This window comes from Carettochelys insculpta, chromosome 8 (genome assembly GCF_033958435.1).
Source record: "Carettochelys insculpta isolate YL-2023 chromosome 8, ASM3395843v1, whole genome shotgun sequence".
In the NCBI taxonomy this organism is placed as follows: domain Eukaryota; kingdom Metazoa; phylum Chordata; order Testudines; family Carettochelyidae; genus Carettochelys; species Carettochelys insculpta.
In genome coordinates, this window is record NC_134144.1 from 49,517,305 (window position 1) to 49,631,195 (window position 113,891).

General features: G+C 52.0%; 1 protein-coding gene and 99 non-coding genes across 106 annotated transcripts; all 100 read left to right on the plus strand.

Moving 5' to 3' along the window:
- Positions 1-19,278: 19,278 nt before the first annotated feature.
- Positions 19,279-19,350, plus strand: TRNAE-UUC (transfer RNA glutamic acid (anticodon UUC)). The gene has a single exon. It is a non-coding gene; the product is annotated as a tRNA-Glu (tRNA).
- A 655-nt stretch (positions 19,351-20,005) lies between these two features.
- Positions 20,006-20,077, plus strand: TRNAE-CUC (transfer RNA glutamic acid (anticodon CUC)). Its single transcript has one exon. It is a non-coding gene; the product is annotated as a tRNA-Glu (tRNA).
- A 463-nt stretch (positions 20,078-20,540) lies between these two features.
- Positions 20,541-20,613, plus strand: TRNAM-CAU (transfer RNA methionine (anticodon CAU)). Its single transcript has one exon. It is a non-coding gene; the product is annotated as a tRNA-Met (tRNA).
- A 127-nt stretch (positions 20,614-20,740) lies between these two features.
- TRNAE-UUC (transfer RNA glutamic acid (anticodon UUC)) lies at positions 20,741-20,812 on the plus strand. The gene has a single exon. It is a non-coding gene; the product is annotated as a tRNA-Glu (tRNA).
- Positions 20,813-21,467: 655 nt separating this feature from the next.
- TRNAE-CUC (transfer RNA glutamic acid (anticodon CUC)) lies at positions 21,468-21,539 on the plus strand. Its single transcript has one exon. It is a non-coding gene; the product is annotated as a tRNA-Glu (tRNA).
- A 463-nt stretch (positions 21,540-22,002) lies between these two features.
- Positions 22,003-22,075, plus strand: TRNAM-CAU (transfer RNA methionine (anticodon CAU)). Its single transcript has one exon. It is a non-coding gene; the product is annotated as a tRNA-Met (tRNA).
- A 127-nt stretch (positions 22,076-22,202) lies between these two features.
- On the plus strand, positions 22,203-22,274 carry TRNAE-UUC (transfer RNA glutamic acid (anticodon UUC)). The gene has a single exon. It is a non-coding gene; the product is annotated as a tRNA-Glu (tRNA).
- Positions 22,275-22,929: 655 nt separating this feature from the next.
- On the plus strand, positions 22,930-23,001 carry TRNAE-CUC (transfer RNA glutamic acid (anticodon CUC)). The gene has a single exon. It is a non-coding gene; the product is annotated as a tRNA-Glu (tRNA).
- Positions 23,002-23,464: 463 nt separating this feature from the next.
- On the plus strand, positions 23,465-23,537 carry TRNAM-CAU (transfer RNA methionine (anticodon CAU)). The gene has a single exon. It is a non-coding gene; the product is annotated as a tRNA-Met (tRNA).
- A 127-nt stretch (positions 23,538-23,664) lies between these two features.
- On the plus strand, positions 23,665-23,736 carry TRNAE-UUC (transfer RNA glutamic acid (anticodon UUC)). Its single transcript has one exon. It is a non-coding gene; the product is annotated as a tRNA-Glu (tRNA).
- A 655-nt stretch (positions 23,737-24,391) lies between these two features.
- On the plus strand, positions 24,392-24,463 carry TRNAE-CUC (transfer RNA glutamic acid (anticodon CUC)). Its single transcript has one exon. It is a non-coding gene; the product is annotated as a tRNA-Glu (tRNA).
- Positions 24,464-24,926: 463 nt separating this feature from the next.
- On the plus strand, positions 24,927-24,999 carry TRNAM-CAU (transfer RNA methionine (anticodon CAU)). Its single transcript has one exon. It is a non-coding gene; the product is annotated as a tRNA-Met (tRNA).
- A 127-nt stretch (positions 25,000-25,126) lies between these two features.
- TRNAE-UUC (transfer RNA glutamic acid (anticodon UUC)) lies at positions 25,127-25,198 on the plus strand. The gene has a single exon. It is a non-coding gene; the product is annotated as a tRNA-Glu (tRNA).
- Positions 25,199-25,853: 655 nt separating this feature from the next.
- On the plus strand, positions 25,854-25,925 carry TRNAE-CUC (transfer RNA glutamic acid (anticodon CUC)). The gene has a single exon. It is a non-coding gene; the product is annotated as a tRNA-Glu (tRNA).
- A 463-nt stretch (positions 25,926-26,388) lies between these two features.
- On the plus strand, positions 26,389-26,461 carry TRNAM-CAU (transfer RNA methionine (anticodon CAU)). Its single transcript has one exon. It is a non-coding gene; the product is annotated as a tRNA-Met (tRNA).
- A 127-nt stretch (positions 26,462-26,588) lies between these two features.
- TRNAE-UUC (transfer RNA glutamic acid (anticodon UUC)) lies at positions 26,589-26,660 on the plus strand. Its single transcript has one exon. It is a non-coding gene; the product is annotated as a tRNA-Glu (tRNA).
- Positions 26,661-27,315: 655 nt separating this feature from the next.
- On the plus strand, positions 27,316-27,387 carry TRNAE-CUC (transfer RNA glutamic acid (anticodon CUC)). Its single transcript has one exon. It is a non-coding gene; the product is annotated as a tRNA-Glu (tRNA).
- A 463-nt stretch (positions 27,388-27,850) lies between these two features.
- TRNAM-CAU (transfer RNA methionine (anticodon CAU)) lies at positions 27,851-27,923 on the plus strand. Its single transcript has one exon. It is a non-coding gene; the product is annotated as a tRNA-Met (tRNA).
- A 127-nt stretch (positions 27,924-28,050) lies between these two features.
- TRNAE-UUC (transfer RNA glutamic acid (anticodon UUC)) lies at positions 28,051-28,122 on the plus strand. The gene has a single exon. It is a non-coding gene; the product is annotated as a tRNA-Glu (tRNA).
- A 655-nt stretch (positions 28,123-28,777) lies between these two features.
- On the plus strand, positions 28,778-28,849 carry TRNAE-CUC (transfer RNA glutamic acid (anticodon CUC)). Its single transcript has one exon. It is a non-coding gene; the product is annotated as a tRNA-Glu (tRNA).
- Positions 28,850-29,312: 463 nt separating this feature from the next.
- Positions 29,313-29,385, plus strand: TRNAM-CAU (transfer RNA methionine (anticodon CAU)). The gene has a single exon. It is a non-coding gene; the product is annotated as a tRNA-Met (tRNA).
- Positions 29,386-29,512: 127 nt separating this feature from the next.
- On the plus strand, positions 29,513-29,584 carry TRNAE-UUC (transfer RNA glutamic acid (anticodon UUC)). The gene has a single exon. It is a non-coding gene; the product is annotated as a tRNA-Glu (tRNA).
- Positions 29,585-30,239: 655 nt separating this feature from the next.
- TRNAE-CUC (transfer RNA glutamic acid (anticodon CUC)) lies at positions 30,240-30,311 on the plus strand. Its single transcript has one exon. It is a non-coding gene; the product is annotated as a tRNA-Glu (tRNA).
- Positions 30,312-30,774: 463 nt separating this feature from the next.
- Positions 30,775-30,847, plus strand: TRNAM-CAU (transfer RNA methionine (anticodon CAU)). Its single transcript has one exon. It is a non-coding gene; the product is annotated as a tRNA-Met (tRNA).
- Positions 30,848-30,974: 127 nt separating this feature from the next.
- TRNAE-UUC (transfer RNA glutamic acid (anticodon UUC)) lies at positions 30,975-31,046 on the plus strand. The gene has a single exon. It is a non-coding gene; the product is annotated as a tRNA-Glu (tRNA).
- A 655-nt stretch (positions 31,047-31,701) lies between these two features.
- TRNAE-CUC (transfer RNA glutamic acid (anticodon CUC)) lies at positions 31,702-31,773 on the plus strand. Its single transcript has one exon. It is a non-coding gene; the product is annotated as a tRNA-Glu (tRNA).
- A 463-nt stretch (positions 31,774-32,236) lies between these two features.
- Positions 32,237-32,309, plus strand: TRNAM-CAU (transfer RNA methionine (anticodon CAU)). Its single transcript has one exon. It is a non-coding gene; the product is annotated as a tRNA-Met (tRNA).
- Positions 32,310-32,436: 127 nt separating this feature from the next.
- TRNAE-UUC (transfer RNA glutamic acid (anticodon UUC)) lies at positions 32,437-32,508 on the plus strand. Its single transcript has one exon. It is a non-coding gene; the product is annotated as a tRNA-Glu (tRNA).
- Positions 32,509-33,163: 655 nt separating this feature from the next.
- Positions 33,164-33,235, plus strand: TRNAE-CUC (transfer RNA glutamic acid (anticodon CUC)). Its single transcript has one exon. It is a non-coding gene; the product is annotated as a tRNA-Glu (tRNA).
- Positions 33,236-33,698: 463 nt separating this feature from the next.
- TRNAM-CAU (transfer RNA methionine (anticodon CAU)) lies at positions 33,699-33,771 on the plus strand. The gene has a single exon. It is a non-coding gene; the product is annotated as a tRNA-Met (tRNA).
- Positions 33,772-33,898: 127 nt separating this feature from the next.
- On the plus strand, positions 33,899-33,970 carry TRNAE-UUC (transfer RNA glutamic acid (anticodon UUC)). The gene has a single exon. It is a non-coding gene; the product is annotated as a tRNA-Glu (tRNA).
- Positions 33,971-34,625: 655 nt separating this feature from the next.
- TRNAE-CUC (transfer RNA glutamic acid (anticodon CUC)) lies at positions 34,626-34,697 on the plus strand. Its single transcript has one exon. It is a non-coding gene; the product is annotated as a tRNA-Glu (tRNA).
- A 463-nt stretch (positions 34,698-35,160) lies between these two features.
- On the plus strand, positions 35,161-35,233 carry TRNAM-CAU (transfer RNA methionine (anticodon CAU)). The gene has a single exon. It is a non-coding gene; the product is annotated as a tRNA-Met (tRNA).
- Positions 35,234-35,360: 127 nt separating this feature from the next.
- TRNAE-UUC (transfer RNA glutamic acid (anticodon UUC)) lies at positions 35,361-35,432 on the plus strand. Its single transcript has one exon. It is a non-coding gene; the product is annotated as a tRNA-Glu (tRNA).
- A 655-nt stretch (positions 35,433-36,087) lies between these two features.
- TRNAE-CUC (transfer RNA glutamic acid (anticodon CUC)) lies at positions 36,088-36,159 on the plus strand. Its single transcript has one exon. It is a non-coding gene; the product is annotated as a tRNA-Glu (tRNA).
- A 463-nt stretch (positions 36,160-36,622) lies between these two features.
- TRNAM-CAU (transfer RNA methionine (anticodon CAU)) lies at positions 36,623-36,695 on the plus strand. The gene has a single exon. It is a non-coding gene; the product is annotated as a tRNA-Met (tRNA).
- A 127-nt stretch (positions 36,696-36,822) lies between these two features.
- TRNAE-UUC (transfer RNA glutamic acid (anticodon UUC)) lies at positions 36,823-36,894 on the plus strand. The gene has a single exon. It is a non-coding gene; the product is annotated as a tRNA-Glu (tRNA).
- A 655-nt stretch (positions 36,895-37,549) lies between these two features.
- On the plus strand, positions 37,550-37,621 carry TRNAE-CUC (transfer RNA glutamic acid (anticodon CUC)). The gene has a single exon. It is a non-coding gene; the product is annotated as a tRNA-Glu (tRNA).
- A 463-nt stretch (positions 37,622-38,084) lies between these two features.
- Positions 38,085-38,157, plus strand: TRNAM-CAU (transfer RNA methionine (anticodon CAU)). The gene has a single exon. It is a non-coding gene; the product is annotated as a tRNA-Met (tRNA).
- Positions 38,158-38,284: 127 nt separating this feature from the next.
- On the plus strand, positions 38,285-38,356 carry TRNAE-UUC (transfer RNA glutamic acid (anticodon UUC)). Its single transcript has one exon. It is a non-coding gene; the product is annotated as a tRNA-Glu (tRNA).
- A 1,191-nt stretch (positions 38,357-39,547) lies between these two features.
- On the plus strand, positions 39,548-39,620 carry TRNAM-CAU (transfer RNA methionine (anticodon CAU)). The gene has a single exon. It is a non-coding gene; the product is annotated as a tRNA-Met (tRNA).
- Positions 39,621-39,747: 127 nt separating this feature from the next.
- On the plus strand, positions 39,748-39,819 carry TRNAE-UUC (transfer RNA glutamic acid (anticodon UUC)). Its single transcript has one exon. It is a non-coding gene; the product is annotated as a tRNA-Glu (tRNA).
- A 655-nt stretch (positions 39,820-40,474) lies between these two features.
- Positions 40,475-40,546, plus strand: TRNAE-CUC (transfer RNA glutamic acid (anticodon CUC)). Its single transcript has one exon. It is a non-coding gene; the product is annotated as a tRNA-Glu (tRNA).
- Positions 40,547-41,009: 463 nt separating this feature from the next.
- TRNAM-CAU (transfer RNA methionine (anticodon CAU)) lies at positions 41,010-41,082 on the plus strand. Its single transcript has one exon. It is a non-coding gene; the product is annotated as a tRNA-Met (tRNA).
- A 127-nt stretch (positions 41,083-41,209) lies between these two features.
- TRNAE-UUC (transfer RNA glutamic acid (anticodon UUC)) lies at positions 41,210-41,281 on the plus strand. Its single transcript has one exon. It is a non-coding gene; the product is annotated as a tRNA-Glu (tRNA).
- A 655-nt stretch (positions 41,282-41,936) lies between these two features.
- TRNAE-CUC (transfer RNA glutamic acid (anticodon CUC)) lies at positions 41,937-42,008 on the plus strand. The gene has a single exon. It is a non-coding gene; the product is annotated as a tRNA-Glu (tRNA).
- Positions 42,009-42,471: 463 nt separating this feature from the next.
- Positions 42,472-42,544, plus strand: TRNAM-CAU (transfer RNA methionine (anticodon CAU)). The gene has a single exon. It is a non-coding gene; the product is annotated as a tRNA-Met (tRNA).
- Positions 42,545-42,671: 127 nt separating this feature from the next.
- On the plus strand, positions 42,672-42,743 carry TRNAE-UUC (transfer RNA glutamic acid (anticodon UUC)). The gene has a single exon. It is a non-coding gene; the product is annotated as a tRNA-Glu (tRNA).
- A 655-nt stretch (positions 42,744-43,398) lies between these two features.
- Positions 43,399-43,470, plus strand: TRNAE-CUC (transfer RNA glutamic acid (anticodon CUC)). The gene has a single exon. It is a non-coding gene; the product is annotated as a tRNA-Glu (tRNA).
- Positions 43,471-43,933: 463 nt separating this feature from the next.
- TRNAM-CAU (transfer RNA methionine (anticodon CAU)) lies at positions 43,934-44,006 on the plus strand. Its single transcript has one exon. It is a non-coding gene; the product is annotated as a tRNA-Met (tRNA).
- Positions 44,007-44,133: 127 nt separating this feature from the next.
- TRNAE-UUC (transfer RNA glutamic acid (anticodon UUC)) lies at positions 44,134-44,205 on the plus strand. Its single transcript has one exon. It is a non-coding gene; the product is annotated as a tRNA-Glu (tRNA).
- A 1,191-nt stretch (positions 44,206-45,396) lies between these two features.
- TRNAM-CAU (transfer RNA methionine (anticodon CAU)) lies at positions 45,397-45,469 on the plus strand. Its single transcript has one exon. It is a non-coding gene; the product is annotated as a tRNA-Met (tRNA).
- A 127-nt stretch (positions 45,470-45,596) lies between these two features.
- On the plus strand, positions 45,597-45,668 carry TRNAE-UUC (transfer RNA glutamic acid (anticodon UUC)). Its single transcript has one exon. It is a non-coding gene; the product is annotated as a tRNA-Glu (tRNA).
- A 1,191-nt stretch (positions 45,669-46,859) lies between these two features.
- Positions 46,860-46,932, plus strand: TRNAM-CAU (transfer RNA methionine (anticodon CAU)). The gene has a single exon. It is a non-coding gene; the product is annotated as a tRNA-Met (tRNA).
- Positions 46,933-47,059: 127 nt separating this feature from the next.
- On the plus strand, positions 47,060-47,131 carry TRNAE-UUC (transfer RNA glutamic acid (anticodon UUC)). Its single transcript has one exon. It is a non-coding gene; the product is annotated as a tRNA-Glu (tRNA).
- Positions 47,132-47,786: 655 nt separating this feature from the next.
- Positions 47,787-47,858, plus strand: TRNAE-CUC (transfer RNA glutamic acid (anticodon CUC)). The gene has a single exon. It is a non-coding gene; the product is annotated as a tRNA-Glu (tRNA).
- A 463-nt stretch (positions 47,859-48,321) lies between these two features.
- Positions 48,322-48,394, plus strand: TRNAM-CAU (transfer RNA methionine (anticodon CAU)). The gene has a single exon. It is a non-coding gene; the product is annotated as a tRNA-Met (tRNA).
- Positions 48,395-48,521: 127 nt separating this feature from the next.
- Positions 48,522-48,593, plus strand: TRNAE-UUC (transfer RNA glutamic acid (anticodon UUC)). Its single transcript has one exon. It is a non-coding gene; the product is annotated as a tRNA-Glu (tRNA).
- A 656-nt stretch (positions 48,594-49,249) lies between these two features.
- Positions 49,250-49,321, plus strand: TRNAE-CUC (transfer RNA glutamic acid (anticodon CUC)). The gene has a single exon. It is a non-coding gene; the product is annotated as a tRNA-Glu (tRNA).
- A 463-nt stretch (positions 49,322-49,784) lies between these two features.
- Positions 49,785-49,857, plus strand: TRNAM-CAU (transfer RNA methionine (anticodon CAU)). Its single transcript has one exon. It is a non-coding gene; the product is annotated as a tRNA-Met (tRNA).
- Positions 49,858-49,984: 127 nt separating this feature from the next.
- On the plus strand, positions 49,985-50,056 carry TRNAE-UUC (transfer RNA glutamic acid (anticodon UUC)). Its single transcript has one exon. It is a non-coding gene; the product is annotated as a tRNA-Glu (tRNA).
- A 655-nt stretch (positions 50,057-50,711) lies between these two features.
- TRNAE-CUC (transfer RNA glutamic acid (anticodon CUC)) lies at positions 50,712-50,783 on the plus strand. The gene has a single exon. It is a non-coding gene; the product is annotated as a tRNA-Glu (tRNA).
- A 463-nt stretch (positions 50,784-51,246) lies between these two features.
- Positions 51,247-51,319, plus strand: TRNAM-CAU (transfer RNA methionine (anticodon CAU)). The gene has a single exon. It is a non-coding gene; the product is annotated as a tRNA-Met (tRNA).
- A 127-nt stretch (positions 51,320-51,446) lies between these two features.
- On the plus strand, positions 51,447-51,518 carry TRNAE-UUC (transfer RNA glutamic acid (anticodon UUC)). The gene has a single exon. It is a non-coding gene; the product is annotated as a tRNA-Glu (tRNA).
- Positions 51,519-52,173: 655 nt separating this feature from the next.
- TRNAE-CUC (transfer RNA glutamic acid (anticodon CUC)) lies at positions 52,174-52,245 on the plus strand. The gene has a single exon. It is a non-coding gene; the product is annotated as a tRNA-Glu (tRNA).
- A 463-nt stretch (positions 52,246-52,708) lies between these two features.
- TRNAM-CAU (transfer RNA methionine (anticodon CAU)) lies at positions 52,709-52,781 on the plus strand. Its single transcript has one exon. It is a non-coding gene; the product is annotated as a tRNA-Met (tRNA).
- A 127-nt stretch (positions 52,782-52,908) lies between these two features.
- TRNAE-UUC (transfer RNA glutamic acid (anticodon UUC)) lies at positions 52,909-52,980 on the plus strand. Its single transcript has one exon. It is a non-coding gene; the product is annotated as a tRNA-Glu (tRNA).
- Positions 52,981-53,635: 655 nt separating this feature from the next.
- On the plus strand, positions 53,636-53,707 carry TRNAE-CUC (transfer RNA glutamic acid (anticodon CUC)). Its single transcript has one exon. It is a non-coding gene; the product is annotated as a tRNA-Glu (tRNA).
- Positions 53,708-54,170: 463 nt separating this feature from the next.
- TRNAM-CAU (transfer RNA methionine (anticodon CAU)) lies at positions 54,171-54,243 on the plus strand. The gene has a single exon. It is a non-coding gene; the product is annotated as a tRNA-Met (tRNA).
- Positions 54,244-54,370: 127 nt separating this feature from the next.
- Positions 54,371-54,442, plus strand: TRNAE-UUC (transfer RNA glutamic acid (anticodon UUC)). Its single transcript has one exon. It is a non-coding gene; the product is annotated as a tRNA-Glu (tRNA).
- Positions 54,443-55,097: 655 nt separating this feature from the next.
- On the plus strand, positions 55,098-55,169 carry TRNAE-CUC (transfer RNA glutamic acid (anticodon CUC)). The gene has a single exon. It is a non-coding gene; the product is annotated as a tRNA-Glu (tRNA).
- A 463-nt stretch (positions 55,170-55,632) lies between these two features.
- TRNAM-CAU (transfer RNA methionine (anticodon CAU)) lies at positions 55,633-55,705 on the plus strand. The gene has a single exon. It is a non-coding gene; the product is annotated as a tRNA-Met (tRNA).
- Positions 55,706-55,832: 127 nt separating this feature from the next.
- On the plus strand, positions 55,833-55,904 carry TRNAE-UUC (transfer RNA glutamic acid (anticodon UUC)). Its single transcript has one exon. It is a non-coding gene; the product is annotated as a tRNA-Glu (tRNA).
- Positions 55,905-56,559: 655 nt separating this feature from the next.
- On the plus strand, positions 56,560-56,631 carry TRNAE-CUC (transfer RNA glutamic acid (anticodon CUC)). Its single transcript has one exon. It is a non-coding gene; the product is annotated as a tRNA-Glu (tRNA).
- Positions 56,632-57,094: 463 nt separating this feature from the next.
- Positions 57,095-57,167, plus strand: TRNAM-CAU (transfer RNA methionine (anticodon CAU)). Its single transcript has one exon. It is a non-coding gene; the product is annotated as a tRNA-Met (tRNA).
- Positions 57,168-57,294: 127 nt separating this feature from the next.
- TRNAE-UUC (transfer RNA glutamic acid (anticodon UUC)) lies at positions 57,295-57,366 on the plus strand. Its single transcript has one exon. It is a non-coding gene; the product is annotated as a tRNA-Glu (tRNA).
- A 657-nt stretch (positions 57,367-58,023) lies between these two features.
- Positions 58,024-58,095, plus strand: TRNAE-CUC (transfer RNA glutamic acid (anticodon CUC)). Its single transcript has one exon. It is a non-coding gene; the product is annotated as a tRNA-Glu (tRNA).
- A 463-nt stretch (positions 58,096-58,558) lies between these two features.
- On the plus strand, positions 58,559-58,631 carry TRNAM-CAU (transfer RNA methionine (anticodon CAU)). The gene has a single exon. It is a non-coding gene; the product is annotated as a tRNA-Met (tRNA).
- Positions 58,632-58,758: 127 nt separating this feature from the next.
- On the plus strand, positions 58,759-58,830 carry TRNAE-UUC (transfer RNA glutamic acid (anticodon UUC)). Its single transcript has one exon. It is a non-coding gene; the product is annotated as a tRNA-Glu (tRNA).
- Positions 58,831-59,487: 657 nt separating this feature from the next.
- Positions 59,488-59,559, plus strand: TRNAE-CUC (transfer RNA glutamic acid (anticodon CUC)). The gene has a single exon. It is a non-coding gene; the product is annotated as a tRNA-Glu (tRNA).
- Positions 59,560-60,022: 463 nt separating this feature from the next.
- Positions 60,023-60,095, plus strand: TRNAM-CAU (transfer RNA methionine (anticodon CAU)). The gene has a single exon. It is a non-coding gene; the product is annotated as a tRNA-Met (tRNA).
- Positions 60,096-60,222: 127 nt separating this feature from the next.
- TRNAE-UUC (transfer RNA glutamic acid (anticodon UUC)) lies at positions 60,223-60,294 on the plus strand. Its single transcript has one exon. It is a non-coding gene; the product is annotated as a tRNA-Glu (tRNA).
- Positions 60,295-60,949: 655 nt separating this feature from the next.
- TRNAE-CUC (transfer RNA glutamic acid (anticodon CUC)) lies at positions 60,950-61,021 on the plus strand. Its single transcript has one exon. It is a non-coding gene; the product is annotated as a tRNA-Glu (tRNA).
- A 463-nt stretch (positions 61,022-61,484) lies between these two features.
- Positions 61,485-61,557, plus strand: TRNAM-CAU (transfer RNA methionine (anticodon CAU)). Its single transcript has one exon. It is a non-coding gene; the product is annotated as a tRNA-Met (tRNA).
- A 127-nt stretch (positions 61,558-61,684) lies between these two features.
- TRNAE-UUC (transfer RNA glutamic acid (anticodon UUC)) lies at positions 61,685-61,756 on the plus strand. Its single transcript has one exon. It is a non-coding gene; the product is annotated as a tRNA-Glu (tRNA).
- A 657-nt stretch (positions 61,757-62,413) lies between these two features.
- TRNAE-CUC (transfer RNA glutamic acid (anticodon CUC)) lies at positions 62,414-62,485 on the plus strand. The gene has a single exon. It is a non-coding gene; the product is annotated as a tRNA-Glu (tRNA).
- Positions 62,486-62,948: 463 nt separating this feature from the next.
- On the plus strand, positions 62,949-63,021 carry TRNAM-CAU (transfer RNA methionine (anticodon CAU)). Its single transcript has one exon. It is a non-coding gene; the product is annotated as a tRNA-Met (tRNA).
- A 127-nt stretch (positions 63,022-63,148) lies between these two features.
- On the plus strand, positions 63,149-63,220 carry TRNAE-UUC (transfer RNA glutamic acid (anticodon UUC)). The gene has a single exon. It is a non-coding gene; the product is annotated as a tRNA-Glu (tRNA).
- A 655-nt stretch (positions 63,221-63,875) lies between these two features.
- Positions 63,876-63,947, plus strand: TRNAE-CUC (transfer RNA glutamic acid (anticodon CUC)). The gene has a single exon. It is a non-coding gene; the product is annotated as a tRNA-Glu (tRNA).
- A 463-nt stretch (positions 63,948-64,410) lies between these two features.
- Positions 64,411-64,483, plus strand: TRNAM-CAU (transfer RNA methionine (anticodon CAU)). The gene has a single exon. It is a non-coding gene; the product is annotated as a tRNA-Met (tRNA).
- Positions 64,484-64,610: 127 nt separating this feature from the next.
- TRNAE-UUC (transfer RNA glutamic acid (anticodon UUC)) lies at positions 64,611-64,682 on the plus strand. Its single transcript has one exon. It is a non-coding gene; the product is annotated as a tRNA-Glu (tRNA).
- Positions 64,683-65,339: 657 nt separating this feature from the next.
- TRNAE-CUC (transfer RNA glutamic acid (anticodon CUC)) lies at positions 65,340-65,411 on the plus strand. Its single transcript has one exon. It is a non-coding gene; the product is annotated as a tRNA-Glu (tRNA).
- A 463-nt stretch (positions 65,412-65,874) lies between these two features.
- TRNAM-CAU (transfer RNA methionine (anticodon CAU)) lies at positions 65,875-65,947 on the plus strand. The gene has a single exon. It is a non-coding gene; the product is annotated as a tRNA-Met (tRNA).
- A 127-nt stretch (positions 65,948-66,074) lies between these two features.
- Positions 66,075-66,146, plus strand: TRNAE-UUC (transfer RNA glutamic acid (anticodon UUC)). The gene has a single exon. It is a non-coding gene; the product is annotated as a tRNA-Glu (tRNA).
- A 655-nt stretch (positions 66,147-66,801) lies between these two features.
- Positions 66,802-66,873, plus strand: TRNAE-CUC (transfer RNA glutamic acid (anticodon CUC)). The gene has a single exon. It is a non-coding gene; the product is annotated as a tRNA-Glu (tRNA).
- Positions 66,874-67,336: 463 nt separating this feature from the next.
- Positions 67,337-67,409, plus strand: TRNAM-CAU (transfer RNA methionine (anticodon CAU)). Its single transcript has one exon. It is a non-coding gene; the product is annotated as a tRNA-Met (tRNA).
- Positions 67,410-67,536: 127 nt separating this feature from the next.
- TRNAE-UUC (transfer RNA glutamic acid (anticodon UUC)) lies at positions 67,537-67,608 on the plus strand. Its single transcript has one exon. It is a non-coding gene; the product is annotated as a tRNA-Glu (tRNA).
- Positions 67,609-68,265: 657 nt separating this feature from the next.
- TRNAE-CUC (transfer RNA glutamic acid (anticodon CUC)) lies at positions 68,266-68,337 on the plus strand. The gene has a single exon. It is a non-coding gene; the product is annotated as a tRNA-Glu (tRNA).
- Positions 68,338-68,800: 463 nt separating this feature from the next.
- Positions 68,801-68,873, plus strand: TRNAM-CAU (transfer RNA methionine (anticodon CAU)). The gene has a single exon. It is a non-coding gene; the product is annotated as a tRNA-Met (tRNA).
- A 997-nt stretch (positions 68,874-69,870) lies between these two features.
- MMADHC (metabolism of cobalamin associated D) lies at positions 69,871-84,848 on the plus strand. 7 transcript variants are annotated; one of them, XM_075001696.1, is made up of 9 exons: positions 69,884-69,960; positions 70,276-70,419; positions 70,842-70,887; positions 73,946-74,090; positions 74,374-74,591; positions 77,616-77,721; positions 79,373-79,503; positions 83,797-83,883; positions 84,518-84,848. In XM_075001696.1, the coding sequence occupies exons 3-9, from the start codon at positions 70,879-70,881 to the stop codon at positions 84,710-84,712; spliced, it is 891 nt and encodes a 296-aa protein (XP_074857797.1). In that variant the 5' UTR covers positions 69,884-69,960; positions 70,276-70,419; positions 70,842-70,878; the 3' UTR covers positions 84,713-84,848. The 7 variants fall into 7 exon arrangements, with proteins under 7 accessions (XP_074857799.1, XP_074857797.1, XP_074857795.1 ...); XM_075001694.1 differs by having other exon boundaries at positions 69,945-69,960; positions 70,276-70,335; positions 70,846-70,887; XM_075001700.1 differs by lacking the exon at positions 69,884-69,960 and adding an exon at positions 69,974-70,138.
- The last annotated feature ends 29,043 nt before the right edge of the window (positions 84,849-113,891 follow it).

Below are 113,891 nucleotides of genomic sequence, written 5' to 3' on the forward strand. Positions count from 1 at the left end.
ACTTCAGTCTTTCAAGCAAGAGTTGTCTTGTCTCTTACTTTAGTGAATATAATCAGTCTTCAGGTTTACCTTTTCACCACAGCATTTCCTCCCGGTGCTAATGAAGTCGGCTTTGTGGAGATTTTTTGGTTTTGTCCTCCTCTGTGCCCCTTTACTGACAGCGTCATGGGACAGAACAGCATAAAGGAAAGGGATTTGTTTTCTTAGTTGATATGAGGAGTTGTTACATAGACAAATGGGCAATCTGTACTTGCTAAAATACAATGACTGTTTAGATACCTTTGAGAGGCACCAAGAGCTTGATTAATTTGCAGTGCAGTACTAGAGCACCTACCATCCTGTCCATTTAAGAAGCATAGAGGAGTGGTAAAATCCCATCTGCACAATGCACAGAGGAATTACAGGAAGGAGCATGATTAGAGGTCTAGAACATATGAGCTTTGAGGGAAGGCTGAAAAATTGGGCTTCTTTAGTTCAGAAAAGAGAGACTGAGAGGAGATTTGACAGTGGTTTACAAGTACCTGTATGTGTTACAAGGAAGAGGGAGCAAAACTGTTCTCCTTGGTCTCTGAGGATAGGAGAAGAAGCAATGGGCTTAAACTGCAATAAAGGAGATATAGACTGGACATAAGGAAAAGCTTCCTAACTGTCAGCGTGCTTAAACATTGGAATAAATTGGCTAGGGAGGCTATGGAACCTCCATCACTGGAAACATTTAAGAGATGGTTAGACTTCTATCAAGGATGATCTAGACCGCGCCTGGTCCTGCCATTAGGGCAGGGGAATGGACTCAATGACCTCTTGAGGTCTCTTCCAGTTCTAGTATTCTATGTTTCTAAATTAAAATGAAGTGATTGAGTTTCTGCCACAAAAGTGCTAAAGGAAAATTGCCTGGATTATAGTGCTTTTTCAGAGTTGTGCTCAGTGATACTACAGTGACTCTCAGCAAGTACTGTAAGGCTGTGGCTACACTGCATCCCCCTTTCAGATGCAGAATGCAAATGGATGAGGTCAGAAATGGAGATAAGGCATGGATTCACATATCTTGCACCTCATTTGCATAGTCTCACATGATCTCTTCCGGACGCAAACACAGCCATGTAGATGGGGTTCCTTCAAAAACAAACCCTGTTTTTGAAGACCCCTCCTTCCTATTTTGTTTCAGGAGGAAGGGTTCTATTGAAAATGGGGTTTGTTTTAGAAGAGACCTCTTCATAGCTCTTTTTACTTCAGGAAAAGGCTCTTCCAGAAGACCAATCATTCAAGAATATGCAAATGAGGTGCAAGATATGTAAATCCACACCTCATCTGCATTTCCAATCTCGCTCACTTGCATTCCACTTCCAAAGTGGAATGCAGTGTAGCCACAGCTGAAATGCGACTAGTCCTTGTTAGGGAGACATTGGTATGCAGAATGTAGATAAGGAAATCTGATATTAAACACTGCAGGGGATTCCAATTTCTGACTGAACAATTGTATGTAACTAAGTGATGTGCTCTTCTCAAAAGTGAAGTTCTCATTTCATTTAAATACTTCTGAGCTCAGTCCTGTGGGTACCTCCAAAAATCAGACAAGTAGACAAGCATGATCCAGTGGATGTAGTGTACTTGCACTTTCAGAAGGACATTGTCATAGCTTAAGAGAGAGTGGTGATCAACTAACTGAGGCTATGCCTCAATTAGCGTGATCTGTCAACAGAAGATTTTGTCAGAAGACATCTTCCAACAAGACTTCTGTGAGAGACCACATCCAGACTGCAAAGAGGATCACTCTTTCGGCAGAGAGCAGCCCTCAGCCATTGCAGGAGGTCTAGGATGCCCTGTGGGTTGGACAGTGGGGTTGGCAGCAGCTGTAGGCTGCTGGGCCACCATGTTGCGCCAGACACTGGTAGAAGTGTCAAAGCAGGACATGACTTGGTCCCCAGATCTGCAACTGCCACTCCCAGTTGTCTTCCAGCTACTGAACCATGAGCTCCATCATCCTCCAGAGGGCGGCATTGTGGTCCTTCTGGAGGTCCTCTTGCACCCAGCAATGGCCCCTCTGGCTGTGGGCCTGCCCTGGTGGTGGGGGGGCGCGGTCCTGGCATGCTCTGGTGCTGGGATGGGGCTGGTCCAGACCTCTGACAGGGCAGGTCCACTTGTAAGGAAGACAAGAAGGAGACACAGTCATTCACGCAAAGCAGCCCCTAAGACCCTACCCCCCACCCTGAGCAATAACCAAACCCCCCAGGCTAAGGGACAGGAATGTCCCAGGAGCAGAGCCATGTGTGGCCTGCACAATGGAGCCTTGCCACATGGGGGTTCTGCAGTGCCTCCAGGACCAGGCTGACCACAGCAGCATCTTACACCCCACTCAACGGGCTGAGGGGAAAGCAGGTGGTGTCTGGCCAAAGAAGGGGTCCCCACATGGGTGGTGGATGAGCCAGGAGCAGCCCAGCATTCCCCAGGGTCTCCACACTCACCTGCAGCTCATAGCACTAATTGCAGGAGCAGGCACTTCCTCTTGCCTGCAGGCATGCTGGGAGCCTGCTTACAGCCATAACAGGCGCTGGCAGCAAAATCCCACCCCGCCCCCTCAAGCCTACAGCTCGTCTGGCCTCTCATGAGGCTGGCAGTCTGGAGCCTATGCCTGCTGAGTCTGGTCGGCCCACACTACCTTGCAAGTGGTTTCACATACCATAATCACAGTGTAAGGTCCTGCCCAAGCCAGCCAGGTGACACTTGCTGCATGTCCTATTTGTGCCCACCCACCATGCCCTGGGGTGGCTGTTGTCTGGGGTACTTACCAGAGGCACCCTCCCCCATCAGACGAAGCTTGGAAGTGGCCTGGCTGGTAGAGACTGACTCCATGACCACTCTCCAAGGCTGTGTTTGCCTCCAGTGCTGGTGGGGGTTGGGACTCTGAGGCAGTTGTGTGGAGGGGAGGAGGGGCAGCATCATGTTGATGGGGCACATGTCATCCCCCCTTCCAGGATATAGTCAAGCTCCTTGTAGTAGAGGCAGGTGGCAGGTCCTGCCCTGGAGCACTGGGCTACATCCCAGGCCAGGGCATAGCCCTTGTGAAGTTTTTACCTTTGCCAGAACCTGTTCTATGCTGCAGGTGGGGTGACCCCATTGCACAAAAGGAGGTGTCCCTTTGGGTGTAGGCAGGGGTATTGTGGTGGTCTCCTCACCCCACAAATCCAGGAGGGGACCTGCTGCTTGGGGCACTGGGGTGGCTCTTGGGACCCCTTGGTCTGCTTCCTTGTGGTCTCAGGGTAGCTAGCAGTCTGCCATTCACAAGGATCTCAGCTTTGATGTGGTTGTGAGGGCAAGGGAGGCTGCAGTGCATAGTCTGTCTGCTTCCACACACTCACCTTCCTGCCACAGGGTTTCCTGGGCTTCCTGCAGCTTTAAGAGGGGCCAGAAGCAGGAACCATGGAGCACCAATTGCTGTGAACAGGGTGTCCTCAGGGGCACCTGTATGGTGCCCTGGAGGCCTTTTCTTTTGACGGAAGGCCCCCTGAACTGTCCAGACCAGCTTTCTGTCAGAGGTGTTTTTTCTGGTGGGGAATGGGATAAGGCTATTGACAAAAGTGCTGTGTTCTGTCAATTTACTGCCAAGAGACTGCCTTGGGAATGCAGATGCCCGGAAGGTTTTGTTGACAAAATCCTCTAGTGTAGGCATAGTCTAAGTAATCATGGGATAAGAGAAAGTCCTCTCATCAATCAGTAACTGGTTAAAAGATAGGAAGCAAATGGTAGGCATAAGTGGTCAGCTCTCACAGTGAAGAGAGGTGGCAGTATTTTCCCCAGCTCCCCACCAGGATTTATACTGAGACTAGTGATTTTCAACATATTCATAAGTGATCTGGAGGGGGGATAAACAGCTAGGTGGCAAAATTGGCAAATGATACAAAATTACTTAAGCTAGATAAGGCTATACTTGATGGCAAACACCTACAAAAGGATCTCATGAAATTGAGTGACTGAGCAACAAAAATAGTGGCATTTAATTTCCATTTCATCTGCTAAGTGCAAAGTAATGTTTATTGGAAAATATCCCAATTATACATACAAAGTGATGGGTTTAAATTAGCAGTTATCATACAAGAACAAGCTCTTGGAGTCATTGTGGATCGTTCCCTGAAAACATCCATGCAATGTGCACTTCTGGTCACCTTAGCTCATAAAAAGGTACAGGGAAGGATGACGAAAATGAGTAGGAGTACAAGAATAGCTTCCATATAAGGACAGATTAACAAGTCCATGACTGTTCATTTTAGAAGAGATGACAAAGAGGGAGGGAGGATATGATACAGCTATAAAATCATAAATCGTAAATTCACTTCTGAACTTGATCCCTAAAGAGATATGAAATGAGGTGAACAGAATAAGGTGCTGGTGATATTTGTAATAAGAATAATGGGGTGAACCTACAAGGCTAACCAGCTGAAAGTTCAAGCCAATCTCTTATATTTCTTTAGCACTATCTGTTGCCAAACACTTCACACACTATGGCTACGTCTACACGTGAAGCCTACATCGAAGTAGCCTATTTCGATGAATAACGTCTACATGTCCTCCAGGGCCAGCAACGTCGATGTTCAACATCGACGTTGCGCAGCACCACATCGAAATAGGCGCAGCGAGGGAACGTCTACACGCCACAGTAGCACACATCGAAATAAGGGTGCCAGGCACAGCTGCAGACAGGGTCACAGGGCGGACTCAACAGCCAGCCGCTCCCTTAAAGGGCCCCTCCCAGACACACTTGCACTAAACAGCACAAGATACACAGAGCCGACAACGAGTTGCAGACCCTGTGCATGCAGCATGAATCCCCCGCTGCAGCAGCAGCAGCCAGAAGCCCTGGGCTAAGGGCTGCTGCACACGGTGACCATAGAGCCCCGCACGGGCTGGAGAGACAGCGTCTCTCAACCCCCCAGCTGATGGCTGCCATGGAGGACCCCACAATTTCGATGTTGCAGGACGCGGATCGTCTACACGGTCCCTACTTCGACGTTGAACGTCGAAGTAGGGCGCTATTCCGATCCCCTCATGGGGTTAGCGACTTCGACGTCTCGCCGCCTAACGTCGAAGTTAACTTCGAAATAGCGCCCGACGCGTGTAGCCGTGACGGGCACTATTTCGAAGTTAGTGCCGCTACTTCGAAGTAGCGTGCACATGTAGACACAGCTTATGGGACAAATTATGTATGGTACTTGGGGTGGGAGGTTACATGGCAAAAAAGTTGTTTAACTTATAGAATATAGCTCTAGTAAAATTCTACAGAAGGGACTACAGAGGAATATTTTGAAATATGATATGGCCCATACCTCTTAATCATTAGTTATATGTTTTATGGGCTTATACTCCTTAACCTGACAGTGTTATGCATAGCCCCCATCCATCATTATTTCTGCTTCTTGTTTGAACAGTGAACTTCTGCAATTTATGTTTGCCCCATTAGGGAAGCTGATCACATGGTTTTCCCCGTACTGCTCAAAGTTTAGCCTTAAATGCACAGGAATCACTTTTACCACTGAAATGAAGCTATGCACTCTTCCACTGGGGGTGGGGAGGAAGAGTAAATAAATAAAGGCATATCATTTAAAGTTGACCCTGGAACCCAAACATACGATTATCATCACATAGCTACAATCTCAAGATCCTGATGTGCAAATTGTTTAAATTATCCACAGGATAAAATGGCAACAATACGAATTGCTTTTATAAAAATGCAAGACTCGAAACCCACCTGAGTACCAGTACAGAATTAACATGACTATGGTTACTATAAGACCATTCCATCAATTCTAGTTACCAAAATCTCTAGATAGGACATCAGGCAAGAGGGTTGTGAAATTTCCTAGAATGTACCTCTTCAAAGTAAATCCAACAAAGTGAGCCGTCTACATGAATTAAGGCTCAGTATAAGTTGAAAATCATTAATGGAACATTATGCAGTTTATTCATATTAGGAGCAGTTGGAAATCATACATAAAGTAACAATGTATATGCAACAGCAATCTCTCACGAGATAATTTAACCACCATGAGGAAGTGGTCTTTGAAGTGGTCCCCGATGAGATTTTGCCTGTTTCTAAGAGAATCCAGATGTGTTCCAGAACAGCATTTGAAAACCTCTTTCCAAAATTATATCACTCTAATTATAGAGCATTATAGTGATACTCTGCAGTTGGAATTTTATAGGAAATTAAATCTGAGTTACATTTTTATGTTAAATACTCCACTCTAATATTTGAGCTTCCACTTCAACTGCTGCAGCCTTTACACTACATGTTGTATATATTCCTAAAATTTGATATTTTACTATATACTTTGGACCAGATTCTGCCTTCACTTGTCCCTCAGCAGATCATTAAATGCCATTAATCTTTACTTCATTGGAATTGCATGGAACTAACTAGCGGTAGATGTTGGGCCAGACAGTTATATCTTTACAAGAAATGGAAACTCTCCTAGCTTTCATAGGAATGGACGCTAGCCAAGGAAAATAACGTAATCTTTCTATCATAGCTATTATACAACAAATGAATTTAATTGTATTGTTGAAAATGTTGCTAAGTCATACAAGCCTGTAGCTGAAAACACAGGTTGGAGGATGTGCCCACATTAGAAGTGCTATAGTAGCACAGCTGCAGTGGTAGTGGAGACACTAAAGCAATGGAAGGAGGAGTTCTTCCACAACTGTAGTAAATCCACTTATCCAAAGGGCAGTAGCTACTCTGATGAAAAAAATTCTTCTGTCCACTTAGTGGTGTCTGTGCTGGGGCTGAGATCAACTTAATACCACAAAGGGCATGGAATTTTTCACAGCCTGAGTGATATACTTAAGCTGACCTCACTTTGTAGAGCAGATCTGAGGATGTGTCTACACTGAAGCCCTATTTTGAAATAAGCTATTCCAGAATAGCTATTTCTAAATAGGGCTGCTACACACAAATTTATTTTGAAATAGCAGATGCTTAGAGTAGACAAAGTTATTTTGCAGTAACAGCTCTTACCTCAAAATGATTTGGCTCTGTGGCCATAGCCTGGAGGACTAGGGTAGTGTAAATAGTCAGATATTTAGATGTCTACACTGCAGCTGAAACCATGTTAGCAGCAGCCAAGAAACATGTTGGATTAAAAATTCTACTAATTTATAGGTCATGCAACAGTATTGCATTCATCTGCATTCCAGTGGCTTCAAAATTTACTCTGATGTGTTTAACCTGTAGAATGCCTTAAAACAAATGTAAAGTAGTAACAGTTAACAGATTATGCTTCAAGTACACCAATAGTCATCTGGAGTGCTAACGAGCTACAGGGTAGAACTAGATTAAGGAATTTACATGGAATATTAGGGTTTCAATTGCCAAGTACGGTAAAAAAGCCACTACACTTATTTTTGGACTGGGGGACCTGAACTAATGCAAAATGAGGTCACCTATATGCATATTGCTTCTCTGTGTTGGAGGAATGTCAGACCTCTGCTGTCCTATCTGGGTACAATCATGTTGACTAAATCACTTGGGATATGTCTACACTATAAAAATAACTTCAAAGTTGCTTACTTCAAAGTAAGCAACTTTGAAGTTGAGCGTCTACACATAGTGCCCTACTTCAAAATTTAACGTCGAAGTAGGACACTATGCCATTCCCGGGAATGAAGTAAGGACATAGAAATTGGGCTCCCTACTTCAAAGTTAACTTCAAAATAAGGGAAAATGTGTGTAGACTCCAATAGCTATTTTGAAGTAGTGCCTAACTTCAAAGTTAGTTCCTAGTGTAGACGCACCCTCTTGGTGGCTTCAACTGGGGTTGGATCAGAACCTAATTCTATTGTCAGCTAAGTGAAGCTATCTAGCTCAAGATGCAGAAGATTGTTTTAAGGCACCCTGCTTCTATGTCTTCTGCCATATGTTCACTGTTCACTGTAAGCTTTCCTTCTTCCCCACATATTTTTAAAAGTTGAAAGAATTTTGGTATAAGACTGTAGAAGGACAAGGAGCCCTTTTTCTCTTATTTCCAACAGAATGCTATTTTAGCAAACAGTCACTCTGTGCTTTCGCCAGCTGAGGCAAAGACTGAAGTATTTCTCATGTAAAGGTAACTTTATACACACGGTATTGTAAAGAAGATACAAAGGAGTCTATAACATCAAAGAAGAACAATATTATTTGATTTGTGACATTCAGAAGAACTGACACATCTGACCTATGCTGATAGGTCATGTTAGGGGAGCCAAGTAAAGAAGCTGTGCAGGGGCCCTCCATAGTCCCTGAACATTGCACAGCTGGGCATTCTTGTAGGTGAGACAGGGATGTGATCAGAAAACTGCTCATATCCACTAGCCACAGACATCACATGGAGGTTGTAGCCTATATAGATTGTGTAGTTGCAGCTGTGTATTTGCTGAGCAAATTATCAGGGATTGTATCCATTCCCTACTTGCTTCTCCCACCCCAAAGGCTGTTACTCAGGCTTTGGATTGGGGGACACAAAAAGGAAAAAATCCAAACTACAAATTCTTAAAAGAAAAACTTAGAAGGAATATGTTGGCATGGAAGTAGAGAGAATCTTAAGTATTGGTTGCCTAAATTTTAGCTACCTACACATGCATTTAGCATTTAAGTGACAAGGCCCTGGCTTTCAGAGGGGCTGATGCTCTACATTTCTCAAGAAGGTCATTGTCATGCAGCTGAAAACATTGTCCAAACTGAAAACAAAGGGCAGAGAATTTTCAGGATACATGTGCACTGGGTGACTCAGCTGTTACCATGATACAGTGAGACTTCAGGTGCTCAAGACATCTGAGAATCACCTGTGTTATTTAAGTGTTTCAGGTACCCACGCTCAGTAATTCCTGTATCTGAGGACTGGTTACTGAAGGTACTTATGCCAGATAGCTTCTTCCTTTCAGTAAATATTCATACATAGAACTTGGTCTGTTTTCTACCCACAACTTAAAATATTGAGTATTGTATGCTAAGTCACTCAGAATACAAAACCTCAAAAAAATCCCATTCTGGCTGGCAAAAAAAAAAAAAGTACAATGAGGTTTTAAAATAGAGCTGCCCCCAATGAAAACACTCCAATGATTTGCCTTTTTTTTTTCTGGGGGGAGGGGACAGAGGTTGAGCAGCAATGGTAGACAGACAATCCCAGTACTCTGTAGTGTAAAGGGTTACAGTTCTAGTTTGCTCTATCACCATTTCCTCCTAAGATGAGGAAAATAAAATTCCATAGAAGTGGGAACTATTAAAATGTTTGATTCTGGCAGTGTAATCTAAGATTTCTGTTGAACACCTCATCATTGGGGTGGGGTGGGAAGGCCAATTGCCTTTTACAGCTAAGGAGAAATCTTAGTTTGAGTGTGTTTACGCTGGAAATGATGATTCAGCCATTTGCTTGTACGTATATAGTTGTATCCCAAAATAGAAACTACAGTATAGCCTTAGCCTGAGAAGAGCTGATTGATTTTTCCCTTTCCCTGTGTGGCTCTGCTCCAATGATATTAGAAGAGAAAAAAAAAAATGGAGAGAAACAACTTATACTTCTACTTAAATGGTACAGAGACAGTGGATAAGTTGAAATTTTACCTGTGAGATCCCATAATTACAAAGCAGACTTCTGAGATTTATAACCTAGGATGATATCACTTAAATATTAGTTCGCTTTGACTCAAAAGTAACAGAAACAATATGTTTGGTGATACTGTATAGCTTGAGTTGCAATGAGTTAAGGAGATCGTGACTAACAGAAAATAAGACACCCAGATGTTCATTGTCTAAATATGGTCCAACTGAATTTGGCCCAGGTTATAATTAGGTTTTAGTATTTTAAGAGATGTTAACACCAACGCCTCATACATATAATTAAAGCCTGGAAATCTTAATCTACCATAACGGAGTTAAAGAGAATCTTGCTGTCACTCTAAAATACAGCTTCCTGTTGTGAATATAATTACAGTTTTTATTGGCACTTCACACTGTTTACCTCCTGCAGAGATAACTGTTTATTACTAAATTTTCTTGGTCACCATATTGTGCCCAACCCCAACGTATCTCCCAGCCAATTTTTTATTCACATTAAATCTACTTTTTTCTGTGTGATAAAAGCCTAATGAATTAAACAGCAATGATAATTTTTAAATATTTTTTCTCTGATATCTTCAGGCTTCAGGTGTCCTTCCACTTTGTTCTAACATGCTGTTCCTCGGAACACAAAGATTCTCTTCATTCAATTATCTAAAACTAGACTGAAACCCATGCATTTGCCACTATGTAAACTAGAGGACTACAAATAGTTTAAATTAAGTTCCAGTTGGGATCTATTAAATCTGTAGAGCACATCTATATTTAACATCAGGGAAGTCACAGTCCTGCTTAGCGAGCCTGAGAAAAATATGAGTGGGCAGTAATGATACAGTACAATAGCAACATGCATTCAACCTTCAGTCATGTGACCTCTTAATATATGAAAGGACTTGTCCTTTGAGAAGAAATTCATGGAGACAAAACTTATTTTCATCCTTCTATAATAAGTGGTAGGAGAAAGATACCATGTACCAGAAATCGATTTCCTTTCAGAGACACAGAATCTCTCTGTTTCTGAAACTTATGTTCAATATTTCCAGATTCAGAGCTTCTTAAATAATGCTTCTTCACTATCCAATATTTCATTATTTTTCAAAGCCATTAGTGATGTTTATGCTATACCTAGACAAATATTTCATGGTGCATTTCACAGTACTAGTATAATACTAGATAATGGGTAAGAAAACCCCCAGTGCAGACAAGCCCAGTCAGAGTTAAGGAGATTGAATCTGGAACTAGCAGAATATAAATACATTAAGGCTGTGTCTACACTCGCATTCTTCTTTCAAAAGGTATGCAAATAAGGTAAATCAAAAATGCAAATGATACAAATTTGCAACTGATACCTCATTTATATATTCTTATTTCAAAATAGCTTCTTTCAAAAGAAGAAGACCAGCACAGGCACTGCTCTTTCAAAAGTAAACCTCATCTTCGAAAGAATCCTTCTTCCCATAAAAAAGGGGAGAAGGATTCTTTTGAAGATGGGGTTTACCTTCAGAAGAGCAGTGTCTACACTGGTCTTCTTTTGAAAGATACTATTTTGAAATATGCAAATGTTACAGATATGCAAATGTGTATCTCATTTGCATTTTTATTACCTCATTTGCATCTCTTTTGAAAGAGGAATGCAAGCGTAGTCACAGCCAAACAGTATATGCAGTTTATTGTAATAGCAGTCTGGAAGACTGAAGAGTCTCCTTTCCCTCTCAGCTGTACCAAATTTTTTATCACCTACAAACTAGCTTATGGAGCAATAGAACATTATACACTACCACTAGGATAGAACCGGAAGTTTTGCTACCTCTAATAGGAGTTTCTGCAAAAGCAAGATGATCATTGCCCTTCCAGTATAGATCATCTGGGCGGTGAAAGGGAGTCATTTTTTCCTGGATGGGAGAAGGGTGGACATTACAAGAATATCTATTGTGCATGAACCTTTCAAAATAAAGGCCAAATATTTATTAAAATAGATCAGCACAAATGGCAAATAACTCACACCCACAATTTTCATAAGACAACCTAATTTAACTGTAAACTGGAACTTAAATCTTTCCTAATGGAAGTGTGAGACGCATTTTGTAACCTAATCATCATCTAAACAGCAGGTATAATATCTGCTGATATTTGCTAGGCACGTTTCAGGCCATAATTACACAGTGATCTGCACGAGACCCACACGCTTAACTCCCAAGTTAGGAGCTTGTGTCCATGTTCACACTGACAGGAGTTATTCAGCAAGGATTAATGTGCTCAATATCCAGACGGAACATAAGCCTTGCACAAATAAATACCGTTACTTAGCACAGATGAGTCCACCCAGTGAGCCAAATTGCAATGATCGTCATACTTACCTGAGAAAGGCATTTGGCCATGTTGGCTCAACATACCCAGCAAAATCCCCTGTTCCTGTTAGTTTTAAGACTACAAAATAAAGCGTCACCAAATCTCTAATGGATGCTAACCTTCTTATGTGATATTGCTATTAGAGTGCAATATGATGGGGTTTCTGGGCACAGCTGGATAAATCAATCCAGGGTACCTTTTCTTAAAACCAGGCCACTTCCAGCCTCAAGCTGGGATTTCCTTCTCACTGAGGCAAATCCAATCAGCCACAAATGTACCTCTGCCAGCCAGAAGCCACACAAGCAAACCCACAGACTTCCCAGTTGCTCTACCAGCCCAGGACAACAACCCCCAAACTCAGATGGGAGATTATTAAACCTATTTCACCCAATCCACACCGATTCTTCCAGGCCCCAAAGGGTCCTGACACAGTCCCCAGTCAATATACACTTGGATCTTACTAAAATCACCACACACACCCCACCCCCAATACTTCAGGTCTAAACATCTAAAGGTTTATTTACAAATCAGGTTAGAGAACAATTGTAAAAGTGATACTTTACATACATTAATTGCAGCTATTGATGCAGGCCAGTGATGTTATATGCTGATGTTTGAAAGTCCACCCCAGAAGGGGAAGGATTCCAGGTTACACAGTCTTAATTACTAGGGAACTGTGGATCTGGCAGGCTGGAATATGGATTCTTGGACAGGAACCAGAACAAAAAAAAAAGCAAGATCAAATCCAAGATGGATGCTGCTAGATCCACCTCATTCTCTTGTTTAGATATAAAGCCCTTTCTCCTTTCCATCAGGCACTAGAGGGTCAATGTCATCTGACCCAAGTGAGCCGCTGTGGCAAAATGCCATTGGTCACTGGTTTTGTTAACACACCCCAGTCATTTACATGGCAGGTGGAATGGACGTCTGGGCATCTGATTCCACTTTTTTTACTCAGCCCTGGTCACCTGAGCAGTAGACAGTATTGCATTGACAAGTCCCATATTTGAGATGTAGGTTTGACTGTCCGAGCCTTTGTTTATAGTCCAGTCATCCTGGCTAGGGTGGAGAGCCACCTCCCATTGTGAATCTTAGCACTGAAACATTTTCTAATACAGCTATATAGCTAAAAATCTATAACTTTACCTACCAACATGACATAAGTATAAGACACAGATTCAGGGCATCTTCAGCTTTCATTAGACACCTCACATGGCCCTCCTGGCACACTGTTTGGGGCCAATAGATACAATGGACACACAAAATGGTTTACATAGCCAATATAAAAGTCCAGTCATGTGACTGAGGTGCCACAGGAGACCAGGACAAGAAAAAAGTGTTACACTGATGGTTAGAATCTAGCCCATCTCCTTCTGTAAAGAAGGCAGTGGCCTTGCTCCAATTTGCAGGAAGGAGGATAACCACATTTCCCCAGGGGCTAGTTACACTAGTGAGTTTTGCTGATAAAACTGATGGAACATCCACATACAAAATGCATTTTGTTGCCACTATGTTGACAAAAGTCAGCATTCCCGCCAACGAGCTTCTGCTGCTCCCAGATGAGGAAGAGCACCTTTTCTCAGGCTGTTACAAAAGAAAAACCCCACAAAACAAAAAAACCAAAAACAAAAAAAGCTGTGAGGATGCTCAGGGGGGAAGAGGGGGCTCTCTCTTGACAGACAGGGCATCTAGTACAAAGGTCAGTCCTTTCTGCTGTGATTCCAGGTGCCTGTTTTGTCAGGAGAGCGGCTGGCCAGCCCAGCTGCTCTGTCAACAGAGCAGAGCACTCTTCTGATTGGCTTTTGTATGTGGCTGCACTCTCACTAGAGGTTTTGTCTGGAAATCTCTTCCCATAGTGACTCAGTTGACAGATTGCTATAGTATAACCACATCCTGGGTGAATGCAGCCAAATCCAGCCTGCCCCCTTTACCAGAAGTACCATGGCAAGATAGGAAGTAGAGAAGGAGAACCCTGAAGCACAGTTGCTGCTGAGTCATAGGAGAGAGTGACCCTTTCTTCTAGGGAGCAGCAAGAATCCAACCCAGACGTGGAGAAGACCAATTCCTTGCCATCAGGGGAGATAGAAGGATCAAGATGATGATTGCTACCAGTAGCCAAATACCCAGAAGAGACTGATCTTTGGACTTCAGGTTTCTACACCCAGACTGAAAAATAGCCTGGCGACCAGACTTTAGTCTGGCTCTGCTGCCAGAATGCGAGTCAGTGTGTTGCAGCCAGACTTCCAGCTGACCCAGTAGCAGGGCAGTCCACCATTGTTAGGGCCGTGGGCTGGGATCCAGTGGAGTTAGGTGGGCCTGGTCCCTGCCTCCATTACCAACCCCTGACACAGTCACACCACCCCGTCAGTTGTAGCACCTGCCTCAGCCTGGAGGCTGTGCGCTAATACTCTTCTTCATCCTGCCCAGGGGACTGGAGCTTTCCCCTAGAAGGATTACTTGTCATTTGCCAGTAGTGAGATGGAGTTGTCTCCCTCCTTACTCAAGCAAGAGGCATCATTACTTAGTCCCTCCATAGAGAAATTTTATGCAGACATTTCCTAATGGGACATGCATGCCACTAAACAGGAATGAAAACTAGATGCTCATTCTTTTTCCATTATAGAATTGTTGAACAACAACGTAAAAAGTTATCTGGATAAGGGGGTTAATTCCAAGACAGTCAAATTTACATGAAGACAGAAGTACTCAGGACAGTTAAGTCCAAGGAAGACAGAGGAGTTAAAGAGCTTACAAAACTAGATGTGCTGACAACAAAATAGCAGATGAAGTTCAATGTTGGTTAGTTCAAAGTGACAGTGCTCTGGCTATGCTCCAAGGGTTTTGTACCTCTGGGGGATAGCGTTTGACTCATAGGCATGTCCCTCCACACAGCTTCTCTCTTTACTAGAGACAAGAGTCACACCCTGATGAGCCAGCATCAAAGGCTGAGGGATTTGGGCTTGTTTACTTTACAGAAGAGAAGACTTAAGGGTGATTTAATAGCAGCCTTCAACTTCCTGAAGGGGAGCTCTAAGGAGGAGGGTGAGAAACTGTTCTCAGTGGTGTCAGATAGCAGAACCAGGAGTAATGGTCTGAAGTTAAAGAGGAAGAAGTGTGGGTTGGATATTAGGAAAAACTACTTCACCAGGAGGGTGGTGAAACATTGGAACACATTGCCTAGAGAGATGGTGGATTCTCCATCCCTTGAGGTTTTTAAGTCCCAGCTTGACAAGGTCCTGGCTGGGATGACTTAGTGGGGGTTGATCCTGCTTGAAGTAGGGGGCTGGAGTAAATGACCTCCTGAGGTCCCTTCCAGTCCTATGATTCTGATTCTATGAGCCAGACTCCAAGGTCAAAGCAGTTAGGAGTAAAAACCCTTCCAGAGTCCTAGTTCTCCCCACCTTCCCAAGGGAAAGGCCCTATAGGCTACGTCTACACGTGCACGCTACATCCAAATAGCTTATTTCGATGTAACGACATCGAAATAGTCTATTTCGATGAATAGCGTCTACACGTCCTCCAGGGCTGGCAACGTCGACGTTCAACGTCGACGTTGGGCAGCACCACATCGAAATAGGCGCTGCGAGGGAACGTCTACACACCAAAGTAGCACACATCGAAATAAGGGTGCCAGGAACAGCTGCAGACAGGGTCACAGGGCAGACTCAACAGCAAGCCACTCCCTTAAAGGGCTCCTCCCAGACACACTTGCACTAAACAGCACAAGATGCACAGAGCCGACAACTAGTTGCAGACCCTGTGCATGCAGCATGGATCCCCAGCTGCCGCAGCAGCAGCCAGAAGCCCTGGGCTACGGGCTACTGCACACGGTGACCATAGAGCCCCGCAGGGGCTGGAGAGAGAGCATCTCTCAACCCCTCAGCTGATGGCCGCCATGGAGGACCCCGCTATTTCGATGTTGTGGGACGCGGATCGTCTACACGTTCCTTACTTCAACGTTGAACATCGAAGTAGGGTGCTATTCCCATCCCCTCATGGGGTTAGCGACTTCGACGTCTCGCCGTCTAACGTCGAAGTTAACTTCGAAATAGCGCCCAACATGTGTAGATGTGACGGGCGCTATTTCGAAGTTGGCGCCGCTACCTGGAAGTAGCGTGCACGTGTAGACGCAGCCATTGTGGTATTAGATGACTTTGGTAGAACCCCAGGTCCACCTTCTACTTCTGAGCTTCAGCCCAGGGATGAACAGGCAGAGCTTCCTCCCTGGAAGGCTTCCCCAAACATGCCTTCCCAGTACCGGACAAGTACATTCAGATCCTCTATAGCATTCTAGCTTGACCCAGCACACTTCTTCACTCTCAGAATTTGATCTCTCACACTGATTATGGTAAGATGTTTTAAATAAACCCCCAAAGGCCTTAACTGGCTGCAGGAGCACTCAGTAGCCTGCCGCTTCTGGCAAGTTCCTAATTAGCCCCAGGTGCCTGCTTGATCATGCTACATGAGGCTCAGCCCTGGTTACTTAGGGAAGATGAAACTGTTTACCCAGAGCCCAACATATCTTTCTTTCATTTAGAGGGTGTCAGCCAGCTGGTCTGGATCTGTCACAAAAGTAATTGTACATTGGAAAACACAATCACACCTGTAGATACAAAACAATTGGGTTTAAATTAGCAATTATCACTCAAGAAAAAGATCTTGGAGTCCTAGTTGTCTGAAATCATACATTCAATGTGCAGTGGCAGCCCAAAAAACTTAGATGTTAGGAACCACTAAGAAAACGATAGATAATAAGAAAGAAAGTGATACGGTGCCACTATATAAATCTATAATATTTTGAATATTAAGTGCTGTTTGCTATTCCTTTTCCAGATGGGACAATCAAAAGAACTAGGAAATTAACAGATAGGATCAGCTTCTATATGACCAGAGATTAATAAGTCTGGGACTGTTTAATGTGGAAAAGAGAAAACTAAGATGATCTACGATAGAAGTCATGGAGAGAGTAAAAAAGCAAACATTTACATTTACATTTCACATTTACAAGGTGTGAAAAAGAACCACAAAACAAAAACAGGGGTCTCCCAAGGAAACTAAGACACAGGTTTATAAAAAAAACAGAAGTACTTCTTCACACAACAGTTACCCTGTGGAACATTTTGCCTGGGTGTACTTGTGAAGGCCAAGAGTATGATTAGATTTTTAAAAAGAATTAAATAAATTCATGGAATGTATGTTCACCAATGGCTATTAGCCAAGATGATCAGGGATGCTACCCTATTCCTTGCATGTCCCTCACCTCTGACTACAAGAAGCTGGGAATGGGTGACGGGGAGAGTCAATAATTGCCCTGTTCTGTTCATCTCTCTGAAATACCTGGCCTCAGCAACTGCTGACAGAATATGCAGCTAGTTTGAACACTGAGCTGACTCAGTATGGTGATTCTTACCTTTTAATAAAGAAAGTTACAAAAATGCTAAGCTACACACTTTTCTCTACTACTGTTCACTTCCACAGCAGTTCTAGAAACATACAATAACAACCATAGCAAAAATATTAAAAGAGAATGACAGGATATAATTGTTTATAAATCTTAAAGCATCAAAGGTAAACTCTAAATTACATTATTCTTAATCTTCCCCATGACCTTCTCCACTATTCAGGCATATTAACTCTCACCAGAACTTGAGCTTTAACATGTGTTGGAAATAGTTGGGAGGGGAGCAGTATTTTAAAAGTTATCTCCTAACTTCCTCAAGAAGAGTGCCTTATACTTGAATTCTCATCTCCTCATCCATAGGTCCTGCATCTGAAATACCAAGGACAAACACAAAGTCTGTGGACTTGAATTAACCCATATGCTTTCTGTATGTGCATGATCACTAGTCTGCTCACAAAAAAACAGGGAGTTAATACTCCATCTTTGACTTCCAATTACAAGACTCATTTTGAATATCATGGTCCACACCCTGTGTTTTCCAGTGTAAGTCTAGTTCTATGTGGAGTGTGAAGTGTTGGATTCAAGAAATGTACCTCAAGGCAGTTGGACTCCAGAAACTCCCCACTGAATCTGTTGTATCTTAACATACATACAATGGAACCCAGTAAATCCCTGCAATAGAACACAAGATCAGCAGTTTTCAAACTTTATTGCACCACCATCTCAAACAACAAAACCTACTACATGACTACAGAGGGTAGGACTGAAGCCTCACTTCTGAGCACCACCATCTTGGGAATGGGGGGCCAAAGGCAAAGCTTACATTTCACCATTCTGTGCAGGCAGGGAGGAGAGTGAGGGTAAAGCTGAAACCTAACTCTCCAGCAAAAAAGCAAGATGCCTATCAACTGAGCTCCACCTCTCAGACCTACAACACTTGGATCAGATTCATACTTAAGCAGTGCAGCTCAGGCAACTTTAACATCAGTGCTGAACATCCCATTAAACATGAACATAACCCACTTGTAGTCCTGACTCACAGTTTGAAAAACCTTGTGCGAGATGAATAATAATACCTAAAGCTTTACCTTTCATCCTTTCTCTCAGGAATGTAGCAATATGACACCCACACTATTTCACCAAAGCCTGAGGAGGAGACTGGGGCCATATAAGTATAATGACAAATCTGGAACTTATGGGAAGGAATCGAGAATGACCACCAGTGCTACCATGCTCCCAAACCAATGACGAGCAACTTAGCTTACAGAATGGGTTGCATGACTGCTCTTCCTTCAGTTCAGTGCCATAAACAACACGGTTTGCTGAAATAAGATAGTTGTAATAACTGCACTTGTGAACATAGCATTTGCAAGGAATACTGAATGAACCTGAGCACTGCTTTGACGAGATAAATAGATAGCAAATAGCGTGTACAACAAGAACCACCTCACTTGAAGTACTCTTAAATTATATCGAAGCCAGCTGATAATTACAAGTGGGGACAACACAATGAGGATGAAAACTACAGGCCTCTGGCCACCCCAGATATAGAAATAAAAACACACATACCCTGCATAAAAAAAATACACATTTCCAAACCAAAAAGAAAAAACATGACTTGCCAATACTCTGTTCCTCAGATCCTACAAATAATCTACTTCTACCTCTGAAGCGCCTTCCTTTTCACTAAACTTTTTTCTGGAACCTGTTTTATCTGGTTGAAAGACAGGTAGAAGGCTGTTGTCTACAGGCAATACATTGCAACTCCCCAGCTAAACTCCCTCAGTAAACTCCCCTGTTAGCTACTCCTGTTCGCTAGCTCCCTTGTTCGCTAGAGTGTGACAGTTTTAAAGGGATGCGTATCAAAAAAGACCCCTCCCACCAGCTAATACTGCATGAAATGGGAGGTACCTTGACAAGTTTGGCAAGGACTTGCAGGTACCGCTCCCTGATGGTCCAATGGTGAGGATTTGGCGTTTTCACCGCCACGGTCTGGGTTCGATTCCCAGTCAGGGAAGCGGGTGGCCGGCTTGCCCGTCTCTCAGCCGTGGCTCTTGCCAACCTTTGCCGTGCCTCTTTGACTTTCCCCCGCCCCCAGGGAAAGCTCTTTCTGCCGGCGGCACAGGCTTTTTTCGCCTTCCTCTTCTCCATTGGTGAGGGTGGCACGTGCTCAGTGCCCTGGCCCAACTTCTGTCCCTCGCCCCCAAGGAAAGCTGTCTCTCGCTTGCCCTTCTGCACACGTACCAGCGGGCAGGAACGTACTTCCGCAATGACTGGGGGCGGTAGCCTCCTGCAGGGAGAATCACCTGCCCTCTTGCCAGACGTCCACAGCCTGACTGCACTGCCCGCTCGTACGCGCTCGTTGGCACGTGAACTCAGCTGGGCCCTGGGCTCGGGGCAGGCCGCAGCTTCGTGGGCCACGCCTCCTTAGCGCTTCAGCAGCCTGCCACTCGCGGAAAGGGAAGGTCCAGAGCGCCACTCTCAGAACAGGCATCCGTTTTTGCTCTTACGGGGGAGAACCGTCGCTGCTTCGAGCTCACCCTCGCCTCTCCTCGCCGCACTGGGACTCGAGTGCCCCCCCAGCGCAAGTGGGCCTCTCTGGGAAAGGACCGTGCGGCTCAGTTGACGAAGAGGGTGGGGGAGGGCTGAGCCCTGCCCCCCTGCGCCTGCTCTCCCTGGTGGTCCAATGGGCAGGATTTGGCGCTCTCACCGCCACGGTCTGGGTTCGATTCCCGGTCAGGGAAGCCTCCTGCTTTTGCTCAGTCGGCAGCCTGGCCTTGGCCCTCGTGCCAGGCTCAGAGCTGGCGGGCCTTTGGAGGCCGTCTTCTGCTTTCGCCTGCAACCTCCAGGCCCCCGCGTCTCTCTTCTGCCCTCTCCCTTTTGGGCCGTCCCACAGCTCCCTGCCTGCCACTTCTCCCAGCGGGGAGGGCGGCGGGCTCTTTCCCGCTTTTCCTTCTCAGCGCCGTGGCCTGACGTCTCTCGCCGCTCCAGGAAGGTTTCCTCTCGGCTGCTGCCCATGCCGGGGTGGGAAGCGGCGGGCTGGCTCTATTTCCAGGAAGATCGGGGCCGCCGGCCTCCTGCAACAGTCATCGGGCACCCCGGGTCTCCCTTCCGGAGACCCATCGCGCCACCTGGTGCTGAGAGCTGGCCTTCAGGGGAAGCCTGCGGCGTCCTGCTCTCCAGAGCGGCAGTGCCCCTGGCTCGGCAGCCTCCTTAGCGCAGTTGGCAGCGCGTCAGTCTCATAATCTGAAGGTCCTGAGATCGATGCTCAGAGGAGGCACCTGCTTTTTGTCGCCAGCCAGAGCCCTTGCTGCCGCCAACTCTCACGTCTGGCTGCCCTCGCCTTTGCCCGGGCCTCGCCACACGCCAGCCACAGGTGGAGCTCGGCCAGGGGCTCCGGCCACCTCTCCCTGATGGTCCAATGGTGAGGATTTGGCGTTTTCACCGCCACGGTCTGGGTTCGATTCCCAGTCAGGGAAGCGGGTGGCCGGCTTGCCCGTCTCTCAGCCGTGGCTCTTGCCAACCTTTGCCGTGCCTCTTTGACTTTCCCCCGCCCCCAGGGAAAGCTCTTTCTGCCGGCGGCACAGGCTTTTTTCGCCTTCCTCTTCTCCATTGGTGAGGGTGGCACGTGCTCAGTGCCCTGGCCCAACTTCTGTCCCTCGCCCCCAAGGAAAGCTGTCTCTCGCTTGCCCTTCTGCACACGTACCAGCGGGCAGGAACGTACTTCCGCAATGACTGGGGGCGGTAGCCTCCTGCAGGGAGAATCACCTGCCCTCTTGCCAGACGTCCACAGCCTGACTGCACTGCCCGCTCGTACGCGCTCGTTGGCACGTGAACTCAGCTGGGCCCTGGGCTCGGGGCAGGCCGCAGCTTCGTGGGCCACGCCTCCTTAGCGCTTCAGCAGCCTGCCACTCGCGGAAAGGGAAGGTCCAGAGCGCCACTCTCAGAACAGGCATCCGTTTTTGCTCTTACGGGGGAGAACCGTCGCTGCTTCGAGCTCACCCTCGCCTCTCCTCGCCGCACTGGGACTCGAGTGCCCCCCCAGCGCAAGTGGGCCTCTCTGGGAAAGGACCGTGCGGCTCAGTTGACGAAGAGGGTGGGGGAGGGCTGAGCCCTGCCCCCCTGCGCCTGCTCTCCCTGGTGGTCCAATGGGCAGGATTTGGCGCTCTCACCGCCACGGTCTGGGTTCGATTCCCGGTCAGGGAAGCCTCCTGCTTTTGCTCAGTCGGCAGCCTGGCCTTGGCCCTCGTGCCAGGCTCAGAGCTGGCGGGCCTTTGGAGGCCGTCTTCTGCTTTCGCCTGCAACCTCCAGGCCCCCGCGTCTCTCTTCTGCCCTCTCCCTTTTGGGCCGTCCCACAGCTCCCTGCCTGCCACTTCTCCCAGCGGGGAGGGCGGCGGGCTCTTTCCCGCTTTTCCTTCTCAGCGCCGTGGCCTGACGTCTCTCGCCGCTCCAGGAAGGTTTCCTCTCGGCTGCTGCCCATGCCGGGGTGGGAAGCGGCGGGCTGGCTCTATTTCCAGGAAGATCGGGGCCGCCGGCCTCCTGCAACAGTCATCGGGCACCCCGGGTCTCCCTTCCGGAGACCCATCGCGCCACCTGGTGCTGAGAGCTGGCCTTCAGGGGAAGCCTGCGGCGTCCTGCTCTCCAGAGCGGCAGTGCCCCTGGCTCGGCAGCCTCCTTAGCGCAGTTGGCAGCGCATCAGTCTCATAATCTGAAGGTCCTGAGATCGATGCTCAGAGGAGGCACCTGCTTTTTGTCGCCAGCCAGAGCCCTTGCTGCCGCCAACTCTCACGTCTGGCTGCCCTCGCCTTTGCCCGGGCCTCGCCACACGCCAGCCACAGGTGGAGCTCGGCCAGGGGCTCCGGCCACCTCTCCCTGATGGTCCAATGGTGAGGATTTGGCGTTTTCACCGCCACGGTCTGGGTTCGATTCCCAGTCAGGGAAGCGGGTGGCCGGCTTGCCCGTCTCTCAGCCGTGGCTCTTGCCAACCTTTGCCGTGCCTCTTTGACTTTCCCCCGCCCCCAGGGAAAGCTCTTTCTGCCGGCGGCACAGGCTTTTTTCGCCTTCCTCTTCTCCATTGGTGAGGGTGGCACGTGCTCAGTGCCCTGGCCCAACTTCTGTCCCTCGCCCCCAAGGAAAGCTGTCTCTCGCTTGCCCTTCTGCACACGTACCAGCGGGCAGGAACGTACTTCCGCAATGACTGGGGGCGGTAGCCTCCTGCAGGGAGAATCACCTGCCCTCTTGCCAGACGTCCACAGCCTGACTGCACTGCCCGCTCGTACGCGCTCGTTGGCACGTGAACTCAGCTGGGCCCTGGGCTCGGGGCAGGCCGCAGCTTCGTGGGCCACGCCTCCTTAGCGCTTCAGCAGCCTGCCACTCGCGGAAAGGGAAGGTCCAGAGCGCCACTCTCAGAACAGGCATCCGTTTTTGCTCTTACGGGGGAGAACCGTCGCTGCTTCGAGCTCACCCTCGCCTCTCCTCGCCGCACTGGGACTCGAGTGCCCCCCCAGCGCAAGTGGGCCTCTCTGGGAAAGGACCGTGCGGCTCAGTTGACGAAGAGGGTGGGGGAGGGCTGAGCCCTGCCCCCCTGCGCCTGCTCTCCCTGGTGGTCCAATGGGCAGGATTTGGCGCTCTCACCGCCACGGTCTGGGTTCGATTCCCGGTCAGGGAAGCCTCCTGCTTTTGCTCAGTCGGCAGCCTGGCCTTGGCCCTCGTGCCAGGCTCAGAGCTGGCGGGCCTTTGGAGGCCGTCTTCTGCTTTCGCCTGCAACCTCCAGGCCCCCGCGTCTCTCTTCTGCCCTCTCCCTTTTGGGCCGTCCCACAGCTCCCTGCCTGCCACTTCTCCCAGCGGGGAGGGCGGCGGGCTCTTTCCCGCTTTTCCTTCTCAGCGCCGTGGCCTGACGTCTCTCGCCGCTCCAGGAAGGTTTCCTCTCGGCTGCTGCCCATGCCGGGGTGGGAAGCGGCGGGCTGGCTCTATTTCCAGGAAGATCGGGGCCGCCGGCCTCCTGCAACAGTCATCGGGCACCCCGGGTCTCCCTTCCGGAGACCCATCGCGCCACCTGGTGCTGAGAGCTGGCCTTCAGGGGAAGCCTGCGGCGTCCTGCTCTCCAGAGCGGCAGTGCCCCTGGCTCGGCAGCCTCCTTAGCGCAGTTGGCAGCGCGTCAGTCTCATAATCTGAAGGTCCTGAGATCGATGCTCAGAGGAGGCACCTGCTTTTTGTCGCCAGCCAGAGCCCTTGCTGCCGCCAACTCTCACGTCTGGCTGCCCTCGCCTTTGCCCGGGCCTCGCCACACGCCAGCCACAGGTGGAGCTCGGCCAGGGGCTCCGGCCACCTCTCCCTGATGGTCCAATGGTGAGGATTTGGCGTTTTCACCGCCACGGTCTGGGTTCGATTCCCAGTCAGGGAAGCGGGTGGCCGGCTTGCCCGTCTCTCAGCCGTGGCTCTTGCCAACCTTTGCCGTGCCTCTTTGACTTTCCCCCGCCCCCAGGGAAAGCTCTTTCTGCCGGCGGCACAGGCTTTTTTCGCCTTCCTCTTCTCCATTGGTGAGGGTGGCACGTGCTCAGTGCCCTGGCCCAACTTCTGTCCCTCGCCCCCAAGGAAAGCTGTCTCTCGCTTGCCCTTCTGCACACGTACCAGCGGGCAGGAACGTACTTCCGCAATGACTGGGGGCGGTAGCCTCCTGCAGGGAGAATCACCTGCCCTCTTGCCAGACGTCCACAGCCTGACTGCACTGCCCGCTCGTACGCGCTCGTTGGCACGTGAACTCAGCTGGGCCCTGGGCTCGGGGCAGGCCGCAGCTTCGTGGGCCACGCCTCCTTAGCGCTTCAGCAGCCTGCCACTCGCGGAAAGGGAAGGTCCAGAGCGCCACTCTCAGAACAGGCATCCGTTTTTGCTCTTACGGGGGAGAACCGTCGCTGCTTCGAGCTCACCCTCGCCTCTCCTCGCCGCACTGGGACTCGAGTGCCCCCCCAGCGCAAGTGGGCCTCTCTGGGAAAGGACCGTGCGGCTCAGTTGACGAAGAGGGTGGGGGAGGGCTGAGCCCTGCCCCCCTGCGCCTGCTCTCCCTGGTGGTCCAATGGGCAGGATTTGGCGCTCTCACCGCCACGGTCTGGGTTCGATTCCCGGTCAGGGAAGCCTCCTGCTTTTGCTCAGTCGGCAGCCTGGCCTTGGCCCTCGTGCCAGGCTCAGAGCTGGCGGGCCTTTGGAGGCCGTCTTCTGCTTTCGCCTGCAACCTCCAGGCCCCCGCGTCTCTCTTCTGCCCTCTCCCTTTTGGGCCGTCCCACAGCTCCCTGCCTGCCACTTCTCCCAGCGGGGAGGGCGGCGGGCTCTTTCCCGCTTTTCCTTCTCAGCGCCGTGGCCTGACGTCTCTCGCCGCTCCAGGAAGGTTTCCTCTCGGCTGCTGCCCATGCCGGGGTGGGAAGCGGCGGGCTGGCTCTATTTCCAGGAAGATCGGGGCCGCCGGCCTCCTGCAACAGTCATCGGGCACCCCGGGTCTCCCTTCCGGAGACCCATCGCGCCACCTGGTGCTGAGAGCTGGCCTTCAGGGGAAGCCTGCGGCGTCCTGCTCTCCAGAGCGGCAGTGCCCCTGGCTCGGCAGCCTCCTTAGCGCAGTTGGCAGCGCATCAGTCTCATAATCTGAAGGTCCTGAGATCGATGCTCAGAGGAGGCACCTGCTTTTTGTCGCCAGCCAGAGCCCTTGCTGCCGCCAACTCTCACGTCTGGCTGCCCTCGCCTTTGCCCGGGCCTCGCCACACGCCAGCCACAGGTGGAGCTCGGCCAGGGGCTCCGGCCACCTCTCCCTGATGGTCCAATGGTGAGGATTTGGCGTTTTCACCGCCACGGTCTGGGTTCGATTCCCAGTCAGGGAAGCGGGTGGCCGGCTTGCCCGTCTCTCAGCCGTGGCTCTTGCCAACCTTTGCCGTGCCTCTTTGACTTTCCCCCGCCCCCAGGGAAAGCTCTTTCTGCCGGCGGCACAGGCTTTTTTCGCCTTCCTCTTCTCCATTGGTGAGGGTGGCACGTGCTCAGTGCCCTGGCCCAACTTCTGTCCCTCGCCCCCAAGGAAAGCTGTCTCTCGCTTGCCCTTCTGCACACGTACCAGCGGGCAGGAACGTACTTCCGCAATGACTGGGGGCGGTAGCCTCCTGCAGGGAGAATCACCTGCCCTCTTGCCAGACGTCCACAGCCTGACTGCACTGCCCGCTCGTACGCGCTCGTTGGCACGTGAACTCAGCTGGGCCCTGGGCTCGGGGCAGGCCGCAGCTTCGTGGGCCACGCCTCCTTAGCGCTTCAGCAGCCTGCCACTCGCGGAAAGGGAAGGTCCAGAGCGCCACTCTCAGAACAGGCATCCGTTTTTGCTCTTACGGGGGAGAACCGTCGCTGCTTCGAGCTCACCCTCGCCTCTCCTCGCCGCACTGGGACTCGAGTGCCCCCCCAGCGCAAGTGGGCCTCTCTGGGAAAGGACCGTGCGGCTCAGTTGACGAAGAGGGTGGGGGAGGGCTGAGCCCTGCCCCCCTGCGCCTGCTCTCCCTGGTGGTCCAATGGGCAGGATTTGGCGCTCTCACCGCCACGGTCTGGGTTCGATTCCCGGTCAGGGAAGCCTCCTGCTTTTGCTCAGTCGGCAGCCTGGCCTTGGCCCTCGTGCCAGGCTCAGAGCTGGCGGGCCTTTGGAGGCCGTCTTCTGCTTTCGCCTGCAACCTCCAGGCCCCCGCGTCTCTCTTCTGCCCTCTCCCTTTTGGGCCGTCCCACAGCTCCCTGCCTGCCACTTCTCCCAGCGGGGAGGGCGGCGGGCTCTTTCCCGCTTTTCCTTCTCAGCGCCGTGGCCTGACGTCTCTCGCCGCTCCAGGAAGGTTTCCTCTCGGCTGCTGCCCATGCCGGGGTGGGAAGCGGCGGGCTGGCTCTATTTCCAGGAAGATCGGGGCCGCCGGCCTCCTGCAACAGTCATCGGGCACCCCGGGTCTCCCTTCCGGAGACCCATCGCGCCACCTGGTGCTGAGAGCTGGCCTTCAGGGGAAGCCTGCGGCGTCCTGCTCTCCAGAGCGGCAGTGCCCCTGGCTCGGCAGCCTCCTTAGCGCAGTTGGCAGCGCATCAGTCTCATAATCTGAAGGTCCTGAGATCGATGCTCAGAGGAGGCACCTGCTTTTTGTCGCCAGCCAGAGCCCTTGCTGCCGCCAACTCTCACGTCTGGCTGCCCTCGCCTTTGCCCGGGCCTCGCCACACGCCAGCCACAGGTGGAGCTCGGCCAGGGGCTCCGGCCACCTCTCCCTGATGGTCCAATGGTGAGGATTTGGCGTTTTCACCGCCACGGTCTGGGTTCGATTCCCAGTCAGGGAAGCGGGTGGCCGGCTTGCCCGTCTCTCAGCCGTGGCTCTTGCCAACCTTTGCCGTGCCTCTTTGACTTTCCCCCGCCCCCAGGGAAAGCTCTTTCTGCCGGCGGCACAGGCTTTTTTCGCCTTCCTCTTCTCCATTGGTGAGGGTGGCACGTGCTCAGTGCCCTGGCCCAACTTCTGTCCCTCGCCCCCAAGGAAAGCTGTCTCTCGCTTGCCCTTCTGCACACGTACCAGCGGGCAGGAACGTACTTCCGCAATGACTGGGGGCGGTAGCCTCCTGCAGGGAGAATCACCTGCCCTCTTGCCAGACGTCCACAGCCTGACTGCACTGCCCGCTCGTACGCGCTCGTTGGCACGTGAACTCAGCTGGGCCCTGGGCTCGGGGCAGGCCGCAGCTTCGTGGGCCACGCCTCCTTAGCGCTTCAGCAGCCTGCCACTCGCGGAAAGGGAAGGTCCAGAGCGCCACTCTCAGAACAGGCATCCGTTTTTGCTCTTACGGGGGAGAACCGTCGCTGCTTCGAGCTCACCCTCGCCTCTCCTCGCCGCACTGGGACTCGAGTGCCCCCCCAGCGCAAGTGGGCCTCTCTGGGAAAGGACCGTGCGGCTCAGTTGACGAAGAGGGTGGGGGAGGGCTGAGCCCTGCCCCCCTGCGCCTGCTCTCCCTGGTGGTCCAATGGGCAGGATTTGGCGCTCTCACCGCCACGGTCTGGGTTCGATTCCCGGTCAGGGAAGCCTCCTGCTTTTGCTCAGTCGGCAGCCTGGCCTTGGCCCTCGTGCCAGGCTCAGAGCTGGCGGGCCTTTGGAGGCCGTCTTCTGCTTTCGCCTGCAACCTCCAGGCCCCCGCGTCTCTCTTCTGCCCTCTCCCTTTTGGGCCGTCCCACAGCTCCCTGCCTGCCACTTCTCCCAGCGGGGAGGGCGGCGGGCTCTTTCCCGCTTTTCCTTCTCAGCGCCGTGGCCTGACGTCTCTCGCCGCTCCAGGAAGGTTTCCTCTCGGCTGCTGCCCATGCCGGGGTGGGAAGCGGCGGGCTGGCTCTATTTCCAGGAAGATCGGGGCCGCCGGCCTCCTGCAACAGTCATCGGGCACCCCGGGTCTCCCTTCCGGAGACCCATCGCGCCACCTGGTGCTGAGAGCTGGCCTTCAGGGGAAGCCTGCGGCGTCCTGCTCTCCAGAGCGGCAGTGCCCCTGGCTCGGCAGCCTCCTTAGCGCAGTTGGCAGCGCATCAGTCTCATAATCTGAAGGTCCTGAGATCGATGCTCAGAGGAGGCACCTGCTTTTTGTCGCCAGCCAGAGCCCTTGCTGCCGCCAACTCTCACGTCTGGCTGCCCTCGCCTTTGCCCGGGCCTCGCCACACGCCAGCCACAGGTGGAGCTCGGCCAGGGGCTCCGGCCACCTCTCCCTGATGGTCCAATGGTGAGGATTTGGCGTTTTCACCGCCACGGTCTGGGTTCGATTCCCAGTCAGGGAAGCGGGTGGCCGGCTTGCCCGTCTCTCAGCCGTGGCTCTTGCCAACCTTTGCCGTGCCTCTTTGACTTTCCCCCGCCCCCAGGGAAAGCTCTTTCTGCCGGCGGCACAGGCTTTTTTCGCCTTCCTCTTCTCCATTGGTGAGGGTGGCACGTGCTCAGTGCCCTGGCCCAACTTCTGTCCCTCGCCCCCAAGGAAAGCTGTCTCTCGCTTGCCCTTCTGCACACGTACCAGCGGGCAGGAACGTACTTCCGCAATGACTGGGGGCGGTAGCCTCCTGCAGGGAGAATCACCTGCCCTCTTGCCAGACGTCCACAGCCTGACTGCACTGCCCGCTCGTACGCGCTCGTTGGCACGTGAACTCAGCTGGGCCCTGGGCTCGGGGCAGGCCGCAGCTTCGTGGGCCACGCCTCCTTAGCGCTTCAGCAGCCTGCCACTCGCGGAAAGGGAAGGTCCAGAGCGCCACTCTCAGAACAGGCATCCGTTTTTGCTCTTACGGGGGAGAACCGTCGCTGCTTCGAGCTCACCCTCGCCTCTCCTCGCCGCACTGGGACTCGAGTGCCCCCCCAGCGCAAGTGGGCCTCTCTGGGAAAGGACCGTGCGGCTCAGTTGACGAAGAGGGTGGGGGAGGGCTGAGCCCTGCCCCCCTGCGCCTGCTCTCCCTGGTGGTCCAATGGGCAGGATTTGGCGCTCTCACCGCCACGGTCTGGGTTCGATTCCCGGTCAGGGAAGCCTCCTGCTTTTGCTCAGTCGGCAGCCTGGCCTTGGCCCTCGTGCCAGGCTCAGAGCTGGCGGGCCTTTGGAGGCCGTCTTCTGCTTTCGCCTGCAACCTCCAGGCCCCCGCGTCTCTCTTCTGCCCTCTCCCTTTTGGGCCGTCCCACAGCTCCCTGCCTGCCACTTCTCCCAGCGGGGAGGGCGGCGGGCTCTTTCCCGCTTTTCCTTCTCAGCGCCGTGGCCTGACGTCTCTCGCCGCTCCAGGAAGGTTTCCTCTCGGCTGCTGCCCATGCCGGGGTGGGAAGCGGCGGGCTGGCTCTATTTCCAGGAAGATCGGGGCCGCCGGCCTCCTGCAACAGTCATCGGGCACCCCGGGTCTCCCTTCCGGAGACCCATCGCGCCACCTGGTGCTGAGAGCTGGCCTTCAGGGGAAGCCTGCGGCGTCCTGCTCTCCAGAGCGGCAGTGCCCCTGGCTTGGCAGCCTCCTTAGCGCAGTTGGCAGCGCGTCAGTCTCATAATCTGAAGGTCCTGAGATCGATGCTCAGAGGAGGCACCTGCTTTTTGTCGCCAGCCAGAGCCCTTGCTGCCGCCAACTCTCACGTCTGGCTGCCCTCGCCTTTGCCCGGGCCTCGCCACACGCCAGCCACAGGTGGAGCTCGGCCAGGGGCTCCGGCCACCTCTCCCTGATGGTCCAATGGTGAGGATTTGGCGTTTTCACCGCCACGGTCTGGGTTCGATTCCCAGTCAGGGAAGCGGGTGGCCGGCTTGCCCGTCTCTCAGCCGTGGCTCTTGCCAACCTTTGCCGTGCCTCTTTGACTTTCCCCCGCCCCCAGGGAAAGCTCTTTCTGCCGGCGGCACAGGCTTTTTTCGCCTTCCTCTTCTCCATTGGTGAGGGTGGCACGTGCTCAGTGCCCTGGCCCAACTTCTGTCCCTCGCCCCCAAGGAAAGCTGTCTCTCGCTTGCCCTTCTGCACACGTACCAGCGGGCAGGAACGTACTTCCGCAATGACTGGGGGCGGTAGCCTCCTGCAGGGAGAATCACCTGCCCTCTTGCCAGACGTCCACAGCCTGACTGCACTGCCCGCTCGTACGCGCTCGTTGGCACGTGAACTCAGCTGGGCCCTGGGCTCGGGGCAGGCCGCAGCTTCGTGGGCCACGCCTCCTTAGCGCTTCAGCAGCCTGCCACTCGCGGAAAGGGAAGGTCCAGAGCGCCACTCTCAGAACAGGCATCCGTTTTTGCTCTTACGGGGGAGAACCGTCGCTGCTTCGAGCTCACCCTCGCCTCTCCTCGCCGCACTGGGACTCGAGTGCCCCCCCAGCGCAAGTGGGCCTCTCTGGGAAAGGACCGTGCGGCTCAGTTGACGAAGAGGGTGGGGGAGGGCTGAGCCCTGCCCCCCTGCGCCTGCTCTCCCTGGTGGTCCAATGGGCAGGATTTGGCGCTCTCACCGCCACGGTCTGGGTTCGATTCCCGGTCAGGGAAGCCTCCTGCTTTTGCTCAGTCGGCAGCCTGGCCTTGGCCCTCGTGCCAGGCTCAGAGCTGGCGGGCCTTTGGAGGCCGTCTTCTGCTTTCGCCTGCAACCTCCAGGCCCCCGCGTCTCTCTTCTGCCCTCTCCCTTTTGGGCCGTCCCACAGCTCCCTGCCTGCCACTTCTCCCAGCGGGGAGGGCGGCGGGCTCTTTCCCGCTTTTCCTTCTCAGCGCCGTGGCCTGACGTCTCTCGCCGCTCCAGGAAGGTTTCCTCTCGGCTGCTGCCCATGCCGGGGTGGGAAGCGGCGGGCTGGCTCTATTTCCAGGAAGATCGGGGCCGCCGGCCTCCTGCAACAGTCATCGGGCACCCCGGGTCTCCCTTCCGGAGACCCATCGCGCCACCTGGTGCTGAGAGCTGGCCTTCAGGGGAAGCCTGCGGCGTCCTGCTCTCCAGAGCGGCAGTGCCCCTGGCTCGGCAGCCTCCTTAGCGCAGTTGGCAGCGCATCAGTCTCATAATCTGAAGGTCCTGAGATCGATGCTCAGAGGAGGCACCTGCTTTTTGTCGCCAGCCAGAGCCCTTGCTGCCGCCAACTCTCACGTCTGGCTGCCCTCGCCTTTGCCCGGGCCTCGCCACACGCCAGCCACAGGTGGAGCTCGGCCAGGGGCTCCGGCCACCTCTCCCTGATGGTCCAATGGTGAGGATTTGGCGTTTTCACCGCCACGGTCTGGGTTCGATTCCCAGTCAGGGAAGCGGGTGGCCGGCTTGCCCGTCTCTCAGCCGTGGCTCTTGCCAACCTTTGCCGTGCCTCTTTGACTTTCCCCCGCCCCCAGGGAAAGCTCTTTCTGCCGGCGGCACAGGCTTTTTTCGCCTTCCTCTTCTCCATTGGTGAGGGTGGCACGTGCTCAGTGCCCTGGCCCAACTTCTGTCCCTCGCCCCCAAGGAAAGCTGTCTCTCGCTTGCCCTTCTGCACACGTACCAGCGGGCAGGAACGTACTTCCGCAATGACTGGGGGCGGTAGCCTCCTGCAGGGAGAATCACCTGCCCTCTTGCCAGACGTCCACAGCCTGACTGCACTGCCCGCTCGTACGCGCTCGTTGGCACGTGAACTCAGCTGGGCCCTGGGCTCGGGGCAGGCCGCAGCTTCGTGGGCCACGCCTCCTTAGCGCTTCAGCAGCCTGCCACTCGCGGAAAGGGAAGGTCCAGAGCGCCACTCTCAGAACAGGCATCCGTTTTTGCTCTTACGGGGGAGAACCGTCGCTGCTTCGAGCTCACCCTCGCCTCTCCTCGCCGCACTGGGACTCGAGTGCCCCCCCAGCGCAAGTGGGCCTCTCTGGGAAAGGACCGTGCGGCTCAGTTGACGAAGAGGGTGGGGGAGGGCTGAGCCCTGCCCCCCTGCGCCTGCTCTCCCTGGTGGTCCAATGGGCAGGATTTGGCGCTCTCACCGCCACGGTCTGGGTTCGATTCCCGGTCAGGGAAGCCTCCTGCTTTTGCTCAGTCGGCAGCCTGGCCTTGGCCCTCGTGCCAGGCTCAGAGCTGGCGGGCCTTTGGAGGCCGTCTTCTGCTTTCGCCTGCAACCTCCAGGCCCCCGCGTCTCTCTTCTGCCCTCTCCCTTTTGGGCCGTCCCACAGCTCCCTGCCTGCCACTTCTCCCAGCGGGGAGGGCGGCGGGCTCTTTCCCGCTTTTCCTTCTCAGCGCCGTGGCCTGACGTCTCTCGCCGCTCCAGGAAGGTTTCCTCTCGGCTGCTGCCCATGCCGGGGTGGGAAGCGGCGGGCTGGCTCTATTTCCAGGAAGATCGGGGCCGCCGGCCTCCTGCAACAGTCATCGGGCACCCCGGGTCTCCCTTCCGGAGACCCATCGCGCCACCTGGTGCTGAGAGCTGGCCTTCAGGGGAAGCCTGCGGCGTCCTGCTCTCCAGAGCGGCAGTGCCCCTGGCTCGGCAGCCTCCTTAGCGCAGTTGGCAGCGCGTCAGTCTCATAATCTGAAGGTCCTGAGATCGATGCTCAGAGGAGGCACCTGCTTTTTGTCGCCAGCCAGAGCCCTTGCTGCCGCCAACTCTCACGTCTGGCTGCCCTCGCCTTTGCCCGGGCCTCGCCACACGCCAGCCACAGGTGGAGCTCGGCCAGGGGCTCCGGCCACCTCTCCCTGATGGTCCAATGGTGAGGATTTGGCGTTTTCACCGCCACGGTCTGGGTTCGATTCCCAGTCAGGGAAGCGGGTGGCCGGCTTGCCCGTCTCTCAGCCGTGGCTCTTGCCAACCTTTGCCGTGCCTCTTTGACTTTCCCCCGCCCCCAGGGAAAGCTCTTTCTGCCGGCGGCACAGGCTTTTTTCGCCTTCCTCTTCTCCATTGGTGAGGGTGGCACGTGCTCAGTGCCCTGGCCCAACTTCTGTCCCTCGCCCCCAAGGAAAGCTGTCTCTCGCTTGCCCTTCTGCACACGTACCAGCGGGCAGGAACGTACTTCCGCAATGACTGGGGGCGGTAGCCTCCTGCAGGGAGAATCACCTGCCCTCTTGCCAGACGTCCACAGCCTGACTGCACTGCCCGCTCGTACGCGCTCGTTGGCACGTGAACTCAGCTGGGCCCTGGGCTCGGGGCAGGCCGCAGCTTCGTGGGCCACGCCTCCTTAGCGCTTCAGCAGCCTGCCACTCGCGGAAAGGGAAGGTCCAGAGCGCCACTCTCAGAACAGGCATCCGTTTTTGCTCTTACGGGGGAGAACCGTCGCTGCTTCGAGCTCACCCTCGCCTCTCCTCGCCGCACTGGGACTCGAGTGCCCCCCCAGCGCAAGTGGGCCTCTCTGGGAAAGGACCGTGCGGCTCAGTTGACGAAGAGGGTGGGGGAGGGCTGAGCCCTGCCCCCCTGCGCCTGCTCTCCCTGGTGGTCCAATGGGCAGGATTTGGCGCTCTCACCGCCACGGTCTGGGTTCGATTCCCGGTCAGGGAAGCCTCCTGCTTTTGCTCAGTCGGCAGCCTGGCCTTGGCCCTCGTGCCAGGCTCAGAGCTGGCGGGCCTTTGGAGGCCGTCTTCTGCTTTCGCCTGCAACCTCCAGGCCCCCGCGTCTCTCTTCTGCCCTCTCCCTTTTGGGCCGTCCCACAGCTCCCTGCCTGCCACTTCTCCCAGCGGGGAGGGCGGCGGGCTCTTTCCCGCTTTTCCTTCTCAGCGCCGTGGCCTGACGTCTCTCGCCGCTCCAGGAAGGTTTCCTCTCGGCTGCTGCCCATGCCGGGGTGGGAAGCGGCGGGCTGGCTCTATTTCCAGGAAGATCGGGGCCGCCGGCCTCCTGCAACAGTCATCGGGCACCCCGGGTCTCCCTTCCGGAGACCCATCGCGCCACCTGGTGCTGAGAGCTGGCCTTCAGGGGAAGCCTGCGGCGTCCTGCTCTCCAGAGCGGCAGTGCCCCTGGCTCGGCAGCCTCCTTAGCGCAGTTGGCAGCGCATCAGTCTCATAATCTGAAGGTCCTGAGATCGATGCTCAGAGGAGGCACCTGCTTTTTGTCGCCAGCCAGAGCCCTTGCTGCCGCCAACTCTCACGTCTGGCTGCCCTCGCCTTTGCCCGGGCCTCGCCACACGCCAGCCACAGGTGGAGCTCGGCCAGGGGCTCCGGCCACCTCTCCCTGATGGTCCAATGGTGAGGATTTGGCGTTTTCACCGCCACGGTCTGGGTTCGATTCCCAGTCAGGGAAGCGGGTGGCCGGCTTGCCCGTCTCTCAGCCGTGGCTCTTGCCAACCTTTGCCGTGCCTCTTTGACTTTCCCCCGCCCCCAGGGAAAGCTCTTTCTGCCGGCGGCACAGGCTTTTTTCGCCTTCCTCTTCTCCATTGGTGAGGGTGGCACGTGCTCAGTGCCCTGGCCCAACTTCTGTCCCTCGCCCCCAAGGAAAGCTGTCTCTCGCTTGCCCTTCTGCACACGTACCAGCGGGCAGGAACGTACTTCCGCAATGACTGGGGGCGGTAGCCTCCTGCAGGGAGAATCACCTGCCCTCTTGCCAGACGTCCACAGCCTGACTGCACTGCCCGCTCGTACGCGCTCGTTGGCACGTGAACTCAGCTGGGCCCTGGGCTCGGGGCAGGCCGCAGCTTCGTGGGCCACGCCTCCTTAGCGCTTCAGCAGCCTGCCACTCGCGGAAAGGGAAGGTCCAGAGCGCCACTCTCAGAACAGGCATCCGTTTTTGCTCTTACGGGGGAGAACCGTCGCTGCTTCGAGCTCACCCTCGCCTCTCCTCGCCGCACTGGGACTCGAGTGCCCCCCCAGCGCAAGTGGGCCTCTCTGGGAAAGGACCGTGCGGCTCAGTTGACGAAGAGGGTGGGGGAGGGCTGAGCCCTGCCCCCCTGCGCCTGCTCTCCCTGGTGGTCCAATGGGCAGGATTTGGCGCTCTCACCGCCACGGTCTGGGTTCGATTCCCGGTCAGGGAAGCCTCCTGCTTTTGCTCAGTCGGCAGCCTGGCCTTGGCCCTCGTGCCAGGCTCAGAGCTGGCGGGCCTTTGGAGGCCGTCTTCTGCTTTCGCCTGCAACCTCCAGGCCCCCGCGTCTCTCTTCTGCCCTCTCCCTTTTGGGCCGTCCCACAGCTCCCTGCCTGCCACTTCTCCCAGCGGGGAGGGCGGCGGGCTCTTTCCCGCTTTTCCTTCTCAGCGCCGTGGCCTGACGTCTCTCGCCGCTCCAGGAAGGTTTCCTCTCGGCTGCTGCCCATGCCGGGGTGGGAAGCGGCGGGCTGGCTCTATTTCCAGGAAGATCGGGGCCGCCGGCCTCCTGCAACAGTCATCGGGCACCCCGGGTCTCCCTTCCGGAGACCCATCGCGCCACCTGGTGCTGAGAGCTGGCCTTCAGGGGAAGCCTGCGGCGTCCTGCTCTCCAGAGCGGCAGTGCCCCTGGCTCGGCAGCCTCCTTAGCGCAGTTGGCAGCGCATCAGTCTCATAATCTGAAGGTCCTGAGATCGATGCTCAGAGGAGGCACCTGCTTTTTGTCGCCAGCCAGAGCCCTTGCTGCCGCCAACTCTCACGTCTGGCTGCCCTCGCCTTTGCCCGGGCCTCGCCACACGCCAGCCACAGGTGGAGCTCGGCCAGGGGCTCCGGCCACCTCTCCCTGATGGTCCAATGGTGAGGATTTGGCGTTTTCACCGCCACGGTCTGGGTTCGATTCCCAGTCAGGGAAGCGGGTGGCCGGCTTGCCCGTCTCTCAGCCGTGGCTCTTGCCAACCTTTGCCGTGCCTCTTTGACTTTCCCCCGCCCCCAGGGAAAGCTCTTTCTGCCGGCGGCACAGGCTTTTTTCGCCTTCCTCTTCTCCATTGGTGAGGGTGGCACGTGCTCAGTGCCCTGGCCCAACTTCTGTCCCTCGCCCCCAAGGAAAGCTGTCTCTCGCTTGCCCTTCTGCACACGTACCAGCGGGCAGGAACGTACTTCCGCAATGACTGGGGGCGGTAGCCTCCTGCAGGGAGAATCACCTGCCCTCTTGCCAGACGTCCACAGCCTGACTGCACTGCCCGCTCGTACGCGCTCGTTGGCACGTGAACTCAGCTGGGCCCTGGGCTCGGGGCAGGCCGCAGCTTCGTGGGCCACGCCTCCTTAGCGCTTCAGCAGCCTGCCACTCGCGGAAAGGGAAGGTCCAGAGCGCCACTCTCAGAACAGGCATCCGTTTTTGCTCTTACGGGGGAGAACCGTCGCTGCTTCGAGCTCACCCTCGCCTCTCCTCGCCGCACTGGGACTCGAGTGCCCCCCCAGCGCAAGTGGGCCTCTCTGGGAAAGGACCGTGCGGCTCAGTTGACGAAGAGGGTGGGGGAGGGCTGAGCCCTGCCCCCCTGCGCCTGCTCTCCCTGGTGGTCCAATGGGCAGGATTTGGCGCTCTCACCGCCACGGTCTGGGTTCGATTCCCGGTCAGGGAAGCCTCCTGCTTTTGCTCAGTCGGCAGCCTGGCCTTGGCCCTCGTGCCAGGCTCAGAGCTGGCGGGCCTTTGGAGGCCGTCTTCTGCTTTCGCCTGCAACCTCCAGGCCCCCGCGTCTCTCTTCTGCCCTCTCCCTTTTGGGCCGTCCCACAGCTCCCTGCCTGCCACTTCTCCCAGCGGGGAGGGCGGCGGGCTCTTTCCCGCTTTTCCTTCTCAGCGCCGTGGCCTGACGTCTCTCGCCGCTCCAGGAAGGTTTCCTCTCGGCTGCTGCCCATGCCGGGGTGGGAAGCGGCGGGCTGGCTCTATTTCCAGGAAGATCGGGGCCGCCGGCCTCCTGCAACAGTCATCGGGCACCCCGGGTCTCCCTTCCGGAGACCCATCGCGCCACCTGGTGCTGAGAGCTGGCCTTCAGGGGAAGCCTGCGGCGTCCTGCTCTCCAGAGCGGCAGTGCCCCTGGCTCGGCAGCCTCCTTAGCGCAGTTGGCAGCGCATCAGTCTCATAATCTGAAGGTCCTGAGATCGATGCTCAGAGGAGGCACCTGCTTTTTGTCGCCAGCCAGAGCCCTTGCTGCCGCCAACTCTCACGTCTGGCTGCCCTCGCCTTTGCCCGGGCCTCGCCACACGCCAGCCACAGGTGGAGCTCGGCCAGGGGCTCCGGCCACCTCTCCCTGATGGTCCAATGGTGAGGATTTGGCGTTTTCACCGCCACGGTCTGGGTTCGATTCCCAGTCAGGGAAGCGGGTGGCCGGCTTGCCCGTCTCTCAGCCGTGGCTCTTGCCAACCTTTGCCGTGCCTCTTTGACTTTCCCCCGCCCCCAGGGAAAGCTCTTTCTGCCGGCGGCACAGGCTTTTTTCGCCTTCCTCTTCTCCATTGGTGAGGGTGGCACGTGCTCAGTGCCCTGGCCCAACTTCTGTCCCTCGCCCCCAAGGAAAGCTGTCTCTCGCTTGCCCTTCTGCACACGTACCAGCGGGCAGGAACGTACTTCCGCAATGACTGGGGGCGGTAGCCTCCTGCAGGGAGAATCACCTGCCCTCTTGCCAGACGTCCACAGCCTGACTGCACTGCCCGCTCGTACGCGCTCGTTGGCACGTGAACTCAGCTGGGCCCTGGGCTCGGGGCAGGCCGCAGCTTCGTGGGCCACGCCTCCTTAGCGCTTCAGCAGCCTGCCACTCGCGGAAAGGGAAGGTCCAGAGCGCCACTCTCAGAACAGGCATCCGTTTTTGCTCTTACGGGGGAGAACCGTCGCTGCTTCGAGCTCACCCTCGCCTCTCCTCGCCGCACTGGGACTCGAGTGCCCCCCCAGCGCAAGTGGGCCTCTCTGGGAAAGGACCGTGCGGCTCAGTTGACGAAGAGGGTGGGGGAGGGCTGAGCCCTGCCCCCCTGCGCCTGCTCTCCCTGGTGGTCCAATGGGCAGGATTTGGCGCTCTCACCGCCACGGTCTGGGTTCGATTCCCGGTCAGGGAAGCCTCCTGCTTTTGCTCAGTCGGCAGCCTGGCCTTGGCCCTCGTGCCAGGCTCAGAGCTGGCGGGCCTTTGGAGGCCGTCTTCTGCTTTCGCCTGCAACCTCCAGGCCCCCGCGTCTCTCTTCTGCCCTCTCCCTTTTGGGCCGTCCCACAGCTCCCTGCCTGCCACTTCTCCCAGCGGGGAGGGCGGCGGGCTCTTTCCCGCTTTTCCTTCTCAGCGCCGTGGCCTGACGTCTCTCGCCGCTCCAGGAAGGTTTCCTCTCGGCTGCTGCCCATGCCGGGGTGGGAAGCGGCGGGCTGGCTCTATTTCCAGGAAGATCGGGGCCGCCGGCCTCCTGCAACAGTCATCGGGCACCCCGGGTCTCCCTTCCGGAGACCCATCGCGCCACCTGGTGCTGAGAGCTGGCCTTCAGGGGAAGCCTGCGGCGTCCTGCTCTCCAGAGCGGCAGTGCCCCTGGCTCGGCAGCCTCCTTAGCGCAGTTGGCAGCGCATCAGTCTCATAATCTGAAGGTCCTGAGATCGATGCTCAGAGGAGGCACCTGCTTTTTGTCGCCAGCCAGAGCCCTTGCTGCCGCCAACTCTCACGTCTGGCTGCCCTCGCCTTTGCCCGGGCCTCGCCACACGCCAGCCACAGGTGGAGCTCGGCCAGGGGCTCCGGCCACCTCTCCCTGATGGTCCAATGGTGAGGATTTGGCGTTTTCACCGCCACGGTCTGGGTTCGATTCCCAGTCAGGGAAGCGGGTGGCCGGCTTGCCCGTCTCTCAGCCGTGGCTCTTGCCAACCTTTGCCGTGCCTCTTTGACTTTCCCCCGCCCCCAGGGAAAGCTCTTTCTGCCGGCGGCACAGGCTTTTTTCGCCTTCCTCTTCTCCATTGGTGAGGGTGGCACGTGCTCAGTGCCCTGGCCCAACTTCTGTCCCTCGCCCCCAAGGAAAGCTGTCTCTCGCTTGCCCTTCTGCACACGTACCAGCGGGCAGGAACGTACTTCCGCAATGACTGGGGGCGGTAGCCTCCTGCAGGGAGAATCACCTGCCCTCTTGCCAGACGTCCACAGCCTGACTGCACTGCCCGCTCGTACGCGCTCGTTGGCACGTGAACTCAGCTGGGCCCTGGGCTCGGGGCAGGCCGCAGCTTCGTGGGCCACGCCTCCTTAGCGCTTCAGCAGCCTGCCACTCGCGGAAAGGGAAGGTCCAGAGCGCCACTCTCAGAACAGGCATCCGTTTTTGCTCTTACGGGGGAGAACCGTCGCTGCTTCGAGCTCACCCTCGCCTCTCCTCGCCGCACTGGGACTCGAGTGCCCCCCCAGCGCAAGTGGGCCTCTCTGGGAAAGGACCGTGCGGCTCAGTTGACGAAGAGGGTGGGGGAGGGCTGAGCCCTGCCCCCTCTGCGCCTGCTCTCCCAGGTGGTCCAATGGGCAGGATTTGGCGCTCTCACCGCCACGGTCTGGGTTCGATTCCCGGTCAGGGAAGCCTCCTGCTTTTGCTCAGTCGGCAGCCTGGCCTTGGCCCTCGTGCCAGGCTCAGAGCTGGCGGGCCTTTGGAGGCCGTCTTCTGCTTTCGCCTGCAACCTCCAGGCCCCCGCGTCTCTCTTCTGCCCTCTCCCTTTTGGGCCGTCCCACAGCTCCCTGCCTGCCACTTCTCCCAGCGGGGAGGGCGGCGGGCTCTTTCCCGCTTTTCCTTCTCAGCGCCGTGGCCTGACGTCTCTCGCCGCTCCAGGAAGGTTTCCTCTCGGCTGCTGCCCATGCCGGGGTGGGAAGCGGCGGGCTGGCTCTATTTCCAGGAAGATCGGGGCCGCCGGCCTCCTGCAACAGTCATCGGGCACCCCGGGTCTCCCTTCCGGAGACCCATCGCGCCACCTGGTGCTGAGAGCTGGCCTTCAGGGGAAGCCTGCGGCGTCCTGCTCTCCAGAGCGGCAGTGCCCCTGGCTCGGCAGCCTCCTTAGCGCAGTTGGCAGCGCATCAGTCTCATAATCTGAAGGTCCTGAGATCGATGCTCAGAGGAGGCACCTGCTTTTTGTCGCCAGCCAGAGCCCTTGCTGCCGCCAACTCTCACGTCTGGCTGCCCTCGCCTTTGCCCGGGCCTCGCCACACGCCAGCCACAGGTGGAGCTCGGCCAGGGGCTCCGGCCACCTCTCCCTGATGGTCCAATGGTGAGGATTTGGCGTTTTCACCGCCACGGTCTGGGTTCGATTCCCAGTCAGGGAAGCGGGTGGCCGGCTTGCCCGTCTCTCAGCCGTGGCTCTTGCCAACCTTTGCCGTGCCTCTTTGACTTTCCCCCGCCCCCAGGGAAAGCTCTTTCTGCCGGCGGCACAGGCTTTTTTCGCCTTCCTCTTCTCCATTGGTGAGGGTGGCACGTGCTCAGTGCCCTGGCCCAACTTCTGTCCCTCGCCCCCAAGGAAAGCTGTCTCTCGCTTGCCCTTCTGCACACGTACCAGCGGGCAGGAACGTACTTCCGCAATGACTGGGGGCGGTAGTCTCCTGCAGGGAGAATCACCTGCCCTCTTGCCAGACGTCCACAGCCTGACTGCACTGCCCGCTCGTACGCGCTCGTTGGCACGTGAACTCAGCTGGGCCCTGGGCTCGGGGCAGGCCGCAGCTTCGTGGGCCACGCCTCCTTAGCGCTTCAGCAGCCTGCCACTCGCGGAAAGGGAAGGTCCAGAGCGCCACTCTCAGAACAGGCATCCGTTTTTGCTCTTACGGGGGAGAACCGTCGCTGCTTCGAGCTCACCCTCGCCTCTCCTCGCCGCACTGGGACTCGAGTGCCCCCCCAGCGCAAGTGGGCCTCTCTGGGAAAGGACCGTGCGGCTCAGTTGACGAAGAGGGTGGGGGAGGGCTGAGCCCTGCCCCCCTGCGCCTGCTCTCCCTGGTGGTCCAATGGGCAGGATTTGGCGCTCTCACCGCCACGGTCTGGGTTCGATTCCCGGTCAGGGAAGCCTCCTGCTTTTGCTCAGTCGGCAGCCTGGCCTTGGCCCTCGTGCCAGGCTCAGAGCTGGCGGGCCTTTGGAGGCCGTCTTCTGCTTTCGCCTGCAACCTCCAGGCCCCCGCGTCTCTCTTCTGCCCTCTCCCTTTTGGGCCGTCCCACAGCTCCCTGCCTGCCACTTCTCCCAGCGGGGAGGGCGGCGGGCTCTTTCCCGCTTTTCCTTCTCAGCGCCGTGGCCTGACGTCTCTCGCCGCTCCAGGAAGGTTTCCTCTCGGCTGCTGCCCATGCCGGGGTGGGAAGCGGCGGGCTGGCTCTATTTCCAGGAAGATCGGGGCCGCCGGCCTCCTGCAACAGTCATCGGGCACCCCGGGTCTCCCTTCCGGAGACCCATCGCGCCACCTGGTGCTGAGAGCTGGCCTTCAGGGGAAGCCTGCGGCGTCCTGCTCTCCAGAGCGGCAGTGCCCCTGGCTCGGCAGCCTCCTTAGCGCAGTTGGCAGCGCATCAGTCTCATAATCTGAAGGTCCTGAGATCGATGCTCAGAGGAGGCACCTGCTTTTTGTCGCCAGCCAGAGCCCTTGCTGCCGCCAACTCTCACGTCTGGCTGCCCTCGCCTTTGCCCGGGCCTCGCCACACGCCAGCCACAGGTGGAGCTCGGCCAGGGGCTCCGGCCACCTCTCCCTGATGGTCCAATGGTGAGGATTTGGCGTTTTCACCGCCACGGTCTGGGTTCGATTCCCAGTCAGGGAAGCGGGTGGCCGGCTTGCCCGTCTCTCAGCCGTGGCTCTTGCCAACCTTTGCCGTGCCTCTTTGACTTTCCCCCGCCCCCAGGGAAAGCTCTTTCTGCCGGCGGCACAGGCTTTTTTCGCCTTCCTCTTCTCCATTGGTGAGGGTGGCACGTGCTCAGTGCCCTGGCCCAACTTCTGTCCCTCGCCCCCAAGGAAAGCTGTCTCTCGCTTGCCCTTCTGCACACGTACCAGCGGGCAGGAACGTACTTCCGCAATGACTGGGGGCGGTAGCCTCCTGCAGGGAGAATCACCTGCCCTCTTGCCAGACGTCCACAGCCTGACTGCACTGCCCGCTCGTACGCGCTCGTTGGCACGTGAACTCAGCTGGGCCCTGGGCTCGGGGCAGGCCGCAGCTTCGTGGGCCACGCCTCCTTAGCGCTTCAGCAGCCTGCCACTCGCGGAAAGGGAAGGTCCAGAGCGCCACTCTCAGAACAGGCATCCGTTTTTGCTCTTACGGGGGAGAACCGTCGCTGCTTCGAGCTCACCCTCGCCTCTCCTCGCCGCACTGGGACTCGAGTGCCCCCCCAGCGCAAGTGGGCCTCTCTGGGAAAGGACCGTGCGGCTCAGTTGACGAAGAGGGTGGGGGAGGGCTGAGCCCTGCCCGCCTGCGCCTGCTCTCCCTGGTGGTCCAATGGGCAGGATTTGGCGCTCTCACCGCCACGGTCTGGGTTCGATTCCCGGTCAGGGAAGCCTCCTGCTTTTGCTCAGTCGGCAGCCTGGCCTTGGCCCTCGTGCCAGGCTCAGAGCTGGCGGGCCTTTGGAGGCCGTCTTCTGCTTTCGCCTGCAACCTCCAGGCCCCCGCGTCTCTCTTCTGCCCTCTCCCTTTTGGGCCGTCCCACAGCTCCCTGCCTGCCACTTCTCCCAGCGGGGAGGGCGGCGGGCTCTTTCCCGCTTTTCCTTCTCAGCGCCGTGGCCTGACGTCTCTCGCCGCTCCAGGAAGGTTTCCTCTCGGCTGCTGCCCATGCCGGGGTGGGAAGCGGCGGGCTGGCTCTATTTCCAGGAAGATCGGGGCCGCCGGCCTCCTGCAACAGTCATCGGGCACCCCGGGTCTCCCTTCCGGAGACCCATCGCGCCACCTGGTGCTGAGAGCTGGCCTTCAGGGGAAGCCTGCGGCGTCCTGCTCTCCAGAGCGGCAGTGCCCCTGGCTCGGCAGCCTCCTTAGCGCAGTTGGCAGCGCATCAGTCTCATAATCTGAAGGTCCTGAGATCGATGCTCAGAGGAGGCACCTGCTTTTTGTCGCCAGCCAGAGCCCTTGCTGCCGCCAACTCTCACGTCTGGCTGCCCTCGCCTTTGCCCGGGCCTCGCCACACGCCAGCCACAGGTGGAGCTCGGCCAGGGGCTCCGGCCACCTCTCCCTGATGGTCCAATGGTGAGGATTTGGCGTTTTCACCGCCACGGTCTGGGTTCGATTCCCAGTCAGGGAAGCGGGTGGCCGGCTTGCCCGTCTCTCAGCCGTGGCTCTTGCCAACCTTTGCCGTGCCTCTTTGACTTTCCCCCGCCCCCAGGGAAAGCTCTTTCTGCCGGCGGCACAGGCTTTTTTCGCCTTCCTCTTCTCCATTGGTGAGGGTGGCACGTGCTCAGTGCCCTGGCCCAACTTCTGTCCCTCGCCCCCAAGGAAAGCTGTCTCTCGCTTGCCCTTCTGCACACGTACCAGCGGGCAGGAACGTACTTCCGCAATGACTGGGGGCGGTAGCCTCCTGCAGGGAGAATCACCTGCCCTCTTGCCAGACGTCCACAGCCTGACTGCACTGCCCGCTCGTACGCGCTCGTTGGCACGTGAACTCAGCTGGGCCCTGGGCTCGGGGCAGGCCGCAGCTTCGTGGGCCACGCCTCCTTAGCGCTTCAGCAGCCTGCCACTCGCGGAAAGGGAAGGTCCAGAGCGCCACTCTCAGAACAGGCATCCGTTTTTGCTCTTACGGGGGAGAACCGTCGCTGCTTCGAGCTCACCCTCGCCTCTCCTCGCCGCACTGGGACTCGAGTGCCCCCCCAGCGCAAGTGGGCCTCTCTGGGAAAGGACCGTGCGGCTCAGTTGACGAAGAGGGTGGGGGAGGGCTGAGCCCTGCCCCCCTGCGCCTGCTCTCCCTGGTGGTCCAATGGGCAGGATTTGGCGCTCTCACCGCCACGGTCTGGGTTCGATTCCCGGTCAGGGAAGCCTCCTGCTTTTGCTCAGTCGGCAGCCTGGCCTTGGCCCTCGTGCCAGGCTCAGAGCTGGCGGGCCTTTGGAGGCCGTCTTCTGCTTTCGCCTGCAACCTCCAGGCCCCCGCGTCTCTCTTCTGCCCTCTCCCTTTTGGGCCGTCCCACAGCTCCCTGCCTGCCACTTCTCCCAGCGGGGAGGGCGGCGGGCTCTTTCCCGCTTTTCCTTCTCAGCGCCGTGGCCTGACGTCTCTCGCCGCTCCAGGAAGGTTTCCTCTCGGCTGCTGCCCATGCCGGGGTGGGAAGCGGCGGGCTGGCTCTATTTCCAGGAAGATCGGGGCCGCCGGCCTCCTGCAACAGTCATCGGGCACCCCGGGTCTCCCTTCCGGAGACCCATCGCGCCACCTGGTGCTGAGAGCTGGCCTTCAGGGGAAGCCTGCGGCGTCCTGCTCTCCAGAGCGGCAGTGCCCCTGGCTCGGCAGCCTCCTTAGCGCAGTTGGCAGCGCATCAGTCTCATAATCTGAAGGTCCTGAGATCGATGCTCAGAGGAGGCACCTGCTTTTTGTCGCCAGCCAGAGCCCTTGCTGCCGCCAACTCTCACGTCTGGCTGCCCTCGCCTTTGCCCGGGCCTCGCCACACGCCAGCCACAGGTGGAGCTCGGCCAGGGGCTCCGGCCACCTCTCCCTGATGGTCCAATGGTGAGGATTTGGCGTTTTCACCGCCACGGTCTGGGTTCGATTCCCAGTCAGGGAAGCGGGTGGCCGGCTTGCCCGTCTCTCAGCCGTGGCTCTTGCCAACCTTTGCCGTGCCTCTTTGACTTTCCCCCGCCCCCAGGGAAAGCTCTTTCTGCCGGCGGCACAGGCTTTTTTCGCCTTCCTCTTCTCCATTGGTGAGGGTGGCACGTGCTCAGTGCCCTGGCCCAACTTCTGTCCCTCGCCCCCAAGGAAAGCTGTCTCTCGCTTGCCCTTCTGCACACGTACCAGCGGGCAGGAACGTACTTCCGCAATGACTGGGGGCGGTAGCCTCCTGCAGGGAGAATCACCTGCCCTCTTGCCAGACGTCCACAGCCTGACTGCACTGCCCGCTCGTACGCGCTCGTTGGCACGTGAACTCAGCTGGGCCCTGGGCTCGGGGCAGGCCGCAGCTTCGTGGGCCACGCCTCCTTAGCGCTTCAGCAGCCTGCCACTCGCGGAAAGGGAAGGTCCAGAGCGCCACTCTCAGAACAGGCATCCGTTTTTGCTCTTACGGGGGAGAACCGTCGCTGCTTCGAGCTCACCCTCGCCTCTCCTCGCCGCACTGGGACTCGAGTGCCCCCCCAGCGCAAGTGGGCCTCTCTGGGAAAGGACCGTGCGGCTCAGTTGACGAAGAGGGTGGGGGAGGGCTGAGCCCTGCCCCCTCTGCGCCTGCTCTCCCAGGTGGTCCAATGGGCAGGATTTGGCGCTCTCACCGCCACGGTCTGGGTTCGATTCCCGGTCAGGGAAGCCTCCTGCTTTTGCTCAGTCGGCAGCCTGGCCTTGGCCCTCGTGCCAGGCTCAGAGCTGGCGGGCCTTTGGAGGCCGTCTTCTGCTTTCGCCTGCAACCTCCAGGCCCCCGCGTCTCTCTTCTGCCCTCTCCCTTTTGGGCCGTCCCACAGCTCCCTGCCTGCCACTTCTCCCAGCGGGGAGGGCGGCGGGCTCTTTCCCGCTTTTCCTTCTCAGCGCCGTGGCCTGACGTCTCTCGCCGCTCCAGGAAGGTTTCCTCTCGGCTGCTGCCCATGCCGGGGTGGGAAGCGGCGGGCTGGCTCTATTTCCAGGAAGATCGGGGCCGCCGGCCTCCTGCAACAGTCATCGGGCACCCCGGGTCTCCCTTCCGGAGACCCATCGCGCCACCTGGTGCTGAGAGCTGGCCTTCAGGGGAAGCCTGCGGCGTCCTGCTCTCCAGAGCGGCAGTGCCCCTGGCTCGGCAGCCTCCTTAGCGCAGTTGGCAGCGCATCAGTCTCATAATCTGAAGGTCCTGAGATCGATGCTCAGAGGAGGCACCTGCTTTTTGTCGCCAGCCAGAGCCCTTGCTGCCGCCAACTCTCACGTCTGGCTGCCCTCGCCTTTGCCCGGGCCTCGCCACACGCCAGCCACAGGTGGAGCTCGGCCAGGGGCTCCGGCCACCTCTCCCTGATGGTCCAATGGTGAGGATTTGGCGTTTTCACCGCCACGGTCTGGGTTCGATTCCCAGTCAGGGAAGCGGGTGGCCGGCTTGCCCGTCTCTCAGCCGTGGCTCTTGCCAACCTTTGCCGTGCCTCTTTGACTTTCCCCCGCCCCCAGGGAAAGCTCTTTCTGCCGGCGGCACAGGCTTTTTTCGCCTTCCTCTTCTCCATTGGTGAGGGTGGCACGTGCTCAGTGCCCTGGCCCAACTTCTGTCCCTCGCCCCCAAGGAAAGCTGTCTCTCGCTTGCCCTTCTGCACACGTACCAGCGGGCAGGAACGTACTTCCGCAATGACTGGGGGCGGTAGCCTCCTGCAGGGAGAATCACCTGCCCTCTTGCCAGACGTCCACAGCCTGACTGCACTGCCCGCTCGTACGCGCTCGTTGGCACGTGAACTCAGCTGGGCCCTGGGCTCGGGGCAGGCCGCAGCTTCGTGGGCCACGCCTCCTTAGCGCTTCAGCAGCCTGCCACTCGCGGAAAGGGAAGGTCCAGAGCGCCACTCTCAGAACAGGCATCCGTTTTTGCTCTTACGGGGGAGAACCGTCGCTGCTTCGAGCTCACCCTCGCCTCTCCTCGCCGCACTGGGACTCGAGTGCCCCCCCAGCGCAAGTGGGCCTCTCTGGGAAAGGACCGTGCGGCTCAGTTGACGAAGAGGGTGGGGGAGGGCTGAGCCCTGCCCCCTCTGCGCCTGCTCTCCCAGGTGGTCCAATGGGCAGGATTTGGCGCTCTCACCGCCACGGTCTGGGTTCGATTCCCGGTCAGGGAAGCCTCCTGCTTTTGCTCAGTCGGCAGCCTGGCCTTGGCCCTCGTGCCAGGCTCAGAGCTGGCGGGCCTTTGGAGGCCGTCTTCTGCTTTCGCCTGCAACCTCCAGGCCCCCGCGTCTCTCTTCTGCCCTCTCCCTTTTGGGCCGTCCCACAGCTCCCTGCCTGCCACTTCTCCCAGCGGGGAGGGCGGCGGGCTCTTTCCCGCTTTTCCTTCTCAGCGCCGTGGCCTGACGTCTCTCGCCGCTCCAGGAAGGTTTCCTCTCGGCTGCTGCCCATGCCGGGGTGGGAAGCGGCGGGCTGGCTCTATTTCCAGGAAGATCGGGGCCGCCGGCCTCCTGCAACAGTCATCGGGCACCCCGGGTCTCCCTTCCGGAGACCCATCGCGCCACCTGGTGCTGAGAGCTGGCCTTCAGGGGAAGCCTGCGGCGTCCTGCTCTCCAGAGCGGCAGTGCCCCTGGCTCGGCAGCCTCCTTAGCGCAGTTGGCAGCGCATCAGTCTCATAATCTGAAGGTCCTGAGATCGATGCTCAGAGGAGGCACCTGCTTTTTGTCGCCAGCCAGAGCCCTTGCTGCCGCCAACTCTCACGTCTGGCTGCCCTCGCCTTTGCCCGGGCCTCGCCACACGCCAGCCACAGGTGGAGCTCGGCCAGGGGCTCCGGCCACCTCTCCCTGATGGTCCAATGGTGAGGATTTGGCGTTTTCACCGCCACGGTCTGGGTTCGATTCCCAGTCAGGGAAGCGGGTGGCCGGCTTGCCCGTCTCTCAGCCGTGGCTCTTGCCAACCTTTGCCGTGCCTCTTTGACTTTCCCCCGCCCCCAGGGAAAGCTCTTTCTGCCGGCGGCACAGGCTTTTTTCGCCTTCCTCTTCTCCATTGGTGAGGGTGGCACGTGCTCAGTGCCCTGGCCCAACTTCTGTCCCTCGCCCCCAAGGAAAGCTGTCTCTCGCTTGCCCTTCTGCACACGTACCAGCGGGCAGGAACGTACTTCCGCAATGACTGGGGGCGGTAGCCTCCTGCAGGGAGAATCACCTGCCCTCTTGCCAGACGTCCACAGCCTGACTGCACTGCCCGCTCGTACGCGCTCGTTGGCACGTGAACTCAGCTGGGCCCTGGGCTCGGGGCAGGCCGCAGCTTCGTGGGCCACGCCTCCTTAGCGCTTCAGCAGCCTGCCACTCGCGGAAAGGGAAGGTCCAGAGCGCCACTCTCAGAACAGGCATCCGTTTTTGCTCTTACGGGGGAGAACCGTCGCTGCTTCGAGCTCACCCTCGCCTCTCCTCGCCGCACTGGGACTCGAGTGCCCCCCCAGCGCAAGTGGGCCTCTCTGGGAAAGGACCGTGCGGCTCAGTTGACGAAGAGGGTGGGGGAGGGCTGAGCCCTGCCCCCCTGCGCCTGCTCTCCCTGGTGGTCCAATGGGCAGGATTTGGCGCTCTCACCGCCACGGTCTGGGTTCGATTCCCGGTCAGGGAAGCCTCCTGCTTTTGCTCAGTCGGCAGCCTGGCCTTGGCCCTCGTGCCAGGCTCAGAGCTGGCGGGCCTTTGGAGGCCGTCTTCTGCTTTCGCCTGCAACCTCCAGGCCCCCGCGTCTCTCTTCTGCCCTCTCCCTTTTGGGCCGTCCCACAGCTCCCTGCCTGCCACTTCTCCCAGCGGGGAGGGCGGCGGGCTCTTTCCCGCTTTTCCTTCTCAGCGCCGTGGCCTGACGTCTCTCGCCGCTCCAGGAAGGTTTCCTCTCGGCTGCTGCCCATGCCGGGGTGGGAAGCGGCGGGCTGGCTCTATTTCCAGGAAGATCGGGGCCGCCGGCCTCCTGCAACAGTCATCGGGCACCCCGGGTCTCCCTTCCGGAGACCCATCGCGCCACCTGGTGCTGAGAGCTGGCCTTCAGGGGAAGCCTGCGGCGTCCTGCTCTCCAGAGCGGCAGTGCCCCTGGCTCGGCAGCCTCCTTAGCGCAGTTGGCAGCGCATCAGTCTCATAATCTGAAGGTCCTGAGATCGATGCTCAGAGGAGGCACCTGCTTTTTGTCGCCAGCCAGAGCCCTTGCTGCCGCCAACTCTCACGTCTGGCTGCCCTCGCCTTTGCCCGGGCCTCGCCACACGCCAGCCACAGGTGGAGCTCGGCCAGGGGCTCCGGCCACCTCTCCCTGATGGTCCAATGGTGAGGATTTGGCGTTTTCACCGCCACGGTCTGGGTTCGATTCCCAGTCAGGGAAGCGGGTGGCCGGCTTGCCCGTCTCTCAGCCGTGGCTCTTGCCAACCTTTGCCGTGCCTCTTTGACTTTCCCCCGCCCCCAGGGAAAGCTCTTTCTGCCGGCGGCACAGGCTTTTTTCGCCTTCCTCTTCTCCATTGGTGAGGGTGGCACGTGCTCAGTGCCCTGGCCCAACTTCTGTCCCTCGCCCCCAAGGAAAGCTGTCTCTCGCTTGCCCTTCTGCACACGTACCAGCGGGCAGGAACGTACTTCCGCAATGACTGGGGGCGGTAGCCTCCTGCAGGGAGAATCACCTGCCCTCTTGCCAGACGTCCACAGCCTGACTGCACTGCCCGCTCGTACGCGCTCGTTGGCACGTGAACTCAGCTGGGCCCTGGGCTCGGGGCAGGCCGCAGCTTCGTGGGCCACGCCTCCTTAGCGCTTCAGCAGCCTGCCACTCGCGGAAAGGGAAGGTCCAGAGCGCCACTCTCAGAACAGGCATCCGTTTTTGCTCTTACGGGGGAGAACCGTCGCTGCTTCGAGCTCACCCTCGCCTCTCCTCGCCGCACTGGGACTCGAGTGCCCCCCCAGCGCAAGTGGGCCTCTCTGGGAAAGGACCGTGCGGCTCAGTTGACGAAGAGGGTGGGGGAGGGCTGAGCCCTGCCCCCCCTGCGCCTGCTCTCCCTGGTGGTCCAATGGGCAGGATTTGGCGCTCTCACCGCCACGGTCTGGGTTCGATTCCCGGTCAGGGAAGCCTCCTGCTTTTGCTCAGTCGGCAGCCTGGCCTTGGCCCTCGTGCCAGGCTCAGAGCTGGCGGGCCTTTGGAGGCCGTCTTCTGCTTTCGCCTGCAACCTCCAGGCCCCCGCGTCTCTCTTCTGCCCTCTCCCTTTTGGGCCGTCCCACAGCTCCCTGCCTGCCACTTCTCCCAGCGGGGAGGGCGGCGGGCTCTTTCCCGCTTTTCCTTCTCAGCGCCGTGGCCTGACGTCTCTCGCCGCTCCAGGAAGGTTTCCTCTCGGCTGCTGCCCATGCCGGGGTGGGAAGCGGCGGGCTGGCTCTATTTCCAGGAAGATCGGGGCCGCCGGCCTCCTGCAACAGTCATCGGGCACCCCGGGTCTCCCTTCCGGAGACCCATCGCGCCACCTGGTGCTGAGAGCTGGCCTTCAGGGGAAGCCTGCGGCGTCCTGCTCTCCAGAGCGGCAGTGCCCCTGGCTCGGCAGCCTCCTTAGCGCAGTTGGCAGCGCATCAGTCTCATAATCTGAAGGTCCTGAGATCGATGCTCAGAGGAGGCACCTGCTTTTTGTCGCCAGCCAGAGCCCTTGCTGCCGCCAACTCTCACGTCTGGCTGCCCTCGCCTTTGCCCGGGCCTCGCCACACGCCAGCCACAGGTGGAGCTCGGCCAGGGGCTCCGGCCACCTCTCCCTGATGGTCCAATGGTGAGGATTTGGCGTTTTCACCGCCACGGTCTGGGTTCGATTCCCAGTCAGGGAAGCGGGTGGCCGGCTTGCCCGTCTCTCAGCCGTGGCTCTTGCCAACCTTTGCCGTGCCTCTTTGACTTTCCCCCGCCCCCAGGGAAAGCTCTTTCTGCCGGCGGCACAGGCTTTTTTCGCCTTCCTCTTCTCCATTGGTGAGGGTGGCACGTGCTCAGTGCCCTGGCCCAACTTCTGTCCCTCGCCCCCAAGGAAAGCTGTCTCTCGCTTGCCCTTCTGCACACGTACCAGCGGGCAGGAACGTACTTCCGCAATGACTGGGGGCGGTAGCCTCCTGCAGGGAGAATCACCTGCCCTCTTGCCAGACGTCCACAGCCTGACTGCACTGCCCGCTCGTACGCGCTCGTTGGCACGTGAACTCAGCTGGGCCCTGGGCTCGGGGCAGGCCGCAGCTTCGTGGGCCACGCCTCCTTAGCGCTTCAGCAGCCTGCCACTCGCGGAAAGGGAAGGTCCAGAGCGCCACTCTCAGAACAGGCATCCGTTTTTGCTCTTACGGGGGAGAACCGTCGCTGCTTCGAGCTCACCCTCGCCTCTCCTCGCCGCACTGGGACTCGAGTGCCCCCCCAGCGCAAGTGGGCCTCTCTGGGAAAGGACCGTGCGGCTCAGTTGACGAAGAGGGTGGGGGAGGGCTGAGCCCTGCCCCCCTGCGCCTGCTCTCCCTGGTGGTCCAATGGGCAGGATTTGGCGCTCTCACCGCCACGGTCTGGGTTCGATTCCCGGTCAGGGAAGCCTCCTGCTTTTGCTCAGTCGGCAGCCTGGCCTTGGCCCTCGTGCCAGGCTCAGAGCTGGCGGGCCTTTGGAGGCCGTCTTCTGCTTTCGCCTGCAACCTCCAGGCCCCCGCGTCTCTCTTCTGCCCTCTCCCTTTTGGGCCGTCCCACAGCTCCCTGCCTGCCACTTCTCCCAGCGGGGAGGGCGGCGGGCTCTTTCCCGCTTTTCCTTCTCAGCGCCGTGGCCTGACGTCTCTCGCCGCTCCAGGAAGGTTTCCTCTCGGCTGCTGCCCATGCCGGGGTGGGAAGCGGCGGGCTGGCTCTATTTCCAGGAAGATCGGGGCCGCCGGCCTCCTGCAACAGTCATCGGGCACCCCGGGTCTCCCTTCCGGAGACCCATCGCGCCACCTGGTGCTGAGAGCTGGCCTTCAGGGGAAGCCTGCGGCGTCCTGCTCTCCAGAGCGGCAGTGCCCCCGGCTCGGCAGCCTCCTTAGCGCAGTTGGCAGCGCATCAGTCTCATAATCTGAAGGTCCTGAGATCGATGCTCAGAGGAGGCACCTGCTTTTTGTCGCCAGCCAGAGCCCTTGCTGCCGCCAACTCTCACGTCTGGCTGCCCTCGCCTTTGCCCGGGCCTCGCCACACGCCAGCCACAGGTGGAGCTCGGCCAGGGGCTCTGGCCACCTCTCCCTGATGGTCCAATGGTGAGGATTTGGCGTTTTCACCGCCACGGTCTGGGTTCGATTCCCAGTCAGGGAAGCGGGTGGCCGGCTTGCCCGTCTCTCAGCCGTGGCTCTTGCCAACCTTTGCCGTGCCTCTTTGACTTTCCCCCGCCCCCAGGGAAAGCTCTTTCTGCCGGCGGCACAGGCTTTTTTCGCCTTCCTCTTCTCCATTGGTGAGGGTGGCACGTGCTCAGTGCCCTGGCCCAACTTCTGTCCCTCGCCCCCAAGGAAAGCTGTCTCTCGCTTGCCCTTCTGCACACGTACCAGCGGGCAGGAACGTACTTCCGCAATGACTGGGGGCGGTAGCCTCCTGCAGGGAGAATCACCTGCCCTCTTGCCAGACGTCCACAGCCTGACTGCACTGCCCGCTCGTACGCGCTCGTTGGCACGTGAACTCAGCTGGGCCCTGGGCTCGGGGCAGGCCGCAGCTTCGTGGGCCACGCCTCCTTAGCGCTTCAGCAGCCTGCCACTCGCGGAAAGGGAAGGTCCAGAGCGCCACTCTCAGAACAGGCATCCGTTTTTGCTCTTACGGGGGAGAACCGTCGCTGCTTCGAGCTCACCCTCGCCTCTCCTCGCCGCACTGGGACTCGAGTGCCCCCCCAGCGCAAGTGGGCCTCTCTGGGAAAGGACCGTGCGGCTCAGTTGACGAAGAGGGTGGGGGAGGGCTGAGCCCTGCCCCCCTGCGCCTGCTCTCCCTGGTGGTCCAATGGGCAGGATTTGGCGCTCTCACCGCCACGGTCTGGGTTCGATTCCCGGTCAGGGAAGCCTCCTGCTTTTGCTCAGTCGGCAGCCTGGCCTTGGCCCTCGTGCCAGGCTCAGAGCTGGCGGGCCTTTGGAGGCCGTCTTCTGCTTTCGCCTGCAACCTCCAGGCCCCCGCGTCTCTCTTCTGCCCTCTCCCTTTTGGGCCGTCCCACAGCTCCCTGCCTGCCACTTCTCCCAGCGGGGAGGGCGGCGGGCTCTTTCCCGCTTTTCCTTCTCAGCGCCGTGGCCTGACGTCTCTCGCCGCTCCAGGAAGGTTTCCTCTCGGCTGCTGCCCATGCCGGGGTGGGAAGCGGCGGGCTGGCTCTATTTCCAGGAAGATCGGGGCCGCCGGCCTCCTGCAACAGTCATCGGGCACCCCGGGTCTCCCTTCCGGAGACCCATCGCGCCACCTGGTGCTGAGAGCTGGCCTTCAGGGGAAGCCTGCGGCGTCCTGCTCTCCAGAGCGGCAGTGCCCCTGGCTCGGCAGCCTCCTTAGCGCAGTTGGCAGCGCGTCAGTCTCATAATCTGAAGGTCCTGAGATCGATGCTCAGAGGAGGCACCTGCTTTTTGTCGCCAGCCAGAGCCCTTGCTGCCGCCAACTCTCACGTCTGGCTGCCCTCGCCTTTGCCCGGGCCTCGCCACACGCCAGCCACAGGTGGAGCTCGGCCAGGGGCTCCGGCCACCTCTCCCTGATGGTCCAATGGTGAGGATTTGGCGTTTTCACCGCCACGGTCTGGGTTCGATTCCCAGTCAGGGAAGCGGGTGGCCGGCTTGCCCGTCTCTCAGCCGTGGCTCTTGCCAACCTTTGCCGTGCCTCTTTGACTTTCCCCCGCCCCCAGGGAAAGCTCTTTCTGCCGGCGGCACAGGCTTTTTTCGCCTTCCTCTTCTCCATTGGTGAGGGTGGCACGTGCTCAGTGCCCTGGCCCAACTTCTGTCCCTCGCCCCCAAGGAAAGCTGTCTCTCGCTTGCCCTTCTGCACACGTACCAGCGGGCAGGAACGTACTTCCGCAATGACTGGGGGCGGTAGCCTCCTGCAGGGAGAATCACCTGCCCTCTTGCCAGACGTCCACAGCCTGACTGCACTGCCCGCTCGTACGCGCTCGTTGGCACGTGAACTCAGCTGGGCCCTGGGCTCGGGGCAGGCCGCAGCTTCGTGGGCCACGCCTCCTTAGCGCTTCAGCAGCCTGCCACTCGCGGAAAGGGAAGGTCCAGAGCGCCACTCTCAGAACAGGCATCCGTTTTTGCTCTTACGGGGGAGAACCGTCGCTGCTTCGAGCTCACCCTCGCCTCTCCTCGCCGCACTGGGACTCGAGTGCCCCCCCAGCGCAAGTGGGCCTCTCTGGGAAAGGACCGTGCGGCTCAGTTGACGAAGAGGGTGGGGGAGGGCTGAGCCCTGCCCCCCTGCGCCTGCTCTCCCTGGTGGTCCAATGGGCAGGATTTGGCGCTCTCACCGCCACGGTCTGGGTTCGATTCCCGGTCAGGGAAGCCTCCTGCTTTTGCTCAGTCGGCAGCCTGGCCTTGGCCCTCGTGCCAGGCTCAGAGCTGGCGGGCCTTTGGAGGCCGTCTTCTGCTTTCGCCTGCAACCTCCAGGCCCCCGCGTCTCTCTTCTGCCCTCTCCCTTTTGGGCCGTCCCACAGCTCCCTGCCTGCCACTTCTCCCAGCGGGGAGGGCGGCGGGCTCTTTCCCGCTTTTCCTTCTCAGCGCCGTGGCCTGACGTCTCTCGCCGCTCCAGGAAGGTTTCCTCTCGGCTGCTGCCCATGCCGGGGTGGGAAGCGGCGGGCTGGCTCTATTTCCAGGAAGATCGGGGCCGCCGGCCTCCTGCAACAGTCATCGGGCACCCCGGGTCTCCCTTCCGGAGACCCATCGCGCCACCTGGTGCTGAGAGCTGGCCTTCAGGGGAAGCCTGCGGCGTCCTGCTCTCCAGAGCGGCAGTGCCCCTGGCTCGGCAGCCTCCTTAGCGCAGTTGGCAGCGCGTCAGTCTCATAATCTGAAGGTCCTGAGATCGATGCTCAGAGGAGGCACCTGCTTTTTGTCGCCAGCCAGAGCCCTTGCTGCCGCCAACTCTCACGTCTGGCTGCCCTCGCCTTTGCCCGGGCCTCGCCACACGCCAGCCACAGGTGGAGCTCGGCCAGGAACTCCGGCCACCTCTCCCTGATGGTCCAATGGTGAGGATTTGGCGTTTTCACCGCCACGGTCTGGGTTCGATTCCCAGTCAGGGAAGCGGGTGGCCGGCTTGCCCGTCTCTCAGCCGTGGCTCTTGCCAACCTTTGCCGTGCCTCTTTGACTTTCCCCCGCCCCCAGGGAAAGCTCTTTCTGCCGGCGGCACAGGCTTTTTTCGCCTTCCTCTTCTCCATTGGTGAGGGTGGCACGTGCTCAGTGCCCTGGCCCAACTTCTGTCCCTCGCCCCCAAGGAAAGCTGTCTCTCGCTTGCCCTTCTGCACACGTACCAGCGGGCAGGAACGTACTTCCGCAATGACTGGGGGCGGTAGCCTCCTGCAGGGAGAATCACCTGCCCTCTTGCCAGACGTCCACAGCCTGACTGCACTGCCCGCTCGTACGCGCTCGTTGGCACGTGAACTCAGCTGGGCCCTGGGCTCGGGGCAGGCCGCAGCTTCGTGGGCCACGCCTCCTTAGCGCTTCAGCAGCCTGCCACTCGCGGAAAGGGAAGGTCCAGAGCGCCACTCTCAGAACAGGCATCCGTTTTTGCTCTTACGGGGGAGAACCGTCGCTGCTTCGAGCTCACCCTCGCCTCTCCTCGCCGCACTGGGACTCGAGTGCCCCCCCAGCGCAAGTGGGCCTCTCTGGGAAAGGACCGTGCGGCTCAGTTGACGAAGAGGGTGGGGGAGGGCTGAGCCCTGCCCCCCTGCGCCTGCTCTCCCTGGTGGTCCAATGGGCAGGATTTGGCGCTCTCACCGCCACGGTCTGGGTTCGATTCCCGGTCAGGGAAGCCTCCTGCTTTTGCTCAGTCGGCAGCCTGGCCTTGGCCCTCGTGCCAGGCTCAGAGCTGGCGGGCCTTTGGAGGCCGTCTTCTGCTTTCGCCTGCAACCTCCAGGCCCCCGCGTCTCTCTTCTGCCCTCTCCCTTTTGGGCCGTCCCACAGCTCCCTGCCTGCCACTTCTCCCAGCGGGGAGGGCGGCGGGCTCTTTCCCGCTTTTCCTTCTCAGCGCCGTGGCCTGACGTCTCTCGCCGCTCCAGGAAGGTTTCCTCTCGGCTGCTGCCCATGCCGGGGTGGGAAGCGGCGGGCTGGCTCTATTTCCAGGAAGATCGGGGCCGCCGGCCTCCTGCAACAGTCATCGGGCACCCCGGGTCTCCCTTCCGGAGACCCATCGCGCCACCTGGTGCTGAGAGCTGGCCTTCAGGGGAAGCCTGCGGCGTCCTGCTCTCCAGAGCGGCAGTGCCCCCGGCTCGGCAGCCTCCTTAGCGCAGTTGGCAGCGCATCAGTCTCATAATCTGAAGGTCCTGAGATCGATGCTCAGAGGAGGCACCTGCTTTTTGTCGCCAGCCAGAGCCCTTGCTGCCGCCAACTCTCACGTCTGGCTGCCCTCGCCTTTGCCCGGGCCTCGCCACACGCCAGCCACAGGTGGAGCTCGGCCAGGGGCTCCGGCCACCTCTCCCTGATGGTCCAATGGTGAGGATTTGGCGTTTTCACCACCACGGTCTGGGTTCGATTCCCAGTCAGGGAAGCGGGTGGCCGGCTTGCCCGTCTCTCAGCCGTGGCTCTTGCCAACCTTTGCCGTGCCTCTTTGACTTTCCCCCGCCCCCAGGGAAAGCTCTTTCTGCCGGCGGCACAGGCTTTTTTCGCCTTCCTCTTCTCCATTGGTGAGGGTGGCACGTGCTCAGTGCCCTGGCCCAACTTCTGTCCCTCGCCCCCAAGGAAAGCTGTCTCTCGCTTGCCCTTCTGCACACGTACCAGCGGGCAGGAACGTACTTCCGCAATGACTGGGGGCGGTAGCCTCCTGCAGGGAGAATCACCTGCCCTCTTGCCAGACGTCCACAGCCTGACTGCACTGCCCGCTCGTACGCGCTCGTTGGCACGTGAACTCAGCTGGGCCCTGGGCTCGGGGCAGGCCGCAGCTTCGTGGGCCACGCCTCCTTAGCGCTTCAGCAGCCTGCCACTCGCGGAAAGGGAAGGTCCAGAGCGCCACTCTCAGAACAGGCATCCGTTTTTGCTCTTACGGGGGAGAACCGTCGCTGCTTCGAGCTCACCCTCGCCTCTCCTCGCCGCACTGGGACTCGAGTGCCCCCCCAGCGCAAGTGGGCCTCTCTGGGAAAGGACCGTGCGGCTCAGTTGACGAAGAGGGTGGGGGAGGGCTGAGCCCTGCCCCCCTGCGCCTGCTCTCCCTGGTGGTCCAATGGGCAGGATTTGGCGCTCTCACCGCCACGGTCTGGGTTCGATTCCCGGTCAGGGAAGCCTCCTGCTTTTGCTCAGTCGGCAGCCTGGCCTTGGCCCTCGTGCCAGGCTCAGAGCTGGCGGGCCTTTGGAGGCCGTCTTCTGCTTTCGCCTGCAACCTCCAGGCCCCCGCGTCTCTCTTCTGCCCTCTCCCTTTTGGGCCGTCCCACAGCTCCCTGCCTGCCACTTCTCCCAGCGGGGAGGGCGGCGGGCTCTTTCCCGCTTTTCCTTCTCAGCGCCGTGGCCTGACGTCTCTCGCCGCTCCAGGAAGGTTTCCTCTCGGCTGCTGCCCATGCCGGGGTGGGAAGCGGCGGGCTGGCTCTATTTCCAGGAAGATCGGGGCCGCCGGCCTCCTGCAACAGTCATCGGGCACCCCGGGTCTCCCTTCCGGAGACCCATCGCGCCACCTGGTGCTGAGAGCTGGCCTTCAGGGGAAGCCTGCGGCGTCCTGCTCTCCAGAGCGGCAGTGCCCCTGGCTCGGCAGCCTCCTTAGCGCAGTTGGCAGCGCATCAGTCTCATAATCTGAAGGTCCTGAGATCGATGCTCAGAGGAGGCACCTGCTTTTTGTCGCCAGCCAGAGCCCTTGCTGCCGCCAACTCTCACGTCTGGCTGCCCTCGCCTTTGCCCGGGCCTCGCCACACGCCAGCCACAGGTGGAGCTCGGCCAGGGGCTCCGGCCACCTCTCCCTGATGGTCCAATGGTGAGGATTTGGTGTTTTCACCGCCACGGTCTGGGTTCGATTCCCAGTCAGGGAAGCGGGTGGCCGGCTTGCCCGTCTCTCAGCCGTGGCTCTTGCCAACCTTTGCCGTGCCTCTTTGACTTTCCCCCGCCCCCAGGGAAAGCTCTTTCTGCCGGCGGCACAGGCTTTTTTCGCCTTCCTCTTCTCCATTGGTGAGGGTGGCACGTGCTCAGTGCCCTGGCCCAACTTCTGTCCCTCGCCCCCAAGGAAAGCTGTCTCTCGCTTGCCCTTCTGCACACGTACCAGCGGGCAGGAACGTACTTCCGCAATGACTGGGGGCGGTAGCCTCCTGCAGGGAGAATCACCTGCCCTCTTGCCAGACGTCCACAGCCTGACTGCACTGCCCGCTCGTACGCGCTCGTTGGCACGTGAACTCAGCTGGGCCCTGGGCTCGGGGCAGGCCGCAGCTTCGTGGGCCACGCCTCCTTAGCGCTTCAGCAGCCTGCCACTCGCGGAAAGGGAAGGTCCAGAGCGCCACTCTCAGAACAGGCATCCGTTTTTGCTCTTACGGGGGAGAACCGTCGCTGCTTCGTGCTCACCCTCGCCTCTCCTCGCCGCACTGGGACTCGAGTGCCCCCCCAGCGCAAGTGGGCCTCTCTTTCGGAAAGGACCGTGCGGCTCAGTTGACGAAGAGGGTGGGGGAGGGCTGAGCCCTGCCCCCCTGCGCCTGCTCTCCCTGGTGGTCCAATGGGCAGGATTTGGCGCTCTCACCGCCACGGTCTGGGTTCGATTCCCGGTCAGGGAAGCCTCCTGCTTTTGCTCAGTCGGCAGCCTGGCCTTGGCCCTCGTGCCAGGCTCAGAGCTGGCGGGCCTTTGGAGGCCGTCTTCTGCTTTCGCCTGCAACCTCCAGGCCCCCTCGTCTCTCTTCTGCCCTCTCCCTTTTGGGCCGTCCCACAGCTCCCTGCCTGCCACTTCTCCCAGCGGGGAGGGCGGCGGGCTCTTTCCCGCTTTTCCTTCTCAGCGCCGTGGCCTGACGTCTCTCGCCGCTCCAGGAAGGTTTCCTCTCGGCTGCTGCCCATGCCGGGGTGGGAAGCGGCGGGCTGGCTCTATTTCCAGGAAGATCGGGGCCGCCGGCCTCCTGCAACAGTCATCGGGCACCCCGGGTCTCCCTTCCGGACACCCATCGCGCCACCTGGTGCTGAGAGCTGGCCTTCAGGGGAAGCCTGCGGCGTCCTGCTCTCCAGAGCGGCAGTGCCCCCGGCTCGGCAGCCTCCTTAGCGCAGTTGGCAGCGCATCAGTCTCATAATCTGAAGGTCCTGAGATCGATGCTCAGAGGAGGCACCTGCTTTTTGTCGCCAGCCAGAGCCCTTGCTGCCGCCAACTCTCACGTCTGGCTGCCCTCGCCTTTGCCCGGGCCTCGCCACACGCCAGCCACAGGTGGAGCTCGGCCAGGGGCTTCGGCCACCTCTCCCTGATGGTCCAATGGTGAGGATTTGGCGTTTTCACCGCCACGGTCTGGGTTCGATTCCCAGTCAGGGAAGCGGGTGGCCGGCTTGCCCGTCTCTCAGCCGTGGCTCTTGCCAACCTTTGCCGTGCCTCTTTGACTTTCCCCCGCCCCCAGGGAAAGCTCTTTCTGCCGGCGGCACAGGCTTTTTTCGCCTTCCTCTTCTCCATTGGTGAGGGTGGCACGTGCTCAGTGCCCTGGCCCAACTTCTGTCCCTCGCCCCCAAGGAAAGCTGTCTCTCGCTTGCCCTTCTGCACACGTACCAGCGGGCAGGAACGTACTTCCGCAATGACTGGGGGCGGTAGCCTCCTGCAGGGAGAATCACCTGCCCTCTTGCCAGACGTCCACAGCCTGACTGCACTGCCCGCTCGTACGCGCTCGTTGGCACGTGAACTCAGCTGGGCCCTGGGCTCGGGGCAGGCCGCAGCTTCGTGGGCCACGCCTCCTTAGCGCTTCAGCAGCCTGCCACTCGCGGAAAGGGAAGGTCCAGAGCGCCACTCTCAGAACAGGCATCCGTTTTTGCTCTTACGGGGGAGAACCGTCGCTGCTTCGTGCTCACCCTCGCCTCTCCTCGCCGCACTGGGACTCGAGTGCCCCCCCAGCGCAAGTGGGCCTCTCTTTCGGAAAGGACCGTGCGGCTCAGTTGACGAAGAGGGTGGGGGAGGGCTGAGCCCTGCCCCCCTGCGCCTGCTCTCCCTGGTGGTCCAATGGGCAGGATTTGGCGCTCTCACCGCCACGGTCTGGGTTCGATTCCCGGTCAGGGAAGCCTCCTGCTTTTGCTCAGTCGGCAGCCTGGCCTTGGCCCTCGTGCCAGGCTCAGAGCTGGCGGGCCTTTGGAGGCCGTCTTCTGCTTTCGCCTGCAACCTCCAGGCCCCCTCGTCTCTCTTCTGCCCTCTCCCTTTTGGGCCGTCCCACAGCTCCCTGCCTGCCACTTCTCCCAGCGGGGAGGGCGGCGGGCTCTTTCCCGCTTTTCCTTCTCAGCGCCGTGGCCTGACGTCTCTCGCCGCTCCAGGAAGGTTTCCTCTCGGCTGCTGCCCATGCCGGGGTGGGAAGCGGCGGGCTGGCTCTATTTCCAGGAAGATCGGGGCCGCCGGCCTCCTGCAACAGTCATCGGGCACCCCGGGTCTCCCTTCCGGACACCCATCGCGCCACCTGGTGCTGAGAGCTGGCCTTCAGGGGAAGCCTGCGGCGTCCTGCTCTCCAGAGCGGCAGTGCCCCCGGCTCGGCAGCCTCCTTAGCGCAGTTGGCAGCGCATCAGTCTCATAATCTGAAGGTCCTGAGATCGATGCTCAGAGGAGGCACCTGCTTTTTGTCGCCAGCCAGAGCCCTTGCTGCCGCCAACTCTCACGTCTGGCTGCCCTCGCCTTTGCCCGGGCCTCGCCACACGCCAGCCACAGGTGGAGCTCGGCCAGGGGCTCCGGCCACCTCTCCCTGACGGTCCAATGGTGAGGATTTGGCGTTTTCACCGCCACGGTCTGGGTTCGATTCCCAGTCAGGGAAGCGGGTGGCCGGCTTGCCCGTCTCTCAGCCGTGGCTCTTGCCAACCTTTGCCGTGCCTCTTTGACTTTCCCCCGCCCCCAGGGAAAGCTCTTTCTGCCGGCGGCACAGGCTTTTTTCGCCTTCCTCTTCTCCATTGGTGAGGGTGGCACGTGCTCAGTGCCCTGGCCCAACTTCTGTCCCTCGCCCCCAAGGAAAGCTGTCTCTCGCTTGCCCTTCTGCACACGTACCAGCGGGCAGGAACGTACTTCCGCAATGACTGGGGGCGGTAGCCTCCTGCAGGGAGAATCACCTGCCCTCTTGCCAGACGTCCACAGCCTGACTGCACTGCCCGCTCGTACGCGCTCGTTGGCACGTGAACTCAGCTGGGCCCTGGGCTCGGGGCAGGCCGCAGCTTCGTGGGCCACGCCTCCTTAGCGCTTCAGCAGCCTGCCACTCGCGGAAAGGGAAGGTCCAGAGCGCCACTCTCAGAACAGGCATCCGTTTTTGCTCTTACGGGGGAGAACCGTCGCTGCTTCGAGCTCACCCTCGCCTCTCCTCGCCGCACTGGGACTCGAGTGCCCCCCCAGCGCAAGTGGGCCTCTCTGGGAAAGGACCGTGCGGCTCAGTTGACGAAGAGGGTGGGGGAGGGCTGAGCCCTGCCCCCCTGCGCCTGCTCTCCCTGGTGGTCCAATGGGCAGGATTTGGCGCTCTCACCGCCACGGTCTGGGTTCGATTCCCGGTCAGGGAAGCCTCCTGCTTTTGCTCAGTCGGCAGCCTGGCCTTGGCCCTCGTGCCAGGCTCAGAGCTGGCGGGCCTTTGGAGGCCGTCTTCTGCTTTCGCCTGCAACCTCCAGGCCCCCTCGTCTCTCTTCTGCCCTCTCCCTTTTGGGCCGTCCCACAGCTCCCTGCCTGCCACTTCTCCCAGCGGGGAGGGCGGCGGGCTCTTTCCCGCTTTTCCTTCTCAGCGCCGTGGCCTGACGTCTCTCGCCGCTCCAGGAAGGTTTCCTCTCGGCTGCTGCCCATGCCGGGGTGGGAAGCGGCGGGCTGGCTCTATTTCCAGGAAGATCGGGGCCGCCGGCCTCCTGCAACAGTCATCGGGCACCCCGGGTCTCCCTTCCGGAGACCCATCGCGCCACCTGGTGCTGAGAGCTGGCCTTCAGGGGAAGCCTGCGGCGTCCTGCTCTCCAGAGCGGCAGTGCCCCCGGCTCGGCAGCCTCCTTAGCGCAGTTGGCAGCGCATCAGTCTCATAATCTGAAGGTCCTGAGATCGATGCTCAGAGGAGGCACCTGCTTTTTGTCGCCAGCCAGAGCCCTTGCTGCCGCCAACTCTCACGTCTGGCTGCCCTCGCCTTTGCCCGGGCCTCGCCACACGCCAGCCACAGGTGGAGCTCGGCCAGGGGCTCCGGCCACCTCTCCCTGATGGTCCAATGGTGAGGATTTGGCGTTTTCACCGCCACGGTCTGGGTTCGATTCCCAGTCAGGGAAGCGGGTGGCCGGCTTGCCCGTCTCTCAGCCGTGGCTCTTGCCAACCTTTGCCGTGCCTCTTTGACTTTCCCCCGCCCCCAGGGAAAGCTCTTTCTGCCGGCGGCACAGGCTTTTTTCGCCTTCCTCTTCTCCATTGGTGAGGGTGGCACGTGCTCAGTGCCCTGGCCCAACTTCTGTCCCTCGCCCCCAAGGAAAGCTGTCTCTCGCTTGCCCTTCTGCACACGTACCAGCGGGCAGGAACGTACTTCCGCAATGACTGGGGGCGGTAGCCTCCTGCAGGGAGAATCACCTGCCCTCTTGCCAGACGTCCACAGCCTGACTGCACTGCCCGCTCGTACGCGCTCGTTGGCACGTGAACTCAGCTGGGCCCTGGGCTCGGGGCAGGCCGCAGCTTCGTGGGCCACGCCTCCTTAGCGCTTCAGCAGCCTGCCACTCGCGGAAAGGGAAGGTCCAGAGCGCCACTCTCAGAACAGGCATCCGTTTTTGCTCTTACGGGGGAGAACCGTCGCTGCTTCGTGCTCACCCTCGCCTCTCCTCGCCGCACTGGGACTCGAGTGCCCCCCCAGCGCAAGTGGGCCTCTCTTTCGGAAAGGACCGTGCGGCTCAGTTGACGAAGAGGGTGGGGGAGGGCTGAGCCCTGCCCCCCTGCGCCTGCTCTCCCTGGTGGTCCAATGGGCAGGATTTGGCGCTCTCACCGCCACGGTCTGGGTTCGATTCCCGGTCAGGGAAGCCTCCTGCTTTTGCTCAGTCGGCAGCCTGGCCTTGGCCCTCGTGCCAGGCTCAGAGCTGGCGGGCCTTTGGAGGCCGTCTTCTGCTTTCGCCTGCAACCTCCAGGCCCCCTCGTCTCTCTTCTGCCCTCTCCCTTTTGGGCCGTCCCACAGCTCCCTGCCTGCCACTTCTCCCAGCGGGGAGGGCGGCGGGCTCTTTCCCGCTTTTCCTTCTCAGCGCCGTGGCCTGACGTCTCTCGCCGCTCCAGGAAGGTTTCCTCTCGGCTGCTGCCCATGCCGGGGTGGGAAGCGGCGGGCTGGCTCTATTTCCAGGAAGATCGGGGCCGCCGGCCTCCTGCAACAGTCATCGGGCACCCCGGGTCTCCCTTCCGGACACCCATCGCGCCACCTGGTGCTGAGAGCTGGCCTTCAGGGGAAGCCTGCGGCGTCCTGCTCTCCAGAGCGGCAGTGCCCCCGGCTCGGCAGCCTCCTTAGCGCAGTTGGCAGCGCATCAGTCTCATAATCTGAAGGTCCTGAGATCGATGCTCAGAGGAGGCACCTGCTTTTTGTCGCCAGCCAGAGCCCTTGCTGCCGCCAACTCTCACGTCTGGCTGCCCTCGCCTTTGCCCGGGCCTCGCCACACGCCAGCCACAGGTGGAGCTCGGCCAGGGGCTCCGGCCACCTCTCCCTGACGGTCCAATGGTGAGGATTTGGCGTTTTCACCGCCACGGTCTGGGTTCGATTCCCAGTCAGGGAAGCGGGTGGCCGGCTTGCCCGTCTCTCAGCCGTGGCTCTTGCCAACCTTTGCCGTGCCTCTTTGACTTTCCCCCGCCCCCAGGGAAAGCTCTTTCTGCCGGCGGCACAGGCTTTTTTCGCCTTCCTCTTCTCCATTGGTGAGGGTGGCACGTGCTCAGTGCCCTGGCCCAACTTCTGTCCCTCGCCCCCAAGGAAAGCTGTCTCTCGCTTGCCCTTCTGCACACGTACCAGCGGGCAGGAACGTACTTCCGCAATGACTGGGGGCGGTAGCCTCCTGCAGGGAGAATCACCTGCCCTCTTGCCAGACGTCCACAGCCTGACTGCACTGCCCGCTCGTACGCGCTCGTTGGCACGTGAACTCAGCTGGGCCCTGGGCTCGGGGCAGGCCGCAGCTTCGTGGGCCACGCCTCCTTAGCGCTTCAGCAGCCTGCCACTCGCGGAAAGGGAAGGTCCAGAGCGCCACTCTCAGAACAGGCATCCGTTTTTGCTCTTACGGGGGAGAACCGTCGCTGCTTCGAGCTCACCCTCGCCTCTCCTCGCCGCACTGGGACTCGAGTGCCCCCCCAGCGCAAGTGGGCCTCTCTGGGAAAGGACCGTGCGGCTCAGTTGACGAAGAGGGTGGGGGAGGGCTGAGCCCTGCCCCCCTGCGCCTGCTCTCCCTGGTGGTCCAATGGGCAGGATTTGGCGCTCTCACCGCCACGGTCTGGGTTCGATTCCCGGTCAGGGAAGCCTCCTGCTTTTGCTCAGTCGGCAGCCTGGCCTTGGCCCTCGTGCCAGGCTCAGAGCTGGCGGGCCTTTGGAGGCCGTCTTCTGCTTTCGCCTGCAACCTCCAGGCCCCCTCGTCTCTCTTCTGCCCTCTCCCTTTTGGGCCGTCCCACAGCTCCCTGCCTGCCACTTCTCCCAGCGGGGAGGGCGGCGGGCTCTTTCCCGCTTTTCCTTCTCAGCGCCGTGGCCTGACGTCTCTCGCCGCTCCAGGAAGGTTTCCTCTCGGCTGCTGCCCATGCCGGGGTGGGAAGCGGCGGGCTGGCTCTATTTCCAGGAAGATCGGGGCCGCCGGCCTCCTGCAACAGTCATCGGGCACCCCGGGTCTCCCTTCCGGAGACCCATCGCGCCACCTGGTGCTGAGAGCTGGCCTTCAGGGGAAGCCTGCGGCGTCCTGCTCTCCAGAGCGGCAGTGCCCCCGGCTCGGCAGCCTCCTTAGCGCAGTTGGCAGCGCATCAGTCTCATAATCTGAAGGTCCTGAGATCGATGCTCAGAGGAGGCACCTGCTTTTTGTCGCCAGCCAGAGCCCTTGCTGCCGCCAACTCTCACGTCTGGCTGCCCTCGCCTTTGCCCGGGCCTCGCCACACGCCAGCCACAGGTGGAGCTCGGCCAGGGGCTCCGGCCACCTCTCCCTGACGGTCCAATGGTGAGGATTTGGCGTTTTCACCGCCACGGTCTGGGTTCGATTCCCAGTCAGGGAAGCGGGTGGCCGGCTTGCCCGTCTCTCAGCCGTGGCTCTTGCCAACCTTTGCCGTGCCTCTTTGACTTTCCCCCGCCCCCAGGGAAAGCTCTTTCTGCCGGCGGCACAGGCTTTTTTCGCCTTCCTCTTCTCCATTGGTGAGGGTGGCACGTGCTCAGTGCCCTGGCCCAACTTCTGTCCCTCGCCCCCAAGGAAAGCTGTCTCTCGCTTGCCCTTCTGCACACGTACCAGCGGGCAGGAACGTACTTCCGCAATGACTGGGGGCGGTAGCCTCCTGCAGGGAGAATCACCTGCCCTCTTGCCAGACGTCCACAGCCTGACTGCACTGCCCGCTCGTACGCGCTCGTTGGCACGTGAACTCAGCTGGGCCCTGGGCTCGGGGCAGGCCGCAGCTTCGTGGGCCACGCCTCCTTAGCGCTTCAGCAGCCTGCCACTCGCGGAAAGGGAAGGTCCAGAGCGCCACTCTCAGAACAGGCATCCGTTTTTGCTCTTACGGGGGAGAACCGTCGCTGCTTCGTGCTCACCCTCGCCTCTCCTCGCCGCACTGGGACTCGAGTGCCCCCCCAGCGCAAGTGGGCCTCTCTTTCGGAAAGGACCGTGCGGCTCAGTTGACGAAGAGGGTGGGGGAGGGCTGAGCCCTGCCCCCCTGCGCCTGCTCTCCCTGGTGGTCCAATGGGCAGGATTTGGCGCTCTCACCGCCACGGTCTGGGTTCGATTCCCGGTCAGGGAAGCCTCCTGCTTTTGCTCAGTCGGCAGCCTGGCCTTGGCCCTCGTGCCAGGCTCAGAGCTGGCGGGCCTTTGGAGGCCGTCTTCTGCTTTCGCCTGCAACCTCCAGGCCCCCTCGTCTCTCTTCTGCCCTCTCCCTTTTGGGCCGTCCCACAGCTCCCTGCCTGCCACTTCTCCCAGCGGGGAGGGCGGCGGGCTCTTTCCCGCTTTTCCTTCTCAGCGCCGTGGCCTGACGTCTCTCGCCGCTCCAGGAAGGTTTCCTCTCGGCTGCTGCCCATGCCGGGGTGGGAAGCGGCGGGCTGGCTCTATTTCCAGGAAGATCGGGGCCGCCGGCCTCCTGCAACAGTCATCGGGCACCCCGGGTCTCCCTTCCGGACACCCATCGCGCCACCTGGTGCTGAGAGCTGGCCTTCAGGGGAAGCCTGCGGCGTCCTGCTCTCCAGAGCGGCAGTGCCCCCGGCTCGGCAGCCTCCTTAGCGCAGTTGGCAGCGCATCAGTCTCATAATCTGAAGGTCCTGAGATCGATGCTCAGAGGAGGCACCTGCTTTTTGTCGCCAGCCAGAGCCCTTGCTGCCGCCAACTCTCACGTCTGGCTGCCCTCGCCTTTGCCCGGGCCTCGCCACACGCCAGCCACAGGTGGAGCTCGGCCAGGGGCTCCGGCCACCTCTCCCTGACGGTCCAATGGTGAGGATTTGGCGTTTTCACCGCCACGGTCTGGGTTCGATTCCCAGTCAGGGAAGCGGGTGGCCGGCTTGCCCGTCTCTCAGCCGTGGCTCTTGCCAACCTTTGCCGTGCCTCTTTGACTTTCCCCCGCCCCCAGGGAAAGCTCTTTCTGCCGGCGGCACAGGCTTTTTTCGCCTTCCTCTTCTCCATTGGTGAGGGTGGCACGTGCTCAGTGCCCTGGCCCAACTTCTGTCCCTCGCCCCCAAGGAAAGCTGTCTCTCGCTTGCCCTTCTGCACACGTACCAGCGGGCAGGAACGTACTTCCGCAATGACTGGGGGCGGTAGCCTCCTGCAGGGAGAATCACCTGCCCTCTTGCCAGACGTCCACAGCCTGACTGCACTGCCCGCTCGTACGCGCTCGTTGGCACGTGAACTCAGCTGGGCCCTGGGCTCGGGGCAGGCCGCAGCTTCGTGGGCCACGCCTCCTTAGCGCTTCAGCAGCCTGCCACTCGCGGAAAGGGAAGGTCCAGAGCGCCACTCTCAGAACAGGCATCCGTTTTTGCTCTTACGGGGGAGAACCGTCGCTGCTTCGAGCTCACCCTCGCCTCTCCTCGCCGCACTGGGACTCGAGTGCCCCCCCAGCGCAAGTGGGCCTCTCTGGGAAAGGACCGTGCGGCTCAGTTGACGAAGAGGGTGGGGGAGGGCTGAGCCCTGCCCCCCTGCGCCTGCTCTCCCTGGTGGTCCAATGGGCAGGATTTGGCGCTCTCACCGCCACGGTCTGGGTTCGATTCCCGGTCAGGGAAGCCTCCTGCTTTTGCTCAGTCGGCAGCCTGGCCTTGGCCCTCGTGCCAGGCTCAGAGCTGGCGGGCCTTTGGAGGCCGTCTTCTGCTTTCGCCTGCAACCTCCAGGCCCCCTCGTCTCTCTTCTGCCCTCTCCCTTTTGGGCCGTCCCACAGCTCCCTGCCTGCCACTTCTCCCAGCGGGGAGGGCGGCGGGCTCTTTCCCGCTTTTCCTTCTCAGCGCCGTGGCCTGACGTCTCTCGCCGCTCCAGGAAGGTTTCCTCTCGGCTGCTGCCCATGCCGGGGTGGGAAGCGGCGGGCTGGCTCTATTTCCAGGAAGATCGGGGCCGCCGGCCTCCTGCAACAGTCATCGGGCACCCCGGGTCTCCCTTCCGGAGACCCATCGCGCCACCTGGTGCTGAGAGCTGGCCTTCAGGGGAAGCCTGCGGCGTCCTGCTCTCCAGAGCGGCAGTGCCCCCGGCTCGGCAGCCTCCTTAGCGCAGTTGGCAGCGCATCAGTCTCATAATCTGAAGGTCCTGAGATCGATGCTCAGAGGAGGCACCTGCTTTTTGTCGCCAGCCAGAGCCCTTGCTGCCGCCAACTCTCACGTCTGGCTGCCCTCGCCTTTGCCCGGGCCTCGCCACACGCCAGCCACAGGTGGAGCTCGGCCAGGGGCTCCGGCCACCTCTCCCTGACGGTCCAATGGTGAGGATTTGGCGTTTTCACCGCCACGGTCTGGGTTCGATTCCCAGTCAGGGAAGCGGGTGGCCGGCTTGCCCGTCTCTCAGCCGTGGCTCTTGCCAACCTTTGCCGTGCCTCTTTGACTTTCCCCCGCCCCCAGGGAAAGCTCTTTCTGCCGGCGGCACAGGCTTTTTTCGCCTTCCTCTTCTCCATTGGTGAGGGTGGCACGTGCTCAGTGCCCTGGCCCAACTTCTGTCCCTCGCCCCCAAGGAAAGCTGTCTCTCGCTTGCCCTTCTGCACACGTACCAGCGGGCAGGAACGTACTTCCGCAATGACTGGGGGCGGTAGCCTCCTGCAGGGAGAATCACCTGCCCTCTTGCCAGACGTCCACAGCCTGACTGCACTGCCCGCTCGTACGCGCTCGTTGGCACGTGAACTCAGCTGGGCCCTGGGCTCGGGGCAGGCCGCAGCTTCGTGGGCCACGCCTCCTTAGCGCTTCAGCAGCCTGCCACTCGCGGAAAGGGAAGGTCCAGAGCGCCACTCTCAGAACAGGCATCCGTTTTTGCTCTTACGGGGGAGAACCGTCGCTGCTTCGTGCTCACCCTCGCCTCTCCTCGCCGCACTGGGACTCGAGTGCCCCCCCAGCGCAAGTGGGCCTCTCTTTCGGAAAGGACCGTGCGGCTCAGTTGACGAAGAGGGTGGGGGAGGGCTGAGCCCTGCCCCCCTGCGCCTGCTCTCCCTGGTGGTCCAATGGGCAGGATTTGGCGCTCTCACCGCCACGGTCTGGGTTCGATTCCCGGTCAGGGAAGCCTCCTGCTTTTGCTCAGTCGGCAGCCTGGCCTTGGCCCTCGTGCCAGGCTCAGAGCTGGCGGGCCTTTGGAGGCCGTCTTCTGCTTTCGCCTGCAACCTCCAGGCCCCCTCGTCTCTCTTCTGCCCTCTCCCTTTTGGGCCGTCCCACAGCTCCCTGCCTGCCACTTCTCCCAGCGGGGAGGGCGGCGGGCTCTTTCCCGCTTTTCCTTCTCAGCGCCGTGGCCTGACGTCTCTCGCCGCTCCAGGAAGGTTTCCTCTCGGCTGCTGCCCATGCCGGGGTGGGAAGCGGCGGGCTGGCTCTATTTCCAGGAAGATCGGGGCCGCCGGCCTCCTGCAACAGTCATCGGGCACCCCGGGTCTCCCTTCCGGACACCCATCGCGCCACCTGGTGCTGAGAGCTGGCCTTCAGGGGAAGCCTGCGGCGTCCTGCTCTCCAGAGCGGCAGTGCCCCCGGCTCGGCAGCCTCCTTAGCGCAGTTGGCAGCGCATCAGTCTCATAATCTGAAGGTCCTGAGATCGATGCTCAGAGGAGGCACCTGCTTTTTGTCGCCAGCCAGAGCCCTTGCTGCCGCCAACTCTCACGTCTCTCAGAACAGGTAACTGTTTAGCCAACTCTCAGAACAGCCAACTGTTTAGCCTCCTTAGTGCAGTTGGCAGTGCATCGCTTTTATAACCTGCAGGTCCTGAGATCGATGCTCCGAGGAGGCACCTGCTTTTTGTCGCTAGCCAGAGCCCCTGCTTCTTCTATACACTTGTGTGTCTGTCCCACGAAATCTCACCTCATAAAGTATTTTGCTAGTCTTTAAAGTGCTACTTGAGTGCTTTTTGGTTTGATAGTGTACAGACTAGCACGTCTTCCTCTCTGTTACTATTAAATATAAGTGGATGTTTGCAATAACAAGGTGTCCTAGGGCACCTTAAAGTCTTACAGTCTGTGGATTTTTACTCTTTGCCCACATAAACTTATACCCAAATAAATCTGTTCACCTTTAAGGTGCCACAGGACTCCTGGCAGATTTTGGAGACACAAATTATTTCTTTGCTGTGTTGCTTGAGCCATTTCAGGGCAGACAGTGTTGGACACGTGGTGCGGGAAACGGTATCTTTTAGGGGACTGGGCCGAACCCTACCTGGGAAGCTTGGCGCTCTCCTCAACAGAAGCTAACTCTCACACACTGATGTGACCGTCCCGGCCTGGCCCGCCCCAGCCTCGCTCTCCGAGCAAGTGAGTCCTGACACGGGGACTGCCACGTCCTACAGCTAACGCAGGGCTGAGAAACCGACGGCAGATGGAGCCTGGGACATCTCTCCGCTCCCGTCTCCCCTGCTGAGCCCGAAACAACCCAGAGCCTCCCAGCGCCGCCTCGGACAGCCCCACGACTGAGAGCGCCATCACGCGCACCCCGCCTCCCCGCTTGCCTCAGGCCACGCCCAGCGAGCCCCACCCTCTGACGCCTCTTCATCGATGCAGCGTGAGTCGATTTGTTCTGCCTCCTGCTCAGGAAAGACTCGGAGCGCTCGCATGGGTGATCCCGGCGCTCTGCCCAGCGATGCGCTCTCGGAGTCGATTCGTCGGGCCGTTTAGCGGCGCCATTTTGCAGGAAGCGCCGGAGTCGGGAGAGGTAAGAGTCTGGCTGTGCGCCCCCGTTCCGGCCGAGACTCTACCGCTCGGCCCCACTGCTGGTCCCGCGGCCTGAAGGCAGCGCCGCCGGCGTGCTGTAGTGGCGGGGTCTGTCCCTGTGCGGAGCCGCACGAGAGTGCGGCCTGGATCGGGCTGGTTGGGCGGTTGTACGGTCAAGGGTGCGTCGCCGGTTAACGGGCTTGTTGTAGTGCTCGGTGTGAGCGCGACCTGCAGAGCCGGGGCAAGGCGCGTCTATCCTCGGGGCCGCGGAGAGGAGGGTGGTGGCGCGGCCGATGACCCTTCGCTGTGTTGACAGGTGGGGGCTGAGAGTGCAGCTGGTCGCTTCCCTTCACCTCGCGGCTCCCAGCTCCGGCAAGTGTCACTCACCTTTCCTTCGACCTGCTGTTGTGCGGGGATTGGCGCGTTACCGTGTTGGATGGCCTCGGGCTCCCCGCAAGCGGTCAGTGTGGCCGTTGGCGGAGTGTGGGGGATTGTGCGGCACAATTTAGAAGCCCTGAGGGCGGACTGTGGTGCAGTCCGGCTCCTGAATAACGCAGAAGCAGTTATATACTAGCCTCATAATTGTAGCATCTGACAGTATGGCTGTGTCTACGCCAGAGAGTTGTCAACAAAACTTTCAACAATGTGAATTCAATCCTTAGGGATCTGGGGCAAATATTTTATTTAAAAAAAGGGGAGGGAGGGGAATGGTGCTTGGCCCTGCCAAGAAGGCAGGGGACTGGACTCAATGACCTCCCAAGGTCCCTTTCAGTTTTATGGTATGCATATTTCCATAAATAACTTCAGTACACAGATTGCTCTAGTGTAGACATGGCCTGTATGACCCATCATGGTGTGTGATGCTACTTTCTTCTGTTTCAGGAAGCATTTTGTTGAAATAAGGACACTACTGTCAGAAATGGCCAATGTGAGTAATTTAATCATTGACCCCGGCTATCAACAGCTTATAACTTTAACTGTACCATAATGTCAAATAGCATTAAGCAGGAAACTTAAGTTTTCATTTGTGTTCTGGCACCAGTGGAAAGACTTTCATGTTCCTCATATCTGCCAAGATACACCTGAAGCTCTGTGTAAACTCCAAACTCGAAACCTTGTCTTGCTCACCAAAGATGGTCCAGTAAAAGATATCTCATTCCCCCTGGTAACTCTGAAAAAGATATTACGTGTATTTGAAAGACTTTGAGCATTTTTGCAAATTTTTATATAGTACTAGATTCTCTTTGCTTTTTATATGGTATCAGTGAAATGCTGTGCAGTGCTCCTGCATAAGGGCAGGTCATTCATAAAATATTGTATGCAACTTCTTTTTTTAATGTAAAAATGGTATTGGATTGTTGGCTGGTGGAAAAAAATGACTAGCTGAATGTTTCAGGGTGTGCTATGGATTTAAACATTTGTCCCCAGTTCTGCAGATGCTTCAGTTCCCCCTCTTGGGCTCATGTGATCATTTTTGTCGTCAGAAGGGGGTCATGTCAAAATTTGAGAACCCTTGATTCAGTGTATCTATTTAGACAGGATTTTTGGTGCCAGTGTAAACCTACGTGTAAAGATCAAGTGGCTGTACCATGTATAGGATTAGCTAAGAATATAGGTGTGTTCTGTCCCGAATATATTTTAATATTACGGCATTGTTGTGGTTTTGTTTTTGTTGTTTTTTTTTTAAATTGTCCAGCAATTTTTTAATACTAAATCTATCTTGTATTTATTGGACTGAGGTTGCTATGGCTGGGCTGGAGTGCGTCTGCCCTCAGAATCCCTGGGGTGGGCCTGCTGGAGAAGAGGGTTATTCCGGCCCTGCACTGGCTACTGATGACTCGTAAGCCTCATCCCTTTAGGATGAGGCTTACTGGTTAGCCCTTAACATCTCTAAATTAAAGTTCTGATTGTGCTAGTACACTGTGAAAGCCATTACTTAAGACTGATTTCAGATAATTGTGTGCTGATTACAAGCATCTTGAAATCTAAGGGTAACAAAAGCTGTGAGACCCTGATGCTGAAATTTGAACGTGATAGTTTCATTTCCATCAGTGAAATTCTTTGTGGATGTATATCTGGAAAATTGAGCCTTTAGTACTAAATTTTATTATTTTGATATTCCTGGGTACCCCACTTTCAATATCTGAGTATCCATCTTCATTTGCATATCTAATGATCGTTACTGTAAGCCGTGGTTCCTTCATAGTCTTTTAAAGTATGTATTAGACCACCACAACTGCAATAATGCTGCATACAAGAAGTGTTCAGTTTAATATGTATTTTAAATAATTAACAAAAAAGCAGGACTATTTATAACATACACCACTTTTACTGTGTAAAGGCTTGTTTTTCACGTTGACAGGTTTAGGTCTTTATCCTGCTAGCATGCATGTGTCTGAGCATTTGAGAACTTCCATTACAGTCAATAGGATTACTTACATGCTTAAAATAAAGTGAAAGCATACGTACATATAGCAATGAAGCCTTAAGATTTAGACATATTCAAAAATGTTTGCAAAATTTTTACCTTGGTTCTAGAAAAGCAGAACAAAAGCCTTAAGATGGACCTAAATTCTTAAGGAGAACTACATTTTTAAGACATTGCACTTCAGGTTAGAAATCCAGTGGTAGATGGAAGTATGTTTAAAATTGAGGGGGTTATTTAATTACATGTAATATTATTTTGGTATTAAAATTTGTTTTGTGTTACTATCCCTAAATATTTGTGTTGGCTACAAATTTTTGTTTTTGTTTGAGTGAATAATTAGGTTGTTGAGGTGGAGAAACTAGAAGTTGTCAGAAGAAAAGTTTGAAGTTATATCAATTAGATACTGAGTGGTTGGAGCTCTTGAAATTTGGGGAGCTGATTACATTTCTGGGTCTAAGCACTCTAGCTGGATATTTTTGCTAAGCCAATCAGCAGTAAAACAGGGAACAATATTAACATTTAAATTTATTATTATTAGGATTCAGATTTAACCGTATTGAGATGAATTCAAGTTTTACATACTCTTGAGTACTATTGTTTCAGTGTGTTTGCAAACTTGGAAATACAACATTGAATCCATTTGTGTTCAGTTTTTTTAAGGTTTTTGTTATTGTAGAAGTAGATGGTTTTTTGTATTTTGTAGTTGAATGTTTATATTTGGAAACAGTTATTGGGTATGAAATCAATTATGTGGCAAATCCCAGCTCTGCAGAATATACAAGAGCTGTGTGACTTTCTGATGATACTCCTATTTATGGCTTTTTGCCACTGAAAATGTTTTGTTTTCTGTAAACCAAAATAATGTTTGTATTAATTTTCTGGCTTGGTTGTGTTCCTCAAGCTTCTAATACTTTAGGTTGATGGTGTAGTGTGACTGAATTGCAATTCCTGCCTGTTCTGATAATTTAGTTTTAAAAGAAATTTGTGTGTGTACTTTGTGCTTTGGCATTCTTTTACATCTTAATTATTCTTAATATCTTGTAATACCTTTGCACAAGAAGTTGGACTGAAAACAGTGCTAGTCTTTAGGGTAAAGCAATGAGAAGAGATATCACTATTAACGTATCTATAATACTTCGATAGATCCTGAGATCAACTTTTGTGATTGCTTTGTATTTCAACTGATTTTTTTTTTTTCAATTGTAACAACAGCATAGGAAATGATACCTAGTGTATCGTGACCCTGTACGTAAACATATTTAGTTCATGTGTTGTCACAATGATGCCCCTTCATGACTCTCAGCCCTTTCTAGTTGTAGCTTAAATGCAGAGAGGTATGTCAGAATACATTTTTGTCTGCATTGTGCAGTTTTTTTAATCAAAATTTAACAGGAATGTAGCAGTACTAATAAAGTGTTCTTAGAGTTAAAAAATAGAGTTAATGACACTTTATTGCTAAGTTTTCCTTTATGGAGTTAGATTTAGTTTTACGTTCTAAATATAAATTAATTGATTACTTGCAACATATGACACTCAGTTCTGCTTTCATCTTCTGTAGGTGCTCTGTAACAGAGCAAGACTGGTGACCTATCTGCCAGGATTTTACTCCTTGGTTAGAAGGGTTGTAAATCTCAAGACTTTTGCTACAGCAGGATCTTCTGGCTCGGATGAGCCTCATGTTGCTGCTACACCTCCTGATATATGTAAGGAAAAAATACAACAATTTTGTTACATTGACTGACTACCAAAGTTCAGCATCTTAAACTAGCTGTCTCAAATAAATAAGAAATATTACTTCTTGTTTTGGTATGGTGAGACCTTGAGGTTTGTTTGGCTTTTTTTTTTTAATTTATTATTTTTATTTATTTATTCATTGTAATTACTTTTTTCCCCCCTGTCTGACATGATCATCTTCAGATGCTTCTGTTTAGGAGTTAAAATATTTTTCCAATATGAAAAATAACATAAGTACTCAATTTTTAACAGGTCCAAGAACTGTGTGGCCAGATGAAGTAATGGGGCCATTTGGTCCTCAAGACCAGAGATTTCAGCTTCCTGGTAATATAGGTTTTGATAGTCACCTAAATGGTACAGCTTCTCAGACAAAAACACAAGTTCATAAAAGTTTGCCTGATATATTAGTGGAGTCCTTATCAAGTGAGAGACATGAATTTGTGATGGCACAATACATAAATGAGTTTCAGGTAAGTACATTTAATTTAATGCATGCAGCTGGAAATTGTTTTGATTACCTTACGTACAAAGAGTAATCTCCCAAAAATATAATACTGATAGTGCTCTGAAAATAAACAGAAATGAGGGGATTATCCAGAAAATGTTTCCCAAGAAAAATCATGAACTGACTCCTTTAAAACTGACACTGAGTACTGAGAATAATTTTTCAAGATGTGTAATAATTTTTTAATGGTTGTTTTATATGTATGAGTTGTGAAAACAAGATTAGGTCAATTTAACTTTAAAACAAATTGACTTGGTCTTAGTCTTATTGTTTTGGTTTTGGTTTTCAAAAACAGATAAGTATTTTATTGTTAACGTTTAATGATTTCCCATTAGGGTGGATGAGTATAATTTATTACAACAAAGTCTCCTTATTTGGGGCTTTTACATGTTCATGAAACCCAACATTAGAAGTGTACTAACTAAACTTGATTATATTTGAAATTGTTCCCTTTTAGGGATAGCACAGCTCATAGTGAGTCAGAGGTTCCTTATTAACAGTAGGCAGTTTGACTTATTATTTGCTAGGTTTGCATATTAAATTTTTGCCCATGTGTAGTATTATTATTATTATTATTAGTGATACTCAGACCTTACTGGCTTTGGAGCCAAATTAGCAATCAACATTACACCAAACAGCCACAGCAGTGTGAATTCATTGCTGAATTTCTTCTCTGTGCTTGTTTGTTTAATATTCTCACAGCAAATGACTGACCAAGTATTATTTCATCAACTACAGTAGGTTAATAATATTTTAAAGCAACCTGATTGGCTAATAGCATAGGATAGTAATTAAATTGTGGTGTTTTAATATCACTGCTGCAAATAGCTTCAGGAAACTCATTAAAGAGCCTCTTGCCACTGTCAAGTCTGAGCATCGCTGAGCTAGCATATTGGCTTTCCAAAACTCTCATGAATTTTGTGGCATCTTCAAACATAGGAAATCAGTTTAAAATATGATAAGAATGTTCACAAAAAATTGGTTTATAGTATTTCTTGTGTATGTAGAACTTGCCTTTGAGCCATCTGTTTGCCCTTAATGAGCTTTCTGGTTCAGTGCCTTAAACTTGTGCACAATCAGGTTTTGTTTTTATTTTATTTTATTTTATTTATTTATTTTAGAAAAGTGAGCCAAGTGTAATTGATGCAGATGTTGTCTAGCTGCAACTAAATCTGTAAACTTGAAAGCTCCAGCGCCTCTACTGTTACTTACAGCTTTACTAAGCTATTGTACAGAGAAGACAGATAAATGAGAGCATTGTCCATTTCCTCTGTGACTATTTAGGAGACTGTAGACAAGAATCAGGTCAATTTCACACTGCTGCTGTTTGGGAAAGTTCTGAGTGAGCTTTTTCTCTTGGGAACAGGAAATGAAGGCAAAGGAAGAGTAGAGTAGCAGATACCGTATCCATAGCAACTAGAAAGCAGCAGGAGATTAGAATAGGAGAGAAACTGCACCTCCACCATCTGAGTAGCCCAGGTTCACGTACATTCCAACTGCCTGAGCATCCTTGGGTGGATTTCAAATTTGTCTGAATGCTAGAGGTAGATACAAAAGATCAAACATTTGAATAGGGAATATAGATGGTATTCTTACTAGGGTGCACACTTCCTTCATCAGCAGTTGTGGAGAAGAGGAGGAGTTGGTCTTTGGTAGGTTGGTTTAGTTCTCTGGCTATTGGGCATGTTATATATTTGTAAGCCTTCTAAGCAGGATGGCTGGTTGGATGTGAGGCAAGTAGGAAAGAGAGCAATGAGAGAAGCAGTCAGAAAATGACAGTGTTATCTGAGTATGAAAATGTGCACCCAAACCTTTACTGAATTCTGTGGCAAGATCAGAAGATCCACCAACTTATCTTCCACACTGAGAGGAATATAGTAGAATCTGCCTTGATAATTGTATTTTATAGCAAAAAGCTAACCTTCTAATGTGGTGAGATTTTTAAAGAAGAATTACTTTATAAACTGTCTGCTTCTGAATTGACTGCAGCTCAAGATACTGTACGTGTAATTTCTTGTGAAGGCGACTGTATTTACAAATTCAGCTATGTTAGACTGTCCAAAGGAATTGTTGCGTTAGCTTTCTGGAATCCCATACTAGTGGAAAGGCTTTCTTATATGTGAATTAAAAAGCTAGGAAATCCCATGCTGAAGTGTAGAACAAATGTGGAAAGCCTGATGTTGCATTTCAGTCTCCCATAGCAGGTGGCTGTTTTCATTATCCTCTGAGGAGTGCAAGTTTACTCTTATAACTTAGCTTGCAGAAATTCCACATGAAAGGCAGTTACAGTAGCTTTAGTTATTAAGGCTCTTGTATGTGGCAGCAGTCATGGATAATTTGGTCTGTAAGGCTACAGCAATTAAGTATTAAAATTTGTTTGCAAAATATCGAGCTTGGGAGGATTCCATGCATTTGTTTGAACTCAGTAGCAGTAAAGCTACTTTTATTTAGTTTTTTTTATTGCAGTACATGCAAAAAATTTACAAAGCCAATTTCAAGCATTCATAGTAGTTTGTGTTAGCCATTTATTTGAATGCCGGAAGTGCAATGTAAGCACAATTACATATAAAGTAGTATATTTAGATGCCTCTGAAATGTACTGGTAAAAGTTGAAAACTTAAATGTTATGCATCTGATTCGTGTTTAATACATTGCAGCTTCACTTACAAATACTAACCACTAAAGTCAACTGTAATAAGATTAGAATTTACGAAAAGACTGATCTCGATAAATCATAGGCTTGGGAGTTAGGAGACCTAGTTCTAACACAGATTTACTCTGTTTTTCCAACTTTAACATGGAGTGATGAGAATGTTTAGAAGCTTGTTGCAAACTGTGTGAGCAGCCTGTATTCAGTGGGACAACTTCTGTGAATAAAGGTCTGCAGGATCTGGGGATTATCCAACTCAATTTGGAAGTAGTATTTGAATTGTTAATCATGTTACATGACCTGAAAATTACTCACTTGTATTTCCTTGATTTTCCACAGGGCACTGATGTCACCCCTAAACAACAAATAAATAATGCTGAAACATACTTTGAAAATGCTAAAATAGAATGTGCAATACAAACTTGTCCGGAAATGTTACGGAAAGGTATATCTTTCACATTTTTGAATAAGTTTTTGGGGTTTTTTTTTTGGTTAAGTAAATATCATTTTCCATCATCAGATCAAGATTGTGGAGCATGTGAATTGGAGTTTCTGTAGCTTTAAATTTTTTAAAAGTTCAGTCAATATAATCCAAATTAATGGATGATTACTAAAATGTTTACATTTTGCGTAATAAAATCTTTAACTATATGAAAAGAATTTAAGAATTAATGAGCCAATGGTAAAATTAAAAGGTCAGCGGAAGCCTTTTTAAATATATGGTGCACTCAGAACCTGACCAAAAATGCCTCCAGAGCAGCTTTGTGTGTCTGTGTTTACTCTGATGTTCAGATAATTGAACACTTCCATGACACTGTTTGCCCACCTATAAAATGGAGTGATGATGAATTTTACAGACTTACTGGAACTCTTGTAAGCATGCTTTATTCAGTAAAGGCTCATAATCCAATGGATTGTGCAGACGTGCTTGCCATATCCCAACCACTCCTGTCCTGTGTCCACATGGGGAGAATTGCTATGGAACTACCAAATCCTATTGCCTAGTTTTAGTTCTTTCTGGTGTTCTCTGTGCAACAGAAATAGTGTTGGATGGACTGGGGGTGATACATGGTCATATGACACATTGGGTTAGGTTGTTAACCAGGGACTTAGAAAACTTTTTTACTGCAAAAATAGAGCCTCCCATGTCCCAGATTCTGTTACTTTTCTGTAGGCAGCCAAAGCTGTAGTGCAATCCACAAAGTGGAGCGGAGTTAGGCAGAGAAGCAACTGTCTCATGTGCAGGGCTCAATCAAGTGGGCATATTCAGAAGAGAGCTCACACTACGCACGTGGCAGGGAGTAAACCTGCTTCAGCTTTGAGCTCAGTGCTTAAGTATGATTCCTAAAAATTCTGGCAATGGAGCTTTTGGTGTCATGATGCTGGGTATGGGGGATCGCACATGGTACAAGAAAAAAGCCCAGAGGAAAAGGGGCTCTTGGAATGAAGCAGACAAACCCTCAGGCTGCAACTGAAGGGGAAAAAACCCACCAGTTTTCAAAAACATTAGCCTAAATTTGCCTAAAATTAGCTATTTTTGCCAATTTCTGCTTTGTGAGAGGGATAAGTTATACACCCTTTTCCCCAACATCTCCCTTTAGCTAGCTTTGGCAGTACAATTCCCAATGTTAGGTGCCTGTCTCTTCCCCATTGTTGCATAGCAGGTCTGAGCACATAATCTAGGTTTCATGAATCCCAGTGATTTTCTACATTTCTTAAAAGTTAGGTGTTCGTGATAATCAGTGTCTCCACACCTGAGTCCATATGGATTACAGTAAACACACACAGTTAATGCAGGGATGATTGGTTAATTAATCCATGTTGTATTGTAGTAATTTTCAAATAGTCTCATTATAATAACACCTGGGTACCTAACTCAGCTACTAAATCTTCGCTCAGCAGTAAGAGACTTAACTGCATGCAAATTCTGAAATTTGTACATTGGTGAAGTTTTATTATTACAGTGGTTTAAGTGAAAGGTAGTACACTGAATGAAAAACTCCTGACACTTGCAGGCACTGTGACCAAAGTAGAAGAAGCATGAAATATACAAAATCAACCCATTGCACTCTAACATGCTAATTTTGTTTTTCTAGATTTTGAATCAATGTTTCCAGAAGTGAGTGCCAATAATCTAATAGTACTAACGATAACCCAGAAAACTAAAAATGACATGACTGTATGGAGTGAAGAAGTGGAAGATGAGAGAGAGTTGTTGTTAGAAAACGTAAGTAGTATTTGTATATTTGTGGTTATATTGTAGGTGGGCCCCTTTTTGTTTGTTTTGACCTGTTTTTTGTTCTGTAACTGACCTAATTTAATTATCTTAGATCAATCCCTTGAGTTAGCCAAATGTAACTTCTTTCTGTTTGTAAAATGGGGATAACAAACTTTACAAAACTTTTTGATATATTTAGATAATATTATATATTAATCTTTTTTTGGTGGTGAGGTGAGTTACAGGAGTTATTTTGTTATATAAAATGCTTTAACTCATTGCCACATATTAGCTAATTCATTTGACTTTTATAATTGGACAACATCCCACAGGGGGCAGCAGCTATCTTTCCCAATCACTGCAATGCAATAGCAATGCATTTTGTGCCATTTCGTTGCTTTGCATAATTCAATTCTCATCCTTTGACAGGCTATGTCTACAGTGCAGTGATCTGTCGACAGAAGTTACTAACTTCTGTCAATGGATCACGGCCACACAAAAGTGGATCAAAAGAGAAATCTGCCATACTGGCAGAGCAGCCAGACTGCCCGGCCACTCCCTCCACAGAATGGCCAACTGGAAGCTCAGCAAATGGGGCTGCCCAGTGAACCGGAAGCCCTGTCTGTTGACAGAGAGCCCCTTAGAGCATCTTCATGGCCCTTTTTGCCCAAAGAAAGGGTTGAGAAAGGTGGTGTTCCACTGACAGCGTTCTGCCTCTCTGCAATGAGGAAGTGCCAAGTTTTGTCAACAGACTGTTGACAAAACACATTGGCTCTGTCCGTGCTTGGCCAAGACTTCGAAATGGCCATGTTCGAACATTACTAATAGGTGCTGGATTGACAATTCAGCACCTCATTAGCATTAGGACACTTCCAGCCGTGGCACTTTGAAAGCGCCACTTTCGAATGCTAGCAGCTCAGCGCAGCTACGCGGGGGTCCTTTTCTAAAGGATCCCGCACCTTTCGAAGTCCCTTTATTCCCCTCAGCTTTTGAAGTGCCACGTCCGGAAGTGTCCTAATGCTAATGAGGCGATGGATATTCAATTCAGCGCCTCGTTAGTAATATTTGAAATGGCCATTTACATGACCATTTTGAAGTTTTGGCCAAGTCTGACCACAGCCATTTTGTATGTAGACATTCCGAGTTTTGTCGACAAAACCCTCTACTGTAGACATAGCCACAGGCCCGTGGAGCATCCACACTAACAATGGGTTCTGTTAACATACTGTGAACAGAACTCAGCACTTCCGCCAAAAGCATTCTGCTTCTCTGCGGTGAGGAATAACACCTTTGACAGATTATGTCCACTAAAAAGCTATGTGGAAGACACTCTGGGTGGGCCCTCTTTCAGCATACAAGGCTTCTGGGTCACTGGGCAGCCCTGTCTTCTGAGCTTCCAGTTGCACATTCTGTCAAGAGAGAGGCCGGGTAGTCTGGCCATTCTCTGTCAACAGAGCAATCTGCTTTTGTCTATGGCTGCAATCTGTCAACAGTTTTGTCAGAAGATATCTTCCAACAGTAACTTCTATTGACAGAATGCTGTAGTGTAGACAAAGCCCCAGTATTGGCTAATTTGGCCTACTTTAGAATTAAGACGCTGATTGATCTTTTTGGCTAGGTCTACGAGGACCGGTAGTGCTGGTAGCTTCATGCTAACGAGCAGTCTTGCAGTTGTAAATTGCTGCTCATTAGCATAATTGTGCAGCTAATTAGCATAGCTGCACAAGATGTTGCTGCTAGCAGCAAACAGGCTGTGTAGACGTGCTTCAGCCAGCAAATACCCCCTCTGTCACTAGCCCCTATTCAGACACAAGGGATTGGCAACAGAAGGGTTTTTTGCCAGCAGAGGCACATCTACACAGCCTGTTTACTGATGCAGCAGCTTCTGCCAGCAGCAAGATCTTGTATTGCTATGCTAATGATCAGTGTGATTATGCTAATGAGCAGCCACCACTACAGGTCTGTGTAGATCTGGGCTTATTAATGTTTTTTAACATGAATGTCCTTAGTCTTCCACATTCACTTAATAGAAGTGAATGAAGTTGAATTGCCACTAGAGGTCTCTAGAAAAAGTTTGTGAATTTTTTGTCTATTCCAGCAGATGTCAGTGTTTGCTGCTAATTTTGTTAACTTCATTATCTTAAAATACATAAAATGTTGAATGTGTTTTAAAAATCTGATAAGTTCTCTTCCTGTATAATGACTTTGACTACCAGTCTATCTAATTATGGATGGGAGTCAGTATCAGTAGAAATTAAGATGAAAACAGTTTCTCACTATCTTTTGAAATTATAATTTATAAATGAAATTTATCCATCAGTAGAGAGAATGAAAGGATTAATACAGGAAGAGAAATAAGCAGTGGAAAGCATTAGTTATAAGGACTGCATACAAAGTAAAAGTCCCTTCATTTTCGTGTGTCTTTGAATTCTTTATGGTCTGATGGTCTTCAGCATTGTAATCTGGTCTAATTATGTTAACTGTCGTCTTTCTTCCTTGTGCACCTCCTTGTCAACTCAGATATAATCACTGTAAGGTTGTAGATGTAACCTCCTGGCCCAAAGGTTTCTAACAGCTAGTTCACCATAAAATAGCCTATTTGTTTGCTTTTTAGATGGTTAGGAATAACTTGAAATTAATTCTTTTGATGTGAGAGGCTTTTGCTAAAGTAATGGGAGTTATTTATAGACACATCCTGGAAGTTTACAGTAGTGAGATGCAAGTTTAAATGAATACAGCACTTCAACTGCTATGAGACTTGTACAGCGCTGGGTCAAAATATCTAGTTTACCAAAATGTATGCATTAAATGCTGTCTTTAGATAGCTTACGTGTATGTCTGTGACTTACTTTAAAGTTTTAAATTAGTCTTCAGATCCACTTAACCGTAAAGTGGAGAAACAGGAAAATAGCTCAACAGTAAGGTAGAGCTTTAGATATTTTGGGTCACTGGATGGGACAGTGGTAACTCAGATTCTGAATTAGTAAATTTTGAGACCTAGGACTTCATGGAGCACAAACAGTGAAACAAAATTCAATTTAAGGCTTTTTTTTCTTTTTCTGGGGGCGGGGTGCTAAATAAATAAGGAAATAAATACATAATCTAAAATTTAAGTAATATTAAGGAATCTGCTCTTCTGCTGCTCAGTAGTATACTTTGGGATTGTACATGTGTATCAAACTAGGTTACTGCTATTGTTTACCAAAGTAAACAAAAGCAAAACTTAGGTCACTGTAACATAAACCAGTGTCCATACGTATTGTATGGGCCTCATGTTTTATTCCAGTAGCAAAGCAAAACAGCTTAGCTTTACCAGCTGGATTAATGGTATCTAATGGGGTGTGTAGGTCACAACTTTGATGTTGTTTAAGTTTATGGTTTGTTTCTTTTAAACAATCAGACAAATTTTATACGAGGTGACATCAGAAGCATTAAACAAACCATGGCATATCCTGTCACCGAGCTGTATAGAAGTAATTCCTCAGATATGAACTTCTTTCTTTGAGTGTTTTTGTGAAGTGTGTTATCAGGACCAGTTCCCATTCATGTGTCACTTCTCTTGTTTCTGAAAAATACTGCTGTAAAACTTCCAAAGTTGTTAACTAGCCTCCACCCATTTATTTGGAAAACACTCAAATATAATTTTCTTTGCATGGCCAGAAATATTAAGAGTTCAATTTCTTACTAGTCTTGCCTAGTGATGAACTGCAGCATGACTGTTTCAAAGTACTTATAAAACTATATTTACTTTAAAAATTTGGTGTCCTGAGTTATGTTTAAAGGGACTCGTAATTAGACTTTTCTAATTCAGAGCAACCACGTGTTACTGTCTTGCTCTACATGATATCTTCTAAAAAATCATTTTGGGAATACTTAAATTGTATATTTTAATGCATCTTGTGGCAAACTATGAGGTTCAATTTTTATCTGTAAAGGGCTAATGAAATAGAGAAATAACTGAAGCAGTGGTTGACTTTTACAGAGGTTTAACAGGTATGATTCTGCAAACTGCACCAGCAGTCAAAGCAATTAGATGATCCTTGTACAAAATGGTAATCCTCAACTGAGTTGTGCAAAAAATTTTTTTTCAAATCTCTTGTGATTGTAGTAGCCTAATATGTTCTATTAATTTTAATCCTTTTAGTAATGCTGTTGATCGTTGTCTTTAAAAAGATGTTAAATTTGACACTTATCTGTGTGTGTTACAGAGAAGTTCCATTGCTCTTAACTTAAAATCATTCAGTTTTTACATATAAAAGGAGAGCTTCTCTTTTAATATAATTATTTCTCCCCTTTTGTTAGTTTGTTAATGGTGCCAAGGAAATCTGCTATGCACTTTTTTCTGAAGGCTACTGGGCAGACTTTATTGATCCATCGTCTGGATTGGCAGTAAGTTATTCTGCTGTGGGGAATGGAGACTAATTTAGTAGACTTGTAATGGTACGTGGGTCGTTTTACTGTACAAATCTAGCCCTTCTAGTAACAGAGAGGAAGCCGTGCTAGTCTATACACTATCAAAACAAAAAGCAGTCAAGTAGCACTTTAAAGACTAGCAAAATAGTTTATTAGGTGAGCTTTCGTGGGACATTAAACTTGTGAAGTCTATAGTTATTTAAAAATTAAATTCCTGATCCTCTGAGATGCTCTTTTGAGAGTGGAGGCCTGTGCCTCTTTTATTTTAGAAAGTAAATTACAGATTTTTTAAAGGGCAGCAACTGTTCTTATGCCAATGCAAATAACTTATGTCAAAATCCGAGGAGGGATAGGAATTAATGATGTTTCTCTCTTTTTAAAAAAAAAAAAAAAAAGCCCCATAAACCTCCCTATGTAGCTTATTCACAGTGAAATCACTTTACATATTATAAAAGCAGTTTTGTTACTAGCACTGGTAGGTTTCATTTTGTTTGAACCCTGGTATTTCTGTCACTTTAAATATTGAAACCTCTGTTTTATAAAATTGTGACTGTGCTGAACTGATTAATACAATGTATCTTTCAAAATATTAAAACTGTTTTTCCCCCAGTTTTTTGGACCATACACAAACAACACACTGTTTGAAACAGATGAACGCTACCGCCATTTAGGATTCTGTGTGGATGACCTTGGCTGCTGCAAAGTTATTCGTCATACTCTCTGGGGTACTCATGTGGTTGTAGGAAGTATTTTCACAAATGCTGAACCTCACAGCCCTATTATGAAGAAATTAAGTGGAAAATAACAGCTATCGGGCTCCTAAAAGTTAAAATTTGACCTGTGTATTTTTTACTTGATAATTGGTCTATAAACATTGTCGAGAAATACCAAGTTGTAACGTATACACACTTACAGGTAATAAAATAATCATTACTTATTTTAGTCTGTGTGAAATACATGTTCATCACCTGACTTACAATATTGACAACATTTTACTTAATAGGTATGCAGATATGCCATGTGATTTGATTTTTTTTTTTTTTTTTTTAAAGAAGCAAGATTCCCTTGTCCTTATTTGGCTGAAAGTATAACTCCAAACATAATTCAGGCTCCTTCTAGTTGTTTGTTTAAAATGCCTCTAGCTGTCCATGTTAACCAAGTCCTTCTCCGCCCATAGCTTTGCCAGGCTGTGGAGATGGGACTTATTGTGTTCTGAGGGGCTAGGTGTGCTGTCCATCCAAAGCAATGCTATGTGTATATATTTTGAGAGTTTGAGCCTTATCCCTGTGAATAAAATCTAAAAATATTTACATTAGGCGACACTGTGTGGTTTGCAAAACCACCTCAAGTATTGCACAGAAATTTTAAAAAATCTTGGTAGACCCAACTTTAATTTGCTGAAAGAATATACACGGTCTTCTCAAATGATGATTACTATAACAATACATTTTTCACAAATATTCAGCTGCAAAAATGGATGATTTTTTTTTTTTCCATTTGTGGAGGTAGGGCACTGTATCCTTGAAGTATCTGAGTAACTTAATTTGAATTTTAATTCTTAACCATATCTTACTGTACTTTTCTTACTATACATTTTTAATGACCAAAAGCTCTCGGATGTAACATGGGACGCTTGATATTCAGCTGAATTCCTTTAAAATCTCATGCTTGGGAAAGTTGTACCTTTTGTGGTGGTTGACACATTGGGGTGACTTTAAAAGAAGGTTCAGTAAGGAAGGGATTTCACTCCTGACCTCTGTAGTCAATGAGAGTTTTACTGCTGAATTCAGTTGAGCAAATATTTCACCTCAGAATTTATAGGAGTTTTGCTCTGGTTTGCTAAATAGAGTAATGTATTTCACAATGCATATGTTGTACATTTATTACAAATATTTAGGGTATGATTATCAAAATACTTAATATTGAAATAACTCTGCTCGCACAGAAATCATTTGGTGTACTTCTATGCCTGAATACTTTTGAAAGTCCCACCACTGTCTAGTTTAGCTCTTCTACAATATCTTATCTTGCTGGCATGCAGTATTAGTATCTGCATGTAATTCCATTGAATTTGGATTTTTTTTTTTAAATTTTATATTGATCTTTGACTTTTTGCTAACAAATAAGGAACAACTAAAAGTACATGAATTGTTAACAGCTGTTTTCTAGCAAAGGTTACTCTTCTGAAGAAAAAATGTATGTTTTTGGTTTTTCAATCTGAAAACTGCTATTAATTTCCATAGCTTTGTTGAGGTGAACTTTTAAATATGCTGGAATGGTAATGGATTGTGCACCTAAAAAGTGCCTCAGAGGTGAGTGTGAAATGTGTGTGATTCTCTGCAGTAAGGTTGACTTTGGTATACTTACAATTTGTGCACATAATTAGTATTTTAAAGTCAATATACTTGAAATAATTTCCAGACGAGTACAACTTTAATGCAAGGAGCAATTGAGACATAGTCTAAAACTATACAGCATAAGAATTGTTATAAATAAGTAACATATCTCACCTCTTAATTTACACAGCTAAACACTATCATAGAATCTGGCTATGTCTAGATTAGAGTGATTTATCAACAGAAGTTTTGGTCAGAAGATTTCCTTCAGAAGGACCCTTGTCTACACGGCAGCTTTGGTTCTGGTGGGGGATCTTCCAGAAGCAAGATCTCGTGGGGATATGCTAATGAGTTGTGAGATTTTAATCCATGCCTCATTTGCACCTTCTGCTCTGCTCTTTACCATGCCCCTTCCAGAAGTGGGGTGTGAGTATAGATGTGGCCCTAGTGTGGAAGGAAAACCAAAGGGGGTTAAGCAACCAGAAACCTAGGAGCCTATCCTCAGTTGGACCAGGAATGAGCTATAATGTGGAAAAGAACTGATATTAATAACAAGATTCATAGTCCACCCTAAAGATGGTTTGGTCTCATATTACACCTAATAAAAATAAACAATATTTTAACACTTGCCGTACTTACAGTACCATCTTCCATTACTATGTACATTGTCGTAACTCCCATTTGGGAGCTGGGAGTGGTGCTTATATATTCGAAGGTAGAATTTGTCTCACAGTTATTGCTACCTTTACTAATGCTACAGTGACTAGCATCTGGTATTTATATCTCTATTTATGATTGATTCATAGTTGTTGGGATTGGTTTTAGTTCATGATGCTTTGAACATTTCAAAGTTAGCGCAAAAAAGTGCTGTCTCAGCACTACCGTCTGTTCTAAGTTACACCAGTATCAATCCAGTCTCTCCAAGCCTTGGCATATGCAGTTTCAATGAGCTACAGGGCACAGTGCAAAACTTACTTGTTCACTCAGCCCTCTAACTAGCAGTGGAGTCTGGTGGGCATCTAAAGTAGATGAGAGAAAAAGCCTGCACTTCTTTACACTGATTCAAGGTGCTTTGCTGCAGATGCCCATTATTTACTCTAGTGTAACAACCTCATTTAATCGGACATGAAAACTAGTAAGATAGCTAATTAAATCCTTACATTTAGTCTTCCTTTAACAGATAGGCTATACTTTTTGCCCACATGTCGTATAGAGGGAGAGAATAAAAATACCCATTAATGTGGTAAAGCCTTGAAACGTAATATCAGATTAATTGCACAGACTGTTTCACAGGCTAAGTCTTTAAACCTTTTTTTATTAAGATCCATTTTTGCACTCTGCTTTTACACAGGATCCTGAAGGTTGTCAATCAAATTAGTGTTTCCATCCTTATGCTTGAAGAGATTAGGAAAAATAACCCAAACAGCCCCCATTCACAGGAGCATAAATAGTAAAGAATTCTATTCTCTCTCCACACCCAGCACCTGAGTAAAAACCCTTAAAATATCTGAGAGGTCAGAGAGTCATCTGGAGGGAAAGAGGCCCTTTTTTCTGTCTGCCATCTTGATTTCAGGCCTGTTGCCCTTCGCTGGTAATTGAGGTGTCACTCAACAGCAGATATGGTAGGTAATAAAACTGCAAGAAAGCAAGTTTGTAATTTTAGACTACTCCAAGTATCTGACCCAAAGCAGGGAAAGCTTCAGAGGTGGCTCTCTAAAGTTAATTACTCTCTCCTTGTAACTTGTGTAAAACTAGAGCAGTGAAAATATCTTCGCTAAAGGCTTTCAGCAAGTCAGTCTAAATTAATGTTTCAATTTACAGTAAAAAGCAGATGTGTTAACTTAGATGAATATAGTTTAATTCATCTTGCCATACAAATAATATGATGTCCTGTAAAATGTTTCACTTTTAAATTCTAAATTTAAAGTCTGAAGACAGGATGCTAAGTTTGTACTCCAGCTTATAGGGTGGAGAGAGAGAGAGAGAAATTTTTAATACGGACAATTAAATTGTTCTAATGCATATGCCTTCCCTGCTCTTTTCCAGCAATACAGGTGGACCATGATAGAGCTGCTACACATATGGTTTTTCCACCAGGTAAACATGCCAATTTTGGTGATTCAAATCTGTGAGAGTGCAGAGTAGGCTGCTTGGGGTTTCGGTTTATTCCAAGATTTTAAAATTAAACTGTAAGCAATAGGGGGCAAGGACAGCAGTTAATTATATGGTTGTTCAGCACTTAGCACAATGGAACCTTAACCTAAATGGGGTCTTTTATGGTACACCTGAACTGCAGTTAAACACAAGTGGCTGGCTCATGTCAGCTGACACAGGACCCAAGGCTACAAGGTTATATAATTGCTGCATAACGACTTTTGCGCTCCGGGTGGGACCTGGATTCTGGGACGCTTCTCCTTTACAGAAGGCCACATTTGCAGAACAAGGCATTGTTTTATTTGGACAGAGCTGAAAAGGAGATACAAATTCAGAGGAACATGATAGAAACACAGCTGTTCTTGGTGCTTGCTTTGTTTTTCATCCAGAAAATGTGAAAGCAACATGCAAGGCATTGCACTGGGGAGGAGGAAGTACTTAAACACTTAGGCCATTTCTACACAGGCCATTTCCTTCAGAAGTGGCATGCTAATACACAGAGCGAAAGATGCTAATGAGGAGCAGATGCAAATTCCCTGCACCTCATTAGCATAATGTCATGTGATTTTGGAGTCCGGAAGAAGCACGGCCCCCGGGGGGGGAGGCTTCCAGAAGAAAGTCTTTCTTCCGGAGGCCTCTTCTTCCCGAAAATTTTTGATTCAGGTGTTCAACTGGTTTTTGCACTCTGGGGATTACATGGTTATTTGTAGTGAAGTGTAAGCCTGCACAAGGCATCCGTTAACTCTTATGTGGAATCAAATGGATCTGGTACCAAAGTTTTTCTCAAGTCTTTTCAAAATTAGGAGTTATGACTGGAGGAACAGAAAGCCCTACTGAAAAATAGTTGGGGGTTTTATAGCTCATGTTTTCAAATTCTGAAATTAGTCGTCTGAGGAAAGACAGCTTTGGCCTCCATTTGTCTGTAGGATGTAGGCAGGATGAAACTTCCCAACACATTTCTCTATGGTGTGCAACAGAGCAGGATGGTCACCGTCTTTGGGAACACTTTTGTACCACTGAGTGCTAGTGAGGAGAAGGAATTAGCTTTCAATATCTGGCTCAAGAGTACCAAGCCTCCAATTAAGGGTGGTGTTTTGACTGTCAATATAGACAGGAAACTCTGCCTTAAGACTTGATATAAAAAGCAAAAATCAGAGCTTATATGTAAAGGTGTATAACCTGGACAGATGCTTTATGCTCATTGAGGCTGGTTCGTGCCTCAGTTTATGTGCTTGCGCAGAAGCGTAAGGTGGTATAACATGCCCCTTTTCCTCTCTGCAGGTTACCCATATTGCAGGTTGCAATGTGCAGGAGAGCCACTAGTCTTCCTCCAGCATGGATGAGTGTGGAAAGGGGAGTTTCAGTCCTCCCTTTGCCCATCCTGATTCAGACAATGCCACAAAACCAGCATGGTCACCAGTAAACTCCACTCTGTGCTTGCAGTTTACTAGAACAGGTTATTTGCTGGCATGTAAAGAAATCCTTAATGGCAACACTTCTGCCAGACCACTTGAAAGGAAATCTCTTTTTTAATGTTTTATATGTTGGGTGGTAATGTTTGAATCCTAGCCATGGAGAATTTGTGCAGGTGCTGTACCAAATACATAACAAAGAGCCAGTCCCTGACCCATCCTCTCTGACAAGCTAGCAGGATCTTCTGTAAGATTGTTTCAGCTGCTCTGCCAGTCTTTCACAAGGTATATTGGATAATTTCGACAGAGCATTTATAACCAGGGGTCCTTAGCTTTCAGACATGAGAACAAACTCAGAAGAATCTCACAGCATTAACTCAGCTTTCGTACTTGTCGCCATTATCGCCGTGTCTACACTAGCCAAAAACTTGGAAATGGCCATGCAAATGGCCATTTCGAAGTTTACTAATGAAGTGCTGAAATACATATTCAGCGCCTCATTAGCACTCGGGCGGCTGCCACACTTCGAAATTGACGCAGCTCGCCACCATGTGGCTCGCCCAGACGGGTCTCCTTTTCAAAAGGACACCAGCTACTTCGAAGTCCCCTTATTCCCATCTGCTCATGGGAATAAGGGGACTTCGAAGTAGCCAGGGTCCTTTCGAAAAGGAGCCCTGTCTGGGCGAGCCGCATCAATTTCAAAGTGCCGTGGGTGCCCGCGTTCTAATGGGGTGCTGAATATGTATTTCAGCGCTTCATTAGTAAACTTCGAAATGGCCATTTGCATGGCCATTTCCAAGTTTTTGGCTAGTGTAGACACAGCCAAGGTTGCACAGAGCAGCCCTGAGATATTCACATTTGTTTTTGTGGAATTTTACACACTGCTTTGAAAAGCATACTCTGTCACTTCCCCTCACCCAACAGGGAAAAACATTATTTCCAGTTGCAACAAATTTTCTCATCGGAAACATGGAAAAAGGAATTTTTGTATTTCTGTGAGCCAGAAGCTGCCGATACTCAAAAATGAGTAAGTGTTCCAGGTTATGCTAAAGACGCTGGGGAAATGTTTAGGCTTTTTTTTCTTTCCCCTTGTAATTAATTTTGAGTAGTGTTGCACAAGTGTCACAGTGTTCTGCTCCTCAAGTCTCCAAGACTCTGAAAATATGGATAATATTTAAAAGAATCAAATAGGAACAATGATAGTGATTTCTCAGGTTAGTTCAAGGATTAGCCTGCTGACTCTTGCAGAACAGTCTGTGGCGGGTGTGGTTAGCAAAAGCACACCTGCTGAACTACCAAAGTAGTTACTGTGAATTACATATGATTATGAATAACAAGGTAGGTAAAACAAATCTATCTGTGGTTTTATGAGATGCTTATCGCCATGGCATTTAAATTGAAACCTTCAGTATCATATTATAGCTACGCGTTGTCTGTTAAAATTGATACTCATTATATTCACTTTTAATTTCATCATTGTTCCCACTCACACACCCTCTGCAACTACTCTGTTGTTACTTGAAATAAAAGTTCCTTTGAAACAGGAGGAATTTCAGGATGTACCAGCTGTGTTTGGCAGCAAAGGCAATGTGGGTTTGCTAGCCACACCTGCTCACACTATGTTCTGCAGCAGTTAGCTGATTAATAGCTGTGAGGTTCCATATTCTTTATGGAAATGGGGTTATGACTATGAACATGCATAAATGGAAGATACTTTATGCAAAGATACACCTTGTAACATGTCATTAGAAAAGTTTTTTATAATGTGCTGAATGTGTATATTCCATTTGAGAACAACAAGAAGTCCTGTGGCAACTTATGGACTAACATATTTTGGAGCATAAGCTTTTGTGGGCAAAGACCCATTTACGTGCATGAATCGTGCCTGTAGCTGAAGTTAGAAATATGAGGTACAAATAGGTTACTAATCTAGACATGCTAAGTGAGGGCCATTAGTGGTACTCAAGCAATTTAACGTTCTGGTACTCAGGACAATGATCTGTGAATAGTCTTGCTTCTCCTGTGAGCCTGAACTATAACTGGCCAAATCACCTGATGCTGGGACCCATTTTGCATGCTGTACTTTCACAGTGGAAGTGTGAGAAGTTTAAATTGAACACAAAGGATCCCCACCTTAGGCAATGGGGTGGGGGGGCTATAATGGTGGGAAACTAAACAGGAGAGCTGCTGCCAGGTGCCAGGATGCTGCTGTGTACTATGAGATGCCTGTTGCAATCCTGTGGAACTGCACAGTGGGGAAGATCAGGCCCAAATTGTGAGAACAGATTATTAGAACTACTATTTAGCTGGGTCTACAAGTGCGAGTAATTTTGAAGTATCCAGCTCTTTTGAAAGAATGTGAGGATCAAGTACAATGCGTTGTTTCAAAAGGAAACCAGAGGAATGCGGTGCAGAATTTGAAACCCCTATCCTGATCCTGTACTAGGAAGAGCGTCACCTATTAGAAAGGAGACATATGTAGATACTCCACGGCCATCATTCTCTCTTCACAGCTGTGCCATCCGATGGCTGGGAAAGTCCCATGCCCTCCATTGTCCCGGAGAACCTCTGGAGCTGGCACAGAGGTACTAGGCACCCACTCCCTGAGCAGCAGTATGTCGGGGCTGCGGCCAGAGACCTCAGTGGTGGTCGGGGATGACTTCACCAGCCACCGCTAGGCTGAGTTGGTGCAGCAATGCCTTTGGCTGGAGGAGGCCTACATGGTCTGATAGAGAGTGGCCTGGGACAGGCTAACCTCCAACCTGGAGAACATTAACAGCATGCTGCGGGAGCACATGGCCAATGTGCCCCCTTTTTGGCCTCCCTGCTGAGATCGCTGCTGAGCCTGACCCTGCCAAAGCCTCCCACGACCCTACCTGCCCATGCTTCCCACCCTATCTCGGTCCCACCACATACCCCGAACCTGGGGAAGGAGGGGTTCCCAGGGCCAACAGGGCTCTCGGCCTTCCACCGCCCCCCCCCCCCCCCCCCCCCGATTGATCCCTCCTGCCTCACTCCAAGTTCAGGTCACTCCCAGTCCCCCAATGGGTATAGGTTGCCCCTTCCCACTTGTACATAGTTTTCAGTTGTGTTTAATATTTGTAAAATAATGGTTTAAAGTAAAAATTTTATTTTTCAAGGATCCCCATGTTCTTGCTAGTGGGATGGTGGGCATGGTGAGCGATGGCTCTGGTTGGGAGTCAGTGGACCGTGTGAGCAAAGTTCTCACAAAGGGCATCTCTGAGGTGGACCCCATCGTGGTGGGCCCAGCAATTGGAGGCATTGGCTGGATACTCATAGTCAGGGCTGGACTCAGCCCCTGACCCCTGCACAAAGGCATCTTCCTTGTCCTCCACAATGTTGCGGAGGGCACAGCAGGCACCTGCCACCTGCAGGACATTCTGCACCCCAACCTCCAGGTGCGAGAGGAGGCACCACCACTGTCCCTTGAGGCACCCAAAGGCTCACTCCATGATGTTGGGGGCCTGGGTAAGGTGGGTGTGAAATGCCTCCTGGGTGGGGTCAGGGTAGCTGGTATATGGCTGTATTAGCCACAGCTGCAGAGGGTCGGCAGCATCTGCCACCATGCAAAGTGGGGCTCTAGGGGAGGAGCCCTTTAAGGAAGTGGCTGTTTGTGGGTCCAGAAAGGCTTGTCCACCAGGCAACCCTGAATGCAGTGTGTCCTGCTCCTGTCTTTCGAAAGAGCGCCTGGAGCTGTGTGCATGCTCCCTTTTGAAAGAATGGAGCGATCTTTCAAAAGAGTGGATTGAGGGTTTGCTCCACTTTTTGTGTGTAGCCATGCTCTTTTGAAAGGCTAAAAATCAAATGAGAACATTTGATTTTTTTTTTTTTTTTGGCGTTCAAAAAAGCTCTGTTGTGTAGACCAAGCATTTATGTAAGAATTGACATGTAACATGTTTCTTAAGCATATTAGGCTTAGCTGGCATGTTGTGTTTTATTTTGCATAGTAACATACTTTGACCTGTTTGCAGCCACCTAAATTCTCCTTTTCGTACTTAGTAAAATCACTTTTCTTTATTAATAAACACAGTGTAAATAGCTTACTTGTGGGGAAACACCCATATGTATGTCTTTCATTGATTTTGGTTTATGAGCTTGCTCTGTATAAACTTTATCTGGAGTTCTGATCCCATTGCGGCTGTACACCTGAGTGCTGGGTCAACTCTCTTTCACTGCATCTTCCCAGACCTCAGTGTCTATGTTACTCTGCCATGGCCCATCACCTTGACTCAGTGTCATTGCAGGAGAAGAACAGAGGGTCTGGCTCAGCAAGACAGGGTGGTGGGATGCCCAAAAGGCAGAGAGGCAGGTTCAGTAGTATTTCAGCACATCAGTTGACAGTCTCAAGGAGGTCTCTGTGACCAAACCCATCATGGTATCTGTTTTCTGTTAATGATACATTTTTACATGGACCAAAATGCTTATAACTTGACGAAGCAACCTGCAGATTTAAATGGGCTTGATAGATAAGTTTCCAGTTTGTTACCCTTTCACACAAAGCCAGTACCTTCTTTTTGAAATGCTCATCTAGTGCCCCCCCCTTCTTATTTCATGGGAACTTGATTAAGCATATGGGGGGTCTGGGTTTTAATAACAGCACCCTTCTGAAGCCGCTGATCTTGTTAAATATGTATTGTGCCTGTGGCAGAATGAGATTAGGCATCCAAACATTTAGGTTCTCCAGCCACAAAGCTCATATTTGTCTTTGCCGTTTTGTAACAAAAAACACAATTATCACAGGTTGATTTTTTTTTTTTGACCGAAATTCAAAGCTGCTCAATAAAAATGATGGAGGAATGAGATGGAAAGCTCATGTAGCCTAGCTGCTAGATGCAACAGGGCTGTGAATAGCCCCGTCTGTGCAGCAGAAAGTCATTTTCAGATTAGGCTTGCTTTCTATCTAGTCAGATTTTCTGCTTTTTTTTAATCCATATTATTTGGCTCTTTTTATGTGTTCATCTTAGAGTTCAGGAGTAACCAGCGGCCAACACTAAATGGCCACCTAGGTGGCTACTTGGAACAGGAAACTATTCATTAGGCATCTTCTAAGTGATGGTTCCTGGCTTTTTCAGCTAACTATGTCACTTCATCAGAAAAAGATCACTGTTGTACCAGCTACAACTGTTTGCTGTTGCCTTATCCTCCCTCATCCCTGCCTCTAGGGATGACCTCGTCCTCTTCTCTGTAATTCATAACTAATTTGTCTCCGTTGTGTTGACCGCTGATGCTGATCTCCCTTTCCATGTGATCAGACTTGCTTCACCCTTCCTCTCTGATCACCACTCTCCTTTTGCCCTTCCATATCTTCATGATGAATTTGGAGGCCAGCTGCTCTTCTGAGCTCTAGTGTGAAATCTACCTGCCTCCTGCACAGTTCTACTTGTGCAAACGCATTGTGGTGAATGCTTTGCTCCCCACAAGTTGAATACAGTTCCCAGGAATCATCAAATGGCAGCACGGGTAGAGGCGGCATTGCTGTCAGTGGAATAGGATGGGGGTTCTGAGCAGCAATGAGGAGATACAAGTTTAAACGTAAGGGTTTTTCACTTCACACTGCACTGATTTCTCTTTCCTAGGGTGAATCAGGTCCTTTTTGATTGGATGGCTTTTCCCCTTCCACACTGTCACCAGCAAATACCAGCTTTGGCTGGAAAACACCACAAGGCAAGAAATAGAAACAGATCGATTTCTGAAAGATCAGTATCTAAATTGAAAGATGGAAGTCTACTTCTATATATAGACAAGTGCAAAATGGTGACTAGAGCTGGGCAGGAAGCAGTTTCCCCATCCTGTGATGGTTTTGGAGATGTCATAAATATTTCCCATCCCAAATCAGGACAAAAAGGCAAAAATCTCCAAAATGTTCATGAACCAAAAATCTGAAAAATTCAGATTGGGTCACTCAAAATGTTTATTTTTCAGAATTTCAAAACACTTTGTATTGATTTTGCTCTTATATATTTTTTTTTTTTTTGATACATTAATTTAAATTTCCTCAGAAAATGTCGTTTTGGACCAAAATGTTTGAAGTTTTCAATTAACAAATGTTGAAGTGGGACATTTGCATATGGCTAAACAACTTTAAAACAATTGAAATGAGAAATTTGTGGGCGTGACCGCTTTCCACAAAAAGGTTCAGTTTTGCTAACTCAGCATTCCCCAAGAAAAAAAGTTTCAGAGAATACTAGTTGAGTGTTACCAAAGTTCTGTTATTAATTGGTCCTTTCCCTACATCTTGATAATAACATAGGAGGCAGGAAATGCCCTAGTGGTGCCATTCACTCTACAAGGTTTCTTGCAGAGGTTGTTCCACAACTTTTCATTGGAAGGGCATTTGGCCTTCCATAGAAGAAAGCAAGGGTCTGACCCACTGATCTCTGATGTAAATGTAGTTACTGCAAGTTGTCTAGAACACATGGCCATGTTCAACAACAGTTGCAAGTTGGTGATGGGTATTAGCATCAATGAACTGCTGCAGTTCCCTTAAAAGAATTGTGCTTCACAGCATCAGTTGCAAGTCTTCGTTCTTTTCGGTAGAACTTAAAAAGTCATTTCAGGAGATTCATGAATAGAAAAGTCTAATCACTCTGGATTCTTATTATGAAAAACAGGATTATAAGACTGAAATTTCATGCGAACAGATGTCATGCTTCACGGAGAAGGAAATCTCTAATTCCAAACCCTACACAGCCTGACAGGAAAAGCTTTCCGAAGAAGGAATAGCATTAACTTCAGACAAAGTATTTCAGGAGAATAATGTCCTACTGTTTTGTGATAAGGAAATTTGTAAGACAGTTTATTATGTAAAACTACACAAAAAGAGCACATTACCTTTTAGAGAATAGGATTGATTTTGTTCATGCTTTCAGAAAGCTGTGAACTTTAATAAGTTCCCAGCTCCCTAATTTTAAGTACGTGCAAGTAGTCATATTGAAGCCAATGGCTACGATTACCCTACAACTACCTGTCAGTAGAAGTCACTGTTAGGAGAGTTTTCCCGATTTAAAACCTTTCTGAACAGATGGCATGTTCACACACAAGCAAATCAAGAGAGTGCTCCCCTCTGTCAACAGAGCACCTGGATTGCCTGGCTGCTCTCTCAAGAAAACGCGCACCCAGAAACACAGCAGACAGGTCTGCCCATTGTGGTGGATGCCCTGTCTAGTGTGAGAGACCCCCGCGGGCTATTTACACAGCTGTTTTGGTCAACAGAAACCTGTCCAAAGCAGCACTGAGGCAGAAGACTGCCAGCGAAAGTGCTGGGTTTTTTGACACGCTGTCGACAAAACCCATTTTGTGTGTAAACACTCCACAAGTTTTGTCAACAAGATTCTCCAGTGTAATCATAGCCTGAGTTTAAAGATAGGCATGTGCTGACCTGGAGCCTGCGGGGAGGCGGGGGGGTAGTCCCTTTGCTGTACTATGGTTCATATGAACATTCTTCAAGTACTGTATATTTTATTTCCAGTTCTTTTTATTGTCATGCAGTGATGTGTCTGTATTTTCTGTTTCTTCTAAGAAGGAAGTTTATATGTAGGATGTTAGTAACACTGTGGGAGAACACTAAAGGTTGGTAGGTGCACATTGTACAACAAGGTATTGACAGTAAACAGTAAATGGAAACTGGAGTTTCTATGGAACATGATGCAAAGCAGAATCGTTGCAGGAAAGAGGAAATGCCATTGGTAGGAGATAACTATTTATTGACCTAGAACTTCACATGCTGTTGGGGGTGGGGATAATGAAAGACTCATCATGGAGCTGCCTCCTTTAGATTTAACTTTACTGGCCTGTAATTTTGTGCATGTGTACGTATTATGTTAGAAATTAGGAAAGTGACCTGTTGCTCGGAAATTTGGGCAGATACTACTACCAACCTATTACAGCTCTGTAGTACCTTCCATTCAAGGCTCTCAAATCACTTTGCAAACAGTCAGTTAAATCTCAGAACAGCCACCTCCTGCAAAAAAATGTCATTTAGTAAAAACCCCAATTCTCTGTTAGAGAAAAAATTATGGAATATTTTGGACCACATCTGAGCCCAATTTCTTTTCTTTCCCTGAAAGACAAAAAATATCACTTCAAAAGTTCTGGAAGCTGAGATACTGGTAGAGAGGAATGCATTGTGATAGTTTCTGCATTTCTATCTGCTGTAACAATATGGGACACTTCATAGCAGTATCCTTTTAAGACAACTGCAAGATTCAGCAGTTGATGACACCCACCTTCAAAGTGCTAGGGTTTTTGTTTCAAAGGGAAACCTGTAGAAATACCTGGTTTAGAGTTCCAACTTCTCTGTTAACGTAAATCAGTATAGTTTTAAGTGTGCATGCTGAAAACTTTGCAGCCCGGGCTGAGACTGAGCAGAAATTTTTGAATGAGTGTTTAAATACACAGATATCTTTTCTTAAAATGCATAGTCTTACTCTAACCCATTCAGCAGTGAATTCTGTGCTATCATTAATGGCTTTAGGGACCTATTCATGCGATATGTTATGGGGCTCAGACAAGACATTGATGCTGGTATTCTTATATCTCACTGTTAACAACTTCTAAGTGACTAGTGCCAGTGAATGGGGAGATGGAAGACTTCCCCGCTTGTGCTTTATGAAGAAATGTGTTGCAAACTGAGGCCTTGTCTACACTTACCTTTACCATCAGTCTACTTCAGCTACACATAATGTGTGGCTAAAGCTAAGATACCTACCACGGAGTCTTCCACATTGTGAGGGGCTGCTTTCCTCTTGCTGCCAGCTACTGTTCTCCTTTTGCTGGAGTACCGACATCTGTGGGAGCATTTCTGGACAGCAATTTACTGTGTCTTCAGTGGCGCAATAAATCAGCACACAGTCCATTGATCCCAGTCTCCTGAGCTGATCAGGAAGAGTATGGAAATGGCTGGTGCTATGATGCTAAGCCTCAAATCCCTGCAAAGCAACAGGCTCACACTCTTTACATGATGTGTTACACCTTACACGTGGGTCAGAGCAAGGTGGGAGGTGTCATCCGCAAAGAACGGTGAAAGGGGCATCTGAAGTTACTGCTGCTCATAGCAGCCATAGCTTGCCACACAATGTGACTGGATTACTGTGAATTCTCCAGCCCAAGAAAAGAAGCATCATGGAACCAAGCACAGAACAGTCCTGGCAAAGGCTCAGAATGGCGCATGCAACTGGGAGTCACAGCTACAACTCTTTGCATGCACATAAAGTTGTCATGTCCCTGCATGTGCTGTTAGGGGTGCACAAAAGACAGGCATTGGTTTGTGACGTGGTCATTGGTTCTGCTAGTCCACATATCTTCTTATCACCCACTTGGTGCTCAGCCATGGACATGCCACAATCTGATTTTGCTTTGTACAGTTGGGCATCTCTAGCCACCTACCACACTGTTTTGTGTGGGAAGGCTCCAAGCAGCCCTATACACTAAAACAACTACCCCCATGTAAGAAAAAGTACTTGGCTTACCATTATTATGAGTGGTCCAAGTCATGCTCTTCTAGAGTAAGTTTTTGTTTTTAATGCAGCATTTGCATATAGTAACAAAACAGTTTTGACTAATTTTCCACAGTTTGAAAATCGTCTCCATTTAAATAGTTTCATTTATATTCTGTACTAGCCATCTTATAATGCAGATCACTTTATCCGAATTAAAGTCTGACTCATTTTTACGTCATGTGAGTTATGCAACATTTGAAGAAGAGCCGAGTTTAATAAGCAAGTTTATTCAAACTACCTTTGCCAGTTTACTTTAGGCTGATTGTTGTATTTCTGGGGTGGGGGGAGGGCAAGCTTGGGGGACATGCTGAACTTGCTGTATCCCAAGAGAGCTGCACCAGGTGGAGGAGTGCTGTTATAACAGTATTCCTAATGGACAAATAGGATGCCTGAGGGAACCATAGACCAATTAGCCTGATACCATTCCCAAGCAAATTAGAGGGAGTAAAAACTGATGTAGGATTCAGTTGGTAAAGAATTATAACTTGGTGATAGAACTAAAGCAAATCAACGTGGTGTTATGTACAATCAGCCTTTTCAAAGCATCTGGATTCCATTCTTTGATGAAATTACACATCTGTTTGTTAAAGGTACCTGCACACATATAATATACTTAGCTTTTTTAAGGCATTTTTGCATATTACCCCAAGACATGGTGAGTAAAACATTAGCACTCTGAAATACCAGTAAAGCACATGTTAAATGGATTAAGACCTGAGTGAGCTCAAAAAGTAGTTTGTCAATGGAGAATTGTAATTGAAATAGTGCATTCCTCTTGGGGCTCTGCAGTGATTGGTATAAAACAGATGCTATTTAACATATTTCATCAGGAATCTGGAAGTAAATATAAAATCCCTGCTGGTAAAATGTGTATAAAGCTGTCAGAGTAGTAAATGATGATACAGGGAGGCATACAAAAACCAATCTGTCTTGCCTGATATATGGGGCCCGGATAAACAAAGTTTGGTTTAATACAGCCAGCTGGATACCTCTACATGCATCCAGGAAAAAGGAATGCAAGTGATACCCATAGAATGGAGGTATTGTATCCTGGAAAGCAATGCCTGAAATGGATTTAGAGAACAAGCAATTTAACATGAACTTCCAGTGTAAGACTGTAGCAAAAGAGGGTAAAGGTGCTCCATGGATGTGTAAACAGAGGAGTATAAAAAGTAGTGAAAGAGAGGTGAGTATGCCTCAGTCTATTCCACCAATTCAACTGATACCAGAAATCTGAATATGATTTTTGAAAGGGAGCTGTAAAATTTGGGGAGGGGTAGAGAAAAGCCATAAAAATTACTTGAAGGCTGGACGAAATGTCTTATAATGAGAGACACAGAACTCAAGCTGTTTATCATATAAAAAAAAGCATGGGTGGGGTATTACTTACAGAGTACAAGTACAGAGTTCTATACTCTAGCAGGAAAGGGCCTGTCAAGTACCAATGGCTGGAAGTTGAATCTAGGCAAAGTAACATTAGAAATAAATGCACGTTTGGTAACTGTGAGAGGGCTTAACCATTAGACCTCACTGTCAAGGAGAGAGGTGTCTTCAACTCAAAGTTGGATGCTTCCATGGAAGATAAGCTTATACCAAACACAAAGTATTTGGTTCAATAACTGTAGCAAATACTTTGTGTTTGGTATAAGCTTATCTTCCATGGAAGCATCCAACTTTGAGTTGAAGACACCTCTCTCCTTGACAGTGAGGTCCAATGGTTAAGCACTCTCACCGTTACCAGACGTGCATTTATTTCTAATGTTACTTTGCCTAGATTCAACTTCTTCAGGCCGCTGGGGTAGCAGACTATGTCCAAGAGAGCCACCAAAGATTATTGTAACCACAGAACACTGGGTTTCAGCTTTGTGATCTGCAGAACATTAGAAATAGCCAGCCTACAGCTAAGATTTCCAAAGGGAGCTTTGCTGCCACTGCATATTTTTAAGTAGCTACAACTGGAGAAAAAGGTGGAAACCCCACTGTCATCAGCATTGCTAGCAAGAATGCAGTGACTTTCTTTTAACAGAATCAATCTGGGCAAGCTGTGGAGCTGAAGGAGGCGAGCAAGTGGCTTTACAGGTGAATGGAAAGACTAGTCTGTCAATATGCGCCAGCATAGACACATTTGTGTGAAATCAACTGACCCATTAAGGGGGGCACCATTGCTGGTATGAAGGCAGCAGAGTGATGTGATAAGAGATGTGCAGGGAGGGACAAACTTGTGCAGAGACTGGGATGTCAAGGTGAGATGGTGAATATCTTGTAGTAGAAGCCAAGGAGCTCGTCTACTGGAGGTTTTCAACAGGGCTGGGAGTAATGTAGCCAGAGCAACATGATGCAGGCTGCACATCTGTGCTGTGGCTCTGACACACATCCACTGCCCAGGGGCAAGGGACACTATGGTGGCTTGGCCAGTGCTAGGCTATTATGGGGACAGAAGAAGCCTCACCCCTGTAATTTAAACAGACCCAGGAACCTGTCTAATTTATAGCAGAGGCTGTGGACTCCCCTCTGGGTCACAATGGTGTTGGAAATCTCCTCACAATGGCATTACCTCCAATACACAGCTCTAGCCCAGCCATACCGCTTTTGCCAAGGCTTTCAAAGTGGCTGCTGTGGCTTACCGGTCTAGCCTTTATTCAAGTAAGTAGGTCTGTCTGAGGTGCCAAGCCAGGCACACTTAGTGTCACTAAGGTAGCTCTGCTCTCGTGTCCCACCCAGCCACTGCTGTGCCCATAGAACCCACACAGGTCTACACTCAGGTGTGGTGTCCAGCAGTCAGAGCCTGTGCCACATGCAGCTTTGGCCACAGACTAAAAGCCAGTCTACACTGACATTTTACAGCTATGTTTCTCTGCAGTGGCTGGAAAGTGATGTGGCTATGCCCATTTATTACCTGGTCAAATCTGTCCATCAATCTAGCTAGCACATCTCTTTTAACTACAGCAACAGAGAGAGAGAGAGAGAGAGAGTGTGTATGTACACTTTCGCTTGCTCTCTCTTGCTCTCCCTGTAGTAAGGGTCTATCCCAAAGCACTGCTGCAGGGCTGTAACCATGCCACTGTGGTATTTTTAATTGTAACTAGACCCTCAGTTCCTGGGGCTTCATCCCTCTGGCTATGAAGCTCCCACTCCACTCCCAAACAGAGCCAGCCACTTGCTGGTTCAGTCTAGCCCACTAGTCTTTCCTCTTATCTAGCAAGAGGAGTGCAATGAGGAGGGGAGTGAAGGCCAATGTGGTTCCTGCTTAGCCAGCAGCAAGGGAAGACACAGACTGGGGGTGAAGGGGGGGGAAGCGGGGCTGAGCCCTGCAGTACAGTCCCTGCTTTGCAGACCTCCTCACTATGGAGTAAGACCAAGAGCAGGTCTTATGTATTAGGGCCTCTGAGTCGAAGCGTTAATTTAAGCTTGGGCTGTTTTTAACTAAGATAATATTGCCTCAGATCCTCAGTGCAGCCTGCTTGTCTGTTGGTGAGGGCCAGTGTCAAGCTCAGGCAGACGGCCTCAGCTACACCATCTACACTGCTATTTTCGCATGCCACCTAAAGTCGAGTTAGTATCAGTGTATCTACCCACAATGGGACACTCTTCATGCAGCTGCACAGACAACTCTCTAGTGAGTCATTGCACTGACTGGGCTCAGTGGAGCCTCTGGCCCCAAAGTTAGCTGTAGCCTATGAAAGCTTGTCCCAGCATTACCCATTTAGGACGTAGCAAGCAGTCCTGCAGCATCTTGAAGCCTAATAAGTTAAGTGGGATGTGTGCCATTCCTGCAAATCTCAAAGGTGGGGAAATTGTCATTGTAATGCATAAGATAATTGAGAGCCCTGTGGTGTCCCAGGTTAAAGGTATCACACTTGAAAAAATGAATTCCAACTCAGATGTCTCCCTTTGTAACCTGGTGTTAAAAAAAATCTATTCACCAGCTGGGAAATGTGTTAGGCAAGAACTCCACTGTGTTGTGTGTAAATACAGTATAACAGGTCACCAGCACAAAGAACTCACCTGTCAAGGCCAAACAGCTTGCCTCATAGTATTTTCAAAGGTTGGAAGATAAAGCTGAGCCCTAATTAAAAACCTGGGGAAAAATGTCTCGAAAGGACACAGACACAGCGCCACAAAGGGCCTTAGGTACTTAGAAAGTCATAGGCACAGTCCTGCAGGCTACAGAGCCTGAGCTAGGTTCTTAGGTTCCCTGTGCAATTGATGGGGCCTAAGCATGCAAGGTACAAAGGCTACTTCTAGCAGGTGCTATTGAGAGGCGCCATCATGGATTTGGTAGGCCTGATACTGTAATGAATAGGGTAGCTGGTGTTACATAAATCTTTGTTTAAGAATGGTGTCATGGGCTACTTGAGATCCTTAAGAACGAAATCCTGCTAGCCTTTAGCGCCAAAGGTGGTGGCTGCGAGTTTAAAAACAAAACAAAAAAAAGGCGTTAGCCCATAAAGTGTATCACCTGACTGGTACAACTGTCAGTGATGTTTAAAGCCTTGTGGAAGTAAAACATTTGTGAATGTTAACAGGCTCACAGACACTCTCCTGTAGTAGAGTATCTCTGCTTTGTGCAGGGGGGGATGGGGGGGGGGGCTAAAATAAATTCTGTAAACCTAAGGTGGGATTAGTTTAGTATAATTGATCTGTCCTTGAGTGTTGCTGGCTTCACTCATCTGCCAGTGTTACTGCCATGCAGCTTCCAGGAAACCAAAGTCTTTGGGTTCCGGGGCGGGGTATGGTTGCAAAGCTGAAACTTAAAGGAATTGATGGAAGGGCACCACCAGGAGTGGAGCCTGTGGCTTAACTGAAATATGAACGAGTCTTTGACCATGAGGCATAATTATAAAAAGGAATGCTTACAGGAGCTCCCAGGCTCAGAGCAGCACGTATTTTATAACTCAAGGGGGAATGAGGAAATGTAGGTTAATGTGCTAGAAGACAGGGAGTGAGTAATGTGTGGAGTGCTTGTGGCACTAAGGCACATGAAAGAGAGAGAGAGAGACTGGTGGGCGGGGGGTCAGCTTCAGGGCAGGGAATGTGATTTCCTTTGTGTTGGAACAGTGCCTTGCACGCTGTATATGCTGTTAGTATACAAATACACAATAATTAGGGGAGCTGAATCTTGGTGTAAAGGGCGTCATTCCTGCTGACCTGCTATCTGGTACATTTTGAAACTATGGAGGGGCTAAGCCCTTCCATGACTGAAAACTTCTGCGTTCCTTGTAGATGAATACTTCACTGCTGATTGTGAATCCAAAGCCGTGTCTCCACTAGCCCCCTTCTTTGAAGGGGGCATGGAAATGACAGGGAGGAGGGAAGATCAATGAGGCATGCACATGCAGCACCTCATTAGCATAGTGGTAGCAACACAAATTTCAAAGCTGCTAACTTCGAAGTACTGACAGGCAGTCTGGATGTGGGCATCTCAAAATACGTGCCCAACATTGAAATTCACTTACGTCCAACTCCCTAGTCTTTCTTGCTATGCCATGCTGCATTGCAAACATCCTGGCCATAGCTACACTAGCCCCACCTCCTTTTCGCAAAGGGGATGCTAATGAGCCACTTCAGCAGATGGTAATGGGAAGAAGGGGCTTTCGAAGTCCAGGGGGCCTTTCGAAAGGCCCCTGTCTACACTGGTGGCATGAGTTTTGAAAGGAGCACTTTCGAAATGCGCGTGGCTGCCATTATGTTAATGAGGCACTGCATATGCATGGCAGCACCTCATTAGCATCTGCCAAAGTGGCTCATTAGCATCCCCCTTTCAAAAGGGGAGGGGGGCTAGTGTAGCCATGGCCCCAAAGAGCTATCTTGTATCTTCATTGTAAATTGCTGCTAAACCTTGACCAATGCCATGATTCTTTTTCCCAAGCAAATAGCAACTCAATGAACAGTTTGGTAAAATTGGTTATAAATGGTAAATGAACTCTAAAGTCAACTCCACCGAGAGAATACTATCAATGTGAGCACTCTGATATGCTCTTCCTGATGCTTTAAGCATTTAGAATTAATTACACTCTACAATGGGATCTATTTTCGTTTTTGCTCTCTGAGCGTTTGTTATATCCTTCCTCTGCAAAGTTTGTTTAGTCTTTTTTTCTTTTGCCAAAGCATCACCTTCTGCTGCCAGAAGATCCTCAGAGCAGCTTTCCCACAACTAAAGTGGTCAGTGATCTGTAATGACCTTTATTATAACTTTCTACAACAGACTTACGCAAACTTCTTTCCCATTTCTGACAGGTTCACTAGCTGCCCTCCAGTCCCGTAGGGATAATGAATGCAAGGAGAAGCACAGAGGCATACATAGCATTTGGAAACCATGCCAACAGCAACCTTGAACTCTTAGTGTCCTATTATTGTCGTAAAAGATACCAAAAAAAGAAGGGGAACCTCTTCTTATGCCCCATTAAAACTCATTAATAGAAAACATAAAAAGCTTGGTATTTTTCATACAATCACTTTCTGGAGGTGATTTCTGGAAACTCTTCTTTATATAATAGTGAAACCCCGTTGACTTTAACTGCTCCCTTTCTTTCGGGATTTCACATTTAAGCAGGCTTGCTGTATTGCAAACAGAACATTTATTTATTTGGATTGGGTAGTGAGCTTTGCATAGGCTTAGCATTTCTCTCTCCAGGCCCTAAAATAGTTATTACAGAGTGGAGAGCAGTTTAAATGGGTAAAAGAAACCTAGCAAAAAAAAAAATCTTTCATTAACAGTCTCCCTCACCCAATACTGGATTGCTTTCAGCTACATCAGCAAAGTAGTTTATTTTTTTTTAAGTGGTCTATACATCTCCATGGGACATCTAAGGAATACCATTGCTGATAAGAACCCTCATAAATGGCTGGGAGCTTTTGTTTATATTTCATGTCCAAGTTAAAGTAGTGCTTTCTCAAAGTAATTTCAGAACCCTAACAAGCCATTCAACACAGTTACTGGTTGTCTTGACAAAAACTTCACAGCCTTAACAAAAATGTATTAAAATACCTTGTTTTTTCAATTTCCAAGAACAAAATGTTTCTTTTATAGTACAAAACCAGATAAAATTACTTCTTTAAATTGAAATCCTCATGAAAAAGCCCAGAATATACAAGTAAATCAGTTTGCTCAGAAGATAACTGTCTAAAACATGTTTGCATGAAAATGCATCAGCTTTGTGTGAAGTTTAAGTCTGAATTAGTTCTTTAGTTGTCTGAAGTTTTTGCAACTGAATCACACCTCATAATGTTATAAATCAAGAATAAATACATGAGAGCAAGGGAAAGGTATGCTGGTGAGAAGAGAATTAGTCCCTTTGTTTAGAAAAATTACAATTTATCGAGAAATTAGGAAATAGCTACGCACCAATTGCAGATTAGACTAATTTTAGTATTGGCAGAATTCAATTTTTCAAAAATTCAATTGATAATATCAATGTTTGTTTTCAAACATTTTTCCCCTCATTTATATCCATTTACAATGTTTACAATTGTGGGAAATTGAAGGAAGCTCAGATATTAGGGGATCCGACAATTTTTAACAATAGTAGATGTTGAGATTCAAAATGCTAAAGCTTTATAAAGATTAAAACACAAACAGTAAATACTGTACATCAGAACGGTGAGCATAAATAGCCTTAAAAAGCTAATACATTCTGTAGCAGCATTTTACTTGTTCTGTTAGCGATGGAAATATTTTTTCACTAGTTTGTGCGCATGCACAGAAATTGACATTTACAGACATTTACTAACAGAAACCTAACCCATCTAACCTATTTTAGACCATCTCAGTTTTACTTTTTATTATATGCTGAATTTTAATTACTGTCAACAACATTAAGAACACAGGCTACAGACTGCTTTATTGCTGGAAACTGACATGGTTGCACTGCCTCCAAAACCCACAAGTAAAAAAAGTTACCTGGGAGGAATAATAGATAGGGTAGACCCTTCAACTATTTCCATGAGAAGATCAGTAAACCTGATCTCAATGGAATATAACTGCGGTGTCCAATACGCTGTCCCACATGGAGCAAACAGGACACTGCAATGTGGGGAAATGGAGCACCCTCTGCCCACTCCATGCATGTGCCTCACCACTTGGTGTGACAAGTGCATGGTTGCAGTGGCACGTGTGGCTGGCACATCTCCAGCTGCAGTACCAGCCACAGGGCCTGGCCTGTCTCCAGCCAGGGGGCCTGGCACAGCTGACGCAGCCCAGCAGTTCCAGACTGGCGGTGTCCTCTCTGGTGAGTCGCCAGCAGTTGGGAGAAGAGGGCATGTCTGGCTCTGCAGAGCGGGGTGTGTGTCTGGATTGGGGGAGAGGGGTGGGCTGTGGTGATCCCGAAATTCCTGTTGGACACCACTGGAATATAAATTGTATTGGAATACTTACGTCCAAATCCGGCACTACCATGAACTTCTCTTAGCAAATGCTAGAAGATAATTGCATAGGATTCAATAGGATTCAACCGAGCTCCCACTGAAATCAATGGCAAAACTCACAGGAACTTTTCTGTCTGGAGCATAAGCTTTCATGGGCAAAGACTCACTTCATCAGATGCATGGGGGTGGGGGGGTGGTTCAAAGGAGGATTTAAGGAGGGAGTCTCAATCAAGGGAAGGGCCAGAGTTGACAAGGTCTATTCAGTCACAGAGGATGTGGCCCATTAACTGCTGATAATGTGGAATTGTGATCATCAAGCAAGAAATCAAGTCAGTTCAGTCAGAGGAGATGTGGCCCATTATCAATAGCTAATGTGGAGGTGTGAACATCAAGAGTGGGTAAACTGCTTTTGTAATGGGCCAACCACTCCCAGTCTCTGTTCAGTCCTTGGTTGATGGAGTCAAATTTGCAAATGAATTGAAGCTCTGAAATTTCTCTTTGGAGTTTATTTTTGAAGTTTTTTTGTTGTAGGACTGCTACTTTTAAATCTGTTACTCAGTGTCCACATTACTGCACATTATCAGCAGTTAATGGGCCACATCCTCTGTGACTGAATGAATAGACCTTGTCAACTCTGGCCCTCCCCTTGACTGAAACTCCCTCTTTAAATCCTCCTCTGAAACATGCCCCCCCACCCACTATAGCATCTTACTAAGTGGATCTTTGCCCATGAGAGCTTATGCTCCAAAATATGTTAGTCTATAAGGTACCACAGGGCTGCTTGTTTTTTTTGAAGATACAGGCTAACTCAGCTACCTCTCTGAAAGGGGGACCAGAAACATTGGACAAGGGTTTAATCAGGCACAACTTTATTTTTACAAGTCTGGGACAACCTACCAGATAAAAGTGTACAGGGCAGGTATCCCCATGTTCGTTTTAATAATGACAGTGGGGGGAGGCTTTTACCAGCTCCCCATCTTTTTCCATCCAGGTCCCTCCAGGAAATTTATTATTGGGACCTTTGCAAGGGGTTTAAATTTTAAGGTGGGCTGTGAGAAAGAGGGGTTGGCTCCCTACTGTACCAACCACTGGTGTCCCCAGTTGCCCCCCTACCCCCGTTGTTCCTTTAACAAAACACCTCTAAGTGCTTTTCCCAGCTTTTTCTCCAGTTACTGTAGACCCTTCCTGTGGAGTAACTGCACTAGGCATACAGGCTATGTGGAAATAATGAGTTGTAACATATGGCCTACTGCCCTTCCTGAACCCGCTGTGGGGACGGTGAGAAAACCACAGCTGTACATGAGCCAAAGTGGTGGTAAGGAAAAAATTACTTCCCAGACCCCGCCTCCCAGAAAGGGACAGCTACGCTAATCCCCAACCAGGTCCAAAACTGGTACTTTACTACCTAAGGGAGAGGGCAAATGGGCCTTGCTTCTAGCTGCTACGTGGACAAGGCTTCAAGCACAAGGTTGTCCCTGCTAAACTGTGCATTCCTAGGGGATGAGTCAGTGACCACACTGACAACTTTGCAGCAGTTTTCATCTCCTCCTCTCTCCCCCAGCCACAAAGCACTGTTTCCTTCATTCTGCCAGCCAACCAACCCCTCCTCTCCACCTCCCGATTGAAGGTGCAGGGCAGTCATTGTGAAAATCTTTCCGTGGGAGCAATGCATGTAGCGCTCGTCTTCCAACGGATCTCCTTCGCTAATGGGACCCAAAAAAAGCTAACAGAGGACAAAAGAAAGTTTGCAATTATTTTCTGAGAGGAGGAGGTGGTGTGGTGAAAACCTGACCGAAGAGCTGGAATCATTTAAACAATTTAAAATACACATCAGACAAACAGGTTTATATTTAAAACCTCATTTATTTACACAATGTACAAAATTTACACCATTTAAAAATCAGATATTTAAGAACATACATTGCTCAGAGCTTAAAAATAAATATGTATAATCTTCATATTTATATGATATTAAAATATCATACTACATCCACAGGCTGGCTGGTGCACTGGGAAAGTGGAGAATTATGCACAGATTCTCAGTAAACATGGTTTTCAGATAATTTAATTAAAAACTATTATAAATATATCTATCTCCCACACTCTCAAATCCCAGTAACGCTGTCCTATTTGTTAACCAAACCCTTATGTCTGTGTAGAACAGAACTGTTGGCAACTTCATCTGACAGTTCAAACTTCTTTTAAAGGCAAAACTGTCCCTTGCTTACCCACAGTGCATTGTTGGATATTGGGTTAGAGGAGCTGGAGCTGCAAAACAGAAGTAGCCTGACTCATGCTACCTATGCAACAATGAAACCATCAGAATATTAGCAGCAACGAAGGGTCCTGTGGCACCTTATAGACTAACAGAAAAGTTCAGAGCATGAGCTTTCGTGAGTTAACTCACTTCTTGAAGAACTGAGTTAACTCACGAAAGCTCATGCTCTAAACTTTTCTGTTAGTCTATAAGGTGCCACAGGACCCTTCGTTGCTGCTACAGATCCAGACTAACACGGCTACCCCTCTGATACTTGACATCAGAATATTGTGAGTTGGTGCTGAAGAACATGGTTAGCAGTAGCTATATCAGTTGCTTTGGAAAGAAAAGCGTGTGCCTTAAACAGACTCGTACCTGCTATGGCTGAAGAGCATTACTGGGTTCACAAGCCATATCTCTCTGTCTGGCACTCCCTTGATATGAGTTCTGCACAGTAGATGAGCTATATATGTCACTGGGGAGAGGTTCCAAGGGCCTGCTTGCCTATGAGTAAAGTCTACCAAAATCATGACAACGAAAAACACATCACAGAACATTAAATCTGGTCTCCCCCATGAAATATGGTCTTTTGTGTGCCTTTACATGATACAGAAACCAGCGTTTCTCAAATTGGGGGTCCTAACCCAACAGGGGTTGCAAGGTTTTTTGGGGGGTGGGGGAGTCACAGTATTGCCACCGTTACTTCTGTGCTGCCTTCAGAGCTGGGTTACCAGAGAGGGGCAGCTGTTGGCCAGGTCCCCGACTCTAAGGCTGTGACTACACTTGCACTCCTCGTTCAAAAGTGGCATGCAAATGAGGGAAATTGAAAATGCAAACAAGGTGCAGATTTACATATCTGGTACCTGATATGCATATTCTTCTTTCAAAAGAAGAAAATCAGTGTAGACGCAGCTCTTTTGAAAGTAAACCCTGTCTTTGACAGAACCCTTTTTCCCTTTTTTTAATGGAGTGTGAATTTGTTAGGGCCATACCTATGAATGCACCTGTACAGACACTCACAGAATCTGACTGTGTCATTTAACTGTACTAAACTGTAGATACAAAAGCTTTCCTTTAGTGCTATTAGTAATTAAATATAATCCCTCCCTAGTAAGGCTAGCTGCTACCACAGCATAGTCAAGAGGGTTCTACTCATCTAGCGAAACAAAATGTTGGTTACATTTGGTGAAGCTTCAGCTCTAATGTAAAAATACCACCCCCCTTAACCAACCATTGAAAACAAAGCCTACAGGATATGTATTAAATATAATGATACTGTTTACCTATAAGGAGACTAATCTTACAATCTCAGTAGCCACCTCTACAGCCTTAATGCCAATGAGAGCTGAGAATGCAGAGCAGCTCACAGGACTGGGCCTTAAGAGCCTAAGAAAGTCTACTCGAGAAGTGGCCAATTTGTGTAACTTGCCAAGAGCTCAGAGAGAATGCTTCTGTTGCATAAAAATAGCAGATTGTAACCACCCTTGTAATTAATAACAGGGATGGATGAGATGGTCAGTCAAATTAGAGATCCACATATATTACTGTAATACCATAAAAAATTATGCACCTGGATGAAAACTATGACATTCCATGGCTTTTGACCACCTGTAAATGAAAATGGGCCAACTGTGACTCAATTTTATTTATAAATAAAAATAATTTTTTTTTAAAGTAAGGCTCAATTTTCACACTGAAATGCATAACAATACCTGAATTTTTACACAGGTGAAAGTTCTCTAACTGTCCAAAAACATGTAGGGTACGTGGGGGAGGGGGAGGGGTCAGATGAATGGTGAGGTTTTGCAGTTTTCCCATAACAAAATCTTTCATATAATCTTAAACACTACAGATGTGTAGCTCAAACAAAACTATTAGTTACTACACGTAAAACAATAGCAATGCTTACTGGGATCAGTAGTGTCTAGCCATTACTTATACTTCAAAGAAACTCTACCAGATTAGTGTTTGTTGACAAATGTTACACCTTTCACAAGGCACTTTCTTATCAAAGATTATTTAGCGTTCACTTGTATACCAGCAACATTTGTTTCCTCTTTAGAATAAATTTCATCACATAAGCCTCAGGCTACAGTTACACTACAGCTACAGGCTACAGTCACTGTCAGGAGAGTTTTCCCAACAAAACCTCTATCGACAGATCATGTGTACACACAAAAGCAAAATCAAGAGCGCACGCTACTCTGTTGACAGAGCAGCCAGACTGCCTGGCTGCTCTCTTGAGAAAACAGACACCCCGAAGCACAGCAGACAGGGCTGCCCATTGTTCTGCATGCCCTGTGTGTTGAGAGAGGCCCCCAGGGGTGTTTACATAGCTGTTTTGTTGACAGAAATCTGTCGACAAGCAGCATTATGCCTCAAAGTTTTGAGGCAGAACACTGCCAGCAAAGCACTGTCGAAAAAACCCATTTTGTGTATAAACGCTCCATGAGTTTTGTCAACAAAAGAGGGGCTTTGTTAGCAATACTCTCTGGTGTAACCATAGCCTCAAAGTATAAACCTGTATCATAATTTGATAAAGTGCAAGTTATCAGTTGCTTCTTGTTAAACAAAAATAGTTTAAAAATACTTAAACATATAGGCTATGTCTACACTAGCCAAAAACTTCGAAATGGCCATGCAAATAGCCATTTCGAAGTTTACTAATGAAGCACTGAAATACATATTCAGTGCCTCATTAGCATACAGGCAGCCGTGGCACTTCGAAATTGACGTGGCTTGCCACTGCGCGGCTTGTCCAGACAGGGCTCCTTTTCGAAAGGACCCCGCCTACTTCGAAGTCCCCTTATTCCTATGAGCAGATGGGAATAAGGGGACTTAGAAGTAGGTGGGGGTCCTTTCAAAAAGGAGCCCTGTCTGGACGAGCCACATCAATTTCGAAGTGCCGCCGCCGCCCGCGTGCTAATGAGGCGCTGAATATGTATGTCAGCGCTTCATTAGTAAACTTCAAAATGGCCATTTGCATGGCCATTTCAAAGTTTTTGGCTAGTGTAGACATGGCCATAGCTACATAGTTGTACAAATCAATCAAAGCTCCACCCAGGATTTGTTGTTTGTTTTAAGTAAAACCATTGATGGAAACCTTAATTTGCTATTGACCTTGTAAAGCAAGTTAATTTTTTTTCCAACAATGGTGCAAAATATTATAAATTATCATTGTATATATTACAGTTTTACCCAGCTTTAAAACAACTATCCCATTAGGATGAATTGGTCTCAAGAATTTTTTTTAAACAATACATTTGATTCTAATCATACCATACAAAAATAAATACTGTATAAATGATTTACAAGTGACACACACAACGTTGGTGCCAAAAATATAGCTAAGACTAGTAAAAGTTTCACCCCATACGCTAGGGCTATGTCTATGCTAGAGTGATCTGTCAACAGATGTTTCTGTCGGAAGAGATTTTCCAACAAAACTTCTGTTGACAGATCATGGCCAGACTACCAAGCGGATCGAAAGAGCAATCTGCTCTGTCAACAAAGAGCAGCTGGACTGCCCGGTCACTCTCTCGACAAAATAGCCATCTGGAAGCACAGCTGACAGGGCTGCCCAGTGTCCCAGAAGCCCTGTCTGTCAACAGGGGGCCCCCTGGAATGTCCAAACTCACTTTCTGTTGATAGAATCTGTCAATAGAGGTGTTCTGCCTCATGGGGGAATGGCAGAACGCTGTTGACAGGTGTGCCAACCATGTTCTGTCCATTTGCTGTTTACAGAACGCGTTGGGAATGTGGACGTTTCACAGGTTTTGGCGACAAAAGGCCAGTTTTGTCAACAAAACTCCCTAATGTAGTCATCACCTGGGAGTAAACATTAGAAATAAATGACATTTTTCTAGCCCTTTTTTAAAGTATTATCATGCATTATGATGTGTTTCTTGCCATGCGGCTTTTCAAATAGCAGTTTTATTACCAT

Bases quoted from the DNA above. Each gene is read 5' to 3' on its own strand.
- MMADHC (XM_075001693.1), top strand. From the start codon at position 70,253: ATGACCCTTCGCTGTGTTGACAGGTGGGGGCTGAGAGTGCAGCTGGTC. The intron at 79,504-83,796 runs GTAAGTAGTATT...CCCTTTTGTTAG, and splicing joins GAGAGTTGTTGTTAGAAAAC to TTTGTTAATGGTGCCAAGGA. The intron at 83,884-84,517 runs GTAAGTTATTCT...TTTTTCCCCCAG, and splicing joins ATCCATCGTCTGGATTGGCA to TTTTTTGGACCATACACAAA.